Raw genomic sequence first — 127,298 nt, forward strand, 5'->3', positions numbered from 1 at the left:
TCTCTGATACGCTGAATCTGATCGTGTGATTTTCATTAAGATTGCATGACTTTTAGGGGGGTTCCCCCCTATTTTCTAAAATGAGGCAAATTTTCTCAGGTTCGTAACTTTTGCTGGGTATAACTGATCTTGATGAAACTTGTATATTTAAAATCAGCATTAAAATGCGATTCTTTTGATGTAACTATTGGTATCAAAATTCTATTTTTTAGAGTTTCAGTTACTATTGAGCCGGGTCGCTCCTTACTACAGTTCGTTACCACGAACTGTTTGATCCTCTTTCCAAATATCACCACTTTTCTGAAAAGTTGAAAAGTTTTCTTGTGAGAGGCATTAGCTCCCATGAAGTATATAACTCAATGGTATGAAGAGGATTATACATAAATACTCATCTAGAAGGATTAGTTTTCAACGAGAGGAAGAAAATGAAAGAGACAACACAAAGGGAAATAAAATGTAAGGGACGAATACAAGAAAAACCGTGGAGCAGCAAAAAAAAAGATTCAAGAGCTGAAGGAGAGACTAAGCTAATAGAAGAACAGGCCAGAAAAAGACCGTCTTCAGAAAATTTCTTATTTACTTTTCTGGCTTTCCGTGAAAGAGAGCATTTAATCGCAGAAAAGTGTAATTTTCAGAGCTTCCAAGCAATGAAAAAATAAACTGACGACACAATAAAAATGAGGCAATAATGATCATCATGAGACTCAATGTCAATCAGAACTGGTATAATCAACCGCTTAAGAAATTTTCTTCAAAGAGGGTATGGATAGTATAGAAGCATTCATGAGATGCATTGCTCTTTTTGCTGAGTTTTGTTAAAGCGCAGCGCAATTCCAATACTTTGGTGCATTTGTAATATTTTTGTGTGTATTTGTATCGTATCAACGACAATTCTCGAATGCTTAGGTCCTTGCGTCAACCCTGTAATGTGCTGCTTCAGCTGGGTTTGATCTCTGGGTTCCACATTACCAAGCAGAGGTCAAACCCGCTACGTCACCACAGGACTGTGTATTCATAATTTTTAAAATAACCCCTACGCTAAAAACTTCGGCTAGAAATTATTCTAGTAGCTTATGTCGTCTTTACAATAGAAAATAATAAATATTTAGGGTGCGCTACACCCTCTAATGCAAATTCACTGACCACCTTAAATTTTGACGTAATAGGACATTTAAATGATAATGTGTCATCAGGGGCAACAGCTTATATGATAAAGAATATTTTCAGAAGGTTAATATTTGGACATATTAGGAAGCTGTGCATTTATTATGAAGGCCTTGTAATAAAGTAAAATTAAAGACCTTGTCAACAGGGGTTTCCAAGCTTTATCCTCCGAAGGAAGGCGAAATATCCTGTTGGTCCTGTAGTGGATTAAATATTAAACAAAAGAGTTTTTTTAACTGCAAGTAAGGAGCGACATTAAAACTCAAAACGAAAAGAAATTACTCCGTATATGAAACGTATTGTTCCCTCCTCAACGCTTCGCTCTTTACACTAAAGTTTGACTCTTTCTAACAACTCTACTTTTTAAAACAATCAAAAACTTCAGCGTCAAGAGCAAGGCGTTGAGGAGGGGACGACCCCTTTCATATAAGGAACAATTTCTTTTCGTTTTAAGTTTTAATGTCACTCCTTACTTGCATTAAGAAAAAATTGTTTTTTAATTAAATTTCTGAACGTTTTTGAATTAATGCATGTTTTGATTTCGGCTCACCGCACATGAATAATTAAAACAAAATTTGTGCATTTTTTTTTGGGGGGGGGGGGGGCTAAATGGCTTTCTCGTAGTTATGATCGGACAATTCTAATAAAAAAAAGGGGGTAAAGAAAGAGACCTTGTTGCCCTCCAATTTTTGGTTGCTTAAAAAGGCAACTAGAACTTTTATTTATTTTTTTTACGAACGTTTTTATTAGTAACTAGCTGTTGGGGTGGCGCTTCGCGCCACCCCAACACCTAGTTGGTGGGGCGCTTCACGCCCCCAAGCCCCCCGCGCGCGTAAGTCGTTACGTGCCATATTAGTTACGCGCCATTGTAGTTGTGTCCCTGTGTCCCACCTGTGAATAGATATATATATATATATATATATATATATATATATATATATATATATATATATATATATATATATATATATATGTTGCATATAAATAGATTGTCAGGTTTACTGACTCTTGAACATGCAACATATAATTGTCCATGGGAAAAACAATCCGTATTCAGATCTATACCTCATTATTCTAATGATGTGTCCCTGTGTCCCGGTCGTCATTTATATTCCCTGTGTCCCGGTCGTCATTTGTGTCCCGGTGTCCCAGTTTGTAATTTCTCTTTGAGTGTCCCGGTCGTCATTTATATTCCCAGTGTCCCGGTGTCCTGGTCGTCATTTGTGTCCCGGTGTCCCGGTCTGTAATTTCTATTCGAACAATCCCTGTGTCCCGGTCGTTATTTATATATCCCGCCTGTGCCCCCGGTGTCCCCGTTGTAGTTTTGTCCCTGTGTCTCGGTCGTCATTTATATTCCCTGTGTCCCGGTCGTGATTTGTGTCCGGGTGTCCCAGTCTGTAATTTCTCTTTGAGGTTCCCGGTCGTCATTTGTGTCCTGGTGTCCCGGTATGTAATTTCATCAGTTGACAAACATGACGTCAGTCAACAAACAACTTCATGACGCATACAGCTCAATCCTTATAATGACGTCAGTCGACAAACATGACGTCAGTCGACACACACACACACAGACAACTTATTTTTAGATATATATAAATATATATATATATATATATATATATATATATATATATATATATATATATATATATATATATATATATAGATGAATATACGTAACTTACGAATTAAGTTACGTAACGAACTTCTATATTTGTATATTTAATTACGTATATGAGGGAGTATGCCCTCTCGTCAATACCTTGCTCTTTACACTAAACCTTGATTTGTGTCCCAATTCTTAACGAATGACAAAGGCCATAGGAAGAAACAGTTGAAATTACTAAAAACACTTTAACGCAAAGAGCAAGGTACTGTGGAGGAGACAGACAACGTAACAATTTCTTTTCGTTTTAGGTTTTAATGCTTCTCCATACTTCCAGCTGAAAAACTTTTTTAATTTATTTTCTCATAGTTTTTTTTTTAATAGTGCTAGAAAATCCTGCGCCCTTCATGGAAATTCTCTTCCCTCGTGATAAATTCCTCCATGGAAAAATCCTTTCACGTAACCCCCTCTCCCCTTCAACACGAAAAAGTCCCCCTGAAAACGTCTTTATACTTCCCAATAACTATTACTATATGTAAACAATAGTCAAAGTTTGTAACTTGCAGCCCCACCCTCGGGGACTGTGGGGGATTAAGTCGTCTCCAATGACATAGTTATTAGGCTTTTCAACTATGCCGAACAAAATGGCTATCTCAAAATTTTGATCCGGTGCCTTTGGGTAAAAATGAGCGTTGGGAAAATCAATAGTAACCGAAACTCTAAAAAACAGAATTTTGATACCAAAAGTTACATAAAAAAATTACATTTTAATGCTGATTTTCAAACAGTTCGTGGTAACGAATTTGTAGTAAGGAGCGACCCGGCTCAATAGTAACCAAAACTCTAAAAAATTGAATTTTGATATCAATAGCTACATCAAAAGAATCGCATTTTAATGCTGATTTTAAATATATAAGTTTCATCAAGTTTAGTCTTACCCATCAAAAGTTACTGAGAAAATTTGCATTATTTAAGAAAATAGGGGGAAACACCCCCTAATAGTAGTAGAATCTTAACAAAAATGACACCATCAGATTCAGCGTATCCAAGAACCCTACTGTAGAGGTTTCAAGCTCCTATCTACAAAAATGTGGAATTTTGTATTTTTGCCAGAAGACAAATCACGGGTGCGTGTTTATTTGTTTGTTTTTTTGTTGTTTTTTTTTTCCAGGGGTCATCGTATCGACCAAGTGGTCCTAGAATGTCGCAAGAGGGCTCATTCTAACGGAAATGAAAAGTTCTAGTGCCCTTTTTAAGTGACCAAAAAAATTGGAGGGCATCTAGGCCCCCTCCCACGCTCATTTTTTCCCAAAGTCAACGGATCAAAATTTTGAGAGAGCCATTTTGTTCAGCATAGTCGAAAACCGTAATAACTATGTCTTTGGGGATGACTTAATCCCCTACAATCCCTGGGGGAGGGGCTGCAAGTTACAAAGTTTGACCAGTGTTTACATATAGTAATGGTTATTGGGAAGTGTACAGACGTTTTCAGGGGGATTTTATTTTGTTTGGGGGTGGGGCTGAGGGGAGGGGGCTATGTTGTAGGATCTTTCCTTGGAGGAATCTGTCATGGGGGAAGAAAATTCAATGAAAAGGGCACAGGATTTTCTTGCATTACTATAAGAAAACAATAAAAAATAAACATGAAAACGTTTTTTCAAATGAAAGGAAGGAGTAGCATTGAAACTTAAAACGAACAGAGATTATTACGCATATGAGGGGTTCTAAAAATACTTTAGCATAAAGAGCGAGGTATTTAGGAGGAGATAAATACCTCGCTCTTTATGCTAAAATATTTTTAGTAATTTCAACTATTTATTCTACGGCCTTTCTGATTCAGGGGTCATTCTTAAAGAATTGGGACAAAACTTACGATTTAGTGTAAAGAACGAGGTATTAACGAGGGTACAAACCCCCTCGTATACATAACAAAAATATAAGATTATGAAAATTTGTTACGTAAGTTAATTCTTAAGTTACGTATATTTTTTACTAATAAAAACATTCGTTAAAAATTAAAAGTTCTAGTTGCCTTTTTAAGTAACCGAAAAATTGGAGAAAGAGTAACCTTCTCCACCCCTTATTTCTCAAAATCGTCTGATCAAAACTAAGAGAAAGCCATTTAGCCAAAAAAAGAATTCATATACAAATTTCATTCTAATAATTTATGTGCGGAGAGCCAAAACCAAACATGCATTAATTCAAAAACGTTCAGAAATTAAATTAAAAAAAACTAATTTTTTTAGCTGAAAGTAAGGAGCGACATTAAAACTTAAAACGAACAGAAATTACTCCGTATATGAAATGGGTTGTCCCCTCCGCAATCCCTCACTCTTTACGCTAAAGTTTGACTCTTTGCCACAATTCTACTCTTTAAAACAATTAAAAGCTTTAGCGTAAAGAGCAAGGGATTGCGGAGGGGAAAACCCATTTCATATACGGAGTAATTCCTGTTCGTTTTAAGTTTTAATGTCGCTCCTTACTTTCAGCTAAAAAAATTAGTTTTTTTTAATTTAATCAATATATAAGTTTCATCAAGTTCAATCTTACCCATCAAAACTTACGAGCCTGAGAAAATTTGTCTTATTTTGGAAAATAGGGGGAAACATCCCCTAAAAGTCATAGAAACTTAAAAAAAATCACACCAGCGCATTCGGTGTATCAGAGAACCATATAGCAAAAATTTTAAGCTCTTATCTAAAAAAATGTGGAATTTCGTATTTTTTGCCAGAAGACAAATCATAGGTGCGTGTTTATTTGTTTGTTTGTTTTTTTTTCTTTTTCCCAGGGGTCATCGTATCGACTAAGTGGTCCTAGAGTGTTGCAAGAGGATTCATTCTTACGGAAATTAAAAGTTCTAGTGCCCTTTTTATGTGACCAAAAAATTAGAGGGCACCTTGGCCCCCTCCCATGCATATTTTTCTTCAAAGTCACCTGATCAAAATTTTGAGATTACCATTCTGTTCAGCTTAGTGCAAAACCTAATAACTATGTCTTTGGGGACGACTTCATCCCTCACAGTCCTCGGGGGAGGGGCTGCAACTTACAAACTTTGACCATTGTTTACATACAATAATGGTTATTATGAAGTGTGCAGACGTTTTCAGGGGAACAGAAACTGTTACGTATATGAAAGGGGTTGTCCCGTCCTCAACGCCTCGCTCTTTACGCTAAAGTTTGACTCTTTGACTGTGTTTTTCCCTATGTTTGCTTTTCCAGGTTTGATCTGATTGGATAAATAATCGAATATTGTCAAGTGAGGAATCATTCAGGAGTCACGTAGCAGCAAAGTGCAGCTTTTGGCCATTACACCACACAAAACAATAGTTCGGCCCAAATACGATGAAAATGCTTTTGACTGAGATGGCCATTTGGTTTAAAACTATCGAAAGCCTACTTAAATGACCTCCAAACTTCAGTAGTAGTTCTGATGTGTGGTGTGCAATCGTCCCAAAAGCATATATGAAGCCGACATAAAAACTTTTATTTTGGAAAGCATCAAATGAATGAGCCCCCTTTTCTTGAAGAATTGCCATCCAATAGTCAAACTGTAATATAAAAAGCAAGTGGTTAGGGGGTGGTAGCCCCCTCTTATATTAGGATAATCATGAATATTGTATTAAAAACACAGAAATTAAGTTAAAGAAAAAAAGCTTGCTTTCATGCTCCTCCTGACTGCAATCTTCCATGCACGCTCCTCCTCCATCCCAATATATTCAAATCCTCTTTCTTTAACCTCTCACAAGCTTGTGCTGCAGGACTACTACGGCAAATATAATAAAAGAACGGAGAGCCATAGAAAATAGAGAAAATCTACCGCAAAACAAACATAAATGTCATCGTAAGCAAAATCAATGAAAAAAAGATAAGCTCCATGGCTACAGCAACAATGACTAAAGTAAAACAGCAGTGCCATCTTAATTTTTCTGGACCTCTTTTCCCTAAGTCTGACAGGCAAGATTTCATCCAGGGGGGGGGAATAGGCTTGAGCCCCCTCCCCTCTGTATTTTTTCCTACTCGTAAAAAAGCAAGAACAATGCATATAAACAAATTTTTAATGCGTTTGCTTAAGTTTGTTTTTGGTAACACCCCCCTGAAATCCCCCAGGAACAAAATTTATAGATAAGCCCTTGATGACAAGTTCTTAAACAGAAATCAATACATACTAAGTTTTGTGTCATAACTATCCACTTGATGCCAATTTAAACTTGAAATCCAAAAACCAGTCTCATTATCAAAGTATTACTTAAGGTAAAAAGAATTTGACGGAAAGTAGCCGCACAATAATTGACTTGTGGTGAGACGACCTTCGTCCAAGAATTTAAATCTTGTTTGCCTTAATATTCCTTGCTAATAGGGTTGCATTTATGACCTGTACTAAATTCATCTTCTTCTGGATGTGTCACTATTGCCATACCAACATTGGGTATGATATGTGATACAAATGTAGATAGAACAATGATAATTTTAAGAAAGTGTGGGGTTACAAACCGTAAAGTAAACATATCTTAAAGAGGAACATGTACAAAGAGGGGTCTTCTGACTCTTGCAAACCCAGAAGCCTTAACATTTTTCCCAGCCATCCCAGAGTTTTTACACCCAAATATTGTAAACCGTCGATTTTAGCGGGGGTTTTTTTTCGGCAAAAATCTGAATCCCTGCTTCCGTGTCTGGGCCCAAAGTCGCTCAAGTCTATTGCGGTTTATCATGGACAACTATTTATTACCGAGAATTCTATATATTTGTAACTTACTTTAGGCTCTTTCTACTTTTAAAAGAGAGAAAGAGAATTTGTTGTCTTATAATTTCGTATTGAGAAGTGTGCTTTAATTCTATTGGTTTATTTTTGTGACGTATTTTGAAGCCAATCCGAATAGTCTTTGAGGGTATGTTAGATAGGAAGCCAAATAATCCCGTTTTTTTCCTATTCTCGCACTTGCTCATTGATGCTATTTCAAATTTTGCCCTAGCAAAGTCAAAGCCAAGCCCGATTGGTTCTTTGTGAGTAATTTTAAGCCATTAGAACGAGCAAACAGTTTTTGGGTTAGAGTATTTCTTACAAATCAATTCTCTTATTCTCTTTGGTTTGACATTTACATGTGCTTTATTGTTGTTTTGTTTTTTTTTCCTTTAACTACATATAGGCTACTCTATTTTTGAACTTTTTCAATCTATTTAATCATTTTATTCGTTTTAACTTAAGAAATTTTATTATCTTTAATGAAATTTTTACTTACTCGTATTTAGCATATTTTGTATGATATCTTATTCATTCTTTTTTAGTTTGTTTAACGACCGATTAAGCCTATTGATTTTCTGTAGTTTTCCTCCGCACTTATGTAGGTTCAGAACGACCTCTACTGTTGTTTCTTTATCACGATTTCTGTATCCGTTTTGCATTTGTTTTTATTACATTATCCTTTTTTTTTACAAGAAATGGAAGTTTGGCAATGTTCGCCAATGGGATCCATTTTGAAAATTAAACTCTGTCTTATCAGTTCTGGTTATAAGGCACATTGATAAGGGATTTTATCTTGTTGTTTTTAAATACAATAAGCTTTTGTCGATCCAGGGATCACGTTTGAGGGAGCGGAAACTAGGCAGCTTATACACAATGTAATATCACCATCTCCCGGTTATAGTAGTATTTAGTGGATCAGTGACATAAATTTTTAGAAATAATAATGAGTATAGGAAAGGGATAACAAAGAATTTTCTGATCCCATAAATTGTAAATTCAATGGTTACGTGAATCACACATCCAATTTTGATACTCTGATGCTTAACAATGTCAAACATGATACTTCATAATGAAAGCGATGATACTCAACTTCTTTCCAATATCATTTTAGGAAATCAATTATTTTAATGTATAAAATATATATTTACACTTTCAAAGTTCACGTTTGAAACACCAGTAAGGAACTATTAGCGATAAGGTGTACCTACTTTCAAAATAACCTCATTCACTAAGATTAGAATCTTTGAATTTTAATTTAATAGCTAACACAGACGCTAAACGATCTTCGCTTAGTGGATGCTTTTGATTTCGTCATGACTTATTAAAATGGTCACTTATAAAAGTAATTTCGAATATATCTCTTTGTATCCTAGGCTGTGGAACTATCGATTAGCCCAGATCAAAAAGAGCTATAGATTATTTCAGGGCATATTGAGTTTGGGGTTAGGGACACAAGTAATAAACATTTAGGGTAAAAGAATAGAGCTAAATCAAAAGACATTATCTATATACGTGTTATCAAATGCCATACTTGCAATGTCTCAGGAATGGGAATTTATTGTGTTGAGATAGGATAAGGGGACAGGTACTACTAATCATAGTTATAAATATTGTTTAATCTTAAGATATCATTTTTTCATTGCGTTGTTGACGTTATATAAATGAAAACACAGAGCTCGCAAAAATGGTTTTTTGAAATTGATGGTGAAATACCTTAGAAGCTTCATGACTTAGAAAAGGACTTTGTTTTTCCGTGCATAAGCAGACCGGTGACTAAGGCCTCTTTGGGTCCATATAAGATGTATTTGGTAGAAGATGGGGGTGTGCATTGGAAACCTTCAAAACAAAAAATTATTTCTGACAAGGATCCCAAACAGAATATTGCCGTTGGGCAAAGAAATTATGGAATTTTTTGACTTAGAATTTTTGGTTTTATAATTTGTTTTTGGACTCCTAAATCTTTTACTTGAGGTCTTTTGGACTCAGAATTTTTGGACTTCGAACTTTTAGTCTATTAGCAGAAGGTTCTGTCGAGTGATTTCTTGGAAGGCTGCCATATGATAGTAACTCTATATGATAATATGATAACATAACTCTCTCTCTCTCTCTCTTTATCTCTCTCTCTCTCTCTCTCTCTCTCTCTCTCTCTCTCTCTCTCTCTCTCTCTCTCTCTCTCTCTCTCTCTCTCTCTCTCTCTCTCTTTCTGTCTCTCTCTCTCTCTCTCTCTCTCTCTCTCTCTCTCTCTCTCTCTCTCTCTCTCTCTCTCTCTCTCTCTCTCTCTCTCTCTCTCTCTCTCTCTCTCTCTCTCTCTCTCTCTCTCTCTCTCTCTCTCTCTCTCTCACTATGACTGTGTGTCTGACTGGATGTTTGCTTGTTGCAGTGCCTTTATTTGTCTATTCGTACGTCTGAATCTGTGTTTGTATGATTTTTTTCACTTTTACTCTCACTATGTCTTTGTGTCTGAGTGAGTGTTTGCTTATCCCATTGTCTGTCTTCGTCTGATTGTAAAACTGAATCTGTGTGTTTTTGTGTGGTTTTGTCTCTCTCACTCTCTGCCCCTGTGTTTCTCGGTGAATGTTTATTTTGTCCCAGGGCCTGTCTTTGTCTGTTTTTATATCTGAATCTATGAGTTTGTATGTATTTTTGTCTATCTTACTCTCTGTGCCTGTGTGTTTGGGCGGGTCTTTGCTTGTCCCAGTGTCTCTTTTTGTCTCTCTTACTCTCTGTGCCTTTGTGTCTGGGCGGGTGTTTACTTGTCTCTCTGTCTATTCTTGTGTGTTTGTGTGTCTAATTCTGTGTGTTTGTATGAGTTTTTTTTTATTTGACTCTTTCTCTGTTCCTCTGTGTCTGAGCAACTGTTTACTTGTCTCTGTGTCTGTCTTTGTGTGTTGATTTTGATAATACCACGTATGGTTTTGATAATGCAGCAGAGGATTCTCGTTATATTAGGCTATAGTTAGATAATGTTGTACAAGAAGTTTGATAATATCAGAAAAGAATATGGTAATATCACACAAGATTTGGATATATGTGGCTAAAATTTTATCAGTATCACAACTTATTATCATATAGCACTCTTCCAAAAAAATTACTTGACACAACCAACTCCTAATAGCTAAGAAGACCAAAGAAATTCAGTATTCTGTCTCAAAAAAAGTGACAATATTCTGTTTTGGATCAATGTCGGAAATAAATTTTTGTTTTGAAGGTGTCCAGTACATAGCCCCATCCTCTACCAAAGAAATGTTATTTGGACTCAAAGAGGCCTTAATCATCGATCTGTTTATACACTGAAAAACAAAATCCCTTACCGAGTCATGAAGTTCCAAAGGTATTCCACCATCATTTCCAAAAAACCATCCTTGCAAGCTCTATGTTTTCATTCATATAATGTCAACAATATAATAAAAAACAGTTATATCTCAAGGTTAAACACTATTTACAAATACGACTAGTGCTATATGTCCTCTTATTCTATCTCAGAACTTTTAATTCCCACTCCTGAGACATAGCTTGTTTGGCATTTGATAACACATACACCGATAGTGTCTTTTGATTTAGCTTTATTCTTTTCCTCCAAAAACCTACTACTTGTAACCCTAACCCCAAAATCAATGTATCCCTGATAGAATCTATAACTCTTTTTGATCTGGGTTTAATTGACAGCTCCACAGCCTAAGATACAAAGAGATATATCTCGAATTCAAATTTGAGATTGAACATTTTAATAAGTCTTGACGAAATCAAAAGCATCCATTTAGCGAAGAATTTCTAGCTTCTGTCTTAACCATTAAATGAAAATTCTAAGATTCTATTATTAGTGACCGAGGTTGTTTTGAAGCTAGGTACACCTTAGCACTAATAGTTCATTACTGGTTATTCAAGACTGAACTTTGAAACTGTAAATATATATTTTATATATTAAAAAAAAAGAGATTTCCTGAGGAAAAAGTCGAGTGTATATATCTATATATATAAAAACTAGCTGTTGGGGTGGCGCTTCGCGCCACCCCAACACCTAGTTGGTGGGGCGCTTCGCGCCCCCTCAAGACCCCCCGCGCGCGTAAGTCGTTACGCGCCATATTAGTTACGCGCCATTGTAGTTTTGTCCCTGTGTCCCACCTGTGAATAGAGATAGATAGATATATATATATATATATATATATATATATATATATATATATATATATATATATATATATATGTTTTTAACTACGTAAAACATGCGAATATACAACATTCTTCGCTGTCCCATTGTCTATGCATATAAATAGATTGTCAGGTTTACTGACTCTTGAACATGCAACATATAATTGTCCATGGGAAAAACAATCCGTATTCAGATCTATACCTCATTTTTCTAATGACGTGTCCCTGTGTCCCGGTCGTCATTTATATTCCCTGTGTCCTGGTGTCCTGGTCGTCATTTGTGTCCCGGTGTCCCCGTCTGTAATTTCTATTCGAACAATCCCTGTGTCCCGGTCGTCATTTATATATCCCACCTGTGCCCCCGGTGTCCCCGTTGTAGTTGTGTCCCTGTGTCCCGGTCGTCATTTATATTCCCTGTGTCCCGGTCGTGATTTGTGTCCGGGTGTCCCAGTCTGTAATTTCTCTTTGAGGTTCCCGGTCGTCATTTATATTCCCTGTCTCCCGGTCTTCATTTGTGTCCCGGTATGTAATTTCATCAGTTTACAAACATGACGTCAGTCGACAAACAACTTCATGATGCATACAGCTCAATCCTTAAAATGACGTCAGTCAACAAACATGACGTCAGTCGCAACACAAACATGACGTCACTCGACACACACACACACACAGACAACTTATTTTTTATATATAGACTAGCTGTTGGGGTGGCGCTTCGCGCCACCCCAACACCTAGTTGGTGGGGGCGCTTCGCGCCCCCCCAAGCCCCCCCACGCGCGTAAGTCGTTACGCGCCATAATAGTTACGCGCCATTGTAGTTGTGTCCCTATGTCCCACCTGTGAATATAGATAGATATATATATATATATATATATATATATAATATATATATATATATATATATATATATATATATATATATATATATATATATATATATATATATATATATATATATATATATATATATATATATATATATATGGTTTTAACTACGTAAAACTTGCGAATATACAACATTCTTTGCTGTCCCATTGTCTTTGCATATAAATAGATTGTCAGGTTTACCGACTCTTGAACATGCAACATATAATGGTCCATGGGAAAACAATCTGTATTCAGATCTATACCTCATGATTCTAATGATTGCCCTTGAGCTTTGTTGATGGTGATTGCTAATCGACCATTCCCTGTCCCGGTGTCCCGGTCGTCATTTATATCCCCCTGTTTCCCCCGGTGTCCCCGTTGTAGTTGTGTCCCTGTGTCCCGGTCGTCATTTATATTCCCTGTGTCCCGGTCGTCATTTGTATCCCGGTGTCCCGGTCTGTATATACATTCGTTTTTTAGTTTTGTTTTTCTCCTTTTTTTTTTCCTTTTTTTTTCTTTTTTAGTTTATTTAGATTTTTAGATTTTTTAGTTTTTTTATTAGTTTTTAGTTTTTTTTTCTTTTTAGTTTTTTTGTAGTTTTTACCTTCTTTTTAGTTTTGTTAGTTTTTTTTTTTACTTATGTCCTGGTCGTCATTTATACTCCCTGTGTCCCGGTGCTTTGTTGATTGCTAATCGAACATTCCTTTTGTCCTGGTCGCTTTCTCTTTGAGTGTCGTCATTTATTTTTTTCTTTTTTAGTTCTTTTATTTTTTACCTTTTTTAGTTTTTTTTAGTTTTTTAGATGAAAATTTTTTTTAGTTTTTTCCTTTTTTTCTTTTTAGTTTTTTATTGGTTTTTACCTTTATTTTAGCTTATTTTTCAGTTTTTTCCTTTTTTTTAGTTTTTTTTTATTTTTTATTTTTTTTAGTTTTTTACCTTTTTTTAGTTTTTTAGTTTTTTTAGTTTTTTAGCTTTTTTACTTTTTTTATTAGTTTTTAGTTTTTTTTGTAGTTTTTGCCTTTTTTAGTTTTTTCAGTTTTTTTTTAGTTTTTTATTGGTTTTTACCTTTATTTTAGCTTATTTTTCAGTTTTTTCCTTTTTTATAGTTTTTTTTAGTTTTAGTTTTTTTTAGTTTTTTACCTTTTTTTAGTTTTTTTAGTTTTTTTTAGTTTTTTAGCTTTTTTATTTTTTTTATTAGTTTTTAGTTTTTTTGTAGTTTTTGCCTTTTTTTAGTTTTTTTAGTTTTTTAGCTTTTTTATTAGTTTTTAGTTTTTTTTGTAGTTTTTGCCTTTTTTTAGTTTTTTTAGTTTTTTAGCTTTTTTATTTTTTTTATTAGTTTTTAGTTTTTTTTGTAGTTAGTTTTTTTAGTTTTTTACCTTTTTTTAGTTTTTTTAGTTTTTTTAGTTTTTTAGCTTTTTTATTTTTTTTATTAGTTTTTAGTTTTTTTTGTAGTTTTTGCCTTTTTTTAGTTTTTTTAGTTTTTTAGCTTTTTTATTAGTTTTTAATTTTTTTTGTAGTTTTTGCCTTTTTTTAGTTTTTTTAGTTTTTTAGCTTTTTTATTTTTTTTATTAGTTTTTAGTTTTTTTTGTAGTTTTTGCCTTTTTTTAGTTTTTTCAGTTTTGAAGTCACCTGATCCAGTTTTTTCAGGTGACGTCACCTGATCCATCCACAGATCCACACACAGACAACTTATTTTTATATATATAGATAAGTTGTATGTGTGTTATGTCTGTCGAGTGACATCATGTTTGTGTGTCGACTGACGTCATGTTTGTTGACTGACGTCATTATAAGGATTGAGCTGTATGCGTCATGAAGTTGTTTGTCGACTGACGTCATGTTTGTCAACTGATGAAATTACAGACCGGGACACCGGGACACAAATGACGACTAGGACACCGGGACACAGGGAATATAAATGACGACCGGGAACCTCAAAGAGAAATTACAGACTGGGACACCGGGACACAAATCACGACCGGGACACAGGGAATATAAATGACGACCAGGACACAGGGACACAACTACAACGGGGACGCCGGGGGCACAGGGAAGATATATAAATGACGACCAGGACACAGGGATTGTTCGAAGAGAAATTACAGACCGGGACACAAATGACGACCGGGACACCGGGACACAGGGAATATAAATGACGACCGGGACACTCAAAGAGAAATTACAAACTGGGACACCGGGACACAAATGACGACCGGGATACAGGGAATATAAATGACGACCGGGACACAGGGACACATCATTAGAATAATGAGGTATAGATCTGAATACAGATTGTTTTTCCCATGGACAATTATATGTTGCATGTTCAAGAGTCAGTAAACCTGACAATCTATTTATATGCACAAACAGTGGGACAGCGAAGAATGTTGTATATTCGCAAGTTTTACGTAGTATATATATATATATATATATATATATATATATATATATATATATATATATATATATATATATATATATATATATCTATCTCTATTCACAGGTGGGACACAGGGACACAACTACAATGGCGCGTAACTAATATGGCGCGTAACGACTTACGCGCGCGGGGGGGCTTGGGGGGGGGCACGAAGCGCCCCCACCAACTAGGTGTTGGGGTGTCCCTGTGTTGGGGTATATATATATATATATATATATATATATATATATATATATATATATATATATATATATATATATATATATATGTGTGATAATAATCTTTATAACAGTGTTTTATATTACATATGATCATCTCCTTTATTATAAAGTATCATTTTTTACGTTGTTGAGTAACAGAGTATCAAAATTGAGTGTTTGATTCACTTGAACATCAAATTTCAAAATGATGGGATCAGAGAATATTTTGTTATCTCTTTCTTACAATGTTACTCATTATTACTTCCCAAAAATTATGTAACTGAGCCATTATCCAAAATTCTTTTTTTAACTTTTGCATGCTGACACTTTACTAAGACAAGGCTTAAGTGCCATGGTTGTAGTATAGACAATATGGTTGCTCAGCAAGATACATGCTAAGTAGATCTGTAGTGCCTCTGGTCCCACTACTTTTATGTTTACTGCAAGAATTTATATGCATTAAGCATTTAAGGTAATGATAATTTTTTGTAACCAAAATTAAAATATGATTTGTCTCAATGTACAATTTTCACAAATACGAACTTCAAAATTCCACTGTTTTGGATTAAATAAATCGTTCTTTACTAGATTGCCACAATCGCTACAATATGATAGCGTATAATAGCATTTGGCCTCCCTGTTGCTGTGGGTCTTGGTCATGGTAAGTCTTACAACCAAGGACCTGATTCTACTCCTCTACTTTATATTTATGTAAGAAATACTGTTGCCACAATGGCACTACCACTTGTCAATTCAACCTTTTGTAACAAAGCTTTGTAGAAAGCAAAATTTACTTACGAATAAAACTTGGTAAGTTTTTTAGTTTGGTATTTAGCCTAACAATTTTATTTTGACAGAAAATGAGGGCATGGGCAAAGGAGCTGATATTTTTCATTCAAGAGTTTTCAGACGTGCTGAATCCAATTTTATTCATTTTTTTCAATTTTATTACCCTTTTTATCTATTTCTGAAGTACCTGTTTGGTTCTGTCAGTAATAACTATTTTCATATATACTATCGGAATCTTAGGGGCTAGGTCTCCTTAAGTGAAGTGGCCAAGGAGCTATGGATTCACATGTATCTTTTTTTTTAGAATGTTGGGTTTGATGGTCTAATATTTTATTCTCTAGATGAATTCATTTCTAAAATAATTATACTTGTGTCACAGTTGCGCCGCAACTTGTCAAAATTGAATTTTTGGTTAGAAAAACGTGAAGAGCAGAGAATCTGATTATACATTAGCTCTTTCCCAAACTTCCCCCACAACCGATCGGATATAATATCCCTTAGGGTAAAAACCGTTAATATTCAGGTGCTACTCCTGCTAAAATTAAATAAACAAAACTAGTTTTTTTAACTGAAAGTAAGGAGCGACATTAAAACTTTAAACGAACAGAAATTACTCCGTATATGAAACGGGCTGTCCCCTCCGCAATCCCTCGCTCTTTACGCTAAAGCTATTAATTGTTTTAAAAAGTAGAATTGTCGCAAAGAGTCAAACTTTAGCGTAAGGAGCGAGGGATTGCGGAGGGGACAACCCATTTCATATACGGAGTAATTTCTGTTCGTTTTAAGTTTTAATGTCGCTCCTTACTTTCAGTTAAAAAAACTAGTTTTTTTTATTTAATTTCTGAACGTTTTTGAATTAATGCATGTTTGATTTTGGCTCTCCGCACATAAATTATTGAAATGAAATTTGTATATTAATTTTTTTTTTGGCTAAATGGCTTTCTCTTAGTTTTGATCAGACAATTTTTAGAAATAAGGGGTGGGGAAGGAGGCCTAGCTGCCCTTCAATTTTTCTAACGAACTTTTCTAACGATCTAGGCTACTAGATCTTTAAAATTTTTAACGAACGTTTTTATTAGTAAAAAACATGCGTAACTTAAGAATTAACTTACGTCACAAACTTTTATATTCTTATATTTTTATTATGTGTACGAGGGGGTTTGTACCCTCGTTAATACCTCGCTCTTTACACTAAATCGTAAGTTTTGTCCCAATTCTGTAAGAATGACCCCTGAATCAAAAAGACCGTAGAATAAATAGTTGAAACTACTAAAAATACATTAGCATAAAGAGCGAGGTATTTATCTCCTCCTAAATACCTCGCTCTTAATGCTAAAGTATTTTTAGAACCCCTCATATGCGTAATAATCTCTGCTCGTTTTAAATTTCAATGTTATTCCTTACTTTCAATTGAAAAAACGTTTTCATGTTTATATTTTCATTGTTTTTTTTATAGTAATGCTAGAAAATCCTGCGCCCTTTTCATTGAATTTTTCTTCCCCCATGACATATTGCTCCAAGGAAAGATCCTCCCACATAGCCCCCTCCCATCAACCCCACCCCCCAAACCAAAAAAGTCCCCCTGAAAACGTCTGTACACTTCCCAATAACCATTACTATATGTAAACACTGGTCAAAGTTTGTAACTTGCAGCCCCTCCCCTAAGGATTGTGGGGGAGTAAGTCATTCCCAAAGACATAGTTATTATGGTTTTCGACTATGCAGAACAAAATGGCTATCTCAAAATTTTAATCCGTTGACTTTTGGAAAAAAATGAGCGTGGGAGGGGGCCTAGGTGCCCTCCATTTTTCTTATCACTTAAAAAGGGCACTAGAACTTTTCATTTCCGTAATAATGAATCCTCTTGCAACACTCTAGGACCACTTAGTCGATACGATGACCCCTGGGAAAAAGAAAAAAAAACAAAAAAAACAAACAAACAAATAAACACGCACCTATGATTTGTTTTCTGGCAAAAAATACGAAATTCCACATTTTTTAGATAAGAGCTTAAAATTTTTGCTATAGGGTTCTCTGATACGCCGAATGCGATGGTGTGATTTTTGTTAAGATTCTATGACTTTTAGGGGATGTTTCCACCTATTTTCCAAAATAAGGCAAATTTTCTGAGGCTCGTAACTTTTGATGACAAAGAATAAATTAATTGAAACTTATATATTTAGAATCAACGTGAAAATTCGATTCTTTTGATGTATCTTTTAGCATCAAAAAATCCGTTTTTTAGAGTTTCGTTTACTATTGAGCCGGGTTGCTCCTTACTACAGTTCGTTACCACGAACTGTTTGAAAGATGAAGTTTGGTATGAAAGCTGTTTTTCAAGAAACGGTGCATCCAGGCTTTTGTTCGAGTGGGAGGGGGGTTACATTTAAAACTTCAAAATGCACCCAAAATTAGTTTATATACATTTTGTTAAATTTTTACGAGTCGCATAAACATTTTGGAGGGAGAGGTTCAAATGCCATGACTCCTCCCTCCTGTATACGGCCTTGTTTTCAGATTAATTTTTTTAATCCTCAGTATAGGCATAAAGCTGCAGACTCTATTTTTTAAATATTATTTAAATGTATCAAAACTCTTTTATTTGCTCTATTCATTAAAATCTCTTTTTTTTATCTCTTTCTAACGGTGAAATTGTCAAAGTCCTCCTTTTCCTTTGGGGCAAATAATAATCAAAATCCTCGGTCTGGAACGTAAAATTTAAAAGCATGATGAATTCAGTAGCCCTTCAAATCTAGCAATGATAAGTCAGTGCTTAAAGCGAGGGGCTACCCTATCTCAGAAATAATGTACAGCAGGTGACGAGTGCCAAGTGTGGCGGAACTGTGCCAAGTGTGGTGAAAGTAACTCCATAATTTTTGTGCCGATTACTGTCAAAGAAACCACTCCAAATTTAAGAATTTTACCTACTTTTGTTAAAATTTGAGCTTTGCAAAGCGTGGAGAAACTGCACGGCACATGTTGCGTTGCCGAGATACACACTGGGTCACGGGTAGTGGGTAACCCCTCGGCCTAAAGGTGTTTAGAAGACATTCTATACATTTGTAGGCATATTACCTACGCTTTGCAAAGCGTGGAGAAACTGCACGGCACATGTTGCGTTGCCGAGATACACACTGGGTCACGGGTAGTGGGTAACCCCTCGGCCTAAAGGTGTTTAGAAGACATTCTATACATTTGTAGGCATATTACCGAATTTATTTATGATAGTAGCTTTAAAACAGTGTACAAAACTTAGCCGGATTATATCCCCAACAATCTCTAATAAACTCTCTTTGTAAGGAAACCTCGAATGTATTTTTTTAAAATTAAAATTGAACATAAGCTATAAATAAATATAAGACGAAGATCTTGCCTATGTATAACAAGGATTCCTAAGGATTCGAGTACAGATGGAAATCTAAACCATAACAGCATAACAAAAAGAGAGAAATCTGAAATAATAAAAACTAAAGGAGAGAATTCAAGGAGTATATACGATCACTATTCCATGAATAAGAAACATAAAAGTAGAATATACAAAACAATGAGATAATTCTCAATTTTTCAGCTAGAGTGAGCTTGTGGTAACTAGTGCCAAGTTCTTTTCTTACTTTTTTCTTTTTCAACTTGATATTTTGAACTAACGTTCCTGTTGCCAAAGAACTGTGTAATAGGATTAAGGACCCTTTGCAATGAAAGCATAAGACTTAGCGCTGTATTTCAAGTTCAAGTTCGTTTATTTACAACACATGTACAAGAAAAAAAAGCCTTTTTCCCCATGCGCATTCGATGAAAATTTTGATATAGCTATTTTGCTCACAATAGTTCAAAGGTCAAATAATTATACCACCAGGATTGACAAAAGGACCCAAAACCCTCAGGACGAGAACTGTAAGTTATGCAAGTTCTCATTATAATCATATAAGGTTTCATAGGGGAGGCGTGGTCATATGGACTTTGGAGTGGGCTGATTCGATCGGAAATAGGAAGTTCTACTGTCCTGTGTAAGAGTCAAATGTAATTGGGGCGTAACTAGTCCCCACCCCGCCTTTTTTCAACCAAGTGTATCTGATCAAGATCATACGATAGTCATTTTTTTCAAAATATTCTAAGGGCCGCATGACTATAGTTCTAGGGTTGACACCCACCAACCCCTAGAACAGGGTTTTTGAGTTATGCAAATTGGCCATTGTTAACATACGAGGTTTTTATTAGAAAAGAAGGTTTTATTGATCCCGGGTCTCCAAAAAGGCTTAGGGCATTAAAATGAAACTTTAAGGAAATGTTGACAGGGATGCCAATTCACAATCGAGATGTACTACGTGCTTTACTGGTTGTGAAAAAAGAATATCATAAAAAAAACTGCTGAGGGTACTAAGTTGAAACTTTCAATGTGTGTTGAGGATATGTTGAAGAGATACTGGAGGGCAACCACCCTCCTCCCTTCCTTACCCTCATTAGGTTACCACTCTGCTGAACACTGATCGAAATTTGAAATCGTCTTTTTGTTCAAACTAGTCAAAAATTCAAATATTTATCCCTTCAGGGATGCTATACCCCACAGCCACGAGGCAAGGACTGTAAATTCCAATTTGCCCAATGTTTACATTTAGGATTTATCCTAAGGAAGGGGGGGTATATTTGATTGTGGGTGCATTCGAAAAGCCTAAGGATGTTAAGGTGAAACTTTTAGGATGTTGAGGGGTATGTTAAACTAAATCAAAAGACATTATGTGCAACCATTTAATTAAAAAGGAGGACTTGTAATATTTACAAACGAATGAGGGTCCTAAATTGAAACATTCAGGGAATGTTCAGGGGAATAATGAAAAATGGTTGGAGGGCAGACAGCCCCCTCCATTGCCCTTTTACACCTACAAAAGTTGCATCAAATGTTGGGATAGCCATCGTGTTAACAACAGTCTAAAGGTCAAATGACTATGTCTATGAGAATGGCCTAACCCCTCACAGCTTTTGAGATGGATGCCGAGCACAATAAAACAAAATGTATGCATTCTGGTTGACAAGAGGGCGCATCAGCAGTATCTAAGGATCAGCTGAGGGTATTATGTTGAAAATGCCAGGGGATGTGTAGGGGATGTTGAAGAGCTATCGGAGGGCAATCAGCCCCCGTTGCCTTTTTTTAGATGCTCTATTTCCTCATCATCGATCAAAACTATGAAAAAGTGTTTTTGTTCAAAACAGTCGAATGGTCTACGCCCAGGGAATAAAATGCTCCCCATAGCCGTAAGAGTAAGGACTGAAAATTATGTAATTTGCTTTTTTTACATGCAAGATTTATCATTAGGAAAAGGGGAGATGTTTGATTCTGGGTGTGTTCAAAAAGGCTTAGGGTATTAAGGTAAAATCTCGGGGAATACTGAGATGCATGTCAAACTAAATAAAGATACACTATTTGTATCCATTTTATCAAAAAGGCGTATCTGCAATGTCTCAAGAACACCTGGGGGTATTAAGTTTATACTTTCAGTGTACGTTGAAGGGGATGTTGAAGAGTAGTCAGAGGACAACCAATTCCCTTCCAACTCTTTCTTTAGCTGTTCTCCCTCCAAAGATATCTGATCAAAATTTTGGAACAGCCATCTTGTTTAAAATAGTTGAAATGTCAAATAATTATAATTTCCAGAATGACATTGCCCCCCACAACCTCTGAGGCAAGTATTGTGAGTTGTATAAGTTGTCCACTTTTAACATAGGAGATTTGTTATTGGGTTTGAAGCAGAGTCTCAAAAAAGTCTAAGGGTATTAAGGTAAAGCTTCAAAAAAAATGTTAAGGGGACGTGAAACAAAATCAAAACACATTATATCCAGAAGGGTTGTCAATAGGATACAGCAGCTATATCTATGGAGCAGCTAACGGTATCAAGTTGAATTTTTAAAGGCATGATGAAAGGGATATTGAAAAAGGAAAGGCCGAAAAGGCTAACGATGTTGAGGTGAAATTTCGTGGAATGTTAAGGGGTATGTTAGGCTAAATCAAAACAAATTGCCTGTATTCAAGTTATCAAAAATGCGCATTTGCCATATCTTAGGAAGGGTACAGGTATTAACTTGAAACTTTCAGGGCCACTGCTACTACTACTATTGCGGCTGGAAATGCGACTAGCTGTAATTGCGGTTACTTTTGACTGCGACAACTTGTAACTGTGACTCTTACTACTTCCAAATGCTACTACATCTACTTGTGACAACTTTCAGGGAATGTAGTGAATCACGCTTGTTAGAAGGGTGTATTTAGAATCAGGTATTTCAATTCTTACGCCGAAGACTTGAAAAACTGGAGAAATATTTACTATTTTATCAATATCAAAACTTTGGCAATCAAAACAAAGAGAAAATATTTAAAAACAACTTTCCAAAAAAGAGAATTTTCCAAGAAATATAAAAAGCCATATTACACTTAAGACCTGCAGAAATAAATTCCTATAATAATTCAAGCTCAGAACCACCAAAAATTACTATTAAACTGTAATCGAAACCCAAAACAAACAGAAACTAAATAAACAATCATGAGTAAACATACAGGTAACAGGTACTAATGTAAACGGATATATACATCTTAAAAGGAGTAAAAATTAATATAATTATAAACACGAGTCTGAATACTTACCCCTTCCCTTAACGGTAAAAGTTTAAATCCTATTGCTTCATTTGTGCTAAATAATTATACAAAGTATAGTTTTCAATAAAACACAAATTATTCAAAAGGCTTTAGACCTTTACAGTTAAGGAAGAGTGAAGGGGTAATTGTCAAATTCTTGTTTGTTGTGATTTTTGTTCTTTTTAAGTTTGACTTGAATATCCAACTTAAATTTTACTCGTTTTAAAATTTACTTATTTACTTATATTAGTTTCTGTTATCTTTTGTTTGCATGACTGTTTATTACATTTCTATTCGTCTTGGGTTTCATTTATTTTTTAATTGGAATTAACGGTTGTTTTGAGTTTGAATAATTACAGAAATTTATCTCTGTTGGCCTTAAGTCTAATATGACTCTTTATGTTTCATTAAAAAACTTCTTTTTCGAAAGTTTTTAATTAATTTAAAAAAATAGCCTAAAACCCCTCAAATGGGGTAAGACCGAACCAAAATTACATCATCGGATCGGAATTGCCATTGCCGAAAACCCATACAAGAAACTTTACCGTCTACCTATATCAACAAGGAAAATCACTTTTCAAACAGTTCTAGGTATTTGAAAACGGAATTTTGATGTCCATTAGCTCAAAAGAATTAAACCAATTTTGACCAAAGAAATTAGCTTATTATGTTGATTCCCAATAAACAAGATTCATTAAGTTTAGTTTTACCCATCAAAAACTACGAGCCTGAGAAAATTTGCCTGATTTTCGAAAAAGGGAGGCAAGAGCCCCTAAAAGTCAAGAAATCTTAATGAAAATCAAATATTAGATTCAGCGTATTCGAGGACACTATTAGAGAAGTTTCAAGCTCTTATCTCACAAAATGGGGAATTTTGTAATTTTCACCAGAAGATTCATCAAGGATGCATGTTTGTTTTTTTTTTATCATTTTTTTTATTTTTATTTTTGTTCAGGGATGTTTGCATCGAGCCAAAAGTCCTAGAATATCCAGAAATTATTCAAGCGGAAATTTTAAGTTCTAGTGCCCTTTGTTAAGGACCAAAAAGATTGGAGGGCAACTATCCCCCGTCCCATCCCAATTTTTTCCTCAAAGTCGTCTGATCAATTTTTTACCGGAATCATCCACAAGAAATTTTTTTGGAGAATTATAGGCTGGAATGGAAATATCTGGGGGGGATTTTTCAGGTGTGGGGTATTTTCTGTGGGAAGAACTCTCCATGGGGGCATTTTTGTTAGGGAAAGGAGTTTCCATGGAGGTGGAGCTTTCAATAAAGCTTTTTATTTTAATTAAATGGCCCTTGTGTTTCAGGAGTCGTTCTTAAGGAATTGGGGCCGAAGTCAAACTTTAGCGGAAAGAGCAAGGTATTGAGAATCGGAAAACCCCACTTATACATCTAAATAATTTCTGCTCGTTTTAAGTTTTGATACCGATGTTGTTCCTTACTTTCAACTGAAAAACTTTTTTTATTATTTAATTACATGGTAGGACTGATGGTAGAATTGAAGCATACCATCACTGTTGGCATGATGTCCTCTTTTTGTTTCTTGCTTCTTCTTTTCTGTTGTTCTTCTTTGCTTCTTCTTCTTCTTTGATTTTTTTTTCACTTTTCTTTTTTTTCTCCATTTCTATTCGGTTTGGGTTTCATTTATATTTTTAATTGTAATTTTCAGTTGTTTTGAGTTTGAATTATTATAGAAATTTATTTCTGCTGGTCTTAAGTTTAATTTGGCTCTTTATGTTTCAGTGAAAAACTTCTTGTTCGAAATTTTTTCTTAACTAATTTAAAAAAATAGCCTGAAACCCCTCAAATGGCGTTAGACCGAACTAAAAGTACATCATTAGAATTTCCATTGCCGAAAACCCATACAAGAAACTTTACCCTCTACCTATATCAAAAAAGAAAATCACTTTTCAAACAGTTCTAGATAACAAACTGTAAGTAAGGAGCGGCGCAGCTCAATAATAACCAAAATTTTACAAAAACGGAATCTTGATGTAAATAGATATATCAAAGGAATTAACTTATTATTTGATTCCCAATAGATCAAATTCATTAAGTTTAGTGTTGCCCATCAAGAAATACGAGCCTGAGAAACTTTGTCTGATTTTCAAAAACGGGGGGCAAGACCCACTAATAGTCAAGAAATCTTAATGAAAATCGCACATTAATTTCAGCGTATTCGAGAATCCTATTGGAGAAGTTCCAAGCCACCATCTTACAAAATAGGGATATTTGTAATTTTCGCCAGAAGATAGATCCTGGATGCGTGTTTATTTTTGATGGTCGTATCCATCCAAAAGTCCCCGAATATCCAGAAAAAGGCCCCGAATATCCAGATTCGAACAGAAATTAAAAGTTCTAGTGTCCAATATAAGGTACCCAAAAGATTGAAGGCAACTAGCCCCCGTCATATCCCTCCTTTTTTTTCAAAGTCGTCTGATCAATTTTTAACTGGAATCATCCGCAAGAAATTTTTCAAGGGGAATTTTTACCTAGAATGGAAATGTCTGGGGGGGGAATTTATCTGGTTTGGGGTATTTTAAGTGGGAAGAACTCTCCATGGGGGAATTTTTTGTAAGGTAAAAGAATTTTCCATGGAGGTGGAGCCAGATTCCCCAGCATTATTTAAAAACCATCAGATATTAAATTTAAAAAATAAGTTTTTTCAACTGAAAGTAAGGAACAACATCGACATCAAAACTGAAAGCGAATAGAAATTATTTACGTATGTAAGGGGGGGTATCCATCTTCAATACCTCCCTCTTTACGGTAAGTTTTCCTAGAACTTTCAATAAAGCTTATTATTCTAATTAAACAGCCCTTGTGTTTCAGGACTCGTTCTTAAAGAATTGGGAATAAAAAGTCAAACTTTAGCGGAAAGAGCGAGGTATTGAAGATGGGAAAACCCTCCTCATAAGTGCAAATAATTTCTGCTTGTTGTAGGTTTTGATGCTAATGTTGCTTCTTACTTTCAGTTGAAAATATTTGTTTTTTGATTTATTTACAAGGTAGCACTGATGGTAAAATGGTAGCATGCTATTATTGTTGGCTTTTTTTTATTTGTCGGCTATAACCGTTATGTTTTTTTTTATTTAATTACATGGTAGCACTGATGCTGGAATGGTAGCATGCTATAACTGTTGCCATGATGTCCTCTTTTTGTTTCTTGCTTCTTCTTTGCTTTTTACATCACCGATAGCGGGGTACAGGAGCATCTTAGACATCTGTTTAACAAACCATTCGAATGGAAGTTAATATACATATATATATATATATATATATATATATATATATATATCTATCTATATATATAAAAATAAGTTGTCTGTCTGTGGATGTGTGGATGGATGTGTGGATGGATGTGTCAGGTGACGTCACCTGAAAAAACTGGATTAGGTGACGTCAAAACTGAAAAAACTAAAAAAAGGCAAAAACTACAAAAAAAACTAAAAACTAATAAAAAAAATAAAAAAGCTAAAAAACTAAAAAAACTATAAAGGTAAAAACCAATAAAAAACTAAAAAAAAAACTGAAAAAACTAAAAAAAGGCAAAAACTACAAAAAAAAAACTAAAAACTAATAAAAAAAGTAAAAAAGCTAAAAAACTAAAAAAACTAAAAAAACTAAAAAAAGGTAAAAAACTAAAAAAAATAAAAAATAAAAAAAAACTAAAAAAAAGGAAAAAACTGAAAAATAAGCTAAAATAAAGGTAAAAACCAATAAAAAACTAAAAAAAAAAAGGAAAAAACTAATAAATGACGACACTCAAAGAGAAAGCGACCAGGACAAAAAACTAAAAAAAAAGGCAAAAACTACAAAAAAACTAAAAACTAATAAAAAAAATAAAAAAGCTAAAAAACTAAAAAAACTAAAAAAAGGTAAAAAACTAAAAAAACTAAAAACTAAAAAAAAACTAAAAAAGGTAAAAACTAAAAGAACTAAAAAAGAAAAAAATAAATGACGACACTCAAAGAGAAAGCGACCAGGACAAAAGGAATGTTCGATTAGCAATCAACAAAGCACCGGGACACAGGGAGTATAAATGACGACCAGGACACAAGTAAAAAAAAAAATTAACAAAACTAAAAAGAAGGTAAAAACTACAAAAAAACTAAAAAGAAAAAAAAACTAAAAACTAATAAAAAAACTAAAAAATCTAAAAATCTAAATAAACTAAAAAAGAAAAAAAAAGGAAAAAAATAAAGGAGAAAAACAAAACTAAAAAACGAATGTATATACAGACCGGGACACCGGGATACAAATGATGACCGGGACCCGGGACACAGGGAATATAAATGACGACCGGGACACAGGGACACAACTACAACGGGGACACCGGGGGAAACAGGGGGATAACCTGACAATCTATTTATATGCAAAGACAATGGGACAGCAAAGAATGTTGTATATTCGCAAGTTTTACGTAGTTAAAACCATATATATATATATATATCTATATTCACAGGTGGGACATAGGGACACAACTACAATGGCGCGTAACTATTATGGCGCGTAACGACTTACGCGCGCGGGGGGGCTTGGGGGGGGCGCGAAGCGCCCCCACCAACTAGGTGTTGGGGTGGCGCGAAGCGCCACCCCAACAGCTAGTATATATATATATATATATATACATAAGTGCTTATTTAAACTATAAAAAAAATCATATTTTGAATAGAATGCAGTTTTTAACCAAAACACTGCATAGTCATACATAAGATGATGAATGATGTCATACATCATAGGTTAAAGCCATTAACGACGTCATACTAATACTAAATTCATGATATATAAAACAATGTGAAATAATTTGTATTGATTTTTACTAGATCGGGCTAACTCTCCTCCCCTCCTCCCTCAAAAAATGTTTTGGGTAGTGACGCTTTTAGTCGGTACCAGACCGAGTCTACGGGAAGTAATTACACGTAATTCTTAGCCCCAGTCTATATTTTTGAGCTATGGTAGAATATTCAAAAATTCCTTCTTTTCTTCATTTTTCACAGGGGGAGTTTTCTATGGCAGGAAATTTTCAAGCAGGGGCTTTTCCATAGGAAGATTTTCCACGGGGGATTTTCAAAGGTTAATTTTGAGGGGTATTTTTGCGGTGCAATTTCCCATGAGAGGGTGAATTTTCTTGGGAGTAAACGCATAATTTTTGTTGAGTAACAAGACCTTGAGTCCCATTAACTTTACCTCCAATGTTACCAACGAAAGCAGGACCAATGCGCACATAAACTGAAATTGAAAAATAAATGTAAAAAGTGGGTGAAATGTGTCCGGTCTTTTTCTTTTGATTGGTTTCTAAAGAAATGACGTGTGATCTTAGAACTAAAGCAGTGTGGTATTCATGATAAACTAAAAATAGATGTCATAAGCTGCCTATACCTAAGTCTTTCAAAACGCTTCGAAATGTATTTATGCCTTGCATTTTATAGTTTTCGATAATGAGACACCAAGGTGATTCTATTTATTCTAGTTGGTCGGCAGGGTGAAAAACAATGTCAGAAATGGACATCTATGCTCTATACTATTATGCATATCCTTAGAAGACATAACAAAATAAAAATATTCCAATTTGGTCTACTACGGTTGCCCCAATCATCTACGGTTGCCTCCAAGGCCGTATCCAGGGATGAGTGCGGTACCAGGTTTGAACCCCTCCCTCGTCATTTTTGCTTGTCTCGTAAAATGTACCAAAAATACACATGGATAAGTTTTGATGCATTAAAAAACTGTGAAACCGCCCCCCCCAAAAAAAAAATCCTGGTTACGCCTCTATCGAAGAAAAATATTACTCACAATTGACTAATTAATCCAACTCCATATTAATGTACTTCAAGGTTTCAACTTCAATTAAAGTTAATCTCTGGTTGCAAAAGGTTTCGTTCTGGAATGGGAACTAGTGTCTCATTCAATTTATAGAATTATACTCAGAGATGGAAGTCGACGCAAGTGCTGTGGCAGTTTAAGCGGGGAAACACTTCCCAATAGTATAAGATAATCAGACTAAATAGCTTCGGCTTAAATCAAGACAATGGGGATTTATAACTTTTGTTAAACGCTAAAATGGAATACTGTTCGACTATAAAAATGAGCAGCGATTAAAAAGTAATTGCAGGAGAAAGCCACGGGTAGGAAGATCTCCCCTTTGACAGGTCTGACGTGGTTCAATAATACCCTTAGAAGATAAAAAATATGGCACTGGATTTTAAAACTGACGGTGCTGATACCCGTTTCATGGCCCTTCAGCCAAGAAGTGCAATGGGGGGGGGGATGTGGGTCCGCCATTATGTGCTTTCACACACCCTTCCTATTTACCTTCCCCAGATTTCTCCACGCGTGTATTTAGAGCTGGATCGCATCTGGCTGAGCTTACAGAGTCATACCACTGATCCCCGTTTCAAAGTAAACAGCAACTGACATCAGGACTCGAACCTATGTCCTCGCGGACAAAGGATTTCAGGTCTAGCATGCTATAGAAAGTGTAATAAATACTAATAAATGCTACAGAAAAACTATTTTGGTGTCAGTCACTATTCTTTTAACAAAATTGGAAAATTTCAAAAATGTATTAGGATATGTACGTATTTGATAATGTTGTGGCTTCAAATAGTATCTTGAAAGGAAATAAGTAAACATCAAACTTGCAATTACCAACTGTTTATATTTTTTACATTGGAACGTGTGTCCAGTAAAGGGCAAAAGATATTGGATACGAATAATTTACAGTCGTTTTGTTGTGTCTCAAACTACGGACCTCATGCTACGAATTGGGCACTGCTAAGAATACCGTTTATAGCCATAAACCCTTAAGGGCTGGGCAGACGAAACACTTTTAGAGTTAAAACCAGCCGTATTTATTCAATATGTGCATATATTATGCCAGGTATCACGCTAGGATTTCTTTTTAAGCTAAACCTCGATTTTGAGCATTTTTAGGCTGACTTTGTAGTTGATGGACTTTATCAGTATGTTGGAATATTTTCAATTTAAGGCTTGTGGAGACGCTTACTGTTACTGCTTCCAACAACTTACTGCAGTGCTAAACCAACTGAGGCCAATACAGCGTCGCACGTTCCCGTCCAAATCTATTCAAAGTAGTTCCCATTTTCCTTAAATTTTTCCTTACGACATTCCTTCCAACACAATCGGGGACGACTTGCTTTTAATTTGGCCCTAGAGAGTTGACTGACAAGGACAATCCTTGGCAATCTGTCATCCTTGATCCACAGAGCGTGCTCTTGCCATCTCAACCTTTCTCTTATTATAGTTAATATAAAGCGGGATTGGACCATACTTTTCATACAGCCTGCTGTTTGAGATGCAGTCAGTCAGTTGAGTACCCAAAACAAACCTCATGTACTTTCTTTGGAAAACATCTAGCAAACCTTTCTCCGTTTTTCGGCGTGCCCATGCTTGAGAACCATACTTGACCACTGTTGTCACTGTTGCTTCCAATATTCTATTGGAGACTTATCTTGGTTCGCAGACTTATCTTCCAAAATTTTTAACTGTGGAAAATATCCAGGTCTTTGTCTATTCTACTTTTAACATCTACATTGCACCCACCGTCTTTGCTAATAACATAGGTAGGTGAAGTTGTCCACTTGATCGATCTTCTCGCTACCCAACACCACTTTTCCATATTCACTATTTTAACTACCTTAGCGACTTAATCTTCTTAATATTAATTTTCAAACCAATTCTTGCACCCTGAACTCGCAAAATCTCTAAAAGTTCATTCATTTTGCTCACACTTTCATCTAGGATTCTTAAATCATCAGCATAATCTAAGTTCAGGAGAGTCCCCCCCCCCATTTGATTCCGCGGTCTCCCACTGCCTTTCCTATGCTCCTTGAGAAAACTTCCATCGAAATGATCCATAAAAATGGACATAGAATACAACCCGTCTTAATTTCTGTATTAATACGAAACCAGTTATTATATTCATTTCGTACCTTAACCACAGCAATTTTATTCTCGTACATACCACTAATCACTTTAATTGTTGTCTGGTGTGTCATACAAGGACCTTCGCTAAAACTCTTCTATCAACTGAACCAAAAGCTTGTTCATAATCTACGAGACTGAGGACTAAAGGTGTTTGATGCTCAGGCACTTCTGAATCATTAACTTAAGATGAAAAATTTTGTTCGACACATCCACTACCCTTCCTAAAACCACAATGTTCTTCTCTTAAAAATTTGTCTACATCCTCTCTAGGTCTAAAAATAATGATCATACTAAGTAATTTCCTACCTACAGAAACCTTGCTATCGCCTCTATAATTACCGCACTCACTCATATCACCTTTCGTATAGAGGCTTAATTAGAATTTTCCGAAGATCACTAGATACTTCCCCCTTTTCAAAGATCATAGTTATAATCTTCGGTAAATTATTTCTAGCCCCATAACCACCATATATAATAAACTCCTTTCCCACAACAAATGGGCCTTATTACTTTTTAATTCATTTAGCACTATCACTAATTCCTCCTAAAAAAAATAAATCTTCTTTCACATCCAAAGGAGCACATACTTTTTCATTCTTTTCAAGGTCTTTTTATGTAGCTCCACTTCCTCAAAATGTTCTACCCATTTCTCTTTAACTCTTTCCTTATCACTAATTGTGGCCCCTTTCCTATCTTTAACTGGAACGAGTCCAGATTGACAATTTCCTGTCGATTTATTACCATGCCAGTACAATATTTTACTACTATGCCATCTGGCTGCATCTTCCAGATCTTCGGCAATTTTATCCATGATTTCCACTTCACACCTCCTTAGTTCGCTGTAATTCTTTCTCCACTTTCTTTGTGTTCCTCTTATTTTCAAAAATATCTATTACTCAAATAATAATTGTAAACGCCCCTTCTCCTCTCTATAGAACATAAAGCATTTTCAGTAGTATTCCTAGCTGCACTCCTAGCTTTTTCCTCAAGACCTCATTAGCGACTTTAAAAAACATTTCCCTAAAACTGTTCCATCCATCTTCTACATTGTCAAATTTTAAACTCTCCAGTTCAGCATTCCGCTGTTCCAGGGAAGTTTCTCTCAGATTCCCACCCTGGAGTCTACCAACGTCATTGTTTTTCGGAAGGTAGTTATTCTTCCTAAATTTAAGCTTTAAATTAACCCTAGACACCAATAACAGCACTCCTATACTCCCTAGTATCTTCATGGATCCAGCCAGTCTTTGGTTAATAATAACATAGTTGTCTTTTAGTTGACTATTATTTACATAATAAACAAAAATATAGACTATTACAGATATAAATCACTACGGAAAAATTTAAATTTTGCTAACGCATAGCAATTAAATGCATAGACATTCCTAAAGACATCCTAAATTAAAAGTAATAATAAAAAAACCTACATAAATGTTTCTAGAAGCATCCCACGCTCATTAAAATAATAATGAAGGAAACAAATTAAAAAGACAACCGCCTTCTCTCAAACACCCCCAGGGTAACAACCCTCATCCAAATACAACTATTCTTATTGATAAATACATAATCAATAAGATTAGCTGTTTTACCATCATGTAAATACCATGTTAACTTATGCACATTTTTTTTTTTGCAAAATACGGTATTGATTATAACTAGATCCTTATACCTACAAAATTGCAGCAGTCTGTAACCATTACAGTTTCTATTCCTACGCCAAATTCACCTAGGCCAGGATACCATCTGCCCCTATTTCTACCAACCTGGGTATTGAAATTCCTAATAAAAATAACATATTTCAAACAGTTCGTGGTAACGAACTGTAGTAAGGAGCGACCCGGCTCAATAGTAACCAAAACTCTAAAAAATTGAATTTTGATATCAATAGCTACATCAAAAGAATCGCATTTTAATGCTGATTTTAAATATATAAGTTTCATCAAGTTTAGTTTTACCCATCAAAAGTTACGAGCCTGAGAAAATTTGCCTTATTTAAGAAAATAGGGGGAAACACCCCCTAAAAGTTGTAGAATCTTAACGAAAACGACACCATCAGATACAGCGTATCAGAGAACCCTACTGTAGAAGTTTCAAGCTCCTATCTACAAAAATGTGGAATTTTGTATTTTTTGCCAGAAGACAAATCACGGGTGCGTGTTTATTTGTTTGTTTTTTTTTTGTCCCAGGGGTCATCGTATCGACCAAGTGGTCCTAGAATGTCAAAAGAGGTCTCATTCTAACGGAAATGAAAAGTTCTAGTGCCCTTTTTAAGTGACCAAAAAAATCGGAGGGCATCTAGGCCCCCTCCCACGCTCATTTTTTTCCCAAAGTCAACGAATCAAAATTTTGAGATAGCCATTTTGTTCAACATAGTCGAAAACCATAATAACTATGTCTTTGGGGATGACTTACTCCCCCACAATCCCTGGGGGAGGGGCTGCAAGTTACAAACTTTGACCAGTGTTTACATATAGTAATGGTTATTTTGAAGTGTACAGACGTTTTCAGGGGGATTTTATTTTGTTTGGGGGTGGGGCTGAGGGGATGGGGCTATGTTGGAGGATCTTTCTTTGGACGAATCTGTCATGGAGGAAGAAAAATTCAATGAAAAGGGCGCAGGATTTTCTAGCATTACTATAAGAAAAAAATGAAAAATAAACATGAAAACGTTTTTTCAAATGAAAGGAAGCAGTAGCATTGAAACTTAAAACGAACAGAGATTATTACGCATATGAGGGGTTCTAAAAATACTTTAGCATAAAGAGCGAGGTATTTAGGAGGAGATAAATACCTCGCTCTTTATGCTAAAGTATTTTTAGTAATTTCAACTATTTATTCTACGGCCTTTCTGATTCAGGGGTCATTCTTAAAGAATTGGGACAAAACTTACGATTTAGTGTTAAGAGCGAGGTATTAACGAGGGTATAAACCCCCTCGTATACATAATAAAAATATAAGATTATGAAAGTTTGTTACGTAAGTTAATTCTTAAGTTACGTATATTTTTTACTAATAAAAACGTTCGTTAAAAATTAAAAGTTCTAGTTACCTTTTTAAGTAACCAAAAAATTGGAGGGCAACTAGGCCTCCTTCTCCACCCCTTATTTCTCAAAATCGTCTGATCAAAACTAAGAGAAGGCCATTTAGCCAAAAAAAGAATTAATATACAAATTTCATTTTAATAATTTATGCGCGGAGAGCCAAAACCAAACATGCATTAATTCAAAAACGTTCTGAAATTAAATAAAAAAAACTAATTTTTTGGCTGAAAGTAAGCAGCGACATTAAAACTTGAAACGAACAGAAATTACTCCGTATATGAAATGGGTTGTCCCCTCCGCAATCCCTCGCTCATTACACTAAAGTTTGACTCTTTGCCACAATTCTACTTTTTAAAATAATTAAAAGCTTTAGCGTAAAGAGCGAGGGATTGCGGAGGGGACAACCCATTTCATATACGGAGTAATTTCTGTTCGTTTTAAGTTTTAATGTCGCTCCTTACTTTCAGCTAAAAAAATTAGTTTTTTTTTATTTAATCTTTCCAGAGACTGTATATTTGTTTTTGTAGCTGTAAGTAAAATTCTTCTGAGTCAAAACTATCTGTGTGAGTCGGTTCTACAAGGGCATATACTGCTTTGTCTGATATCCTGCCCTTTTTAGTCATAAAATGAGCGAGTAGCATTATATTATGAATACCTTCCCAATCTAAACAAGACTTGGCAGCTTCCTTGTTCATCATGAGCCCTACTCCTTGTCTATGGGTCCCATCCTTCCTGCTTGATTAATAAATTCTATACCACCTAATTTTATGTTTCCTACCCCTGGGATGTACGTTTCTGAAACTCCTAAAAAGTCTAGTTTGAAGCGGCTGAATTCTTCAGTCAAAATGTTGATACGATGTTTATTTTTTAACGCTGTAACATTCCAAGTTGCAATTTTATATTCTTTAAAGCATTGAAATCATTTTGGCCTCTGGAAAAGCAGTGGTTCCAGAACCAGTGCAGGACAGACCTAACACATTTTCTCAATTTTACACGAAGCACTTAAGCCGGCTTAGAACCGGGCAGCAAGGAGTCCTTGGGACCTTCAGTTGAATAGAGGCTCAGTGCAATCCTTGGTCCATCTTGGTCACAACATGGTTTTTGACATTTGACGATGCTCTTCTATCAACAGGAGTCGGGAATCCTGCACAGACAATCTCAAGCCTATTACCTAAGAATCTTTACATGTTCGTGTTTAAAAATATTATTCTAATACAGGGAGGCAGCTCATAATAGATAAATTAGCCAGGAAAAGGTTTTTAAGCCCCTAAAAGCCCACAAGAACAGACCAAATCCAGAAGAATTATCTATTAGTCAGAATTCAGTGCAAATACTGTGTCGTCTACTAGGCTATACTCTTCTCGAGGGACGCCACTCCTCAAGTTTACTTTGCAGCACTGTTTTGGCCAAGTAAATTGGCTTTGTTGAGTCCCCATGATATAGAAATCAAAAAAACAGTTGCCCAGAATTTCTAACTTATTTTGCAAAAGTCAGATAATCATTTGCACATGTAGGCCTACGCCCTTAAATTCCAAGGAGAAAACGTTACGTTTGTCTAATTCCTTAGTAAAAAATTGAATTGAAAAACAACAACAAGTTTTTTAAGTGAAAGTAAGGAACAAAAAAGGAGCAGAAATTGTTCTATATATGAAAGGAGCTTCCCCCTTCTCAAGATCCAGCTATTCAGGCTAAAGGTTTTAGTACTTAAAAAGAGCTTTTGTGTCTTAGGAATCGTTCTTGAAAAATTGGGATAAAATGTTAAACATTAGCGTGAAGAGTAAAGTATTGAGGAGGGGATAGCCCATTTCATATAAGGGACAGTTTTTGGTCGTTTTAAGGTTTAATGTTGCTCCATACTTTCTGTTAAAAATACTTGTTTTTGTTTTATTTAAGTTCTGACCGTTTTTCAAATAATACTGGGAAGTCAGACTCTCTGTCCAAGGAAAATACTTTTCCTGCAAAAAAACTTCTGCAAGGAATAAAGTTCCTTCCACGTAGAATCCCACCGAAAAATTCCCCATAGACAATTCCATCCTTGCTGAAAATTCCCCCCAAAAAATTTCCTGTGGACAATTCTAACTGTAAAATTTTCCGTAGCCTAGTTTCATTTAAAAAATGGATTTTATTTTTTATTTACATCTGATCATTTTTCAAATCACACTGGAGATCCCATCCTCCGTAGAAATTTTTTCTCTGAAATCTACCCCCCCCCCCTAGAATGAAAAACTTCCTGCGAAAAATACCAGAAAATCCCCCAGACAAATTCAACCCCAATGAAACTTCCCCTGGACAATTTCTCCAGAACATCTCCACATGTAAATTAAGTTGCCAAAGAAAGAATAAGACATATAAAAATAATTTCTTATATGTATTCTGGAAAATTTTTCCCATGGCAAATCCACCCTACATAGGTATCTTACAGCCTTTTTCCCATGGGCTGAAGGGGGTCATGGCATTCCCAGAGGCATAGTTATTGGACCTTTCAACTATGCTTAATAAAATGACAGTCTTAAAATTTGATCAGATGACTTAGGGCAAAAGTGCATGAAAGGGGGGCTAACTATCTTTCAGTCTTTGTGGTCACTTAAAAGGGCAACAGAACTTTTAATTTCCACTCGTATAAGCCTTCTCCCGATTTTCTAAGACCCTTGGCTCGATACGGTCACTCCTGGGGAAAAAAACGATTAAACACACATGTTTTTAACTGAGATTCCTTGAATTTTGGGGTTGTTTCTCTCCATACTGAAAATTTCTCAGGCTCGTAGCTTTTGATGGGTAACATTAAGCCTTATGGATTTTATATATTTGAAGTCAACACAAGAATTCAATTTTTTTGATCTATCAATTGTCATCAAAATTTTGTTTTTATAGTTTCGGTTACTATTGGGCCCAGTCACTCGCTCCTTATTTATAGTTCTGTTACCACGAGTTGTCTGATTATATCTAACTTTTTACTTTTTACCCTGGGGTATTTCCAATTCTGTCAAAATGACATCCACGTGCGCTTTGTCGCTTATTTTCGGTTTGTTAGATTTTGTTGAATTTCCTACCTTGGTAAATGAGCATAAAAATCGTAGAAAATTTAATGCTCTGGATTACATAATTTCATTTGTCTTCTCCCATGTTTTTCAGCTAGTTGATTTTTGTTTTCCGTTTTGGTTTTTCTTCACATCATTTTCACTTTCATATTTTTCAGCCCTTTCATAATTAATAATGGGCTGTAAATAAATCCTAAATTAATAGGAATCCAGCTGCCCATACAAAAAATTCCATTAAATAAAAAAAGGTATGTGAATACTTAACTATGCAACGAGATTTAGTTATAAATGTCAAATAGCACATGCAAGAGGCACGGCAAAATCATACTACCCTAAAGAACATACTTATGAGTTCTAGGGCCCTGTTCTTTCTTTAAGAATATAAGGTAAATTAAAATTTGTCTCAGAAGTTTCCGTATTGTCCGTATATATTACTTGATTTTGCCGTATTTTACTTGCCCTCATGTGCGAAGATTTTTACACCCCTCCACCCGTGGAAACGGTTTCTGTGTAAATGCCTGAATATCCTTCATGGTTTCTTCTACTTGTGATAAAAATTGTTTCCAAATTTGAAATTATGGAAGTTTGAATACCTAATGCTTAGGATATCTGGGAAATAGTATGCATTTTGACTGGCTAAGAATTTCTCTAATTCCACTGTCGGTGACTGATAGATTGGCAAAAATCCTTATTTTTTGCACAAATTACAAGTCGGTTTTACATTTTAGTTTTTGTCGTCTTGACGCAAAGGTTATGGAATTTTCATAAAATTAGTAACTACGACCAGTTGCTGAGACTAATTACTCAAAGACTGATCTGTAATCTGTTTTATCTTTGTCCGTTGGGAATTGGGTGAATCTTGCAAACATTTAATGCGTAGAATAAATATTTAGGATTCGTGGCTACAGCAAATGAGAATTTGACTGAGTATATTGAATCGATGATTTCATGAAGTAAGGTATGTGCTCTTGTGCACAAGTGCATTTGTGCTTGTGCTCGTGTGCACTTGTGCTCTACTTTGATAAAAACGTTTCACGGGAATTATGGCAAAACAACTGGGCTTTTGTAGTTTATTTATTTTTAAAGAGTTATAGGCCCACAAAATAATTTTAGCAGATTGGTCCTTAAAGGTCTCTAGGCCTGCCGGACCTGAACAATATGAAAGCCAAATAAGTGGCAAAGGTGGCCAACATAGCTTGGTCCCCACAGGTGAAGGTTCTGTTGGGTAATGGTAGTCTCTCATTGGCATGAGATGACGGTAGGGGTTCTTCAGGTAAACCTGAAGATTACCTCAGCAGAGTTGCATCGTACATCTGGGGTAAAGAGATTGAGGCTTGGCTGACTGATCTGGAGAAATCTAATTGCCTGTGTTTGTATATCCAGATAAAAGAGGCGTATGGAGAGAAATTTTATGTGAAACTAAACCTACCATTGAAGGCCCTTAAGTACTGGTAGCCGACTCAACTCATACACGTAATTTGCACACTGCGGTGTAAGAGATACTGGAATTTTTATGATGGGATGGCTCGGAAGGTAACCGTTTTTTCCTTCTCCCCCCTTAAATGATATTTTTTTGATGAGATTAACGATACTCCTAGGTATCTTGGGGCCTACTTCAAGACACTCAATTATTACACATTTTATAAAGAATAGTATGGAAGCCCAGAAGGCAGTGACTTAAATTTGTCAATTGTCGTTGCTTTTCGTTTTAGTGTTTGTTTTGCACAGTTTTGTTTTGTACAGGGACTTAAATTCACGTAGGCATGAATGTATGACCTCTTCAAGAAACGCAATATGAAGCACACGACCAAATATTTATTCATTTTACATAACTTAACCAATAAACTTGTTTAATCGCTTATTGAACTTTGTAACTTTACACCAATAAAATTACTAATATCTCTCGGTAACAATAATATAAAGTAACTTTTCGATGAAATCGTGTGCAGCTTGTTCGAGGCATATAAACATTCCAGGAATAGTTCTGTAGAGCAAGCTAGGTGCTAAGATTTTTTTAAGCTTCACCAGAGTATTTCTTCTTAATTTACAAATCTAGGGAAATACAGTGAAGACAGGATTATGACGACTTTCTCAACTTCACTTTACTTTCAAAATTCATACCTGTGCACAACCTGTACCTGTGCACAACCCTGTGCACAACTTACCTGTGCACAACCCTGAAAATAGACGTGTCGTCTATGTACCTCTTTGTACCTCTTTGTTGCTTTTGTTGTACCTCTCATGTACCTCTTTGTTGCTTTTTGTCTTTATACATTAGAAAAGTAAATTTTCTCACTTATGTAAGCGATTCATCAGATACCTTTGGTTTTCTTTGACAACCGTTCGAACTTTAATAATAATCCTTTTGCAATTACCCAAACTTACAACAATTGCTGCTAGTCGTACAACAAACGTACCAGAAGCCAACACGGCGTAAGTTCATGCCTTTTTCTAGGCTATGAACATAGGCACGGGTTACCAAAGCTCAGAATGAACCCCTTGTGCCGGCAGGCTAGATACCCGGTCTTCAGAGTGGTATTATCACAAAGTCAGTCACAAAGTTCATGATCCACGTGGTTTGGCTTCAATCTAGGCCTCATAATAGTGCCGAAATCCAGCTATTTCATGTTTTAGTTTTCAATGGCAATCAAAGGGGTAAAATTAACCTTGACTGGGTTGCCCACTTAATTGGGCAATCTGTCTTGGCTTTTTTCTACAATTGGCCATGACTTTGACTTTTCCCACAACTATTCCCTTTTTGTTTAAATTCAAAAATTCCCTTTTTAAAGTGATAATAATTCATCTTATTTCTTATTTGTCAGAAAAAAAATACTTTCTGAAGTCACTAGTTTAAACGAGAAAAAAAATAACACTAGTGTATGTTCTTGAAATACCCCAAAAATATACTAATGAGTTTGCTTTTATATAAGTAGCGATCTGAAAGAGAGTCTTACTGTGAAAAATTTGATTTTTTTGCTCCAACCAAATCATATAGAAAAAATTATTTGTGGAAAACTGAAAAGGGGTCACTCTCTCACAAATTAGAACTTGTATTTTCCTTGTTAAGGGTAAAAATCTATTGGCAGGGAACAAACAATGGGGCAGCACACATTTTTTCAAGGGTTTTTCCCTATTCACCTCTTTCCTTTGGTTTCCTATATATATATTTTTTATTTGGTTTCGTATTGTTACTTTAAAGCCCCAAATTTCCAGGGGAGGTTCATGGGTTACGAAAGCTCAAAATGAACCGCTTGTGACCGGCAGACTAGATACCCAGTCTTCAGAGTGGTATTATCACAAATTAAGTCACGAAGCTCATGATCAACGTTGTATGGCTTCAGTTTATGCCTCCTAAAAGTGCCAAAATCACTAGTTTACGAGGTATAAGACTAGTATATGTTCTTGCAATACCCCATAAATATACATATATATAAGTTTTATATAACGTTTTATATACGTTTTATATAAGTATCGATTTGAAAGAGAGTCCTTCTCTTTATATTCATCGAAACGATTTTTTTTTCGTATCCGTAGACCAAAAAGTCTCTGCTTCGTTTCCAGACATTAAGTAATTTTATTTTGCTTGATGTAACTCCTTTCATCTATTAATAGGGGTATAAAGTGAATTGTAGACTATCATTTACAAAATAAGAGTATTTATACTAATTTTCGAAAACATTTTCCTGCTCAAAACTTTTCTACAAAATAGAACTCCATTACCCTTGGAAGTGGATTAAATTTGAATAACACTGATTTCACAGTTTGTTAAGAAATTGGAAATGGTGCAATATATTCTTAGCCTTTCCCATGAATTAAATTTGTACTTTCAAAAAGTGGTGGTATCAAATTGGAAAGTTACGGTATTAAATTTGTTTTGAACTATTCGAAAGCCCTCAGATTTAAGTCTGCTTTCAATTGGGCAATTCAAATGGGAAAGCCTTTGTTTATCTTCATAACTCCATATAGTGCAAACAAAACTATCAAAAATTGTCTTTCCAAAATAACAACTCTTAGAATTTATACAGTTTCTTGCTGAAAGTTTGTATACTATTCAAAATTGTATTTAATTTGATTTTTATGACGAAAATATAACTTATTTTCAGGAATTTAATAGATCTTAGAATAACATTCCATATTGCTACTTTTATGATATCACGGTGCACAATAACACGAACTTTTTTCACAAAATAGGTATTTAAAAAAAAGTAAAGAACTCATTTAAACCAAAAATGAGCAAAAATAGAATCAAATAATCTATCAAGCATAAAACTGCCACAAATCAGCATCAATAGATAAATAAACCCAAAACGGGCAGAAATTATAATAAATAACTGAGTCAAACTCAAAACGAGCATAATTTAACATGAGTAAGGTTCAAAACCCCTATGCTTTCTAAAATCCAGATCATTATTTGCACTTCATAAATTTTATAAATGTTTTCTTATAACTTTAATAGATCAAAAATTAATTGAGATTTAGAGAATAAATATCAGCATTTTTATGTTAAACTGACAATGCACATTCATTTGTTTGTGTTTTTTTTTGGTAAAAAAATGAAATGGTAAGTCGTTCCGAAAATATGGCTGATGTGCGCTTATGACCCACTTTTGACGCCCTTTTTTACTCTAAGCCTTACAAGGTGTTGCATTTGAAGCAGTAGTTGGAATAGTTTAGTAGCAGTAGCAGTACATGTAGCAGTGGTAGTAGTGTTAGTATTCATTTGCATACATTACTTTTTGTCAATTGATCTTCCCCTTTAAGTGCTCTGTGAATAATCCAACTTAATACCAAAATCCATTCTCGAGGTAAGTTCTTTTAACACCCTGCATGCACATAGTGTGTTTTGATATAATTCAAGTTTCCCCTCAAGATTCTGTCAAATTTTCACCTTAATACGCGTAGCCTTAATTGTACTACCATCATAGCAGTAGTGGTAATAGTAGGAGCAGTAGTAGCAGTAATTGTGTATTATTTTTAGTAGTAGTAACAGTAGTAGCAGCGTTATTAATAGCACTAGTAGCAGGTACATTTGGCCTTTTGTTCAACTGAACATCCCAATCATGATGTCTTTGAAGTTTCCTTTCGATTCAACAGGCCGTTCTAAAAATATTGCTGATAAGCCCGTATCACCAACCTGTGTGCACATAGTATGTTTTGATTTAGTTCAAATTTCCCTCAACGTTTCCTCAGATGCTTATATCCTCATTCTTAGTAGTACTCGCTACAGAAGAAGTAGCTCTAATGATAGTAATGGTAGTAGCAGTCTTAGCTGTGATAGCAGTAGAATGGTCGTATCTGTAATAGTAGTAGCGTGTAAATATTGCCTTTTTGGTCAATTGATCATCTCCCTTATATTTTCCTAAAAGTTCTAAATTAATGTACTCTGTGATACCTGAGTTACGCCCTTTTGACAACCCATATGCACATAACGTGTTTTTATTTAGTTCAACACTCCCCTCAGCATTCCCTGAAAGACTCACCATAATACCCTTCATATTTTGGGAAATAGAAGTCAAACATGCATACCTTTTCTGAATAATATAGCTTTTTTACACTTTTACTGCCAATAATGGCAGGACTCGTAAACACTTTGCTCTAGAAAAAATGGCTAAACTCTACAAATTGATGCTAATAGAACTCGCCTTTTCACCAATGAAATACTTTGAGGACATTCTCAGTAAATTCACTAATGATGAGAATATTGCCGATGATAAAAAACTACTGTTGCTTCAAGAAGCATTTCGACAAGTGGACAAACATAAGCCCTATCACGTGAAACCGATCAATGTAAGTTTCGTCGATAAAAAGGGAACGTCTGTTCAAAATTAAGGAACAACAGCAACACGGTCAAAGGAGGAAAATTCAATTTTTTTTTAAGTGTTGGAGATCTACTGCCATACTCAGATCGTGATCAAAGTAAAAGAGTCTTAACATATCTCATGGAAAGTGAACACAATTCATGTTGATAGTAAAGAGAAACGAATTATAATTCAGAGGAAAAGTTATAATGTACTTGATTAAATAGATGATATAGTTACAAATCGTAAAGAACTTTTACTATTTGACAATCATCTATACAACTTTTTAAATAAATTACACTTACCGAAAAGTCTCATTACCAATAAGTAAACTTAAAGAAATTAAAAGAACTTAGCAGTCTAACATTAAAAAAGAAGAAGAAGATTTTAAATCAATTTTGACAATACTAGCATACCTACCATTAATACTAGTTCTAGGAGTAGAAACAATGATTTGATGACCCCAGCGGCGGCGAGACAAAAGCTAAGACTTATTAGTATCAATTTATCATCACTACCCCCACCTACTAATATACAAAAGGGTAGCAAACATTACACTACGTTTTCATTTTCAAAATGGTTGTACTTTTGAGATGTGTTCATGAAAATACTGGTGAAGTTGAAAGTGTAAGATCCTCCACCGCACTCTCTAAAAACACTGGATTTTAAAAAGCATTAGCGAGAGAGTATCTACAAAATGAACCAAGTTGGACTCAAAATCGAAATCATACGGTTTATGGTAATCATTATCGAAAAACTAAAGCCTTTTCCCCCTGCATATAATGCAAGCAGATCTTTTAACTCTAGATGAGATTCAAAAGCGTCACAATACACCCTACAAATATATTCTGCTTGCAATCAGTGCCTTCTCTATACATATGCTATTCCATTACAAACCGTATGAAGTTGAAGTTTCTAAGGCTATAGAAAGTATTCTTGAGCAAAATTGTTATAAAAAGTTCAAACGGATAGAGATTGTGAATTTGTTAATCCGTATGTAGAGAAGGTATTGTTGAAATATAACACAATGCTCTATCATAGTCATAATCCCATAAAGGCTGTATTGGCCAAACGATTGACAAGAACTATTCGACTTATAATTTCAAGATATTGCACACTGAAAAATACTGCTGCTTGTATTCAAGATTTAGATAAAATCATGCCAATTTATAATCAACGTCCCCATCAAAATCTGCCCAACTTTAGCCCTCAGGAGTTTCATCGAGATCATGATACACTTGAAACTTTTCTTAAACAATATTCTAGCGAAAAGGCTGGAAGGAAAAAATTCAATGTTGTTGATAAAATAATGGTGAAGTATATCAAATTGATAAGATATTAAATAGTCATACACAAAAGGGCAAGAGACAGTTGCTTGTTCGTTGGCTAGGGTACAACTCTGACTTTAATTCTTGTGTTGCAGTTAAAGACATAAACAATGCCCAACGGTTTCTATGTGACGTTCATGTCCAATGTCTCTAATCTACTCTGCAATGATTTGAATAAAACAAGTGATTTTTGGACAAAACTCTCTCCAACCATCAGATTCGATGGTATGAAGTTGCTCTTGTTGATTATATTCTTAATAATACATTTGATGTCCTGAGAAAAGATCGTACATGTGACAAAAAAGTTAGACGACATCATTGGCCGCTCGTTAACGAGCATTCGGTAGAAGAAATGAACTCGAATCAACATCGCTTCTTCACAATGCCATATAATGAATTCGATAGTACGAATGATTTGTGTCATAACATCAATAGAAGAATCTCCGCTCGTAAAAAAGGGTTCCTTTCAATTCAACTATTCAATGGAACAAGGGAAAATTTATATTTGGTCTCCCGTTGACAGTGATCAGGTTATTCTAAATGATGATCTGAGAGATGATCTTGATTTTAAACAGAATATAATAATTGGTAAAATTTCTTGAAGCCCGAGTGACATGGATCGTGTCATTTTCGTCGACTACCTGGCTTCTCCTCAGATAGTTGTATATTTTCTTATACTTCAGTCGTTGAAATATCGACAGATGTTAATAGCAATATTCCCCTCCAAGGTTTTCTTGAAAGAAAAACCAGTCGAGCTCACATTCATCATTACAATAAAAAGCATCTTCATTATATCCCGGTAAATACTTCCTTTTGGAAACTCTGTGAGTTAACATTAAGAACTTTATTAGGTAATTCTTTAGCAATAACAAAAAGTTTGGCCGTGATTGCATGTCATTTTCGATATGTTCAAAAACAATATGTCTCATAGAAAAATGACATTCGTTTATCCTGATATTGAATACTGTTTTGCTACTCTTTGTCCAAGACAAATGGGTCAGGGAATGAACTATTACAGCGGTCGTTCGTCAATGCCAGGCTATAGTCTTGGCAATTGGTTTGCTAGGGTGTTTTACTCTGCACTACCCTTGGCTAAAAAATATATTGTACCGGCTGCCAAGGATTTTTCATCCTCTATTTTTCCATTGGGCTCTAGCATGGATTTTAAAAATTGTGTTTCGGAAAATCTCAGGTCCTTTGCAAGATCCCTTGGTGAACGATTAAAATCTGGACAAAGCACAAAAGGTACAAAAAAGTCAAGACACACTCCACCACTCATCAGCCCGAGTGACATGGATCGTGTCATTTTCGTCGACTATCTACCTGGCTACTCATCAGTTAGTTGTATATTTCTTTATACTTCATTCGTTGAAATATCGAGAGATGTTAATAGCAATATTCCCCTCCGAGGTTTTCTTGCAAGAAAAACCAGTCGAACTCACATTAATCATTACAATAAAAAGCATCTTCATTATATCCCGGTAAATACTTCCTATTTGAAACTCTTATAGTTAAAATTAAGAACTTTACTAGGTAATTCTTTAGCAATAACCAAAAGTTTGGCCGTGATTGCATGTCATTTTAGATATGTTCCAAAACAATATATATATCATAGAAAAATGACATTCATTTATCCTGATATTGAATGCTGTTTTGCTACTCTTTGTCCAAGACAAATGGGTCATGGGATGAACTATTACATCGGTCGTTCATCAATTCCAGGCTATGGTCTTGGCAATTGGTTTGCTAGGGTGTTTTGCTCAGCACTATCCTTGGCTAAAAAATATATTGCACCGGCTGCCAAGGATTTTCCAACCTCTACACTATACGGTTGGGGCTCTAGCATGGATTTTAAAAATAGTGTTTCGAAAATCTCAGGTCCGGTGCACGATCCCTTGGCGAACGATTAAAATCTGGACAAATAGCAAAAGGTGTAAAAAAGTCAAGAAACACTACACCACTCATCAGTCTCTAATCAGGTCAGAAACGAAAGATACCACTCCTTTCAGAGAAGAAGAATAAGAAACCAAAGAAGAAAATTGTAACAGAAAAAAGACTGGAATGGCATATCTACAAAACAAGGATTTCCATCCATCAGTCACTTCATCTTTAAATCTATTCAATGTTAAAAATGTTGATGTGAGTGTAAAAAGATGAATACTATGAACAATTTGGTCCGCAACAATCGCTTTCTGAAAATATCAACTTTCAAATTTATTCAAATGAAGATTATTCTGTATGTGTCTTCAAGATTACATGTGGTAGTCAATAAATCTGATAATGAAATGCCAAGTCTTACTGATACATATCCTATGAAAATAAGGTATTTTATCATTTTTTTCGGCAAATCAGTGTCTACATAAATGGAAAAATGGTGTGCCCTAGCAATAATCTCTCAAATCGTACAATTTACATACAGTTCATGTTTATGACACCAAAGTCATATAAGGAATTGAGGGGTTCATCCAATAGATATGAATATAATTCAGACAGTGACATTACAGATGTACTTAAAAGGGCGAAAACTAGGGAATTATTTTTAGTTGGGAAAATAAATCATGAGATATTTATATACCCCGATGGCTACCACAGAATATTAAGATGGACATAAAATTTACGCTTGATCCATCAAATTTCATTTTATTAAAGGTTATTTCTACATTACCTGATGTAAAAGTCTCTCTTGTCTCGGCAACACTTCTAAGAGCTAGTGGACATAATATCAAACAACATGTTCCTCGTACTTTTAACAATCAGCGACATATTGCTACGGGTTCATGCCCCTTAACCAACTCTTCATTTATCAATTGTCAAATTTCATCAAAACTTGCATTGGCATTTGTAAAAATTATTAGTGCTATAGAATGGTGGACAAGTTTGGAAACGAATATGAAATGTTTGGACTTCCCTCTCTTGTGTGTAAAGTAGATGGAATCCCACTCTACAATTTATCCTTTGATAAATCCTATAGGACCTGGTATGAGTCGGCAATGCATTCCCTAGCTCATGATTCACAGATACTTGAAAATGGTATAGCAGATACAATGTCTGCAAAAACTCATGATATCATTGCATTGGAGTTATCTGGTACACAAGATATGAGTATTTTACGAACGGGGAGTGTAGCTTTGCCAAGCCATTAACTGAGAGTATTGGATTAATCTCATTAAATCAATTTTAAACTTACTAGAAAATCAATCCCTAAGGCAGTGTCCTTCTAGATCTCGCACCTTGAGCACAAATTAAATAATCAGCGTATTTAATATGGATCCATGCATGTCCAAATACAAATCTAATTGTATACCATCGGATTTCCTTGAAGAAATCAGAGTGTTAACAATAACCTTATCATTGTTAATAGCAGTCCATCGACCTTAAAGGCAGGTTATTGGCTATTTATCTTTCAAAAAGCGAAGAATATAGAATGTTATACCCTCCGCATATCAACAACTTTATTGAAAGCTGTGGAAAAACTATTATTCAAAACCAAAAGAGAGTGCAGGATTTAATGACTAAAAGCTGCGGTTTTCATGTACTACCATATTTCGTTTTCCAATTTCGTGGCTATGCTTACAATGAATTTTTTAACATTTACGAAGACAATCCTCGCCTAAATGACTTCCTAGTGGAAAAAATTCTTTCATACCTGTATAAAATTCATTTCAGTGCCCTACGAATAAAATGTTCCAATACTGTTTGTAAATTTGTTTATCAATAAAATGTATATACATAAAAATTACTTTTTTCTTGTCTTTGGATTTCTTCTTCCATCTATAGGTAGCTGTCCAAAACAAATAATGGCAGTAGATCATCGGAATTTCACTGTATATTGATCTTGTCTGACGTAAAAAGTCAGGGCCACACTTTTTAATGCACAATGTAACTTCACTCTTATTTTGTGTCTTTGTGAAGTCAATGATACAACTTTCATTCCTAATGTAAAAATTCACATGTTTCAATTTGCTGATTTGAAGTAATATCACATGCAGTGTTTTCAAATGGAGAATCACTTTCTGTAACAGCCAAATAAAAATCAGTAGGTTTATAATCATAGTAGCCATTATCTTCAAAACAATGACATAGAAACCAAATTCTCTTGTTACTCCAACAGTGGAAGCATAGACTTCATTCTTCCTTCCAAAACAACTTAATATCATGCCGATACCAGTCTCTTGGAAATAAACTAAAATCTCATTTAGGATTCTTTCCAATCATACCGGGATAGGCATTCTCCAACTGATCAAATTTATCATAGTCACAATTGGAGCATAGGATTCCTCTAATGTGAGAGTCAAAAGTCTCTTCAAGACAGGAATTACAATCTCTAATTTGTACTGCATGTCCTCTATGCAATTATACAGATTGCATAATCTACACTTGTCCTCATACTCATCGACAACTGTACAATTCTCAAATGATGACCAGCTGCCTAGAGTATACATGCATAGTGGACATTTATAGAACATTTTTTCTAGTGTCGAAACTCTCACGTAAAAAAGAAACTGACTTACGATCGATAAAGAGAGTGGTTTTTTCTAGTTTTAGAAAGAGAGAGAGGAGTAATCAAGTGACATCACAAACTTGTTTGGACATGATCTTCTAAATCCTCGACTTATTCTTGGCTCTAATGAAAACTTCATTTGGCTAGTCTTGAATTTCTAAGGTAACGTTCAAAAGCAAATCCATATTATCATTTTATTTTGTCTCAATAAATATGTCAATAAATTGAGTAATTGCGTTTGGGCCACGACCTAAGAGTTTCATACAATAGTCAAAAGATGGAGAATCATTTCTTATCATATTGTTAAGCATTTTTTTAGAGAGTATATTCCTTTGAAGAGACATCTCTAGAAGATCATCATCTAGAATCAAACATTTCTCCAAAATCGCAAGATTCTGCATGGTTTTATGTTTCTCAAATCCATCCGTTTTAAACACTAACACTCTCACAACTAACTTCAGAATAAGTAAGATTCTTTCTACTTCAAGAGTATTCCTAAAGGAATTGAAAGCTGTTAAAAAATATATAACAAGAAAAACATTTCCGAATTAGAAACATTTTTATTACATAATCACAACAATATATCACTCATTTTTCGATTGCTGATTCAACATATTCTCCTCGATATATTTCAATATTATATTTAAAGCAACTTGAAGTTTATGTATAGGCATTATATTTAGTTTTGCTGCAAAACATAACTGCTCCTCCAATTTAAATTTGCTCAATGATATCACATGTCTTGCATATTGCATGAATACCATCCCACTCAAGGCTTAGTCGAGATCCTTTTATAATTTCTACTGATACGTTTGGTACTCCTGTCTTTGTATCATTGCTACTGCCAGCTCCACTATCAACTTCCAATAGTGTAAAAAAACAACTCATTTTTTGCTAATATGTATTGCTAAACTAAACTTGATAAAAAATAATATATTCAAACTGTTCTCTCTCTGAATTCTACTTTCTTACTAATATGAAACAGGTTGAAAATCCATCCTTATATTGGATTTGGTTACTATGGCCGGCTGCTAGCCCCTCATAGTTATATGCAAATGAGATTGTCATGGAAGAATTTAAAAGAGATGTACCCTCTGTAGTTTATCTGACATTTAAGTAGGGCAAACCTTAGATGTCCTGTCTTTAGTATAAGAAACCTATACTGTCTAAATATGGGTGTTCTCGTAGGACTATTGGTAAGATTTAGTGCACAAATGGGGTGTTATTATAGGAGTATTGACAAGATTTAATGCCCAAATAAGGTGTTCCAGTAGGAGTATTGGCAAGATTTAATGCCCAAATAAGGTGTTTCCTGTAGGAGTATTGTATAGTACACTATTAATATAACATTTTTCAATTAGCATTAATACTTCACCATGAATAGATTCTAAGTCATATAACAGCTTATAGTGTGTCAATGTTTAGGCTCACCAGAGACAGAATATATTTTGACTTTTCACCAGCACAAACTTCGAAGTATCCCTGTCCCCACTTCCTTTTTCTACACTACCTGAAGGTTTCAACTCCATCCCCCTAGCTGTTTTTGAGATAATTTTACAACCTCTAAGCATATAGTGTCTTTCGATCTAACTCTGCTAACTCCTCCAAGTCCAAATATAAGGTCATCTATCCTTGCTTTCCCAATATTCCCTGAAACTTTAAGCTTGATACCATAGGTCTTCCCGAGGTGTTGCATTCAATTTTGACAAGCTGACGACACGTAGTGTCTTTTGGTTTACTTCGCTACTTAACTGTGTATAGATTTTGAGTCCCATAGAAGCTTATAGTATAAAAAAAAACGGTATTACGCAATCAGACAAAAAAGTTGTTTAATCCTTCATCCCCCCCCCCCGTAAGATACGGTTTAAGTTCCCTTAGCCCACCCTGACAATTCCTCTTCCCAACAGTACCTGAAACTTCCAACTTTATCCCCAAAGCTGTTCCAAGGATGTTATAGGTATGCTATTCCATTGACCTGGAAGCACATATTGTCTTTAAATCTACCTTTCCCCTTTCCCAAGTCAAAATTTGATATCTACTCACCTTCCCCATCACTGCCCCAAAGTTTGAATTTTATCTGCCAAGATATGCCCAAGATATTACCTATATTTTGAAAACTGGGGTGCACTCTGTGTTTGAGCAGCCTAGTCTCCATATTATACCCTTCAGAAATTATGGAAACCTAGGCCTAACAAACAACCCCTTAGAGCTTTCCAACTGAAGCCTATCTCTAAACAATGGCTAATTTACATAGTTTAGGGCCTTTACCCTTGGGACTGTTGGGCTATATTGACCCCTGTTGCATATGCATTAGATCTGTAAATATTTCTGAAAAAATGATAATCTCAAATATTGGATCTAATGGCAAGGGATTTGCGGGGGAGGGGGTTTCATATAGCAGATTTAGAGGGAAGGCTGCTCCAGAAATTATTTTATACAAGTACATTAGGTTCCTCTTGGCTCAAGGGCCTACGGCTGTAAGTGTCAAAATGATCAAAATGATCAGTGACGGAAAGTGGCGGCCTGTTTCTGGTGCTTCCCCCCTCCTTGGTCAAAAATAAACTATGAAAATCCATAACACACAAGTTTCATCAATACAGTCTAAAAACCAAGAGACCTAAAAGGAAGCACTTGTGTCTTTCGTTAACGTCTGGAATCTGATAGGTTCATCGGTTGAATTAACTATTTTTCTTGAATTATTTTTTTCTTGTCTTTATCGGTTGGTTTAGTTTCAAGATTTTTCAACACTTTCTTAAACACTTATATTCGCATATTTTAGTTTTATCTTACCTTGTCATCCTAATAAAACACAAAGAAAAACAATAGCAAAATATAGGGAAACCTAATAGGATTACTTTAAGTAGGTGACAACTAATTCTGACAAAACAGTTTCTAACTTTAGTATTTGATTACTTTTAACTTTAATATTTAGCATATATTTTCAACAAGGTTTACTTTATTCCCTCGTCAACAGTATTTAATCCATCAAATCATTCCTATAAAACGTCAATCGGGACTCGTTCCATTTGGACCTTTATCTTCCTCAAAGGGGATCTGTTTCTCTAGTAGGAACGCTAACAGACACCAATTAGACACAAGTAAACACCATAAACACCATAGACACTAATAAACATCAACAAACCCCAAGAATAAAACACAAGTAATATAACAGTGATGTCCTTTTTATTATATTTTAATTATACCAAATCACTTAACAAGCCTTTTCTAAATACTGCTCGATTCCTTTTCTAGATGTTTTCCTTTTGATAATGATAACTGACTTCAAAATAGTGATCAACTTAAATGATTTTAATTGAGTCGAATATCTTCCTTTTCCTATTAACATTTTACCAAAATTTTAATGTCTGAGATCACATGCTCTCAAGATTTTAAGTTCATTTATCGTATCCATTTCAAGCTATAAGCGCTATTTTCCAGCAAGGCTACACTACGGATACCCATAGCACCATTGCCCACCAAGTTTTCACTGTGGACCAATGCAAACAAAACGAGTTTATTCTCTAAGGATGGCATCAAGGCCGTGTCCAGAAGGCGTTTGGGGGTTTCAACCCCCCCCCCCTTCATAATGTTTGTCTGACACAACAGGTAACAAAAATGAATATTGTTAAATTTTTGATTAGTTTTTTTAAGTTTTTTTGTAGCACTCTCCGAAAATACCACTTTTGTAACCCCCCCCCCCTGAAAAAAATCCTGGATACCAAATTGGGTAGCATTCATAAATATTTCAAATATAAATAGTCTCAATGCAAAAAACCCAAAATGGAAAGAAATCTGCAAGAAAAGTCAAACTTGGTCTTACAAAAATTGGTATTTCCTGTCTTAGAATTGTATGTGTTTTCATCAAATAACATTGTTTTTTTTTTAGCCTAATCTTCCCATACTGATGCCAATTTTGCAAAAAGAGCTAAATACATGCAAAAGTTTAATTCAATTTGAATATTAATTTTTACTTTTTGTTAATAATTATTCATTGCGAGGTAATATATATATATTTAGACCATTGACAAAAATTTAAGGCGTCCGGATATTGTACACAAATGACATGAATTTGGGAATTCGTTGTGAATTCGACATGAATTTGTTGTGAATTCAACATGAATTCGTTGTGAATTCGACATGAATTCGTTTTTTAATTGTTTAGTTTTCCCAAAGTCTTTCTCACATATTACTATATTCATCTGAAGATGTTACATTATTATATTTCTCTTTCTTTGTCGTCCCTTCTCATTCTTTCCCTTTAGCTCTATCTCGTTCTTGTAGAGTTGTTACTTAATTTCTTATTTAGATGTTTCCAATAAATTATTTTCAGTGTGATTTTATTTCGGTAAATAAATAAATAAGCTAGGCCAGGATCAGTTTTTAATATCGATGAAAATAACGAAACGAGAACAAAGATGGTAAAAGGGAAGATGTATATCCCAATTTAAAAATTTATTTGGGGCTTAACACAAAGGCATCATGTTTCTGAAAGATATTGAAATTTAATTTCCTACCGCAAGTCCCTTGATAGCTATTTCTACAGATATTGGCTAAATAAACAACTAAAATATTATAGTGTAAAAAAACTTCGGATAAGTTTTCCAGAGCTTAGAAACTTTTATTTCCCATGTCTGGAAATTTCCGTGAAACGATCTATAAGCACCCTATTCTTATCTAGATCCTTTTTTTTGCCATTTTGTGGTTAGAACCACATCCTGGTAAGAGATATAACTAATGTCTTTATTAATGACTACTTGAAACAGTCTTTTGAAGGATTATAAAAGTTTATCGCTGATTAATGGTAAAGCCATATTTGACTTTAAAGGGTAAGAAAAAGTCATGTGAATATTTACTTCTATTCAGCTAGAAACACCTCAGTAGATTTAATCTTTGCATTTATTTTATTTCCCATGGAATTTTGGAATAAGTTATACATTGTTCCCGGTCATGGAACTGGATTTTTTTTGTGGAATTTTGTTCTAAGCAATACAGCAAAGACTGTAAGTGAACATTATATGAAAAATTTTGTTTCGTTTTACTTGCTTAGAATTTCATACAGAGGAACAAAATCAATCTTTGTGTTCCTAGTCGCTTTTCATTAGATAAAATAGCAGCATCAGATTAATGCAACAACGGGTAAACCAGGCGGAGTCATTTAGATTCCTTTCTGACATTCGCTTAAAGCACACCTATGGGTGGCTCAAACATATATGACGATTGATGTTGCAAAACCATAAATTGGAATTAAAGTATGAATTTTAGGACGAAAGGATAAGACACTAATCTCTCCTTTGGTAGGTTCAAACCCTTTTGATTTAAACTGTGCAGAGGATTTGAGCGCCATAAAAGCTGATGTAAAAGGAATGAATTTATGGAGATTTTCAGAGTCTGGAGTTCTAAAATTGGTTTAAACAAATAGTGTTTAGAAAAATAATCCTTTAGACTCACAAATTTCTGCGATAAGGAGCATTCATCAGTTGTAGGAATAAGGGAGTTCTGAGACACCTACGGAGACACTTTCTCAGTGGGGACCTCTCTCAGGCCACTCAGCAGGTTCCCAGGTGGCAGGTAGGGTACAATCTACGGATATGTAGGGAACCTTCATTGAATAGGAGGTCCCTTAGGACCCATAATAGAAGCTAGAAGTATGTTCACCTTGCGGTCATAAATACAGGTGGAGGAGGAAGAAGGTGCCTCTTATATACAATCAGCAGGGGCCACCAGTGTGTGGATACGTCCTGTGAGTCACAAACCTTCTCTCAGCAATGGGTTAAACTGTATGGCGAGGCATCACACCATCACGGGAGGATCCTCTACAGGAGGACAACTGCGGTAGAAGAGGTGCCTTGACCCAGTCGGGGTGCCAAGGGTGTAAGAAGCTCTTTGCCAAGAAAATTCCTGTGAAACATCTATGAAGAAAAGGGAGAGCTGCTGGTTCTGGTTTGCTGAAGAATCGGCGCAAGATCACGATAAAAGGGGGGTCAAACATACGGAGTCTCCTAGATACCGGGTTAGGCGTTCAGTTCTGGTCCCATGGCAAGTACAAGTAAATATAATAAGGGATTCAATTTACTTTTATGTATAAACAGAGCTTCTATGCCATCCAATTTCTTTAGCGATTATTTTCTTTAAAAAAAAAACCACTCCTGAGTGTGTGGCTATTAATTTTCCTTCAAAATATTGCCAGAAATATTGGTTAGCTTCCTTATATGAGCTGACTTTTTTCCTGTCGTCGAGACTAACCAGTTCAAGAAAACTTTTTTTTTGTCTTCATGTCGGATAATTGGACATGGAATGATCAGTTGAAAAAATTTTATTTTTAGAAATCCATCTGATGCCACACGAAAAAACCCCTAATCTAAATAAGGCTGAATTAGGCAAGAAAAGCCCAAAAGAAAAAACTAGGACAATTGGTCTACTTTTAATTTTCACTAAGTTGGTTGGGGTCTGACATTCCATTCGGTAGGTGCCTTAATGGCAGGATTTTTATGGCTTTTTTCTCCTGTGCAGAGGTTGGGTTGCGTCCAGACGCCAAAAAATCAACAAACGGGGCCACCTGTTAGTCTCCGTCTGATATGCCTGGAATCTGACGGTCCCCGCCTTTGATTGTGGGATGATGACAAAACTTAGGGACCTTCTTACCCTTTCTGCAGAGAGGTTGGAAAGAGCCCGTGAGCGAGCTCAGGGTTCCAAACAGCACAGAGATTACAAAAATTCTTTCTCCCAACTACTTCTGGCTGATATGCGACAACCCTTTCTGGAAGATACCTTACCATTATAAAACTAGGGTTGCCCTTGCTCTTTCCAAACAGAGGCCAAATTGGTACCAGACTTTGAAAAGCAGAGATAATAAATCAAATGTACTTCAGATTCAGTTTCATTCAAATATGACAAACTTTCAGATTATTTATCTGATGACATACACTTTAGGAACCTCCTTTACTTTCCCTATACAGGTCAGTTCAGTTGCGCACTCCCTTAAAAAATAGGTCATATACTCTTATTTCCTGTTAAATTTTGTCGAGGTCCATTAAAATGTTCTGGCACACCTCATGAAGATGAAAATTTAGGAGCCTCCTTACCCACCAATGAAATTAGATATTGGATAACCTCTTCCATTAGATTCTTAGATTCTCATCCCCCCTCTTATTCCCAGAACGTATGGTTGGGCTCTAGACACTGAAAGGTGTAACTATTACAATAGTTCTTACATCTCACCAACTTCGGCCAATATCTGACGATCCCTTCTCGCAGATGTGCTGAATTTAAGAAGTTGGTGATACCTTACCCAACTCGCCCCTCCTGTGCCTTTGGCAGAGCTTGGATTTCATCCAGCCCATTAAGCTTGGTGGAGGTACGACAATCACTTCAGCTTAATTTTACTCTAGGGGCCCCCCTCCACTCTCTTCCACCACCAAGGAGTCAGATCGTCACTAAATTCGTTTAGTGTAACTTTTGGCTAGAACCTTATACAGCTATAAAATCACAGAAAATTTCGTTAAACAGAAGGGGACTTGGGAACTCTGGATTGACTTTTCCAGAATTAATTCATAGAAAGCTGGAAGTGATAAAGAATTTTCCATTAGGGACTTGAACAAGTGATATGATATGTTTTACAAGTCTGACGTTAAAAGAACCATAATAAGTTTACTTTCAGAGCTAGGACAGTTTTATGTTTCTTCTGTAATATGTTACTTCGTAAACTTAAAAAATATTTCTATTTATGTTCAGAAAAACTACTGCAAATTTTATGCACTTCGAACGTTTTCGATCCGCTTCACAATCTTTACATGTTGAAGGTTATTGGAATTGCGTCTCTTAGACTGTTAATTATGAAAAAATTTGCAGAAGTAGGAAGGCTGCATCCAGGAGGGGGGGGGGTAATTTGAACCTCTTATCTAATTTTTGTTCGACTCGTAAAAACATAACAGAAATGAATATATGTGGAGATTATATTTCCTAAAAAAAGTTCTGGCATTAAGTAAATGTAATGTTTCTTTTAAGTGTCTTCTGATGATGGCTGATATAAGTTTATCATATTTGTACCTTTTTTTGTTCATGGCCGCATTTTCGGCTTTAAAAAAACACTTTATTTCACCTATCTTTTATCTTTACCTATCTTATTTTACCTATCTTTTGACCCATCTAAACTTTTGATCCGTTTTTAAAAGTTTTTTTTTGTAACCCCTCCGCTCCCGAACAAAATCCTGGATACAGCCTTGGGAAGTAGTAGTGTTGCTGTACAACACATTTCTTTTTACTAGTGGCAAACTGTTAAGGTACATTAGGATTATTAAATTCAGGTTCCGCGTGTGTAGTATGTTCGTTTCTGTATTTAATGCATAATAAACTCTTTACAATGAATCATTGAAAAAAATCAGTTGACCATTTAATGGTCAGAATAATAAATTAATTACGAGTTTCATGGACTCACAGTCCCTTTTCCTTTACAAACATTTTAACTTGCGGTTGATTTTGCCAGAATAGCTACTTCATGTATTGTTTTGAGGAATCCTTTCAGGAAGAATTATTTCTGGAAAAAATGTCATTTTTCGACAAAAACCACCTAAACAGTGGTGCCGTCAATTAGGGAGGAGGGAAGGTGCCCATGCAAATTTTTGCACTCCTATAATCTTTGGCTATACCTTATTGTTTTTTTTTTATTAAAAATGCATTTTTTTGCATTTTCATTGGAAATATTGAAAACGACTGTCTCCCTAGATTTGAAAAATACAATTCCCTCTCTTAATTCTACTCAATTGACGCCTCTGTGGCTAAATTTGTTCATTAAATAGTGCTGAACAATGAAACTTCTGCAATACTTCGTGCTAAAACGCACGCAGGAATTCATTTTCGACGAGGGGGTAGTATTCTTATGGAGGGATGTTAAAAAAAATACAAAGATAAGCAAAAAATTATCAAGTCATTACTTTTAAACTAGAAAAATGTCTACATTTCAGGGTAGCGGAGGTTCAAATATTATCCAACCCTTTTTGCAGGTACTTGTCTCGTAGTTTGGGCCTAACAAGCTCCACTTTGAAGTATGCACAATCGTATGTCTTTTTTCAGGACAAGAAGATTTTTTGAAGGGTTCTAGCAGTTTATTTCATGGAGCCTGATGTGAATAATTCCGGAAAATTCTTTTAACCACAGTGGAACGTGCTAAATTATTTTTCTAACCTAATATCTATATAAGAAATAAAAACTTAAGAAAACATTCAAATGCCTTACCCTTTGACATTCGCCACCTTTGAAAGTGTCTCCGAGTTTTTTGCTTCCTTTATAATCCTTTTCTGTCTTGTACAAAGCTCTGTCAACAAAGAACTAATTAATAATTCAACTGACGACTTAATTATTGTATTTGAGCGTGATTCAACATTTTTGTCAAATAATACCATAAAGGAAGTTATTATATCGACAACTCCTCTAACGGAAGTTACTTTGATCAAACCAAACTTGACTGTCAAACTTGAAGCAGGGCATGAAGCATCAAATATTGAAGGAGCGAGAATAAACAATCCATCTTCTTCCAAAAAGTATAACAGAAACGGGATATACAATACTGATACGACAGGTCTAATCGCTCGGTTTGGAAAAACATCAGCTTTTAAAGATCATCAACTACAGGATAAAGGTGACTCTGACCTACAAAACGATAATATGTATGTAAACATAAATACAGATGTTTCAACACCAGATGCAGTGGTAATCAATTCCACAGACCTTGTCAATGATCTAAATTTAAATCCAGATGATAGCCCTATTGTGAGCTTGGTTACGCTAGAAAAGATACAGTCAAATAATACCGACACAATGTATATCTTAGATCCTCCTACTGAAATAAGCGGAATTGATAATAAACACAATGAAGATTCTTTGTTTAAAACCCCTCTCTTGAATACTTCAGTCGACCTTTCGGCAAGCTCGAATGCTATGTTTGATCCTGACATGATATCTATGTTCAGGAGTAATGGCCCTCAGTTTAAAAATGACAATTTTAGTATTAACTTTAATGAGAGAAAGTTAAAAACTACAAAAGAAGCTGAAATTAGTAGCAAATTTAATGAAGATTCCACGACTAAAGAGCTGCTGCTGAACAATTCATCACATCTTTCGACGATTCCAAACACTATGCTTGGGCTTGACAAAGATTCTACTTTGCAAAGTAGTAGTACCAATACTGATACGACAGCTCTAATCTCTCTTTTTGGAAAAGGTACAGCTTTCAAAGATCATCAACTGCGGGATAAAGGTGACTCTGACCAACAAAACAATACGATAGATACAAACATAAATGAAGATGTTGCTCCATCATATGTAATGGAAACCAATTCCACAGACTTTGTCAATAATCTAGATTTAAATCCAGATGATAACTGTATTAGCAGTATATTTACGCAAGAGATACAGTCAAATAATACCAACACAATGTCTATCTTAGATCCTCACAGCGAAATAAGTGGAAGCAATAGTAAATACAATGAAGATTCTATGTTTGAAGCACCTTTCTTGAATACCTCATTACACTTTTCGACAAGTTTGGATACTATGTTTGATTCTAACATGACTTCTATGTTCCGGAGTAATGGTCCTCAGTTTAAAAATGACAGTTTTAGTGTTGACTTCAATGAAGAAAATACCCACAAAGCAGAAATTAGTAGCAAATTTACTGAAGATTCCACAACTAAAGAGCCGCTACTAAATAATTCATCATATCTTTCGACAATTCCGAACACTATGCTTGAGCCTGATAAATATTCTACTTTCCAAAGTGGTGGACCTCAGTTAATGAATGACCGCTCGAACATAGAATTGAACGAGACAGTTTTCGAAAGCACTCCAAAAGCTGGAACTGTTATAAAATACAGTGAAGATTCTACGTTAGAGCCACCACTCCTAAACACTTCATTATATTCTTCCACAGTTTTGAAAACTATGCACGATAACGATAAGCGTTTTACGTTACAACAGGATGGTTTTCGTTTAATAAATGAAAGTTTTGGAATGGAGTTGACTGAGCCTAGTTTTAAAGACATAATTTATGTTACTAAGACAGGATTAGGGGGCATAAATTCAAAATCGGAAAATGACTCAAGGATTTCTACTATATGGAGTGGAACTATTCAAGCAGCCGAGATAGAGCCAGAAGAGGATGGTTCATTATATAACGGAAGGCTCATCGACCGGTAACTATCAAATTTATTACTTCTTCTCTTTTTCTCTCCCTCTCTTTATGCATATCCCCTTCTCTCTCTCTCTCTCTCTCTCTCTCTCTCTCTCTCTCTCTCTCTCTCTCTCTCTCTCTCTCTCTCTCTCTCTCTCTCTCTCTCTCTCTCACAACTCATCTCACTTGCAATACGATGACTTTCACTATGGAAACCGGGTCACTCGTGTGACCAGTATGGAATATCAACAAGCACTATAGTGAGTATGAAGTACTGTATTTGTGATTGTTTAAACATTAAGAAACAATCAGGAAATTAAAATGATAAATAGTTAGTAACTACCTTTTTTTATTACGGCAACTGAAGGGATAATTATAATCTCTTCAGTTCTCAATATCTTTCAGAAAATATACTCTATCATTGAAAGCAAGGATTTAGCCAATAAGTAATAAGTGGATAGTTCAGGAAAGAACAAAGAATTTTAGAATAGTTACTTCCTTTACTGCCATACTGTAATTGATCTTAGCTTGGTAATATAGGGCTAAGACTGCAGAATTCAAAATCATTTTGCAGCAACACACTACAGGGCTCGGAGTTTGATTCTGGTGATGAGATAATGTGAAAGCATGTCCATACTAACCCATACAAGAAAAATAAGAAAAATTATTAGGGGTGCTGTATGGGCGGCTTGAAATTGCTCTTATCTTGGTAGTACAGGACCAGAGTTCGAACTCGGCTGCAGCAACACACTGCAGACCTCGGAATTTTATTCTGGTGATGAGATATTTTGAAAGCATTTCCATATTAATCCAAACAATAAGAAGAAGAAAAATTATTGGGGGTGCGGTTGGGGCACTTTGAAATTGATCTTAGTTTGGTAGTAAAGGACCCAGAGTTCGAACTCAACTGCAGCAACACACTACAGGGCTCAGAATTTGATTCCGGTGATGAGATAATGTGGAGGCATGATTATACTAATTCAGGCAAGAAAAAGAAGAAAAATTTATTTGGGATGCTGTAAGTGTGCTTCAAGATTTATCTTGTCTTGGTAGTATAGGACCCAGAGTTCGAACTCAGCTGCAGCAACACAATTCAAATCTCAGAATTTGATTCTTGTGATTAGATAATGTGAAAGCATTTCGATAATAACCCAAAAAAGAAGAATAAGACAAAATTATTAGGGTTGATGTAGGGGCGCTTTGAAATTGATTTTAGCTTGGTAGTAAAGGACCCAGAGTTCGAACTCAGCTGCAGCAACACATGGTAGGGTTTGGAATTTGATTCTGGGGATGAGATTATGGAAATACGTCTCCACACTAATTCAAAACAGAAGAAGAAGAAGATTGCATGACTCTCAATTTATTTTGGCTATTGTTAAAAGACACTGCTTTTGTCAAAACGTTTCATTTCTGCTTCTATTATATTCCATCATATGCCTAAATAAAAAATTTAAACAATCATTGGTAATTTTTTGCCGGAATTTCAATATCTAGACGACGTAACATTTTTAATTTACGAATCAAATAATGTATTCATTTTTTGAAAGTCTATTGAAGATTTAATGTACAGAGCCGAAGTAAACGAACAACATTCTGTTAAATCAAGTTAGAATCATAATCAGTATTGGACATGGAGAGGGTGAGGGCAATAAGGGCAATTACAATGCGAAAATGAATGATTTTGAAAATGAGCCTATGAAGTAATGTCCTAAGAGATAATCATCATACAGATAATTGGCTACACAATTTACGTAGGCTAGGTGGAGAGGGTATTGAGTAAAATCAATTTTAGCTAAGATCGAGTGCTATTCTTGAGATAAAGCATCTTTTAAGGATAGAAGGAAAAATAAGGTCCAACACTAATCTGAGGAGTTAAATTTTAGAATCAAGATTAGATATCTTTCATTCGGATGGGGTACAGCATTTTTAAAGGTAAGGTCTGAAAATGCCAAATAAAGGAAAAATATTAGAAATAATATTGTACGGAAAAAGAGCAGGAATTTAAAGATTTGGGATCAGAGCAAGATCTCCCTCCAAATCCAGTCAGAACCAGACGACTTTCTTTATTCTACCCATGACTTAGTTCCCTTCTGCATCACTTCAGCATGAGACATTTTTTCGGTCACAACTTTAGAATTTCTAATTTTCAGGTTATAGAGAAGTTTGGATTTGGAGACTTTGTCATAGCAGGTGATACCAGCGATGCGCCGTAGGTATGTGGTTTCAAAGGCAGCTAGGCAACACTGATTGTCAGTCTTAAGTGTCCGGGATTCACAGGAATAGATGGCAATAGGAATAATGAGGGAGTAGAAAATTCCTTTTTGATAATTATTAATAAATTCCTATTCCTCCAGATGGGTATCAGGGTTTTAAAACTGGAGTTTGCAAGTGTCAGGCATCTCTTGATGTATATGATTTTGTTGTTATCAGAAGTAAGTAGGCTCCCTAGGTAGGTGAAGTCTTCCACGCACTCATTGATATCTCCACCAAGCCATAGGCTGAGATTTACGTGCTAATCGGGCATGCATGAGCTGCGCATGGTTTTGTTTTTGAGGTGTTAATGGCCATCCCGAAGAGGTTGGTAGACGAGTGAACGGTGTTACCTAGGATTTGAGGTCTTGAAGGGATCGGCTATTAGGTCTATGTCATCGACATGTGCTAGTTTATTTAACACTACTCTTCCGATAAGGGTGCCAAAAAGGTTGTCTGTGAGTAAAAGGGCTGCATGAAGGAAAAGATTAAACGGCTCCGATGATATTAGGTAACCTTGTAACACTCCAGTAGAGGCTTAGGAGCTTTCAGTAAGTCCTTCTCCCGCTATGACGCGGCTTCGGATATTCTTATACATATCTTTGATCAGAAAGATCAGTTTTGATGGGATACCAAAGTGAAGAAGGATTTACTATAGACCTTCTCTCCATATGACACCGAAAGCTTGTTTAAAGTCTATGAAGAGGTGGTAGATACTGTGGCCAATTTCGCTCAGCTTTTCATGATCTGTCGAGCATTGAATGTCTGATCAATTGTGCATTTATTAGGTTGGAAGCTGATTTGTTTTTCTTGAATGTCCATTGAGGAAATGGCTTGTATACGCCCGAGCATGACTCTTCTGAGGATTTTTGTGACGTGGCTGGTAAGACTTACTGGGTGGTAATTGTCGCAGACAGCTTTAGAGCCGTTTATATGTATGGGGATTGTCGTCGCTTCGCACCGAAATTTGTGGAAGTGGCCCTTTTTCCAAGCAGCTGTGTCAATTTTGTGGTAAAGACCAATGAGTGATTCTCAGTTTATTTTCAGGAGTTCAGGCTGGATTCCATCAGGACCAGCAGCTTCGTTTGTTTTCAGGTCCATGCCTCACTTCACAGGAAGTAAATTGGGGGGAGGGAGTTAAGGCCCCACTTTGTGCCTCTTGGTATAAAATGGGGTGGGTGGGAGGACATCCACCTCCTCTGGGGGTAGGACGTCATAAAGAAAGATTTAAAGGAAATGATAATTTCCTGAGAGGGTGTTAATGGGAGGCTTTGAATAGATATAAATCGAGGAGGAGCATGCGTAGGCCTCAGGTGGCTTCGTGCTGCTGTGAGTTGTTAGTAGTAGTAGTTATGCCTCCAACAAGGCGAATCGAAAATCCCTGCATGATTCACGCAGTATACCTGGCTTAATAAGATGTAATTGACAGGAAGATATGATGTGGGATGTTTTAAAGTAATAGGCAGACTTTGGTCCTCCAGTCAAAGAGAATGAAAATTATAGTAGTAGTAGCAGGAGTAACAGTAAATAAGTAGTAGTAGTAGTACTAATAGTAGTAGTAGTAGTAGTAGTAGCAGTAGTAGTAGTAGTAGTAGTAGTATTAGTAGTAGTAGTAGTAGTAATAGTAATATTAGTAGTAGTAGTAGCAGTAGAAGTAGTAGCAGTAATAGTAAAAAAAAAGTAGTGCTAGTGGTAGTAGGAGTAGCAGCAGGAGTATAGTAGTACACTTATGTAGTAGCACTATGCACATAGTTTCAAAAGGTTTGCTCAACATCCCCCTAAACAGCCCCTGAAAGTCTCAGCTCAATACCCTCAGCTGGTCCTAGGATATTGCTGATGCGCCCTTTAGACAATTAGCATGCACACACAGTGGTTTGATTTTGTACAATATTCCCCTCGGCATTTAATGAAAGTTCCATTTTAATATCATAGGCATTTTTGGAGACCAAGGAAGTGCTCCTCTTTTGCCAATTACAAACTCTATATATAGTTATTTTTATATTCTTCTCTTAGCAAGAAAGCCATCTCAATTCCCAATATAGTTTAAGGGTTTTAAAACAAATGTATTTGAATGCTTTTAAAGCAAATGAAAATTGTAATGAGTTTTTCCGAAGAATGTCAAGATATGCTAAGATATGCCAAGAATTTTAATAAAAGACTTGCAAACGAATTTTCAGATTAAGGTAAGAAACGATATTGAAACTTTAAATGTACAAGAATCATTTAATGTATGTGGGAGGGTGCCCCCTTCTTAACCACTCGCTCTTTGTGCTAAAGCCTTTTGGAATGTTAAAAATATTCCAAAGTTAAGTGGAAAGTTATTTTTGAAGGATTTCAGAATAAAACTTGAGTGTTAAGAGCAAGGAATTGAGGAAGGGCAGCATCACCATAAGAAAATTCTCTAGTCTTAAGTTGTTATGTTGATTCTTATTTATTTGATTTTTTTTTTTAATCATGCCCAGGTATGATTAAATCATGATTAGTATGATTAATCATGCCATATTATAAGCATTAACCTATAATATGATGGGGGCTACCACCCTCATAAACCCTTACTGCTCTCTGTTAAATCGTATACATCAATACTTGAAAAGTGATTAAATGAAAGTAAAATTACCCCTCTAAAATAATTAATTATGTTGGTTTTCTTCTTTCTGAGTCCGATCATATATTAGAAAAAACAATTTTCTTTCACATGAGCCCTTAAAAAGCTCTCTATGATATTCCAGTACCCCGCTAGTGGCGAAAAAAAAAAAACAGAGAACACATCAGGGTTGCCGATGGAAGCAATTGTTTACCTTGATGTTCAAGGTGGGGGTGGGGGGCTGAAACTTTCCTGTTTCGGGTCTTCGATAGTGGTAACTACATTGTTTTCGATATGTTCGATACATTTCGATACGATACCCATTTCGAGGGTTTTTATGCTATCTGTCACCATGATGAAGCTTTTAAGGAGTTTTTAGGAATATGTTGAACTGATTCTATAGATAATATGTGCATCCAGGCTATCACAATGGCGTATCTGCAATATCTTAAGAACATATAAGGGTATTGACTCTCTAAGGAAGTGTCGAGTGGGTGGTTGAACTAAATCACATTCCATACGCATCCAAATTTTCAAGCGCCTAAAGCAGCAATATCTAGGAGTATCTAAGGGTTTTAAGTTGAACTTCTAGGGAAGTACGAAGCAAATCAAAAGACACTACATGCATCCAGATTATCAAAAGAACATATCTGCAATATCTCAGGAATGGCTAAGGATAAGAAATTTTGAAGGAGATATTGTACTAAAATTAAAAAATGTGCATCCAGATATATATGAAACTAAAAAATGCCTAAAAAAGTGCATTTCAATGAACAAATTGTCTTGTTCTTCACAAGCCTTCATATATATATATATATATATATATATATATATATATATATATATATATATATATATATATATATATATATATATATATATATATATATATATATATATCATTAAAAGAGAAATCACCAATGCAACAGCACAAACACATAAAAAAAAAAAGAGACAAAAGGAGAAAAGGAAGACTGTTTTCCTAAATTAGTGATTAATATAGACCAGCACTTGAATGAGGCCTTAACCCTACTCATCCATACAATCACATAGGTCAAACAGCATAGCCAAACACAATCAGCCATAAAGAATAATCCATGGACAGGCAGTCATGTCGTCAATAAGTATAAGTCGTCATTTACAAAACAATAGAAAAAATAATAAAGACAAATAATTCAGAGGCAACAACCCAACACAAGGGCTCATCAGGAGAATACACTGGCCTATAGGGTTTCGCCACTTTAAATTCTCTACCCAGCCAAGTGTTGTGGCTACCACAGAATATCCATGGCATCCCCGTGTCAGGTGTCACCCCCAAAATACATGCCTATGAAAAAAAAAACAGCAAATGTAAAACAACCAAGTAACAGCAAAACAAGCTTATCCTGTTAATATATCCCTCTTTTTAGCAACAAAAGGTAAACTAGATATGATAAAATTTACCAAATCACAAATATTAACTCATTGCAAAAAAAAAAATTAATGAACTAAACAATTATAGAATTCATCTTTACCATGTGGCTATTTTTTTAAAAAATCCGCTCTATTAGAAACACAATTCAAAATAAATGGCACTGCATCATCATTTGTCGAACCTCCGAAATTAGTTGAAAATTTCTTTAAGTATTTCCAGATAATTCTTTTGATATTTATTTAAAAGTTCGTTATAATGAAAACTAAATTTTTTAAATTGCCAAGTTAATTTATTTGCAGAAAAACCTCTTGATATCAATTTTTGGTTTAAGATTTTACATCTATTTTTAAAAACAATATAATTACTACAAATCCTTGCATAACGAAGTAACTGTGAGAAAAACGCAGAATATGTGATATTTGAGTGTATATTACTTTCAGGGAATGGGAAACTAATCACTTCAAAATCAAAATCATCCGTTTTATTATACATTTTAAAACTTAATTTATTATTATCACAAATATTAACATTTAAATCTAAGAAATGATCTTCATGACCAGCGCCATGACTAGGTTCAAGAGTAAGCTCTGATGGATATATATTCTTAGAAATATCAATGAAATCCTTACAATTTAAGACCAAAATATCATCCAAATATCTTTTATTATTTGACAAAACATGTTTTAAATTATTTGGATTATTCTTATCCATCATATATTTATATTCTAGTTGACTTAAAAACAAGTCAGCTATAAATGGGCTGGCAATTCCCCCCCCCCCCATGGGAATTTCCACGATTTGCTTGTACAAATCACCACCAAATCTTATGTAAGTATTATATAAAACAAATTCTAATAACTCAAAAGTCATATCCAAGCTGTAACATCTCAAGTTAACTGTGGTATTATATATATATATATAAATATATATATATATATATATATATATATATATATATATATATATATATATATATATATATATATATATATATAATCAAGATGACTGGAAAAAACTAATAAAAAAAGACTTTTTTTAATATATAATGATATTTATTCTTTGTAACTTCAGCAATTTTGATTTTTCAACGTATAATTATAAGAAACGAAATTTTCAGATATATTTTGTTTTCAGTTAGTGCGAATGACACTATGATTTTTAGAAGCAAACACCAAAAACAAGAAGAACAATAGGGAATTTCTCAAGACAGTGGGAAACAAATTAGAATGAATATTTCGGCCCTATGTCCGTTGGCCGTCCTCAGCAATACAAATAAGAAAAAACAACTTACAAGAGGATAAAATCAATAACAGTAAGATGAACAGTTTTTCAAAACAGTCCCAGCATCCTTACCTCAGTGAAGTTCAACCAGGACTGATAAATAAATTGTGATGAAACGAGGCAATTCATTGAAATGAAAGAAAATGATTTAAAAACACGTATTTAATGTTGGCCTAGCTTTTTTCGCTGCTGATCTCATAGGTCTATCTGTGACAGGTTCTGCGTTAATATCTATTGGTTTTTTATAATATTTCGTAAGGTCATTTTTAATTAAATTTGTGCATAGAGCATTCAGTGAATATTCTCCTAAATCCCTATTTAAGGAAATATTATTATTAATTTTAAGTCTGATTTCAATTGCTTCTCGAACTACTTGCTTTATGCCTAGATCATTGCTAATAATGGCGAATTCTTCAAAAAGTATTTTGTGGCGGCGTGGCGTGGTCTTCGTCGTTATTTAGGTTTTTCGACGGTTGAGGGAAAGGTAATCCTACTCAAATTTATGATAATTTCTTGTTTAACTTTGATTGGATTATTCATTTTAATTTTTATTCATTTTATTATTCATTCATTCATCTATATTTGTATCTTTTATCTTTATGTTTGATATGATTGTTTATTTTATTTTTTTCCTTTTGGTTTTTATTTATAGTACTTTGTGTTTGTTTTAAGATTGAATTACTATAAAAATTTATCACACCTTGTTCTAATATGGCTGTTCACTTTTCTTTAAAAAACTACTTTTTTCGTAAAATGTTTATTTAATTGATTTTAATAAACATCAAATGAGTACTATTTATCCGAAGTATTTTGACAGAGTATATACTTTGCTAGAATAGCTTGTTTTCCTAATGGTAATTTTTCCCTTGTAATTTAATTCTTCTTATGATTCTAGGGCAAACCGAACCCTAACCACCTTTGCTGGATCCATTTGTGTCATCATTATATTTCTAAGTATTTTTGGAAACATTTTGACTCTCTACGCTATTTTACAAACGCCCAAGCTACAAAAAGTCGCCTCTTTCTTTATAAGCAGGTAAGTCAGATAAATCAATTCGCAATAACCCAATTTCACAAGTTCTTGTTTTGCTGAATTTTTCAGGAAAGAAAATGATAATGGTGATTGAAAAACTAAATATTCTGAGAGAACAACAAAACGAGAAGGTTATTTCTCTAAGTAAGAACGCCATTCCATATAAAACTTCTTTTGCAAGCAAAAAAGAGAACTTCTTTTAGAAGAAGAAGTTTTAAAAGCTGTTTAGAGGAGCTGTTTCATCATCACTTTATCTTTAAGATTAAACGTAAAACAAGTTTTTTCAACTGAAAGTAAGGAACATCATTACAACTTAAAACGAACAGAAATTATCCCGCTTGTGAAAGGGACTGTCCCCTTATTAACGCCCCAATCTTTACGCTATAGTTTTTATTGTTTTAAAAAGTAGAGTTGTGAAAAAGAGTCATACTTTACAGTAAAGAGTGGGGCGCTGAGGAGAGGACAGTCCCTTTCAAATACGGAATAATTTTGTTTGTTTTAATTTCTAATGTTGCTTCTCACTTTCAGTTGAAAAAAATTGTTTTATTTATTTTATTTTATTTCTGGTCGTTTTTTAAATAATACTGGGAAATCTGGCAATCCTTTCATGAAAAATTCCTTTCCGCCATAAGAAATTCCTCCTTTAAAAGATGTGACCAGTATGGAATATCAACTAGCACTATAGTGAGTATGAAGGTATTTGTGATTGTTTAAACATTAAGAAACAATCAGGAAATGAAAATGATAAATAGTTTGTGATTACCTTTTTTTTATTACGGCAACTGAAGGGATAATTATAATCTCTTCAGTTCAAAAAAATAATCTATCATTGAAAGCAAGGATTTAGCCAATAAGTAATAAGTGGATAGTTCAGGAAAGAACAAAGAATTTTAGAATAGTTACTTCCTTTACTGCCATACTGTAATTGATCTTAGCTTGGTAATATAGGGCTAAGACTGCAGAATTCAAAATCATTTTGCAGCAACACACTACATAACCCAATTTCACAAGTTCTTGTTTTGCTGAATTTTTCAGGAAAGAAAATGATAATGGTGATTGAAAAACTAAATATTCTGAGAGAACAACAAAACGAGAAGGTTATTTCTCTAAGTAAGAACGCCATTCCATATAAAACTTCTTTTGCAAGCAAAAAAGAGAACTTCTTTTAGAAGAAGAAGTTTTAAAAGCTGTTTAGAGGAGCTGTTTCATCATCACTTTATCTTTAAGATTAAACGTAAAACAAGTTTTTTCAACTGAAAGCAAGGAGCATCATTACAACTTAAAACGAACAGAAATTATCCCGCTTGTGAAAGGGACTGTCCCCTTATTAACGCCCCAATCTTTACGCTATAGTTTTTATTGTTTTAAAAAGTAGAGTTGTGAGAAAGAGTCATACTTTACAGTAAAGAGTGGGGCGCTGAGGAGAGGACAGTCCCTTTCAAATACGGAATAATTTCGTTTGTTTTAATTTCTAATGTTGCTTCTCACTTTCAGTTGAAAAAAATTGTTTTATTTATTTTATTTTATTTCTGGTCGTTTTTTAAATAATACTGGGAAATCTGGCAATCCTTTCATGAAAAATTCCTTTCCGCCATAAGAAATTCCTCCTTTAAAAGATTCTCCCACGTAACCATCTCCCCCCCCCTCAACAGAAAAAAATCCCTCTAAAAACGTCGGTATACTTCCCAATAACCAATGCTATATGTACGAAATGGGCAAAGTTCACAACTTGCAGCCCTTCCTCCGGGGACTGTGGGGAATTAAGTCATCCTCAGAGACATAGTTATTAGATTTTTCGACTATGCTGAACAAAATCGGTATCTCAAATTTTTGACCGGGTGGCTTTGAGACAAAAAGAGCGTGGGAGGGACCCTAATTGTCCTACAATTTTATTGGTCACTTAAAAAAAGTATTCGAACATTTGGTTTCCGTTCAAATGAGCCCTCTCGTGATATTGTACGACCACGGGGTGGATACGATCACCCCTGGAAAGAGAAAGAGATAAATAAACACACATTTGTGACCTTTCTCCTGTCAAAAAATACAAAATTCCATATTTTTGCTGACAGTAGCTTGAAACCTCAACAGTAGGGTTCTCTGATACGCTGAATCTGATGATGTGATTTTCTTTAAGATTCTATTACTTTTAGGGGGTGTTTCTCCCTTTTTCTCGAAAATAAGGCGAATATTCTCAAATTCATAAGTATTGATGGGTAAGACTAAACTTGATGAAACTTATGTATTTGAAATCGGCATAAAAATACAATTCTTTTGATAATTCTATTGCTATCAAAATTCTATTTTTCATGAGTTTCGTTTGCTAATAAGCCGGGTCGCTCCTTACTTAAAACTCGTTACCAATAACTGTTTCAGTTTTTGTTATTCCAAAATAAATTGGAAATTGTAGAGTAAATAGAAGAATAATTTATGCTAACAACTCATTAAAACACCTAGTCTTGTTAGAATAATAAGGTAGTTTACGCTCATTTTCACCCAACACTTCTCTTTCTTGACATTACGCCACCTTTGATTTTATTTTATTATATTACCTCAGCACACTCAATGATGTCTGCTTTTCATTTGACCCGATCTGAATTGTATAGGAGCAACCTATCACCCTTTATCTGTAAACTACACCCTAAATATATTAATATTTAATTCACTGCAACCCTACTAAGTTAGATCAGACCGCATCATGGTTGCAGCAGTAGCTTTAACCAACCTAGTAAAGAGTAACGACTGTAGCTACGGCCCATTTTGACCAATCTCAATATACGATTTGTTTGAAGAAACTGTCACGTCTTAAATGTTTTTACGTACCGCTATTTAGGAAATATTAATTTTCAATAAAGTTCATGGATGAGTAATTTCTCGTTACGAGAAAGAACTTTCGAGAAATTCAAAAACAGCCTAGAGCCCTAAAAATGACATTGATCTGGAATAAGGAGTATACTAAATTTTTCAGAAAATTTTGTCAGAAAATTCTTCACTAAATGTTTATAGTCCACTGCCTTGAACAACACGAAAGATTACATTTTTCAAAACAATCAGGTATCACTAAGGCAGCACTGATCTGTCTCCTTTTTATTCTTTTTTTGCTTTTATGGCACTTGGTATCAAACAGTTCGTGGTAACGAACTGTAGTAAGGAGCGACCCGGCTCAATAGTAACCAAAATTCTAAAAAACGAAATTAAGATACCAATAGTTACATCAAAAGAATTGCATTTTAATGCTAATTTTAAATATACAAGTTTCATCAAGTTTAGTCCTACCCATCAAAAGTTACGAGCCTGAGAAAATTTGTCCTATTTTAGATAATAGGGGGAAACCCCCCTAAAAGTCATAGAATCCTTAACGAAAATCACACCATCAGATTCAGCGCATCAGAGAACCCTACTGTATAAGTTCCAAGCTCCTATCTACAAAAATATGGAATTTTGAATTGTTTGCCAGAAGACGGATCACAGATGCGTGTTTATTTGTTTGTTTTTTGTTGTTGTTCTTTTTTGTTTTTTTTTTCCCTTCCCATGGGTGATCGTATCGACCCAGTGGTTCTATAATTTTGCGAGAGGGCTCATTCGAATGGAAATGAAAAGTTTTAGTGCCCTTTTTAAGTGCCCAAAAAAGTTGGAGGGCACCTAGGCCCCCTTCCACGCTATTTTTTCCCAAAGTCGTCGAATCAAAATTCTGGGATAGCCATTTTATTCAGCATAGTCGAAAAACCCTAATAACTATGTCTTTGGGGATGACTTACTCCCCCACAGTCCCCGTGGGAGGGGCTGCAAGTTACAAACTTCGACCAGTGTTTGCATATAGTAATGGTTATTGGGAACTGTACAGACGTTTTAGGGGGATTTTTTGGTTGGGAAGAGGGGTTGAGAAGAGGAGATTATGTGGGAGAAACTTTCCATGGAGGAATTTGTCATGGGGGAAGAAGATTTCCATAAAGGGGGCGCAGCATTTTCTAGCATTATTTAAAAAAATGAAAGAATAAATATGAAAAAGTTTTTTCAACTGAAAGTAAGGAGTAGCATTAAAACTTAAAACGAACAGAAAATATTACGCATATAAGGGGCTCACCTCCTCCTAACACCTTACTCTTTACGCTAAGGTATTTTTAGTAATTTCAATTATTTATTATATGGCCTTTGTGATTCAGAGGACAAAATTTAAGCTTTAGTGTAAAGAGCGAGGTATTGACGAGTGGGCGAACCCTCTCATATACGTAATAAAAACATACGAATATAGAAGTTTGTTACGTAAGCTAATTCGTAAGTTATGTATATCTTTTACTAATGAAAACGTTCGTAAAAAATAAAAAATTCTAGCTGCCTTTTTAAGTACCCAAAAAACTGGAGGGAAACTGGGCCTCCTCCCCCCTCCTTTTTTCTCAAAATCATTCGATCAGAACTATAGGAAAGATAAATAAATATGCAAATTTCGCTTTAATTATTCATCTGCGGAGAGCCGAAATCAAAACATGGATTAACTAAAAACGTTCAGAAATTAAATAAAAAAAGCAAGTTTTTTTTAACTGAAAGTAAGGAGCGACATTAAAACTTCAAACGAGCAGAAATTAACCCGTATATCAAAGGGGCTGTTCCCTCTTCAACACCCTGCTCTTTACGCTAAAGTTTTTAATGTTTTAAAAAGTAGGGTTGAGAAAAAGAGTCGAACTTTAGCGTAAAAAGCGGGGCGTTGAGGAAGCAACAGCCCCTTTCGTATACGGGGTAATTTCTGCTCGTTTTAAGTTTTAATGTCGCTCCTTACTTTCAGTTAAAAAAAACTTGTTTTTTTTTTTTTAATTAACCGAGTGACATATAGCGATCGCAAATTCTGTCGGTCTGTCGGTCAGTCTATCGGTCTGTCTGTTGGTCTGTCGGTCCCGGTTTTGCTACTTTAGGCACTTCCAGGTAAGCTAGGACGATGAAATTTGGCAGGCGTATCAGGGACCAGACCAAATTAAATTAGAAATAGTCGTTTTCTTGATTTGACCATCTGGAGGGGAGTGCGGGGCCGATTAATCCGGAAAAATAGAAAAAATGAAGTATTTTTAACTTACGAGCAGGTGATGGGATCTTAATGAAATATGATGTTTAGAAGAATATTTTGTCTCAGAGCTCTTATTTGAAATCCCGACCAGATTCGGTGACAGGGGGAATTCGAGGGGGGAACCTAAAATCTTGGAAAACGCTTAGAGTGGAGGGATCAGGATAAAACTTGGTGGGGAAAATAAGCAGAAGTCCTAGATACGTGATTGACATAACTGGAATAGATCTGTTCTGTTTGGGGGAGCTGGGGGGAGGGGGGAGGGGGGAGGGTTAATTCTGAAAAATTAAAAAAAATGAGGTATTTTTAACTAAGAAGGGTGATCAGATCTTAATAAAATTTGAAGTTTGGAAGGATATCGTGTGTCTCAGAGCTCTTATTTTAAATCCCGACCGGATCTGGTGACATTGGGGGGAGAGTTGGTGGGGGGAACTTAAAATCTTGGAAAACGCTTAGAGTGGAGGGATCAGGATGAGGCTTGGTGGTAAAAATAATCATAAGTCCTAGATACGCGATTGACATAACCGGAACCGATTTGCTCTCTTCGGGGGAGTTGGGGGGAGGAGGGTTAATTCTGAAAATTAAATAAATGAGGTATTTTTACTTACGAAGGAATGATCAGATCTTAATGAAATTTGATGTTTGGAAGGATATAGTGTCTCTGAGCTCTTATTTTAAATCCCGACCAGATCTGGTACCATTGGGGGAATTGGGGGGGGGGGGCTAAAATCTTGGAAAACGCTTAGAGTGGAGGGATCGGAATGAAACTTGATGGGAAAAATAATTATTATATACGTGATTGACATAAACAGGACAGATATGCTCGGTTTAGGGGAGTTAGAGGGGGGGGTAATTCTGAAAAAATAGAAAAATGAGATATTTTTAACTTACGAAGGAGTGATCGGATCTTAATGAAATTTGATATTTGGAAGGATATCATGTCTCAGAGCTCTTTTTTAAAAATCCCGATCGGATCTGGTGAAGGGGAAGCTGGGGGGCGGAGCCTAAAATCTTGGGAAACGCTTAGACTGGAAGGATTGGGATGAAACTTGGTAGGAAAAATAAGCACAAGTCTTAGATACGGGACTGACATAACCGGAACGGATCTGCTCTCTTTGGGGGAGGTGGGCGGAGGGTTAAATCTAAGAAAAATAGAAAAAATGGGGTATTTTTAACTTACGAAAGAGTGATCGTATCTGAATGAAATTTCATATTTAGAAGGACCTCAAAACTCAGATCTCTTATTTTAAATCCCGACTGGATCCAGTGTCATTAGGGAGGGGCGAAAATTTTGGAAAATGCTTAAAGCGGAGAGATCAGGATGAAACTTGGTGGAAAGAATAAACACAAGTCTGAGATAGGTGACTGACATAACCGGGCCGGATCCGCTCTCTTTGGTGGATTTGGGGGGGGGAGTAATCCGGATAAATTAGAAAAATAAGGTATTTGTAACTTACGAACGAGTCATCAGATCTTAATGAAATTTTATATCTAGAAGGATCTTGTGCCTTAAAACTATTATTTTAAATCCCGACTAGATTCGGTGATATTGATGGGAGCTGGAGGGGGAAACCAGAATTTTTGGAAAACGTGAAAATTGAGGTATGTTACGAATGGGTGATCGGATCTTAATGAAGTTTGATATTTAGAAGGACCTTGTGACTCAGCGCTCTTATTTTAAATCCCGACCAGCATTAAGCCTCTGATTTTCCTTTTAAAGCAATCTATTGATCCTTAAAATTTTGCTAGAGCTTATACCATATGAGTTTATGGCTCTTGGCTCTTCCGACATCACCATAGGTGCCATATGAGCTCTTAGCTCTTGTTAGTAGAGCTTATTGTCGAGCTTGAACTTACTGAAACTCGTATCTAAAAGAATCCCTCTATATTTCCAGTGGAAAAAAGTAGCCTGGCATATCTTCCTTGAGCTTCTCAAGCAACAATTTTTCAGAATGATGCTTGCCAATATTACCGTAGGTTCTACAGTCCCTAACAGTTCTAAGTTCTAAAACATCTCTCCTTATTCTTCCAGTCTTTTTTACTGCAAAAAAGTGGTTTCTAAATCCATGTTCGCTACTGATAAATGGTGGGAAGTAACTGAATCCGTCAAATCGTTCAATATACTCCCCACCTATTATCTCTTCACCACCCCTTATTGCAAATCAGTTTAAATAGAATTTTACCAAAAAAAAATTCAAAAGTGATGTAAAGTACTATATAAAACCTTAACCAACAGAAAATTCAATGAATAATCAAGTCAAACTTAAAAATAATAGACACTACTATGAATGAATAAATTAGAACCAAAGGAGACACAAAAATAAATAACTAATTGTACTTACAACAGAAGAATATTGCCACAAAATAGAGTGGGATTACCACCTCATAAATTCACTAAAGGCTAGAGTGTCATTTGTACTTTACTGAAAACAAATCATATTTTAAACATCTTTTTTCCATTATTAATTATATATATATGTATTTATCTATATATATAAAAATAAGTTGTCTGTGTGTGTGTGTGTGTCGAGTGACGTCATGTTTGTGTGTCGACTGACGTCATGTTTGTCGACTGACGTCATTATAAGGATTGAGCTGTATGCGTCATGAAGTTGTTTGTCGACTGACGTCACGTTTGTCAACTGATGAAATTACATACCGGGACACAAATGACGACCGGGACACAGGGAATATAAATGACGACCGGGAACCTCAAAGAGAAATTATAGACTGGGACACCCGGACACAAATCACGACCGGGACACAGGGAATATAAATGACGACCGGGACATAGGGACATAACTACAACGGGGACGTCGGGGGCACAGGCGGGATATATAAATGACGACCGGGACACAGGGATTGTTCGAATAGAAATTATTTGTTTGTTTTTTTCTTCTTTTTTGTTTGTTTTCCCCAGGGTGATTGTGTGAACCAGTGGTCCTAACAGATTGAGAGAGAGATGATTTAATCGGAAATCAAAAGCTCTAGTGCCCTTTTTGCGTGATCAAAAATATTGATGGGCGGCTAGTCCCCCTCCCACTCCCCCTTTTTGCCCAAAATTTTTCAATCAAAATTTTGAGATAGCCATTTTCCTCAGAATGGTCGAACAATCTAATAACTATGTCTTTGAGGATGACTTGACCCCCACAGCCCCAATGGAAAGGGCTGCAAGTTATGAACTTTGGCCATTACTTACACATAGTTTTGACTAATGGAAAGCACATTGATATTTTCAAGGGAACGGTTTTCTGGTGGGGGTGCTTACGTACGAGGATCTTACCATGGCGGAGTTTTCGTGGGGGAAGAGAATTTTCCATGTGAGGGGGAGCTGGATTTCCCAGCATTAATTAAAAAACTGTCAGAAATTAAATAAAAATCAAGTTTTTTCAATTGAAAGTAAGGAGTAGCATTAAAATTCAAAACCAACAGAAATAATTTCGCATATGAGTGGCTTGACCCCTCCTCAGGACCTCACTCTTTACGCTAAAGTGTTTCTGAATTTATAAATAGCTTATTATTCTAATTGAACGGTCCTTGTGTATCAGGATTAATTCTAAAATAACTGGAACAAACAGTCAAACTTTAGCATAAAACTTTAGCAGTAAAACTAAACTAAAAGTAACAAATAGCGCTCATATGTTAATAGTGCTAACAGTACTTATTAAAACTAAGCTAAAAGTAAAAAATAAAATTTATTCAATGTCTTTACTGTAACTTTGATTAATATTGCGTTTTTCCTGATGTAATAACAAATAGCTACTGAAAATATATCGTTTTCAGTTAAGTGCAAATGACAACCCCAGGGCGGCGAACATGGTCCACAACATTCATTTGTGTTACACTTTCAGTTTTGCTATTTTAGACAAAAAGTAGCCAAAATTTTCCACCAGAGCCGTAAAAATTGAATGTGGACCATTAGTGATATGTTTACTAGCTTTTACTAGATATTTAGCCATTTGTATCTCAAAAAGTAGCCTTTTTGGCTACCAAAAGTAGCCAAAATATCTCACCGGAACCGCAAAAATTGAAAATGAACCATTAGGGATATGTGTATTAATTTTGACTATAGGTTTAGCTATTTGCGTCCTATAAGCTTTGAACAAGCAGGCAAATGCATATGTAAGGTAATAATTCTCATTTTTCTTACTTGTCTCTTGCTTATTTTGTGGATGTGTTATTTATTTTTCATAAACACTGTTCAAAACTGAAAATGAAACTACTTTCAAAGGAAAAAAACACACAACCAGCATTATTATGTGTATACTGTAACACTATTTCTGGTCATTAGTGGGGGGGGGGTGGTAAAATTAGAATGTTAGTGGCTATTACTTTTGCAAAAAGCATTAAATGGGAACCAAAGGGTGTATAATTTTTGTTATTAGGCTACACCACACAAATAGAATGTTGTTTGTCTACTCTTCTGAACTATCTAGTCCTATAACAACAAAGTCTTAAATTTATTACATGGATTCCTTTTTTTTCGATTTCCAGGGTTGCTTCAACCAATTGCATAACAGTCATTCAGTTAATGCAGGCTAAAGGACTTTGGCAATTTTGTGGATTTCTTTATTTTTTTATTTATTTTACATGAAAGGTTTATTCAAAATTCAAAATAGGGTAACCCTACGGTAGATTCAAAACTCAAAATACGGTAACCCTGGGTGCGTGTCATATGAATTACCAACAGGATTAAATTTAACAAGCAAGTTTTTTTTACAACTGAAGCTAAAGAAAGATACTTAAACTTAAAATTCAATATATGAGGGGATATATCCTTTTCAACCTTCACTATTTACAATAACATTTTACTTTTTGTCCTAATCCTTTAAGAACAGCTGCTCAAACACAAAGGCTGTTTAATTGAAAATAAGAAGGTTTTTTCAAGCATTGTAAAACTCAAGCGTAAAGAGTGAGGAATTGAGGGATTTCAGTCTTATTGCCGCTCTTCACTCTCACTTGATTTTTTTTTTTTTTTTTTTTTTTTTTTTTTTTTTTTTTTTTTTTTTTTTTTTTTTTTTTTTTTTTTAGTTGAAGAAGAAAAATTCCCACTTCTACTTACACACTGAAATCTTATAGAAAATAATTTAATATGTATAGAAATTAGGCTGAGGCTCTTTCTTTTTACCCTCAAGTGCATCTTTCGTATGCATCTTGAATCGTATCCTTGAACGTTTTCCTCTTTTTTGAAAATATATAATTATGCTTTTTCCTGAATAAACAGAGCAAAATTATATTAAAATATATAGACAACACGATACAATTTTAATGCTAAAAAGTAAAGTTTAGTTAAATTTTTTTTTCACACACATTCAACAAAAATTATATTACCAGTTCACAAATGGTTCATAAAGTCATTCAAATAATAAAGCAAGATTTGAAGAGAACCAAATTTCCCTTCGGTAGCCAACATTTCATGCCACCTTATAAACAACAATGTTGTTAAGTGGGCAGATATTCGATTTCCTTTTGTTTCGGATAAGATTTAGGAAATTTGTTTTTCCGGCATACGAAATTATGCTTAAAATAATTGAAAGCTTCCTATTGATATACTGGTAAAAATCTAATCTCTTCTTTCATGAAGATATTCACTCATGAGTAATATTGGAATGTCACAGGAATTTAGTTGCCGACTTCAGCTACCTAGCTGCTTTGTCGAAAACTTTACCGGAGGAGCGTTGCCTATAGTAAAGATTATGAGGCTCCAATGTGCTATTCATTTATTGTAATTTTGTTCAAGAACATTCGTTTATCAGTTTTCATCAAGAGGGCTCATTCGATTGGGAATTGAATGTGTATGTGTCCTTTTTGATTTCTGAAGTATCAGAAGACGATTTGAACCATCAAAAAGTAATTAGAGAGAAATTACCTTCTTGACCTTTTTGTTTCCTCCCCCATTACATCTCGAACAGCCAAACCGAATGCAATGGTTGGGTGGCTGAACAGCATCCAATGCCAAACATGAGCCGTCATACTAAAACGTGTGATTACAAGATGTCAGTGAGTGTCGTGCTACTGTAGGGAGTAGAGCCGTGATCTGCCGCAAAATCTGTCGTCAACACCGTCTATGTCACTAAGACGAAACATCTCCAAAGAATCGCGGGTCTTTACTGGACTGAATTGGCTAATAAACAGATCCTCCTGTCACGTGCTTCGCAAACTCTTTTCTCGACTCAGCTTGCCAAGTGCACTATTCGCTGGCACAGCAACCTTCTTTGTATGCCATATGACGCCCCAGCACGGACTGTGTTTGACTTCTACCCCACCCTGCACGGATAAAAACGGCCCAGGGGACGTCCCCTACTAGATGAAAAAACAAAGCCAACAACCTTTTCGCCTTAGCCCACATCCCAGTTGAAGAAGACGCAAGCCTGACAAGCGATATGTCAACCTGGAGGTGCCTGGTGACATCGTTCTCTACACCGAATCCTTGACAAGGGTTGTAAGTAAAATCAACATTGATTTAAAATTTGAAATAGCCAGTTCTTACAAAATGGTTGGAAGGTCCAATAACTATGTCTCTGAAGCCCACATGACCTCACAGTGCTCAGGGCAAAGGTTGTAAATTACCCTATTTGACAACTGTTTACCTATAAGATCTTTTACTGGGTAAGGGCGGAAGGCTTGATCCTAGGTGGGTCCATAAAGATTAAGGATATCAAGATGAAACTTTAAGAAATGCTAAGGGAAATCTACAGACAAAATCAACAGACGCTATGTGCTTCCAGGTTGTCAAAAGGGTGCATCAGCAATATTTCAGAAACCTCTGACGGCGTGAAGGTGAAATTTTCAGTGTAGATTGAGGAAGTTGTTGGAAAGTCATCAAAGGCGAGCCCCCTTCCTATGACCTGTTTAACTGCTCCCCTCCAAACACATCTGATAAAAAGTCTGATACAGCCCTTTTGTTCAAAATAGGGTAAAGGTCAATAAACTGTGCACCCAGGGACGACATGACCCCTCCCCCAGGGGGAGATGAGATAAGGCCCTTTTAACAACCCGTAAACACATAGCGTATTTTATACAGTTCGACAATCCTCTCAACTTTCCTGAGCGCTACACGTGAATGCCCTTGGCCTTTTTTTTACACAAAGGGTCAAAAACGCCCCTTTTTGCTATAATAAATACTACATGTGAACAATTGGCGACTTATTTAATTTCCATACCTTATCCCAAGGGCTGTTTGGGGTTGTCATCGCCAAAGAAATGGATGTTGACTTTTAAACTATTCTGAACAGCATCTCAAAATTATTAGCTTTCTTCGGGTAAAAATCACCTTTTACTATTTAAAATGGTACTAGAGCTTTTGATTTCCAATCGAATGAGCCCTCTTCAAAGTTTATACGGCAGCTCCTTCCATACGAAGTGCCTTAATGAAAAAAAAATACATTGTACTCACTTCACTCTTTACTTAGGCAAGGCTATTGCGCTGACTCTGATGCTTCATTTGACTAGGCTGATTTCCTTCGTATTTTATAAATTGATATAAATGATAAATGAGTTTCAGCTGATATGAAGAAGGGGTGGAGGAGGTCATTTTATAGATGGCGGGGGGATCAGATGCCTTAAAGATTGCATTTGAATGCCCAAATATCATAACGCTCATTGAGCCTTCAGATGACTCTAGAAGGAATTATTGGGAAGAGGGAGGATGGTACAAATTAATATATAATCCCTTTGAATTTCCCTGAATAGTCTCAACCTTTGCCCTTATTATTAGAACAAGGGGAAGGGGTGACATTACCTCTCCTATTGTGATAATTTTTTCTATGTAGCATAAAATATTACATTCACATGCCTACAAGCACAGAGGTGGAAAAGGTGAGAAAGGGCATCACAAGCCTCGCCCTGAAATTTCTTTTGGTAGGGTCAGTGCTACCAGGAGCTTTTATTCAGTGATCTCAAATGGTAATATTTATCTTTTCTATTTGTATACAGTGTTTTAATGCCTTTGTAAATACGTATATGATGTGTTTAAACATAAAAATACTTATTGTAGAGCTCATGATGCCTAAAAGATCAAAAGTCACGCATAATTTCCATCCATATGAATCGCATGCTCCTCTCCGTTCATCCAAAATTCTGTAATAAAAATATTATTAAGGACGGATTCAATAAAACTGTTGTTTATTGAGAATTTTGACTAAGTATTTAAATTTTTTCTAAATTTTAATAAGAAACTAACATTCTAATTCTTAAGCAGAAAACAGAAAAAGCTAGACGCTACCAACAATTCATAATTATTGACAATTTAACAGCCAGAAACCGAAGGTCTATGAGGCCAATGCCCCAAATCTTATCTTAGTTAGGCCTGGGTATACTTCGAAATTAAAAAAAAGTTAATTTCAACTGAAAGTAAAGAGCAACATTAAAACTTAAAATCAACAAAAATAATTTCGAATTTGAGAGGGGCAGCCCCCTCCTCAACCCTTTGCTCTTTACGCTGAAGTTTGACTCTTTGCCCATTTCCTTAAGAACGACTGCTAAAGCACGTGGACAATTGAATTTGAATATGAAGCTTTTTAAAAGTACCGGAAAACTTCAGCGTAACGAGCAAGGGGTTGAGGAGGGAGCAGTCTCCCTCTTACACGGAATAATTTCATTAGTTCGAAGTTTTAATGTTTACTATCGGTCAAAAAAACTAGCCTTTTTTATGTAACTTATTCTTAAGTAAAGAATCCTTACTTTGTTTCTTTTTCAAGAAATATTCTACCGATGGTTCCTATCATTAATCTTTTCTTTCAGACAGTCCTCCTCATACACAGAATAAATTCTATAAATTCTATAATAATTCTATAATGGAAAATTCTATAAATGGTTCCCATCGATAATCTCAGTGCACGCTTTTCCTGGACCCAGCTCATGCTAGCAAACTCGATAATGGATACTAGAGAGAAACTAGCGAGTTATATCTCCAGCAGCTATCTTGACAGATAACTATTTTTCTTGTAGCTTTTTCCCAGCTTTCCTAAAAGCATCGTTTATAATCTCACCTAGTTACATTCTTCAATGGTGAGGCCCTTCCCTTTTATTGGGAAATTCCCTGTGTTTTTTAACAGAAACAATTTTCCTGATGCGCTTGAAACGATTATTCATTTGAGAATGATTAAATTTCTGATTTAGGCTCGTGTAGGTGTTTGAAAGTTGCACCAAAGAGAAAAACAGAAATTACTGTGCTTTAAACGTGCTTGAAAATGTACTTAAGTTCCAATGTTTTTTTGTAATTTATTTTCGTAAACAATAGAGTTGTTTCCTATTTCTGAAGAGACAAACAGGGTTGTCCCTTTAAAAACCTGACTTGTTTTAAACCATGCTAAACTGGAAATTTAAATCAAATGAATCTATCTCATATGATGATCATATATTATTCAAGGTTTGATTGGTTCCTTTACATGAAATAATTAACCAGTAGAAAGAAAGAACGAAGATTTTTTTTTAGTCATAAGATTTTTTACTAATAAAATTAAATTTTGTATGTCCCGTCATAATATCATACATATATAATGAAAAAAGGTTTCCCAGTCAGTAAAAAAGGTTGCTTGGCCAGCAAAAAAAAAAGTTTTAAGAGTGTAAACTGTTTGAAACAAACTGGCTCCAGGTATTTTCCTATATTTGTAGAAGTCTGAAAAACAAGCGCTTTACTGAAAACCAAAGCCGCATCCAAGGGGAAGAAGTTTTGGGGCTTTGACCCCCCGCCCCACCGGAATGTTTGTCTGCCTCGTCAAATCGTAACAAAAATGAATATAAACAAATTTTGTATGCGTCTTTGAAATCTTTTTTATAACCCCCTCCCCAAAACAAATCCTAGATATGTTGTTGCCGAAAACAAAAACCTAAGCAAAAAAAAACAGGAAAAGAAACAGGAAAATCCTTAAGTGACCTGCATAAAATAATAGAATAATTCATAGAACTCTTAATTTTTGTTTTACCCACCATGAAATCAATAACTTTTACAATACGACTTTAACTCTCTAAAAAACTCGAAAATGCTTAGTTTTCAGCAAAGCATTTGATTTAAGGCATAATTTCTTGAAATTAGAAAATATGGAAGCTTTGAACAGCAATTTTTCTGTCTGCATGTTGAGTTGAGCAACGTTCAACTTTCCAAGTGCAATTTTATTACTGACTAATGTGAATGAAGACTTAAGGGATAGTACGTTGATATTAGCAAGCTATGAACAGCCGTTCACCTTTCTGTTTGTTTAGTCCAGAAACATGTAACATCCAATTTGACCAGACAGTACATAGAAAGACATAGTATTAGTGAGCTCTAGTTGGGACAAATTAGCTGCTGATGCATGTTTCTTAAAACCATTTTCCTTCCTTTAATATTTTCCGCCTCAGTAATAAGAAAAAAATATAAGAACATACAAAAACAAATAAAACTAAAAAAAAATAAGATACAAAAAAACATATCATACATAAATTTTGAATTTGAATCAACAAACGAGACTGTGTTACAGCTCAGTCATTAGTGCCGATTAATCAAGCCCCAGTCAAGGGGGGAGAGCCAAATAGACATTATATAAGCGATTAAAGTTATTCTGTTCATACGATTATTCTGTTATTCTTTTTATTACATAGACTTTAGATAATATGGTGTTTAAAGTAGAATGATCCATACACATATTTTAGTCTTAATGGTGTTTTTCAATACCTGTAATTATTACTGATTTATGGTCGCAAATTATAACTCATGTCATGAATCTTAATTGGCTTTGAAAAAGAACTAATCCATAGTCTTAGTTAAATGTGAAGCTTTGTTGGCTACTATAGATCCTGCTATTACCATAATAGGGTTTTAGGCTAGATTGGACTTGTTAAATGTATGCCATCACTACGACATATTCTAATGACTTACGCCTCAAACCTATATTTAATTGGATGTATTGAACACCAAGGTTGTAGAAAACACTCCGTTGTCTTTTGGTTATTTAGTTATTTATTTTTGCAACTGTCTAGACAGGAAAGAAGTAACTATTGTGCCGTATGTTGGATTTCTAATAATTTTGGTTGCTTCTGGATTTGACACTTGCTTCCTGTTTTTTGCTGCTATTGTTTTAACCTTAATTTTGATCTTCATTTTTTAGGTTTTTGTTCATTTTTTCTCCTTTTATGTCCGTGCTGTTTTTATTTTCAATCGTTTTAATTTTTTTTATCCTTGATTAATTTAAACATAGAAGTTCCCCAAGCAATGGACTTTTCAATAGGGATAAAAATCGATATTAAAAACCAAAAAGTGTGAAAATAAACATGTAATAAGCCATGTAATATACACGAAATAAACATACAATAAGTCAACCTTAAAACGAAAAAAAATTACTACAAATGAAAGAAGGGTTAATACCCCCTCAAAAATTCGAAAAAGCCAGTGCCATTTACTTTTTCTGAAAGTGCGATTTATTTTGATAATTTTGATTTTATTTGTAAGAAAATCCATAAAAAAGAATAAAATAACAGAACTACTCTATGTTACAAGGAAGAAAATAGTATTCTAATAATGATCGCATTCATGATTTTCCGTTTAATGTTACAGTTTTGACTGTAACATATTTTTCAAAAACATTTGCATTCAATTCAACTCAGTTAGAAAGTATAAGAAATCGATGCTCGTCTAAGAACGATTGTGCTTTTCTGAAAACGATTTTTGCTTTTTTGAAAATGATTGATATTTTTCGCAGTGTCGTTTTATTCGATATGATATCAGCAACAATATAACAGCAGAATAAAATCACAATGCAAATAAAATTATTCTAACAATTTCTTTTCTTGTGAGCCTGGTTAATATCGTGATCAAACCCTCATATTTGTCTAAAATCCTGCAAGTTTTACGCTTACAACTTATTGTGAAACTTAATAGGCATAATCTTGTGAATTTAAAAGCAGCAATAAAAGAAGATTTTTGAATTTAAATATCAAATTTTGAATGTCAACAAAACTTCTATTTTGACGCTTCCTGTTTCGATGAAGAAACAAAATCTCTTTAGAACACATACTGAACGCTTATATCTTTTCTGGCGTCAGGGGCTTAAAGAGCTAAGAGGGGGGTTTCTTGGGATGGGTCATCGTGAGCCCGTTCTTGGAACTTTGAAGTCGACGTCGAAAGTAAATATAGTAGCAGTGGGAAGTTTTGTCCGGAAGGGTCTTATTATTCGAAAGTCGAGTGTTACATGATTTAGTTTGTTTGTTGTTGTATATGTATGCATACGGCATGGAAAATGCCTTTAAATACAGTCAATCATTCATTCATTCACATACAAGTGCGTGTTTGTAATTTGTACTGTTGTTTAATTTGTTTGCTTGTTTGTTGTTTTTTAATACTTTTGGGTGTATATAGCCAATGAGCTTTTGAAATACACTTATCTATCTATCTATACTCCATACCTATAGATATCTGTTCGTGTATATTTATTATATAGAGCGAAAACGATAATTCAGCTACAATCATTCAACCAAAGGGAGGCAAGGGTAAAGCTCCCTCTAAACCCTACGTTGATCTGAAGGGCTATACATAAAAATTTTGAGAATTTGGACTTAAAATCTCCTCACTTGGACTTCGCCCTATCAGCTCCACTTCCCCTCAGAGGAGTAGCTAACCTCTCCCCTAACAGTAGTTGCACAACAATGTAAAATATTGATATGTTCAGTACTACTGCGTCAATGGTCTATAACACACAACAGTACAATTTGTCAGGACTACGCACATCTTTAGGGAGAAAATTCTCACTGCTAGGAAGTAAAACCTCTAAGACTGAGATAGCCCATTATCTATAAAGATATGCAATAATTCTAAAATGATTGACAATCTCAAAATTATCAGAAATGTAGAATTCAAAAGAGTAACCCCGCCCCTCGAAAAATAATCTTGGGATATTTTACGACAATCCTAGTTTTTTTTTCAAAAAAAAATCCTGATTCTGCATTTTTGAAAGTAATGAACCTTGATTTTGTTGTTTGATCAGATGATTCTTATTTTTGTTTTGGACTGGCATACAAATAACGACTTATAAAGGAGCAATATTTTGGACAAGTAGCAAGAACAAAATTAAGAAGTTAATGAAGTTCATTTTTATTCGTAGTCTTTGCGTGTCCGATATGCTGTATTCAACGCTTGCCATGCCCTTCTTTACAACGCGGTTTCTCTCAAGTGGCTCAGAAGACATGACTGCAAGGGGTCCTCTGTGCATCCTGGTTCCATTTATCCAGTATTATTGTCTTGGAGTTTCATTACTCTCCATTAGTTTTATCTCTGTCAATAGGTAATTTCGTTTCAAAATCTCTCTTTTTCTTTCTCTCTTTGTCTAGAAGTTTTCACTTTTGTATTTTAGGATACCAGCCCAGGGCTCACTGTGTCTTAACATGTGATCCGACCAAGACTATCACCAGGCCAAAAATTTAACCTAAAAAGCAGCTTGATTAAGGAAAACCCATCAAATAGGTGTCTTCTAACAATATTCTTCTAACCAAGTTCTCTGGCTCTTTTAGGGCACAATTTAGAAGTACTCGTATCCCAAAGCCACCCTTTCGTAGATAAGGAACCACTTATTCAAAGGACTTCCCTGGGGTTTTCTTATAATAAGGACTTAAGGATACAAAAAATTGATAGGAAATGAAAGTTCTTTGGCTCTTTTAGGGCCCAATATATACCCTCTTGGCCCGACATTAAAGAACTAAACAATTCTTTTGTATATTAGGAACCGCTTAGTCCAAGGACTTACCTTTGATAGTCTTAGACTGAGAAGGGATAAAAAGTTTCTTGGCCTATATTTGGCCTCTAACACCGTCTGCTGGCAACATTTATTATCCGTTTTGCCCCAAGAATAATTGCTTAAGGCTTCGTGCTGGTTGGATACCCGAGATCCAACCAGCAAGAAGCCTTAAGCAATTATTCTTGGGGCAAAACGGATAATAAATGTTGCCAGCAGACGGTGTTAGAGGCCAAATATAGGCCAAGAAACTTTTTATCCCTTCTCAGTCTAAGACTATCAAAGGTAAGTCCTTGGACTAAGCGGTTCCTAATATACAAAAGAATTGCTTAGTTCTTTAATGTCGGGCCAAGAGGGTCTAAATTGGGCCCTAAAAGGGCCAAGGAACTTTCATTTCCTATCAGCTCTTTATATCCTTACGTCTTTATTATAAGAAAACCCCAGGGAAGAGGAGAATAAAAAACGATGGCTCCCCCAAAATAAGCCCAACAAAGGGTCAAAAACATTTCTGAACATTTTGAAAGTTTAGAAACGCCATCCAGTATGAGTCTTATCTGTAACAATTGGCAATTTGAATAATTTATACTATTTTTCGCATGAACTCCAAGGGTTATGTCGTCCCCAGAGATATATTCCATGAACCTTTTGACTGTTTGGAACAAAATCAATGCCTCAAAATTATGATCCAATGTCATGGGAGTTACAGAACGGCCAGTACTTCCAACCCTAAGAAATGTTACTAAAACTTGCAATTTCAAATTTAACGAGCCCTCTCTCGAATCTCTAAGACTTGGTCCTCTATATAAAGTTGTCGGTTGAAAAAGAATATCCTTGTAAGGCATGTGGCGCCCCACTATAAACAGGTTTTGCTTCTAGTGAACCAAATTACTCGATGTTTTTTCATAATCTAGATCACATTAAACTTTAACCCTTCTTTAAATCAGTCAAATTATGAAAAATGTATTTAAATTTTAAGTGATTTTTTGTACTTCACATGACTAAAAAAGTAATCAGCTAATTTTTATCAGGATTATTTTATTAATAGTCATTGTCACTAATAGTTGTATTTTTTACTTAAAGGTTCATCATTGTTGCCTTTTTTCGATGGTATGCCCAAATTTATACAAGAAAAAACGGTGTAATAATGATACTTTGTATCTGGTTCACAAGCTTTTGTTTCTGTTTGCCAACTTTGGTAGGAAAATGGGGTAAGTTTCTTTTCGTCTTCATTGTTTTTACGTGAATAGTGAGGATATTTAATTTAATATAATAAAAACAATTTTATTTTTATTTAATATAAAAAAATAAAGTTATAATTTAATATAATATAAATTTAATATAAAAATTTAATATAATTTAATATAAAATTTAATATAATTTAATATAAAAAAAATAAAGAGGCACGATAATGTTATTTTGTATTGTAATCATAAGCTTGTGTTTGCGACTTTAGTAGGAGAATGAGGAATTTCCATTCAAGTAATTGATGCCAGGAAGAAACTCGTAAAAAATCTGCACTTGTCAAATGTCAACACTTCCCTTTTGGTGCTGGTTGGGAATTTTAGATACAATTAATCTCGAAAAGTATTTAATAAGGATCGTTCAACCTAACGCGTCAAGAAAACTCCCATCATGACATTTTAAATGATGAAATTAAATGAATTCCCTGTAAATCAATATAATTGATTTTAATTTTAACAATACAATAATCATTAAATGAAGAAAACATGGCTACGGCTGCATTCATAAACACACATAGTGATATAGAGGGCCAAGTAGCAGTTCACGAAGCCATCCCATGAAGAATAACAAGTATGTTGAAGCAGTAGTTCTAAAAAGGTACTAAAGTTCCAAAAAGCTCTAAAAGTTCTAAAAAGTTCTAAAAAGGTAGAAAGGAAGCAAATTTTACCTTTCGCTACTCGATATTTTTTGTTTGTTTTTTTCACAATTTTAAAATTATTATTTTTTTTTAAGTGGTGAAGACCAACACAGACCCTTTTACAGAAGCTGACTTATAAGACAGGCTAGTGAAAATTGTGCTGGCAGTTCGCAAATTAGGAGAGCAAAAACAAGCCAGTCAAAAATTAACCGCGCTTCAACCGTTATAATCTTTTTCATGCATACACTGAATATCATTAAAACTACAACGTCCAGAAAGGACAGAGGAAGGAGGCGGGTATCCCCACAATCACTTTTGGCCCTTAAATAGGACTTAAATAGACTAGAAATGATAATATTCAATTTAATGAGCCCTCACTCCAATTTATATGACACCCCTCCATACGTTGAGATCAGGTATCCCTGGCATACGCGTTTTTCGTACGCCTAAATGTAGTTTTAATGTTCTAAAAGCTTTTAAAAGTTCTAAAAAGTTCTAAAAGTTCTAAAAAGGTAAAGATGAAACAGATTTTACCTCCAAAGCTTGAGCAAGTAAAAACGAGCAAAAGAAAGAGATGAGTATTAAAGGGAGATCTGTTGATATTATGGATACTGAACTAATTTTAGAGAACTAATTTTATCGAACATTATAGAACTAATTTTAATTGAACTAATTTTATAGAACTATTTTGTAGAACTAATCTTAAAACTAATTTTATTCCACGAATTTATCAAAGAATACCAAAGCATAAGAGTGGCAAAACACTTTATGCTAATTGATTTTCATTACTAAACTTGGCCCACACATTTAAGCAGCTAGGCGGCTTACAGTAGCAATTATGAATTAAAGGACTTTGCTATGGAGTTAGTTAAAAAAAAAACTGGTCATCCAGTGCTACGGCTCCTTGGAGTGTTATACCAAGGAGTTCTATTAACTGTAAAGCATGGATGACGTTTATAGAGCACCACATGTAAGTACAACTAACCGGTATTAAATCTGTACGATTCCATACTACGTTTGCAGATACCTTTTGATTTTTAGGTTATTATTTGTAATATCAACATGCAATGAGAGAACCTCTGAAAGAATTTATGTTTGTATGAAATAGTTGTCAAACTCATCATCCGCATTGTTTTTGTTTTTACCAGTATTAAGACTGTGTACTATTTACTGCGATTGATAAATATCCATGAAACGGTTCATTATGGAATCTCTTATTTCCTAGTGTACGGTTCATTTTCAGATGTAAAAGAGTGCATATCTTCGTGTTTACTTTTCATGGCATTAAACTTCTAAAATATAATAAACATTAGATCGAAAAGTTTAGAAACAAACTGAAAATCAAAATTTATGTTTTGAAATAATTATGTCTAGCATTATCATAGGCAGCGCAATAGTGCTGCCTAAGTAAAGAACGATGATGGAACAATGTTTTTGTTTTTTTTTCTAAGCCAGGGCACTTCGCATAAAAGAGTTGTCGTAGAAACTTCAAAAGGAGCTCATTCGATTGGAAACTGAGAGGACTAGTCTACTTTTCAATTGTCCAAAGTGATTGGAGGGCAACCAGCTCCCCCCCCAAGCCCATGATATACCAAATACATTCAGCTAAAATTTTTGAGATAGCCATTTTGCATAGTTATAAGGTCCGGAAATTATGGCTTTGAGGATGACAACCCCCCTCCCCACAACCCTCAGGACAAAGGTTGAAACCTGGGACACATAAGATTCTTATAGAAAGGATGGTCGTATATAATTTGGAGGGGGCTCATTGGATTGATAATCAGAAATTCTAGCGCCCTTCTTAAGAGTCAAAGTGATCTAGGGTAGGTACACCCTCTACCCACACAAGTCGTGTTTTCCCGAAATGCATCCAACAGAAATTTTGAGACAACCATTTTATTTAAAATAGTCCAGAGATCATATAGCAAGGCTTTGGGGTTGATACAAACCACCAGAGTCTGTGGGCAAGAGTTGTAAGTTATGACCAGGGCGCATTTAAGGTTTTTTATGGAAGAGATGAGTGTATGAGCTTAAGAGGTGGCTCATTTGGTTGAAAATTCAAAGTTCTAATTCCCTTTTGAGAGTAATAAGTGATGGAGGTTAACTAGCCCCTCACCCCCCCTAACTACCCCTCTTTTCGCCAAACACATCTGTTGGAAATTGTGAGATAGCCATTTCGTTCAAAATTTTTCAAAGAACATATAAAATGCCTCCAGGGTTGACACAACCTCTCAGAGCCCTGGGGCAAGGGCTATAAGTTATGCCCTGGAGGTAAATAAGGTTTTTATGCAATGGGTGGTCGTATAAACGAACTAAATTCTGTTGTAAAAAAAGAGGATTTCAAATTTTATAGAAATTGAGCTACCCAATGGAAGTTGATTTAATAAACATTATAATAAGGCGTTCTTACACACTGCTACTTTTACTAATACTACGACTACTACTAAACTACTCCAACTTATATTTCAATTGCAAAAACTTGCAAGACTCAGAGCATTAGGTGAAAAAGGCGTCAAAAATAGGTTAAAATCGCATATCAGCAATTTTTTTGGAACAGCTTACTGTGACAAGGTGAAATTTCGGGGCATCATGAACGCGATGTTTAACTGATCAAAAGGCAATATGCACATGCTACTACCATTATTAATACTGCTGCTACTACTGCAACTACTTTTCCTACTACCACCGGAACTAATGTGATACTAGTACTATTAAGGCTAAGTCTAAAAAGGTAAAATTTGAGACAATATTGATGGCAAATTCGAATTAACAAAAGACACTATGTGCATTTAGATTGTCAAAGTAGTGCATCGTCAGCATTTATTTGTTTATAAGTTGGAAGTTGAAGCAATAGTAATAGTAGTAGTAGAACTAGCAAATGTTGCAGTGGTAGCAGTAGCCTATTAGTATTAGTGTACACATATTGCCTTTTGGTCATTGACCTTCCCTTTAAGTATTCTCTAAATATGACATTATTTTTGCTCATTCTTGGCTTAATGAAGCTCTTTATTTTTTTTGAAAAACGAGTTTTGTGGAAGAAGTTTTTTAAATTAATTACAATAAATAAACGAGTCTAACTCAAAACGAGCAGAAATTAACATGAGTACAGATCACAACACCTGTGCCTTCTCAAGGAAAGAACAAAATTTACACTTCAATGAAAATTTTTATTTTAATGTTTTCACTTCTGTAACTTTTATAAATAAAGAATTATTAATATTTTAAAGAACAAATATCAGCATATGTATATTAAACAAATAATGCATATTCACTTGTATTACTATTACTGCTACTACTGTTCCTGCAACTATAACTATTACTGTCATATCAAACAGTTCGTGGTAACGAACTGTAGTAAGGAGCGACCCGGCTCAATAGTAACCAAAACTGTAAAAAATGGAATTTGGTACCAATAGTTACATCAAAAGAATTGCATTTTAATGCTGATTTCAAATATATAAGTTTCATCAAGATTAGTCTTACCCGTCAAAAGCTATGAGCCTGAGAAAATTTGCCTCGTTTTAGAAAATAGGGGGGAATATCCCGTAAAAGTCATACGATCTTAACGAAAATCACACCATCAGATTCAGCGTATCAGAGAACTTTATTGTAGAAGTTTCAAGCTCCTATCTACAAAAAGTGGAATTTCGCATTTTTTGCCAAAAGACAAATCACGGATGCGTGTTTATTTTTTTTTATTTTTTTTTTTTTTCAGGGGTGATCGTATCGACTCAGTGGTCCTTGAATGTCACGAAATGGCTCATTCTAACGGAAATTAAAAGTTCTAGTGCCCTTTTTAAGTGACCAAAAATTGGAGGGCACCTAGGCCCCCTCCCATGCTCATTTTTCCCTAAAGTCACCGGATCAAAATTCTGAGATAGCCATTTTGTTCACCGTAGTCGAAAAACCTAATAACTATGTCTTTGGGGACGTATTACTCCCCTGCAGTCCCCGTGGGAGGGGCTGCAAGCTACCAACTTTGACCTGTGTTTACATATAGTAATGGTTACTGGGAAGTGTGCAGACGTTTTCAGGGGGATTTTTTGGTTTGGGGGGAGAGTTGAGGGGGGTGTAAGTGGGAGGATCTTTCCATGGAGGAACTTATCATGGGGGAAGAGACTTTCAAAGGAGGGGGTGCAGGATTTTCTAGTATTATTTAAAAAAACAATGAAAAAATAAATATGAAAAGTTTTTTCTACTGAAAGTGAGGAGCAGCATTAAAACTTAAAACGAATAGAAATTATTACGCATATGAGGGGTTTACCTCCTCTTAATACTTCGCTCTTTACGCTAAAGTATTTTTAGTAGTTTCAACTATTTATTCTACGGCCTTTGTGATTCAGGGGTCATTCTTAAGGAATTGGGACAAATTTAAGCTTTAGTGTAAAGAGCGAGGTATCGACGAGAGGTGAGCCCCTTCATACACGCAATAAAAACATACGAATATAGAAGTTCGCTACGTAAATTAATTCGTAAGTTACGTATATTTTTTACTTATGAAAACGTTCGTAAAAAATTACGAACGTTATAGTTGCCTTTTTAAGTAATCAAAAAATTGTAGGGCAACTAGGCCTCCTCTCTCGCTCCTATTTTCTCAGAATCTTCCGATTAAAACTATGAAAAAGCCATTCAGCCAAAAAAAATTAATATGTAAATTTCGTCTTAATTATTTATGCGCGGAGAGCCAAGATAAAAAAAATGCATTAATTCAAAAACGTCCAGAAATTAAATAAAGAAATAAAATAATTAAATAAAAATAACAAGTTTTTTTAATGAAAGTAAGAAGCGACATTAAAACTTAAAAAGAACATAAATTACTCCGTATATGAAAGGGGCTTTTCCTCCTCAACACCTTGCTCTTTACGCTAAAGTTTTTTTACTGTTTTAAAATGTAGAGTTAAGAGAAAGAGTCAAACTTTAGTGTAAAAAGCAGGGCGTTGAGGAGGAAAAGACCCTTTCATATACAGAGTAATCTCTGTTCGTTTTAAGTTTTAATGTCGCTACTTACTTTCATTTGAAAAGCTTGTTTTTTTGTTTGTTTAGTTAGTACAAGTAAGGCTACGCGTATGAAGTTGAAAATTTGAAAAAATACTCAGAGGGAATTTGAACTGAATCAAAACATACTACGTACATACAGAATGTCAAAAGAGCGTATCTCAAGAATGAATTTGGGCATTAAATTGGAACTTTCAGAGAGTACCTAAAGGGGAAGATCAATTGACATAAAAGTAATATATGCATGTCACTACTAACACTACTATCACTGCTACTTTTACTCCGCTACTGCTACTAAACTCCTCCAACTACTACTTCAATTAAAACAACTTGTAACGCTAAGAGTATTAAGATAAAAAGGTGTCAAAGGGGGGGTCAAAGAGGCAAATCAGCAATATTTTCGAAACATCTTACTGTGTCAAGGTGAAACTACTGGGGTAAGGTCAAAACACCGGCGCAAGATAAAAGATCTAGTCTTATTATTATTATTATTACACATTATTTTATTATTATATTATTATATAATATATTATTATATTATATTATATTATTATATATTATGGTCTTATTATTTACACATTCAACCTTGCGAGCTCTGCTCTCTGTTTGGGGTTATCGGTTTTTTTTTGTATTTTTAAGTATATTAAATAAAGTATATATCTATCACGTAAGGGATGTTCAACTGACCAAAATTCAACATGTATATGATACAACCATTATTATTATTGCTACTGCAACTGTTACTATTACTACTGATACAATACTAAAATTGCAACTACTTCTCCTACTACCACAGCAACTACTGTGATACTAGTACTATTAAGGCTAAATCTATTAAGGTGATATCTGAGAAAATATTTATGGCAAATTTGAATTAATAATAAACGCTTTGTGCATTTACATGGTCAAAAGAGCTTATCTTAATAATTGATTTGTATATTATGTTGAGTCTCTCAGGGGTGGTTGAAAGGGGAGAATCAATTGACCAAAAGTTAATATGTGCACGCTACTATTAATACTACTTCCACTACTACATGCCACTATTAGTTCTATTAACTATTACTATTGCTCCAACCTCTACTTCTGTTTCGACTACTTGTAACGCTAAGAGCAACTAGATGAAAGTTTCAAAAATTATATGAATATATAAGTTACTAAAAGGACATATCGACAGTGCCATAGCAATGGCCAATTGTATTAATTTGAGTACTCTACTACTGTTGAGTTGAGTACTCTTGCGGCTACTATTACAACTACTATTTATTACAAGCCTAAGAATATCAAGGTGAAATTTCCATCATAAGACAACTACTTCTACCCCTTCAACTACCACTACTGCTACTATTATTATTACTGCTACTAAAACTAATACTTCTACTACTAATTATACTTCCAGTACTACCACCGCTTCTATCTCAATAACGGATTGCATCATTAAGTTAGACTTATCAGGGTAAGTTTTGGTGGATTTTCAACTAGCCAGAAGACATTATTTGTGTACTTTCGATACTACTTCGACGGTTAAAGTAACTAATTACACTAAAAGCATAAAGTTTAAAGATTTAAGGGCATGTAAGCAATACCCTAGGCAGCGCTGCCGTATCATAGCTAGTAATATAATTAAAGATTTTAAAGGAGCTAATTCAATTAGAAATTATAAACTCTAACGCCCTTTCTAAGAGTCAAATGTGTACATTCATACAATTTATTGTTTATTGTCCATTTAATATACATATGCTGATATTTATTCCTTATAGTTTATTTAATCCATTATTTATGATTTATTAAAGTTAAAAAGTGAAAACATTTAAAATATATTGTTATTTCTGTAAAGTACAAAATATGTATTTGACTTAAGAACGCATTGGGGTTGTGAGCCCTACTCATATTAATTTCTGCTCATTTTGAATTTGACTTTTTTATTTATTGTAATTTCTGTTCATTTTTGGTTTCATTTATTTATTGATGATGATTTGTGGTACTTTTAAGCTTGGTAGATTATTGTAGTCTTTCTAACTTGTAGTCTTTCTTGCTTTTGTAGTTTTTCTTACTATTGCTATGTTAAAGGTCGGTTTGGACTGGACTCCAACATGCATTACTGCTCAATTGTTCCAGATGAAAACAACAGAAGTTCAAAGGCTGCTTTGATCACTGCCGGTTTCTTAGTCCCATGTATTACAATCGTTGTTTCTTATGGAGGTATATTTTTGGTCGTCCATAGGTAAGAGCTTATTGGTCATCTTAAAATTTTCGTATCAGTATTGATAAGAGCTTCAACCATGTAAGTATACAACAGACAGCTCTTGGTCCTGTCCCTCCATTTTCAAAAATTTCAGATATTCCAATTGTCTTTTCAATAACTTTATGTATTTCTAGAAAATTCACCTATGTTGGGTTTTTTTAAGTCACCCCTTCTTACCTCTCCCCTAAAAAAATGCAAAGCAACGAAGGAAAATAAAGCGACGGACAACCTATAGCTTGCTTGATTCAAAGTAGTTACCGCCAAAACGATTAAACTTTTCATTGGTCATCAAAGACCTGTCAGGATATTTTCTACATTAGCTTTTTATAATAGTTCTCATCGTGTACAAAGGGATTACATATAATATAAATGCATGTTTTTCCAAAAAACAGTGTAATAAACTAATATTATCAACCATATTGTTAATAAAATATTATACATAAGCAAGAAAAAGTGGAGCAGCTGTTTGAAAATAGTAAATAAAAAATGAAGATCATTCAATTAGCTTAAAGAAAACTGCACAAACACATGGACAGACTCAAATTGTGACCTAGCAGACACGAAGACTTCCTTCTATAACAAAACCAGTTTGTCCATGGTACCAGGAGGATAAACATTCTCTAGACTTTTTTTTAGTTCCTAAAAGGTCTATATTTACTATATGGATTTTACTTATGTAATTACAGATAATCATCTTAAAACAAGAATTGTCTCAGGAATCAGTGTGGTGTTTTGTCTTTGATGTTCTTTTAATTTCTGAATCCTGTAACAATAAGATGGGAGTTCAATAGCCTAATATTTGATTTATTCATGCCTAGAATAATTTACTTTTTGACATATTAATTCAATTTTTCAATACAATTCATTTTATTTAGCTCAATTACCAAAAACACACACAACTCTCCCATGAAGGGCACAACCGAGTCATGTGCGGCAGTGCATGACACATATTTAAGAATCATCAACAATAATACACAATAATATACGTGTATATAGGTATGCGTTTTCTTCTACTTCTTCTTCTCTTCCTCTCTCTCAACCTCTCTGTTCTTCTTCTTATTTTCTTCCTTTTTAATTCTTATTTTTCTTCTCAAAGGTCCTTTGTTCACTTTTAGGTGTTAGAAAAATGACTTTTTCAATGCCCTGTTCTTAAAAGTGTCCATTTTGAAAACAACACTTTTGCGGAAGGGTCGTCTTGACTGAGCCAATGTTCAAACACTTTAGAAAAGCTTTTGGGTTAGTCTTTTTTCTTGTCGACGCCCACTGCAACTACTGTAACCACCAAGCTATGCATGTGCCCTCAGTTAAATAGCCTTTAATAAACAATGACTGTGACTTCCAACACAACTATCAGAGGATTAATAATGACTCTAATTCTTTGACCCCAACTCTACACTTTTGGTTTCACAGACATATTTGCAATCCTTCTCTGTAACTTTCTGTGGATGAAGGATGACATATTGCCAAAGATCATCCTTGAAAGGAAGATCGTTCTTGGAATGATGTAAAGAGGGGGGATTGAATAGATTGGGAGGTAGGATGAACATGCGTAGCTGCGTTTGCTTCAAGCAGCTTGGTGATGCAGTGAGCTGTAGCTAGTAGTAGTAGCTTCTCTGTAAAACTAAATGTGTGAAATGTCAAATACGTTTGGTAGCCTTCACTCTAAATTGTGTTCTTCATTGTGTGTCTGTATCATTAAGAAAGGGACCAAGAAATGCGAATCATGGAGATTGATTGTGAAAATCTTCTTAAAACCAGACGTAACGAATTAGGTCCATGGAGCTGGAGTCATTTCTGCTTAATCTCCAACTTCCAACTACTTATCTCAATATCCAAAAAACTTTCCACAAATCAACATTAATGGACAATTTATATCTCAAACTGCGGTCCAAATTTTCCATCTTTGGGGTTTAGAAGACTAAATTAGTATGTGAGGTTCCAAAAACAATTCACTACATGTTTCCAACGTTCTCCACAATTAGCTTCCATTGTCCACCGCAGTTTGTATTTTATGGTTTGTAAGATTACTAGTTACAAGGCCAATATCGCAATATGAAAGTGAAAAATTAAAATATTGTAAGTGCATGTTTCAAGATGATTTGTGTTATTCATAGAATTTCTTATAAGTGGATATCTGACGTCGCTAATCACAGGTATAGAGCTAAAACTATAATATGGATATCTAAAGAAAACCCTGCACGTTACCTACATCGTTCATACTGATACCAATATCCTAGGATCCGGAACGGGACTTGACCGGTGATGATATGTTTGGGTTAAGAGTTGAAAGGTAAGGAGTTGTGCGGTGGGAAGTGGGATGTGTGTGGGAATCAGTGCTTAGGGTAGGGAAATATGTGGTGGGGAGAGGAGTTGTGTCGTAGGATATAGTATGGTATGAAACTGTATGAGTGGGGAGGAGTTTAATAGGGGGTATAGTGTTAGGGATGTGAGTTGTGAGCATGGTGATTCTTATGTTCGGTAATTGCAGCGTGGATAATCATATTATGAGTAGAGTGTGGAATGGGGGGACGGGGAGCAATGGGGTCACCATAGTTTGCCATAGGTTCTAATTTCTACCATAGTTTCTGTAAAAGGATTTCTATGCTTTTTGGCTACGTGTCAACCCCAAATTTGGGATTGCTGGCTTATATACTCAGGCTGAGTCTTCAAAAAAAAAAAATTAGTTGTCTTGCCTCGTTGAGCAGCGAAGACTTATGGGACATAAAAAAATTGTGTAGGAATTTTCGTAATGAACAAATGTGTCTATAGGTAAAGCAGAATTATGATTATAAAATATGAATTTAGTTTATAGCCTTTCCAAAAATTGGGATGGCTAGGACACGTTTTACGAATGAAGGATGATATATTGTCAAAGGTTATTCTTTTGGCCATTCAGTCAGTGCCTAACGAAAAGCAGTAGACCCCCAAATAGGTTGGGAGGATGTAATAAGCAATAACGTATAGGTAATTGGAATTTCAGGAGGGGGTTAAACAGTAAGGCTTTGAATAGATAGGGGTGGAAGAAAAGCGTGCACAACGGTCCTTCTATCAGGTGACTTGGGGTTGCAGCGAGTTTGTGGTAGTAGTAGTAGTAATAGTAGTAGTAGTAGTAGTAGTGGTATTAGCAGTAGTAGTAGTAGTAATAGTAGTAGTAGTAGTAGAAGTAGTAGTAGTAGTAGTAGTAGTAGTAGTAGTAGTAGTAGTAGTAGTAGTAGTAGTAGTAGTAGTAGTAGTAGTAGTAGTAGTAAAAACTAGCACAAATGGCCAGAGAACCAGATGATTAAGTATCCAGTAAAGTATTGCGTCCTAAAAAGATGGCTACTTAGGTCTACTTTTGCAGTATTAGTAGAGTTTCTAATAAGTTTTCTTCTTAATTTAAATTCTCAAAGGTGTATTCTATAGGGTGTTGGCTTGTGAGATGTTCCAAACAGGCTAAATTGGCTACTTAGGTCTACTTTTGCAGAACCAGCAGAGTTTCTAATAAGTTTTCTTTTTCATTTAAATTCTCAAAGGTGTTTTCTATAAGGTGTTGGCTTGTGAGATTTTTCAAACAGGCTAAATTGGCTACTTAGGTCTACTTTTGCTGTACTAGCAGGGTTTCTAATAAGTTTCCTTTTAATTTAAATTCTCAAAGGTGTTTTCTATAAGGTGTGGCTTGTTATGTGTTGCAATCAGGCCAAATGGGCTATTTATTAGTTAATTATTAGTAAACATACTAGGTTTTTGGTAGAGGACAATAGAGCTTTTTTGTGTTTTCTTTACTTTAGGGTATAACTTAAAAGGAAAGTTGTACTTTATTACAATTATTAATTAGTTGCAATAGTTAGTTAATTATTAGCTTGCATGGTAAGTTTTAGCAGAGGACAACAGAGCTTGTATAGGTTATTTTTGTCCTTTACTTTATAGTCCAAATTAAAGTAAAGTTGCAATTTACTGCAACTATTTATTAGTTGAATTAGTTAATTAATTATTAAATAATCATGCTAGGTTTTGGTAGAGGACAACAGATAGGGGAATGCCCTACAGATAGGTAGAGTAGCTCCATAGGAGGCTTAGACCAATTAGAACCTTGTCCCAGGGGGGTCCTTAATAGAAACTGGGAAACCCTCCCCTGGGGGTCATAATTACAGGTGGAGGAGGAAGAAGGCCCCTCAAATGTACACTCAACAGGGCCCACTGCCGTGTTTACACGTCAGATGAGTTACAAACCTTCTTCCAGTAATGGGTTAAATTGCATGGTGACGCAGAACACCATCGTGGAAGGATCCTCTATAGGAGGACAACTGCGGCAGGGCGTAAGATCCAGATTTATGGACTACGGCCTCTGTAAAGGGCTGCCTCGACCCTTTCGGGGTACCTGCAAGACTAGGAAACTTGCGGTCAATTTTTCCCACTTGAGGAGTGGTGCCCCTCGAGGAAATTATAGCCTAGTAAACAACACAGCACTCGTACAGGATTCTGATTATTGGATATTTTTCTGGGCTTGGTTTGTTTTGATGGGCGTTTTCGGGCTGAAAACCTCTTCCTAGCTAATTTATCTATTATGGGCTGCCTCCACGTAGTAGTATAGTCGGAGGTAATAGGCTTGGGACTGTCTGTGCAGGATTTCGACTATTGTTGATAGAAGAGCATCGCCAAGTGCTGAAAACCATGTTGTGACCAAGATGGACCCAGGATTGCACAAAGCCTCCAACTTGCTGGAGGTCTCAGGGACTTCTTGCTGTCCGGTTCTTGCTTCGGTGTATACATGAGAAGATATGTTGGTCCCCATCCTGCAGCTTTTCCTGAGGCCAAAATAATTTCAAAGATTTAAAGAACATGAAAATTGGAACTTGGAATGTTACGACGTTAAAACAAGACTATCGCATCGACATTTTGACTGACGAATTCAGACGGTTTGAACTGGATTTATAAGGAGTTTCAGAAACTCATATACCAGGAGTAGGAACCATGAAATTAGGTGACATAGAATTTGTGTACTCAGGCAGGAAGGATGGGGCACTTAGACAGGGAGTAGGGCTCATGATGAATAAGGAAGCTGCTAAGTCTTGTTTAGGCTGGGAAGGTATTAATAATAGAATACTAATTGCTCATTTTATGACTAAAAAGTTCAGGGTATCAGTTATAGTAGTATATGCCCCAATTGAACCAAATGATGGAGATACTAGTGACTCAGATGAATTTTACTTACAGTTACAGGAGCAGATAGACAGGGCACCAGGTAGAAATATGGTGTTTTTGCTAGTTGATTTTAATGCCCAGGTTGGAAGAAATAGGGATAGATGGTATCCTAGCCTAGATAAATTTGGTGTAGGAAAAGAAAACAGTAATGGCTATAGGCTTTTGCAATTTTGTAGGTATAACAACCTAGTTATAACCAATACGGGGTTTGGTCACAAAATGGCCCATAAGTTGACATGGTATTCACGTGATGGTAAGACAGCAAACCTTATTGATTATGTTATTGTAAACAGAAGACTAGCAGGATCAATACAAGATACTAGGGTGTATAGGAGTGCCGTTATTGATGTTAAAAGTAAAGATCACCATCTAGTTGTGTCTAAGGTTAATTTAAAGCTGAAATTTCGGAAGGGTAACTCCCTCCCGGAAAGTTATGATGTTGGTAGACTTCAGGATGAAAATTTGAGAAAAAAAATTCCAGGAACAGTTGAGTACTAAACTTGAGAGTTTAAAATTTGACAATGCGGAAGATGGATGGAATAATTTCAGAAAAACAATTTGTGATGTTGCTGATGGTGTCCTAGGGAAGAGTGCTAAGACTGCAACTAGGAATATTAGTGAAAAAGCTTTAGGTTTAATAGAGAGTAGAATCGGCTTGTATAAGAATTATCTGAGTGATAGGTCGTATGAAAACAAAAGGAATATAAAGAAAGTGAAGAAAGCATTAAAATATGAATTAAGGAGATGTGAAGTGTAGGCCATGGATAAAATTGCTGAGGATCTGGAAGATGCGGCTAGACGGCATAATAGTAAAATATTATACTGGCATGTTAATAAATTGAAAGGGAGTAGCCAATCCGGACTAGTCCCAGTTAAAGACAGAAATAAGGCCACGATTAGTGATAAGGAAAAAGTTAAAGAAAGATGGGTGGAACATTTTGAGAATGTGCTAAACCGAGATAAAGTTGCAGGAAAAGATGTAGATGAAAATGAAAAAGTTTGTGATACCTTGGATGTGAAGGAAGATTTGTTTAGTGAGGAAGAATTAGCGACAGTAATAAAAGGATTAAAAAATAATAAGGCCCCAGGTGCTGATAGTATGATTAATAAGTTTCTTAAATATGGTGGCTCTGAGGTTAGGAATAAGCTACTGAAGATTATGAAAATGATTTTTGAAAAAGGGGAAGTACCCAATGATTTTAGGTAAACCTTAATTAAACCACTGTATAAGAAAGGTGACAAGAGTGAGTGTCGTAATTATCGAGGCATTAGTCTGGTCCTTTCGTTGTCAAACACCTTTGGTCCTCAGTTTTATCGATTATGAGCAAGCTTTCGATTCTGTTGATAGAAGAGCATTAACAAAGGTCTTATCGTTATATGGTATACCAGAAAAATGCATTAAAGTGATTTGTGCTATGTACGAGAATAATAATGCTGCGGTTAAGGTAGGAAATGAGGTTAGCAACTGGTTTGTATTAAATCAGGAGTTAAGGAGGGTTGTGTTCTATCCCCCTTTATATGTATCATTTTGACGGACTTCGTCTTAAGGAGCACAGGAAAGGCAATTGGAGACCATGGAATCAAATGGGGAGGAAGAACGCTCCTGGACTTAGATTACGCTGATGATTTAAGCGTATTAGATGAAAGTGTGAGCAAAATGAATGAATTTTTAGAGGTTTTGCGAGTTCAGAATGCTAAAATAGGCTTGAAAATTAATGTTAAGAAGACTAAGTCACTAAGGCTAGGAATAATTGAAGATGAACAGGTGACATTAGGTAACGAAAAGATTGATCAGGTTGGGAGCTTCAGTTACCTTGGCAGTATTATTAGTAAAGATGGTGGGAGCAGTGAAGATGTTAAAACTAGAATAGCTTAGGCTCAGGGTGTTTTTTCACGGTTAAAAAAAGTTTGGAAGAATAGAAAGATAAGTCTACAAACCTAGATTAGAATATTGGAAAGTACAGTGATGACAGTGGTCAAATATGGCTCTGAAGCATGGGCTCTCCGAAAAGCAGATGAAAATTTACTAGATGTTTTCCAGAGAAATTGCCTACGGATTGTTCTGGGTACCCGGCTGACTGACCGTATTTCAAACAGTAGGTTGTTCGAAAAGTGTGGTTCAATCCCGCTTTCTGGGGCTATAATGAAAGAAAGGTTGAGATGGCTAGGCCACGTTCTACGGATGAAGGATGACAGATTACCGAAGATTGTCCTTTTTGGCCAACCGTCTGGGGCTACACGGAAGGTCGTCCTTGTCTGGGTTGGGAGGATGTCATAAATAAAGATTTAAAGGAAATGGGAACTTCCTGGGAGGGTGTAAAGAGGGAGGCTTTAAATAGATTAGGTCGGAGGAGGAGCGTGCGTAGCTGTATTGGCCTCAGGCGGCTTGGTGCTGCAGTGAGTTATTAGTAGTAGTAGTAGTAAAAAGATGAGGACACAATGTATTGAAAGCTTTCCGTTACGACTAAACTATTTTTGAGGAATAAAGTTTGTGTTTAACCTATCCGTCAATTGTTGAGAGTCACGAGAGTCATGAGATGTGTCAAAATTAAGTTTTTTCTCATGAAATTGAAGAGCACTATTAAAAATAAAAGGTTATAATGTTTAGAGTGGGAGCTGTGTGGGCTTAAATGGTGGCTTGGGAGTCGTGAGGTAGGAATGTTTCTAAAAGGATGTTGTTTGGGTGGGAAGTTGTAAGGTTGGGATCTGTATGGTCTTCATGTAGTCTAGAACAAAAGCTAAGGTTGAATATTTATATAAGGTACTTAAAATATGTTAAATACAAAAGGAAGAAGGGAAAATACTGCGGGGCAACTTTTACCAAAATAACTTTAATTTAGAAACGGCGTGAATAGGTGTTGACACGGGATACAAATAGACTTTCTAAGATTCTTAATTGTAATTGAGAATCTCAGATGATTAGGAGTAACTGAGTGAGGAAAATTATGACAAATAACGGAGAAAACCGATACGGGACACTCAGAATAAAATCAAAGAAGCTCCAACATTACTCATCCTTACAAATAGGCTTCCTGTTTCAGGAGAAAACAACACCACTCAGTGCTGCCACCCTAGTGGTTCGTCACAATTTTACTGTTAATTTTTTCTTGTTTTGTTTTTGTTTTACCTACTCCTTTTGGTAATGTTTCAAAAAGTTTAGTCATTTTCACCTTTATCAGTGTTTTGTGGGATACCAAGTTGGACAAAATTCAATAGAAACAACCCATGCAGTTGATTAAAAATCAAATTAGTGCGTGTATTGAAGTCTCTAGGAGACAATTTTCAGACAGAGACATATGTTGACTGGCATTCACTTGTATTTTTATTTTTATGGTATTTTCATTCATTGAGACACACGTCTGCTTCCTTACGTATGTGCCCTAGTTCTTACAGTTGATCTACCTGACGAGGTCATTAAGACAATTCAACAGAGATGATATATGACAATAAATAACTCCAATTTGAGCCAAGTCCATTCGATCTGTCGGATTTAAGTAATCTCCACCTGGACCATGGAGATAACATGTCACTAACATAGAAACAACTGGGGCGTATGGAGAAAAATCTGATATTCCCCCCCCCCTTAAATAATCCCTATATGATAAAATAAAATACACTCTGTGTGATAGAATTAACTTGACTTTTGTCAAAGTAAACTATATTTATCTTGAAACAGATTAGTTAGTAGAATTGTGCTTACAAAAGATTTTCTTTCTTCAAGGTCAGAAAATCGGATGCGATCGCATAGAAAATCTGCTCCAGCGTTGATTCCAGACTCAGGCGAACACCATTTAGGTCTTTCCCAAGCAGAGTTGAAAGTCACCAAGATGGTGTTAGCTGTATTTCTATCATTTCTAGCTTGTTATCTGCCAAATAATATAGTCAAAGTAATAGACGAGAAAGCTGAATTCGCTAGTAAGTATTCAGGAAACATTCCCATAACTTGTGTTCTGGACTCCTCACAAAAGAATTATAATTCCCAATAAACTTGGATTTTAAACTAAAATCAGGGAGAGAAACAGAATTAAGGAAACGATTTAATTGGTAAATCAAAGCCTAAAAAACCTAAAAGAAAAACGAAACTTGACAAAAATTCGCTATTGCGATCAAAATATCCTAAATCCTGCTAGGATGATTTTTTCCTTTTTTCTTTCTTTATTGGCACCTCATACGCATGGCATAAACGTGAGATGTATCGAAAGTCTTCTATTGCGGTTTTTTTTTTTCTTTTTTTTATTGCAACAATCTCAAGATGGACATATTCCGCTTTAATCTAAGGATGTTCATAGAAAAGTTCTATTTTAATTTGTAAATAAAAATATATCCAGAGTGTAGGGGAGAGTCATGAGATGTGAAGTCTTAAAGTTGGAAGTTGTAAGAGGTAAAATTGTGGGAAAGGAAATTTGTATAAAACTTTACCTATTAACGGGCAATTAAAAATTATGTCAGCTATTTACAGATTCCACTGATATTACATTTGGTGCTTCATTTTTTTATTTATTTGTGATAAAACTTTATAGTTGGAATAAAACTAAGATACACATAAATCGGAAATCTTAGATATGGTCAATTCTGTATATTTCAGCAGTAATTGCTTTTTAGACGGGAGAGATACTTTGGTGGTTTTCCTGTAGAATTGGATGCACTACTAGTATTCCCAGATTCCAATTTGGATGTTAATCTGTGCAACCAAAACTCGATTCTTGAACCTGATAGACAGAATAATCAAACAGTTCGTGGTAACGAACTGTAGTAAGGGGCGACCCGGCTCAATAGTAACCAAAACTAAAAAAATGGAATTTTGATACCAATAGTTATATCAAAAGAAAAATATTTTAATGCTGATTTTGAATATATAAGTTTCATCAAGTTTAGTCTTACCCATCAAAAGTTACGAGCCTGAGAAAATTTGCCTTATTTTAGAAAATAAGAGGAAACACCCCCTAAAAGTAATTGAATCTTAACAAAAATTACAGTTACAGATTCACAGCCTTTGTGATTCAGGGGTCATTCTTAAGGAATTGGGACCAAATTTAAGCTTTAGTGTAAAGAGCGAGGATTGACAAGTGGGCAAACTCCCTCATATGCGTAATAAAAACATACGAATATAGTAGTTCATTAATTATTTATCTGCGGAGAGCCGAAATCAGAACATGCATTAACTCAGAAACGTTCAGAAATTAAATTAAAAAAAACAAGTTTTTTTACTTAAAGTAAAGAGCGACATTAAAACTTTAAACAAACAGAAATTATTCCGTATATGAAAGGGGATGTTCCCTCCTCAAAGCCTCGCTCTTTACGCTAAAGTTTTTACTGTTTGAAAAAGTAGAGTTGAAAGAAAATTTTCCTGAGAAAAAAGGAGAGTTGAGAGAAAAATTTTTCCAGGGAGCTAGGTACTAATGGCAGCTATTACGAATTTTCGGTTCAACTATGAAATTTGATAGAAAAAATAACAGACTTCCGGACCCTATGTTTGCAAGGTTTTCAGTCAAAACAGACAGCACTATAGGGAGCTCCCAAAGTGGCCTAACTGCTCAAATCACATTTTCTTTTAGCTGATTTTTTAGCGTTTATGCAGCATGTAGACTTAAAATAGAGCATTTTTAGGACTACTAGTTCCTGAACTCTTAAAAGAAAATTTTAACCTATTTAGTCGTAAAAAACAAGATTCACACGTTCTAACGATGTAACTTTCATCAACACAATATTTCTATTTGGGGCAAAACAGAATATGTTGTCAGGGCTCCCAAATATTTTGGGGAAGTAGGTATCAGCATTTAGTTTTCTATCATTTATTCAGATCTTTTATCTAAGCTCTAATTATCTTAAGTTTGTCCCGTCAATTCTAAATTGTTGTGTTACACAAACTAATAGAGTTTACGATGGACGAGATAGACCGAACTTTTAATGTGTCGAGTCTACTAAAGTTGAAGGATCTGATACAACGAATCGGTCCCTATGCCTTACTACATAATTCACGATTTTAAATATTCGCTACTAAACAATTTTGAAAATAAGTATAAAAGAAACATAAATTCACTTGAATTTTATTCATTTTATTTTTCTTCTTTCACTTCCTTGTATGCATTTTTCGGCGACATTGTTGTCAGTTTAAATACGACATTATTAAACAACAATCGCGTACTATTGACCACTGTTCTATTGGCTTTGCTGATGAACGACGAAGAACAACCCGTAATTGAAGTCGTTATTTGTCAAACTTAGGGAAATTTCAAGGTGGAAAAACAGAGAAAATTTATTTTTCTAACAAATTTAGAAGTGAAAAGACTTTCATTACAATAAAGGTTGTTATATGTATTACTAGCTTGATCTTCTACCTAAACTAAGAGATGGGAAGATACTTCTTTTGGAATTATATCCCCCTTTACCCTACAAAGGGCATTGACCTTTGATCAATTTTGTTGCATAGAACCAAAACTTTTGGAGTTTCATCTAACAGTGAAAAGCTGTATTTAAACAGCGAACATTGTCAGAGTAAATATGTGTGTAATATAAAAATACCAAACAAATTTTAATTAACCTTGAAAACGTTACCGTTTATGTCCAAAAACACTAATAATTTGCGTTCTGACAGAAATTAATGTTGAATGACGATTGTAGATAAGAAAAAAAAAGGTCTGTTAGTGCAACTGTTGGTCAACAATGAATTGAAGGTCAACCTTCAACAAGGAGAAGGTCAACAAGGTCAAACAAGGAGAAGGTCAACCTTCTCCTGCACAATTAGTTTATTTTGTTCGATTACTAAACCTTACCCTTCATACAAGTGTGCTATAACGAACAAAAATTGTATATACAATGTGCTTCACAAAGCAAACAGCCTTGAAAGAAGTTGCTGCTGTTGTATGTGAGATTAAGGGTTAAACAAAAGGCTTTTACTAGGTACACTAGGATTACCTAATACTGTAGCATACTACTGACAAAAGTGATTCCTTGTTTACAATTAAATAAAAAAAAACTAATTTTTTTTAGCTGAAAGTAAGGAGTGACATTAAAACTTAAAACGAACAGAAATTACTCCGTATATAAAATGGTTTGTCCCCTCCGCAATGCCTCGCTCTTTACGCTAAAGCTTTTAATTGTTTTAAAAAGCAGAATTGTGGCAAAGAGTCAAGTTTTTAATTGTTTTAAAAAGTAGAATTGTGACAAAGAATCAAACTTTAGCGTAAAGAGCTAAATTTACGCGTAAACTTTAGCGTAAATTCCGTTGACATTGGGAAAAATTGAGCGTGGGAGGGGGCCTAGATGCCCTCTAATTTTTTTGGTCACTTAAAAAGGGCACTAGAACTTTTCATTTCCGTTAGAATGAGCCCTCTTCTTCTGGCAAAAAATACAAAATTCCACATTTTTGTAGATAGGAACTTGAAACTTCTACAGTAGGGTTCTCTGATACGCTGAATCTGATGGTGTGATTTTCGTTAAGATTATATGACTTTTAGGGGGTGTTTCCCCCTATTTTCTTAAATAAGGCAAATTTTCTCAGGCTCGTAACCTTTGATGGGTAAGACTAAACTTGATGAAACTTATATATTTAAAATCAGCATTAAAATGCAATTCTTTTGGTGTAGCTATTGATATCAAAATTCAATTTTTTAGAGTTTTGGTTACTATTGAGCCGGTCGCTCCTTACTACAGTTCGTTACCACGAACTGTTTGATTTACTATTAAGGGAATTAGATTGTAACCGCATTATTCCTGAGGGCACATATTAAAGAGAATCTGGAGTGGAAAGATGATAGTAAAAGTATATAGCATGGATGAAGGGAATATGCAGACAGCCGCAGAGAAAACTGAATTTTATTAAACGTTGAATAGTGTAGGCTAGGGCATTAGTGGTCCCATAAATTTATCTAGAAGTAGGAGCAAGGGAATTAAGAATATTTTTTCCACACCATGTTTCCTTATTCTAAATGTTGCGCTTTCCACGTGTTTCTGAACCTACCAAGCATGGTTTGACTGTAGATTTATAGACACCAGATAATCTAGAATAGGTATTGTATAAGGAAGTTGGTAAATAGCCAAAAATAATCTTACAAGATTTTTGGCACAGAGCCAGAAAAAATAAATCACTTTCCCTTCTTTTTGTGTCTTCTTGACACATTTGGTCGCATATATTTTTGTTCAACTAGCAGCAAGGAACTTAAAAGAAAAATTCCATGTCAGGCTTCTTTAAAGAATTCTACAATTTTGCGCTTTATTTCATAAGCGAGCTGGTAATCAGCAGAAAGACATCGCACAAATTGGCACAGAGCCAGGTAAAATAGGATCCCAATGCCATTCCTATGTGTGTCCCTGGCATGAGCCCACGGCAAAAAAAAACATATAAAAATATGATGGAACTAGGCACTACCTGTTGCCAGAAGTAAAAGTAAAATTTTTATTAATGAATTAATAGCATAAATCAAGATGGGCGACAAACAACTCCAGTGCTAGGAGAAAAGATAAAGGAATAATTTTTCGCCCATATGATCAAGCACATACGTAAAGGGATGGACCTGCCCCTCTCCTCTGAAATCCTAATTTTTCAAAACTTGGTAGCACTTCTTAGAGACGGCCATTGAATTCTGCGTCTATTTTAAGATGATAAATTATATACTGTATTTAAAAAATTCTATGAAAATCGACAAATATGTCAAACAGCAGAAAAAATCGTTTCGAAGGATTTTAAATGACTAACATCTTTTCTGAGACTGCGATAGTTTCCATGCCTCTTGTACTTACAGTAAAGAAAAAAAAACAAAGAAAACCTATCATAAGGGATAGTTTACAAGCTCTTTTACCTTTTGTAGAATTTACAAGCTCCTATTTACAAAAATAGCGCAATTTTGAGGATTGTGAAAGTGACAGCCTATTTCATACACAGAAAAATTTCTTTTCGTTTCAAGTTACAATGTTGGCCTTTGCTTATACTTTATAATTTTATAATTAATTCTATAATAATTTTATAAATTTGATTTTATAATTACAAATTTTTACTATTTGTCTGAGACATTGCCATTTGATATGCGTATCTAAACATCCCTTACGGGTTATTCCATTTTATTCCTTTATGTAAAGTAATTTTTATCTGAAATTATAAGCCATTAAACATGTACCGATCCCTTTAGCATCAATCGTATAATATTCATCTAGACCATTCCCCATTTTGGGTTTCTTTTTTCCCTTTCTCAAAAATTTGGCAAATTTTTAAGGCTCATAGATCTTGATGGGTAACTTTAGACTCAATGAATTCTACACATTTTGAATAAGCCTAGCAAATGAATTCTTTTGATGGATATATTGTTGTCAATACTCTATTTTATAGCTTCAGTTGATATAAGCACGAATCGCTCCTTATTTGTAGTTCGTTACCGTAAGAGTCTAAGACTTTTAGGGGGTCTTCACCCCTTCTAAACTCTTTGATATGTCTTTTCGTCGTTTTAGGTTTTAATATTACTCTGAACTTTCCTTTTAAAAGAAATCAGATTAAGTTCAACTCAGCTTTAATTCTTTTTGTACAGCCTTAAAATACTTTCTATTTCAGAACTAGAATTTATAATTGGAATTTAGTTTTATGGCAAAATGTAAATATTATTTCGGAATTTTTGATCAGCTGTAGCTTTGTGCAGCAGTTTTTCAAGTAGTATTTCTGGTAAAAAAATTGGAAATGGATGAGGATCTGTATTTTCAGTCTCATGGATTAGAATTCTTTTAATGATTTTTGGTATTCTAGAAGTCGAAGCCATTCCAATCCCCGTCTTGTGCACTTTTGAATTTAAATGCTTTCTATTCTGTCTCTTTATTGAAAGAATTTTTTTTTGTTCTATTATTTCTAGTATTTCTTGGTTTATACAAAATCCATGTTTATGTTACTTATAAAGATATGTCTGTTTTGTTGTCGTAACTGAAATTAGGTTGATGTTTTTTAAGAAAAGTGTCTCTTTTTTGAATACATTTTTCTTTGAAGGGAATTTTTTAAGTATCCAGCAAAAAGCTTTTATGGTGAATATAGGATATGTGACTATATTATTAGAAGATATAATCAAGTTTTCAAGAAAATCTTCATAAGAAGCAATTTACTATTTTAAGATTAAAGCGCAACTATTCCAGCAATCAAACAGTTCGTGGTAACGAACCTACACTTCGTGGAGTGACCTGGCTCAATACGGAATTTCGATACAATATATATGTCAAAATAATCAGCATATTAGGCTGATTCCAAATGTATAAATTTCATGAGGTTTAGTTTTACTCATCAAAGACTAAAAGCCTGAAAAACTTCCCCTGATTTTCGAAAAAAAAGAGGTAATTTACCCTTCTTAAAAATCATACCATCAGATTCAGCGTATCAAAGAACCCTACTGTGGTGGTTTGAGGCTCCTATCTGCAAAAATGTGAAATTTTTATTTTTTGCCAGAAGACAGATCATGGATGCATGTTTATTTGTTGTGTTTTTTATTTGTTTTTTTTTTCAGGGGTGAACCTATCGAACCAGTGGTAAAGAATATTTGGAAAGGGCTCATTCAAGCATAAATTAAAAGTTCTAGTGCCCTTTTTAAGTAACCAAAAAATTGGAGGGCAACAGGGCCCCTTCTCATGCCTCTTTTTTCTCAAAATCGTCCGATCAAAATTTTTAGGTAACCATTTTGTTCAACATAGTTGAAAAGCCAGATAACTATGTCTTCGGAGAAAATATATTCCCCCAAAAGTCCTGGGGAAAGGTCATTAAGTTATTAATTTTGCCCATTGTTTATGTATAGTATTTGTTATTGGGATGTATGTATGCATTTTTCGGGTGGGGGGGCAAATTTTCTACTGGGGGATTCTCAATGGGGAGAATTTTCCATGTGGAGGGAATTTTTCAAGGGCTGAATTTTTCAGAGGAAATTTTACACCGGGGGAATTTGCTAGAATTCCCATACAAAATCTGTGTATGTCTTGCTCTCTCTTTATCGACTCAATATCACACATATATATGTTAAGCATAATTGTCGGGGTAAAATTTTAACCAGGATTGAGTTGTCTAGAGGACATATCTATCGAAAGGAGGTATATTTGCGTAGAGCTAAGACCATATTTCGACCAGAAATTAAATATATAAAAAGCAAGTCTGTTCAGCTGAAAGTAAGGAGAAACATTAAAATTTCAGATGAGGAGGGTTCCCCCCCCCTCCTCAGCACCCACTCTTTACGCTAGTTTCAATTTTGTCCCAATTCTTTAAGAACAACTCCTGAAACACAGGGCTCATTTAATTAGAACAATAAGAAGCTTTTTTAAAAGTACAAAGAGCTTTAGCATAAAGAGGGAGGCGTTGAGGAGGGGGCAATGCCACTCATATACGTAGCAATTTCTGTTTGTTTTAAGTTTTAATGTTGCTCCTTACTTTCAGTTGAAAAAACTTATTTTTTATTTAATATAAACAAAGAAAAGGCATTGTTGATATTACAGTATAGGTACTTCAATTGGGACGAGAAGCAGGGGGGAAACGGCTTCGTCCCTATATCCCCCTTGATTCTAAAAACTATTCTGTTTTGGTACCTTGATTGAAAAGAAAATTGAACAACAACAAAACTACCTTGTCAGAGTTTGGAAATTCCATTTTCCCCTCAGCTTTTTATGCGTAGACATTAGAGACATACTTCATAAGTCCAATCGTAAAAAACAGCCATAAGGAGATCTAACCACAAGGAATATAGGCTAGCGTCAGAAAACTTTGAGTTGATATGCAAAATATTGAACAGGGTTCCCACTCCTAGTACTTTATCACTATTTCTAGTGATTTTTTATATTACCTAAAGAAAAATACTAAATCGACACATGCATTACAAGACTATCGAAGAAAATCACTAAATCAAGCAAAAAATAACTAAAACCTAGTGATTTTTCTCGTCGGGTGACGACCCTGGCAGTGAATTTTTCGAACCTGAGGAAGATAGACTGGCGTGATGGACAATTTTAATTGTCCATCACTTTAATCAATTTCAATCAATTTTAATTGGTTTGCTTTGGTGTTATCGTCTGAAATTATTAACATCTATTGTAGGTTGCTGTGGAAGTACTAGCCAATCGGAAATAGTATGCTACGCAATACTCCTGTCAGTTTATAATTTACGTATACCCTAAACCTTATTTTCATAACTCTAACCCACATTTACATGTACCCTATGCCTCATTTGCATATTCCCGTGAGAACCGCATTTGCATACTCCATTAGAAACATAATTTACGTATTACTACAACGGTCTAGCAATCAGATCCAACTGCAGCTGATTTACATAAGCGGTTCACATTATCATAACTTTAACCTTAATGTCTAAGTAATCCTGTACTGTAATGTATGTAATTAATATTGTGTATTTCCATGACAATTCTATGAATAAATTTTTATCCGGGTTGAATTAAATAGGTTTATATTATCATAAGTTTCTTTCACTGGCTGAATATAAAGCGGGATACATGTATTATATAAAAAGGCACAGAAAATAAAATTTTAGTGCCATTTAGATATATAGAAAAATAAATAGAAAAGATGAAAAAGTTAAAAAAAACTGTCAAAAAAATGTTTCTACCGATATTGTTTTTTCTAAAATAAAAATTACGACTAGCATATGTATACCATTTTTAATTTGTGTTTCAAAAATATCAAAAGTAACTTTCTTTTGATATTGCCATGAAAAAATCATCTTGTAGTATTAAATTTTAATATGCAATCTTGTTGTAGAACATGAAAAAATTGACCGTTATCACCAAAAAGTGAACTATAAAATGTTTGAGTATGATAAAAGCTTGAGGAGTACTGCATTACGCCAAATGAAATATTTATATGAAAATGTAGTATTGTGCGTGCCATTATTTCAATAAGGATATGTTATTGAGTTAATTTGTTGAGTTTAAAACATTTTCTGTGGCCGCCTCCATGATACTTTTTGGTTTGTCATCGACAGTAGTTGGTTTATTGAATGTTTTTGACCAATATCAATTTTGTACTGGAAGGAAAAAGACTTAAATCACATTTTTTTAAGTGAAGATGGAATATTTCAAGAAACTGTGTGCACATGATAATGTTATCATAGCTTTGAAAGCTGACAAAGACCAATATTTGAACTATGAAACAGCTACTAGTGGTAACACTATCGGAAATGCATGCGTGCGTTGTCATGATCGTGAGAGACTATATTGTTTTAAAATGCCGAAAAAATTCATTATAGATAATGGTGGATATGTGAGAGTAACATTTCCAGAGATGATTGCGCTCAGAGAGAATGTAAACATAAGACTAATAGTTGATGACGAGGGCCAACTTATTTCTTTTAGTTCTGGTAACTTATTATCTGCTGAAGAATCCTACCACCATATTTTTGGTTTTGGCATTCAAATGAAAGCAAAGGGATAAAGAAAGGCCTAATGCTGCACCAATGTCATAATGCATATCCTGTCGATGTGTCGAAACTGCAATCTATGTAAAAACAATGTCGTAATAGACCATGAAGTCAGAAGTAAAATAAAAAGGGCATTGGCTGACAATATAACAAATCAATATAAAGACATATTGATTGAAAACAAAACACTTACAAACATTACTAGTCTCATCGACAGTTTACCAGCAGGTTCAGTCAATGAATCCAAAAATACAAATGACGAAATGCCGAATGAATGTTGTAGCTGAATCAATGTTAAAACTCCTGCATGACTCCAAAATGGAACAAGTGCCATGTCAAGAGAAATCATAATGAAGTATTTTATGGAATGTATCCAAAGCATTCATTTTTTAATGATGATATTCTACATACCATTATTTCAATAAGACTTTCATTTCATTACTTTGTTATGTTTCCATTATTTTTACGGTACGCTAGCACCTCTAATGATTAGAATGTTTATTAAAAAGTCTAAGATGCAAGAAAAGGAATTTTCGGAGGCATAGGTGCTACTAGTGGGGTTCATAGGAGTCTACTAGAATCTGAAATAGGTTAACAGGACTTTTACCAAAGTCTGTGCGAGATGAGCTGCGTTTTTCCCAAAGTTCATACGGACAGGCAACCAGGCAACGAGAGAGAGAGAGAGAAGGAGATACAGAGAGAGAAAGAGAGAGAGAGGGAGAGAGAGGCACAGAGACAAAAACAGACACAAAGAGATGCAAACAGATTGTCAGACATACAGGCACATAGAAAGAGAGACAGAAAAACACACAAACACAACGACAGACAAACAGACGGTCAAAGACGGACACAGAGAGAGAGAGAGAGAGAAACACAACACACACAAACCAACAAAGACAGATACATAGAAAGGCATGTCTGTTTGCTTATCTTTGTGTCTGTCTCTGTTTGTTTGTTTTGCCTGTCTTTGTGTGTTTGTGTGTGTTTTCCTGTCTACCTCTCTGTGGCTGTGTGTCTGAGCATCTGTTTCCCTGTCTTTGTGAATGTTTTTTATGTTTTTCTCTCTTCTGTCTGCCTGTCTCTATGTACGTTTCTGTCTCTTTCTATGCCTGTGCGTCTTACCGTTTGTTTGCCTGTCTCTATGTCTGTCTCTATATGTTTGTGTGGGTGTGTTTCTATCTCTCTGTATGTGTTTGTATCTCTTTCTCTCTCTCTCTCTGTGCCTGTGTGTCCGACTGTGTGTTTGTCTGTCTCTTTGTGTTTGTTGGTGTGTTTTTGCCTCTCTCTCTCTCTCTCTCTCCCCCCCCCTCTCTCTCTCTCTCTCTCTCTTTATCTCTCTTTCTTTGCCTGTGTCTGACAGTCTGTTCGGCTGTCTTTCTATGTGTTTCTTTCTTTCAAGTGAGCCTTGTTAACCTATCTTAGGTTCTATTAGACCCTCTAGGTATCCCGCTAGTAGTATTTGTGTCTCTGTAAATTCCTTTCCTTACATCTTCGACTTTTTAATAAGCTTTCTGAACGTTGGAGTTGCTAGATTATCCAAAGAATAATGGTAACATAAGAAAAAGAAATAGCATGTAATGGTAACATTGAAATAATGGCATGCAGAATATCACATAAGAAAATGAATGCTTTGACATGGCACTTATTTCATCTTGGGGTCATAGAGGAGTTTTAACATGGATTCAGCTACAACCTCATCACACATTTCATCTTTGATATCAGTGGGCTCACTGACAGGATTTTCTGGTAGATTGTCGAAGATACAAGTAATGTTTGTAGGTGCTTTGTTTTCATCAATACATCTTTGTATTCCTTCGATATATTGTCTGCCAATGCCCTTCTTATTTTGCTTGTGATTTCATTGTCTATCATTGCTTTCTTTTTACATAGATTGCAGTTTTGACACATGGATAGGATATGTATTATGACATTGGTGCAGAAGTAGGCTTTTCTTTTTCCCTTTCCTTTCATTTGATCGCTAATAACAGAAAAATGGCGATGGGATCTATCAACAGGTAATGAGTTATTAGAACTATAAAATTGACGTTGGCCCTCTTCATCAACTATTATTTTTATGTTTGCATTCTCTTTGAGTGCTATCATCTCTGAAAAGGTTACTCTCACATATCAACCATCAATTATGGTGATATTTTTTCGGTAATCCAAAGGAATCTTATCTCTCACTGCCATGACAACCCACGTATACATTTCCAAAAGTTTTACCACTAGTAGTTATTCCATATTTCAAATTTTTGTCTTTGTCATTATTCAACCCTTCCATAACTCAAAAGATACAATAAACCAACTACTGTCAGACAACCAACTATGACCAACAACAAAACATCACGGGGGCCGCTGCATGAAATATTGCAAACATAACAATGTAATTCAGTGAAGTATTCTTATTGAAATAATGGCACGTACAAAACTACCTATTTACATAAGAAATTCATGTGGTATAAATGTAGTCCTCTGCAAACCTTTATCATACTCAAACATATATATATATATATATATATATATATATATATATATATATATATATATATATATATATATATATATAGCATAGTTCTCTTTCCGGTGATAACAGTCAATTTCTTCATGTTCCACGGTCAATAATAAAAGTGCACACTCAAATATAATACCACATGATGATTTTTTCAAGCAAATAACAAAAGAAATTAACTTGTAATATTTCTGAAATACCTAATGAAAATGGTATGCATATGCTTCTCATCATTTTTATTTCGGAAAATACAATATTTTTAGTAAATTTTTTGCACTATTTTGAGTATTCTTATTTATTTATTTATTATTTTTTATTTAAATGTTATAAAAATTCTATGCTCGGTGCCTTTTAAAATAATACATTTAAAATCCCACTTAATATTCACTAAGTTAGGGAAATTTATAACAATGTAAACCAATTTCATTCAACCTGAATAAAAATCCATTCATAGAATTGTCACGGGAATACAGAATTTTAAGTACATACATTACAGTATAGGACTACGGAGACATAAAGGATAAATTTATTGTAATGTAAACCGGCTATGTAAATCAGTCGCAGTTGGATCTGGTTGCTAGACCGCAATAGCAATATGTAAACTATGTTCCTGCTAGAGTTTGCAAATGAGGTTTAGGGTATATACAAATGAGGTTTAGGGCAAGTGCAAATTATGTCCTGACAGGAGTATTGCATAGCATATTACTATCAAAAGCTATCATATAAACTTGAAAATTGGTATGTGAGAAGAGAAAAAAAAATAAAATATATCATCCTGAGAATGACAAACTAACAGAACATGCCACAGAGGTACAGAAAGAGAGTGAGGAAAGTAGAAGTATAACGATATAGAAAAGCTACTTTTTTTACTTGAGTAACGGTGCACATCCAGTGCCTTTAAATTGGGGGCACTATAAACATTTGAAGAAAATATGCTCCCATAAGATCACAGAAATTAAAATATTTATCAGAAGAATTTCATATTCAAAGACGACGAAAAATATACAAATAGTCTATAATACCTGTATGTTCGTTGGTTTTAATTATTGCAATTCGTATTTTAGACCTCCATGTTATTTCATCCGTGTTGTTATACTGCTCCTGCTGCATAAATCCTTTTATCTATCCATGTATCAACCAAGACTACAGACGATCTTACAGTAAAATGCTTGGTTCTGCGACTTGTTTTAAAGGAAGAAAACGTAAGTTGCGTTTCTACCACCCCCTTTTGCTATTATCCCTCAGTCCTTCCTGGTCAGAATTGTCATCCCTAGTGATTTATCACTAATTATAGTAATTTTTGCATTGCCTAAAGAAAAAAATCACTAAATCAGACATAAATCATATCATTTTCAAAGAAAACAACTAAACGCAGTAATTCACATTTAAGTCAACTTTTGGTAGCATTCTAGAGTTTGCACCCCTGTAAAGGAAACATAATAAAACTAAAAGGGTAGCAACTTTTAATTTCTAATTTTATACTCTTTTTGACGCTTCTAGTCACTGGTGCTTCCATCACCTTTGAATTTTCCAGGGATTTGAAGAATTTCAGCAAAAAATTTGATTCTCCGAAATCTCTTCAAAATTAATTTTCGCAGATACACGAATGTAAACATGAAATTTAAATCGTTAAATTCTTAGTTTTAATTTTTAGGATGACTTTGGAAGAAGCAATAGGGGAATTCGGGGAAAATTCAGGGACAGAAAAGCCATGGTCCTTTAATTCTTATTTGTAAATGTCTTGGCCTAGGAAGACGATTTAAAAAGAAATATAACTTGAAGTTTTATTCCGAATTAGAAAATCAGATCAGGGCTTACCGTATCGAACACAGTTTCTCTGATTTTCTTTTTCTATAGCAAACTTTTTTGAACCAAAAAAGAGTTAAGTCGCTTAGGAAGGGCTCTACTACACTTTATTTTATTTGCATAATGGAACATTTAGATCAAAACTTAAAAATTATTAAACTTACGGTTTTAAATAGTTAAGCGTTCAGACCAAGCTACTTTCCCGTCAGAGTGACATAAGCGGAAACTCCATAAGTGTTCGCTTTTTCCTTTGGTAGTGGGTCTTTTTTCACCATTTGGTAGTGGATTTAAAACGATTCAACATGACAGAACTACAGCATCTATAATAAATGGAATCGGCAGTCTATCGGAAATAATTTCTTCTTTTTTAACAGATATCCAGACTTTTTCTTCAAGATCTATCCTTTTCACATTTCTGTTGCTGTGAAGTTGAAAAAATTTTAACTCTGTCTTACAAGTGGTTTTCTTGCGTTACCAAATACTAAGTTTGACTCTGAGCTCCTTAACAATCTATAAAACGGGCAATCTGAAAAGGAAACATAAGCGAAACATTTGGTCTGCAGTGCTTTAAAATTCAACAATAGTTTTAAATTCATCGGTAATTGTTGGGGGAATTGTTGATACTTTATAAAGAAAGGATCGGTTCGTCAATACTGTTAATGGTGTAAATAAAAGAGAACATAAGCCGATAAATTCCTCTTACAAAAAGCTCTGAAATTCATGTTTACTTCATTGCTGATCCTCAGAAAGAAGGAATCAAAACAAAGCGAGCTGAAACTTACAGATCAAATTGCTTTTTATTTTGTGTTGAATAACTACAGGTAGACTATATGTATTACCAACTTACTATACAGTAAAAAATGACTTTCCGCGGAGGGGAATTTTTCACAGTGGAATTTTTGGGGAAGAATTTTCCTTTAATATGTTTTTTTTTAGACCACGGCAACGCGCAGCGGGTAAGGAGTATCTTCAACGATTAAAGGGATATATATATATATATATATATATATATATATATATATATATATATATATATATATATATATATATATATATATATATATATATATATATATATATATATATAATACCGAGAGTCCAGAACGGCTAAGTGGCTGGCTTCTATATTCGGATTATCATTATCGCTTGTCTTCTGACCACAGACAATGTGAGATTCCTCTTGACTTCTTGACGTCAAGAAGTCTTCTTTATGTCTTGCCGTGTCAGGCTTGTATCTATTGATTATCTTTGTTGCTTTTTTTCTGACTGCAGACCGTGTGAGCATTTTCTTGATGTCAAGTTGTCGCCATAGGTTTGGTAGAGCCACCTTGGAAAAAATACCAACTCTTCCTTAAAGTTGTGACCTATCTAGATCGGTTTCGTGGCCAGAAATGTCATTGTGCCAGTTTTGATGTAAAAAAAGTATGTTGCCGATTTTGCTATCGCTTATAATTTTTGCTGCGACTTATCTTCTAATCGCTTATTTCTTTTGTCTCGCAATAGCATATATTTTTATCCACATACTTCTTTATTCTTCACTTTCATTTTTAATTCGTTCTACTCCTCACTGTCGCCTGTCTTGCAACCGTATATTTCTTTGTTCTTTACTTTGTTTGTTGACTCGTTTTAATTCTTGCTGCTGCTTGTCTTAGAACTGGATGGATGATGGACTTACCTATCAACAAGTGAAATGAGATCATTTTTATACAATCCTAAAAAGGGCATGTGCCATATTTGCCTCTCACTCACTTGGGCTATCTGTCTTGGCTTTTCTACAATTAGCCATGGTTTGATGCTCGCAACAAATTGATTTTGAACTAGGGACTAGTCAGAGTTAAGGCAATGAAAGGCGTCTGAATTAGTGATAAAGAAAGATTTGCAAAACACTTTACGAATTCGTTAAATCGAGATAAAATTGTAAAAATGGCATGAAATATAACGACACATTTTTGTTATTTTTTTAATCCAACATAAGATCAAACCGAGGAAATTCATATCCGTTATTGCTTTAAAGTGTTACATTGAAAGAAAATTTTGAATAAAAATACAATTTATTTTACAATAGATGGCAAACTATATGTTTAAATTTCGATACCTTTCGAAATGTTCACTACTGACCACAGCAACATTGGAAAATTAAGACAGAGGAGTGCTCAGAATATAATGCACTGTAGCTTAAGTTGAGTACATTAAAAGAGCTGAATGAATAGAGTGAATTTACTTGGCTGATACGAACTTAAACTGCTAGGATGAAACTAAAAGTCAAACTCTATTTCAATATTTTATTTTCGCTACAATGTTTCATCTTTTCCTATGTAATCTACAGGAAGACTTAAATAAATCAAGTGCTGATACCGAAAATAGTTAGAATCTTGCCCAATTTCAATTTTTTAGGCAATCTTCCTGCATCCAATACAAGAAACGGGATGACAACAACGAGAAATGGCTTTTTTACCTCAGTTTGTTGAAGAGTTTCAAATGGACAGGAAAAAAGAAATACATGCATTTCGTATTAATATACTCCAGTTCCAAAGTTCAATATGCTGTAAATTATTCTGCAAGAACTTAAAAATAAATTTCATACCCTTGGATTAGAAAGTATGCGATATTATAAGTTGACATGCTTCTAATTTTACAATAGTAGTAGAGTCAGAGACTCGATCAACTGTGTAATTCAGCGCTACCTGTTTCAATTTCTAACTACGTTTCAAAACCCTCTCCCCCCACCCCCCACATGCTCAGTATATATATATATATATATATATATATATATATATATATATATATATATATATATATATATATATATATATATATATATATATATATATATATGGGGATTTTATGTTTCACGGCTGCTATTTGAAACGCTTCATTTGTGTAATTTGGTAGGCGACCTTTATAAAAAACACCCTTAGTTTAATAATTCTAACCAAATCACCAACACTGAATTTGTTTATGAATATTATTTGATCGACATCAGGAAATATATTAGAGCATACCTTGTTTTCATTTCCTTTTTTTACTCGCTTCTATTAATTTCATTTTGATGGATCGATGATAAAAATTGTTATATCTGTCATCGAAAGAGGATAATAGATCTCCCCAGCGTTTTGTGTAGTTATGAGTAAAATATTTTCACAATCTCTTTTTGACTGTTCTGTCAAGCCGTTCAACAATTTGAGCTTTCAATTCCCTTTCAGATTAGAACCAATAAATTTCATGACTCTTAAAATATATTTGAGCCTTTTTTCATAACAAATTCTTTACCTATATCTGTTTGTAATTTCTTCGGTTTCCTATTTTTAAATACATCCGTAAAAGTAATAAAATTTCCTTACCCATTGTATCCTTTAACGGAGCATACCAAGCATATTTACTAGAACAATCGATGACTGTAAGAATATAATTAAAATTGTTATTTTTACTTTTTTACTGCTGCATATCAACCAAGTCTGCTTGCCACTGGTCATCGTCACTATGAACGTAAACGCGTCTTCTTTTAAATGTATGATAAGCCGGGTGGTGTTAAGAATAACTATTTTGATTTTGTAACACTTCTTTCATTTTGTTTTTGATATAGTAAAACCAAGTTCTTTTAATTTTCTATGTAAATCATCAATACCTGAAAAGTTTGAATAATAGAGTTCTAAATTTTGTTTTCTGTGCTACTCTTGCCCAGTACAAATAGGGTTTTTGCTCATTCCTTCCTTTTTAAAAAAAATGATTTTTCTTGCAACCCCAAAGTTTACAAATACCTTTAATCATTGACACTTCATTTCTGTCCGAGTTAAAGACTCGGTTGCAGAAACCGTTTTACATCGCATACAATAAATCTCCATTTCTCACATATTTAAGTTGTTAAATAAATTTAAGTTATTAAATAAATTTAAATTACTAAACATATCAATAACACTAACTGATTTCTACGTTCTCAAGAAAGTCTCAAAAGTAGTAAATAGCAAGCAATAAAATTCCTCAGGCTTGACTAATTTATAAGATTTGTCATTCTGCTTAATCAAATCAGCTCCTAATAAATGGCTGACATTGTAGAAATGATTAAAAGTTGTTTACAACGAAAATCCGAATTCGCCAAGATAAAAATCAATTACCACATTATACAATTAATGAATTGCGGTCATTTGCCAAAGACCATAATTTAAAGATTATTGGCAAAACAACTTAAATTATTCAATATCATCAATGATCATCTTAACAATAAAATATCAATGTGCGATCACTAGATTCAATGGTCACGAAATGCAAAAGGAGAAAAGACAAAAAGCAGTATCATTACAACATTGAACCTGAATTAAAAGTAAAATTAGAAAATGAAATAAAAGGAAAGAACAAACTTATTTCAGATTTAAAACTTCAATTTAATAGTGTACGAAATAAAGATATTACTGAACTTAAAAAAATTTAAAAATCAAAACATATTTCAAATGCTGGAAATTATAATGAAGCGAAGAATAAAGTAAAACGTTATTTTAATAGTCAAATTAAAATTAATAAAAGGGATGTTGATTTAAATCGATAATTCATTCAAGATGTAACTGGTAGAGAGAGTTAAAAAAATAGAATTTCAAATTCGTTTATAAATAAAAAAAAACAAGAGAAGTTCCAGATGTTCAGGAGTAAATGTTTAATGAAGAAGAAAACGATGATAATTAAGCATTTAATGGATTAGAAAAAATTTTCTTAAAATTAATATTTCAATGAGTGCAAATGGAGCTGATTTCGGACCAGTTTTCGACTCTGTGGTTAGAGCTTTAAAAAATAGATTGAATGACAGAGATAGTCACAGAGTCCAATTTACAACACGTGTAATATTTTATTCTCGGAAGGATAATAAAGAACTCGAACTACCCATTATCATAGGTATTCAGTTTAATTAAAAATAACGACAGTAAATGCTTTTCCTGGTCAATACTCGTTTATACTCACCCAACGAATGACAGAAATGTTGATAAACTATCAAAATATAAACCCTATGAAAATGAATTGAACTTCAAAGGGATTACTTGTTTTCCTACGGATATTCAAGAAATTTATGAAAGAAGATCAACATTTCCATCATTCGCTGGGTGAAGATAAGCTAGTATTGACCAGAGAAAGCATTTACTTGCATTATTTTTTTTTATTTTTTATTTTTTACAAATTCACGTAGTTCTTTATAAGTACTCCCCACATAATTTGGTAATCTTGTCATTCGATAATCAATTCCATTGACTCTTTTAAATTGTAAACCTTATGTGGGTGTATTCACAGCCAGTTTAATTGACATATACTGAAATTTGTTCCTTGAAATTTTGATAATTTTTCATTTATGAAAGCAAGAAAGGTGAAAACATTTCAAACATATTTTGTTTCCAGTAAAGCGCAAATTGTGGTCTGGTCTCGAGAAGGCATGAAGATAATCAGCTCTAATCATGTTAATTTTTGCTGGTTTTGAGTTTGACTCGACTATTCATTGTTATTTCTTTTTTTTAGTTTCATTTATTTAGTGATAGTGATTTGTGGCAGTTTTGCGCTTGGAAGATTATTTGACTTAATCTTTGCTGATTCTTGGCTCAACGAAGCTCTTTACTTTTCTTTGAAAAACTTGTCTTGTGGAAAAAGTTGTTTAAATTAATTTCTGTTCTTTTTTTATTGACATTTTCATGGAAAAAATAATATTGTATATTTTTTCAGTTTTTTTCTATATAAACCCATAGTATGAGTTGCTATTTGTTTGTTGGAGAAACTTTTTCAATAATTTTTAATCCTGGAACAAACATTATAACTTTTAACTTAATTTTATAGCTTCTGAAGTTGACCTGAAAAAAAAAACTTAATCTCCTTCCCAAAAGATTCTATCTATGCTCTTTGACAATCTGGATAAATTTACGCTATTTTTTATTTATTAAACTGTGAAGGTAGGAGTAGTAATAGTAGTATCCCCAAAAGTTTCTACTTAATACCTCAGTCGGTTTTGATATATTACTGAGGTGTTTTATTGGCAATGATCTTGATGTCTGTGGGGGGGGGGTGTAACCCCCCCCCCCCACGTAAGTGAATGACCTTTCAATTACGTTGAACAAAATGGCTATCTCAAAAGTTTGATTGGATATTTTTGGGAAAATGGTGGGCGTGGGAGGGGTTAGCTGCCCTCCAATCACTTTCGACTATTAAAAGAATACTGGCTCTTTCAATTTTCAATTGAATGGCCTGTTTTCGAAGTTTCTACGACAATATATGACCATCTCAAAAATTTTATCAGACACATTTCGAGAAAATACGAGGTGTGGAGGGGGGAAGTATTAGCCCTCCGATCGCTCTGAGTCTTAAAAATGTACTGAAACATCTGATTACCCATCCAGTGTGCCCCAATTGAAATTTATGCGATCACTCTTAATATAAATATAGATACACCTGTCTTTGCCCCCAGGACATAGCTTACATCCCTTGCCCGCTTAAAGCCCTTGGCTCTGAGGGGCTGTCAACCTCAAAGACATAATTTAACGACCTTTCAATTACATTGAACAAAATGGCCATCTTGAAATTTTGATTGGATGTGTTTTTCGAGTAATAGTGGGCATGTGAGTGGGTTAGTTGCCCAGCAATAACCTATGACAATTAAACAGGACACTAGCCCTTTCAATTTCCAATCAAATGAGCTCTTTTCAAAGTTTCTAAGACAATAAACGGCCATTTAAAAATTTCTATAAGATATTTCCGGAAAATATGGCGTGGGGGGAGAGTATCCTCACTCTGATCACTCTGAATCTTAAAAATGGCACTAGAACTTCTGATTACCAATCCAATGAGCCCTCTCCGAAATTTATACAACCATCCTTTCTATATATACCTCGTATGCACCCAGGGCAGAACTTACAACCCTTGCCCTGCGGGCTGGGGGGTTGTCATCCTCAAAGACATATTTCCCGAGCCTTTTAAATACGTTGAACCAAATGAATATCTCAAAAATTTTTATAGGAAGTGTTTGGAGAAATAGTGGGCGTGGGAGGGGTATTAGTTGTCCTCTAATCACCTTTGACTATTAAAAAGCGCACTAGTCCTTTCTATTTCCAATCGAATGAGCTCTTTTCAAAGTTTTTAAGACGACAAATGTACATCTCAAAATCCCTATCAGATGCATTTCGTGAAAGTTGTTGGGGGTATCCACCCTCTGATCACTCAAAATCTTAAAAAGGGCACTAAAGATCCTAATTACCAATCCAATGAACCCCCCCCCCCAAATTTTATGCGGTTACCCTTTCTACTTATATGCACCCATGGCCTAACTTACAAACCTTGCCTTGAGGGCTAAGGGGAAAAGGGGGTCGTAATCCCCAAATATATAATTTCTGGACCTTTCAACTATGTTGAACAAAAACGCTAACTAAAAATTTTGATTAGATATGTTTGGGGAAACGGTGGGCTTTGGAAGGGGGTTAGTTGCCCTCCGATCACTTTCGACTATTAAAAAGGGCACTAGCCCCTTTAATATCCAATCGAATGAGCTCTTTTTGAAGTTTCTACGACAATTCCTTCGATACGAAGTGCCCTGTACTGAAATCAATACATTGTGCCCACATCGCTCTTTACTTAGTCAGCGCTTTTACACGGCCTATGATTGGATTTATTCGTATATTACCAAAATTAATTTCATATTTAGTGCAAAGTAAGTATTTTAACCTCGTTTTATGTATGGCTTTTGTGTGAGAGAATAATAAAATCTTGAACCAATGAGCTTTTAGCAATAATATTATTATATACAGAATATTCAGTTTAATTTTATTAGTTCTTTGCAGGACTGTTCAAAACACATATAGTTACCATTTTGCATAGTTTTTGCACCTGTACAGTACCAAATTGTCCAAACTATGCCGTGGTGCTAGACAAATTTCCCCAGAAGACTTCCCCCGGAAAATTTTTCCCTTAAAATCCCCCTTCGCCCAATCCCCACCCTGTGGAAAATTCCCCATGCGAATCTCCCCGGAAAAATACCCCGGAGAAAAATTCCCCCTATTAATCCCTCTCACTTATATGCATAATTTACCAGCAAGAGAGAACGTATTACAAATAAAATAGTAAACAAGAGCTAAGAACTCATATGTCACTTGTGACGAGGTCGAAAGAGCCAAGAGCCACGAGCTCATATGGCATGAGCTCTAGCAAAGTTCTGAGAATCAATAGATTAATTTAAAAGGAAAATCAGAGGCTTAACACCGGTCGGGATTTAAAATAAGAGCTATGAGACACAAGGTCCTTCTAAATATCAAAATTCACTAAAATCCGATCACCCTTTCGTAAGTTAAAAATGCCTCATTTTTTCTAATTTTTCTCTCCCTTCAGCCCCCCTCCAGATGGTCGAATCGGGGAAAACGACTTTATCAAGTCAATTTGTGCAGGTCCCTGACACGCCTACCAATTTTTATCGTCCTAGCACGTCCAGAAGCACCGAACTCGCCAAAGCACTGGCCCCCATTAACTCTCCCCAAGAGAGTGGTCCATTCCGGTTACTTCAATCACGTATCTACGAAATTCGCTTATTCTACCCAAGAAGTTTCATCCCGATGTCGCCACTCTAAGTGTTTTCCAAGATTTCCAT

The 127,298-nt window shown here is 34.9% G+C and overlaps 1 protein-coding gene across 1 annotated transcript; it reads left to right on the plus strand.

Moving 5' to 3' along the window:
- Positions 1 to 53,001: 53,001 nt before the first annotated feature.
- LOC136028940 (uncharacterized) lies at positions 53,002 to 121,300 on the plus strand. The gene is made up of 9 exons (XM_065706924.1): positions 53,002 to 53,061; positions 57,235 to 59,421; positions 67,824 to 67,964; positions 86,088 to 86,267; positions 87,795 to 87,922; positions 95,656 to 95,809; positions 104,733 to 104,926; positions 117,961 to 118,098; positions 121,097 to 121,300. Exons 2-9 carry the CDS (start codon positions 57,458 to 57,460, stop codon positions 121,168 to 121,170), a joined length of 2,973 nt encoding a protein of 990 aa, XP_065562996.1. The 5' UTR covers positions 53,002 to 53,061; positions 57,235 to 57,457; the 3' UTR covers positions 121,171 to 121,300.
- The last annotated feature ends 5,998 nt before the right edge of the window (positions 121,301 to 127,298 follow it).

Source organism: Artemia franciscana, chromosome 7, assembly GCF_032884065.1.
Source record: "Artemia franciscana chromosome 7, ASM3288406v1, whole genome shotgun sequence".
NCBI classification, from domain to species: domain Eukaryota; kingdom Metazoa; phylum Arthropoda; class Branchiopoda; order Anostraca; family Artemiidae; genus Artemia; species Artemia franciscana.

Coding starts and splice junctions, on each gene's coding strand:
- LOC136028940 (XM_065706924.1), top strand. CDS start 57,458: ATGCCTTACCCTTTGACATTCGCCACCTTTGAAAGTGTCTCCGAGTTT. Junction 59,422..67,823: donor AACGGAAGGCTCATCGACCG/GTAACTATCAAA, acceptor TTATGATTCTAG/GGCAAACCGAACCCTAACCA. Junction 86,268..87,794: donor AGTTTTATCTCTGTCAATAG/GTAATTTCGTTT, acceptor TTTTACTTAAAG/GTTCATCATTGTTGCCTTTT.